General features: G+C 50.8%; 4 protein-coding genes across 11 annotated transcripts; 3 read left to right on the top strand and 1 right to left on the bottom strand.

The window, feature by feature from the left end:
- The first annotated feature begins 33,762 nt into the window (after nucleotides 1-33,762).
- FRMD6 (FERM domain containing 6) lies at nucleotides 33,763-60,690 on the top strand. 4 transcript variants are annotated; one of them, XR_013182914.1, is made up of 16 exons: nucleotides 33,763-33,886; nucleotides 35,545-35,663; nucleotides 43,148-43,332; nucleotides 44,321-44,411; nucleotides 44,551-44,684; nucleotides 45,284-45,360; nucleotides 47,730-47,916; nucleotides 49,584-49,739; nucleotides 50,356-50,421; nucleotides 50,505-50,573; nucleotides 51,251-51,425; nucleotides 53,263-53,598; nucleotides 55,637-55,762; nucleotides 57,102-57,193; nucleotides 57,972-60,236; nucleotides 60,295-60,690. XR_013182914.1 is itself a non-coding variant. In XM_054635329.2 (15 exons), exons 3-15 carry the CDS (start codon nucleotides 43,234-43,236, stop codon nucleotides 58,254-58,256), a joined length of 1,839 nt encoding a protein of 612 aa, XP_054491304.1. In that variant the 5' UTR covers nucleotides 33,763-33,886; nucleotides 35,545-35,663; nucleotides 43,148-43,233; the 3' UTR covers nucleotides 58,257-60,690. The 4 variants fall into 4 exon arrangements, 2 of the variants coding, with proteins under 2 accessions (XP_054491304.1, XP_054491303.1); XR_013182913.1 differs by having other exon boundaries at nucleotides 57,972-60,265; nucleotides 60,324-60,690; XM_054635329.2 differs by having other exon boundaries at nucleotides 44,551-44,630; nucleotides 57,972-60,690.
- Nucleotides 60,691-66,070: 5,380 nt separating this feature from the next.
- On the top strand, nucleotides 66,071-94,228 carry GNG2 (G protein subunit gamma 2). The gene is made up of 4 exons (XM_054635596.2): nucleotides 66,071-66,378; nucleotides 90,330-90,397; nucleotides 91,829-91,944; nucleotides 93,409-94,228. The coding sequence occupies exons 3-4, from the start codon at nucleotides 91,858-91,860 to the stop codon at nucleotides 93,535-93,537; spliced, it is 216 nt and encodes a 71-aa protein (XP_054491571.1). The 5' UTR covers nucleotides 66,071-66,378; nucleotides 90,330-90,397; nucleotides 91,829-91,857; the 3' UTR covers nucleotides 93,538-94,228.
- Nucleotides 94,229-101,175: 6,947 nt separating this feature from the next.
- Nucleotides 101,176-118,048, top strand: RTRAF (RNA transcription, translation and transport factor). Its single transcript, XM_054634672.2, has 8 exons — nucleotides 101,176-101,359; nucleotides 103,216-103,340; nucleotides 104,961-105,060; nucleotides 108,732-108,818; nucleotides 109,701-109,789; nucleotides 113,452-113,520; nucleotides 116,228-116,276; nucleotides 117,718-118,048. Exons 1-8 carry the CDS (start codon nucleotides 101,299-101,301, stop codon nucleotides 117,870-117,872), a joined length of 735 nt encoding a protein of 244 aa, XP_054490647.1. The 5' UTR covers nucleotides 101,176-101,298; the 3' UTR covers nucleotides 117,873-118,048.
- A 227-nt stretch (nucleotides 118,049-118,275) lies between these two features.
- On the bottom strand, nucleotides 118,276-139,650 carry NID2 (nidogen 2). Of its 5 annotated transcripts, none has more exons than XM_077180874.1 (22): nucleotides 139,235-139,650; nucleotides 138,257-138,565; nucleotides 133,874-134,106; nucleotides 133,308-133,657; nucleotides 132,556-132,705; nucleotides 132,231-132,476; nucleotides 131,830-132,030; nucleotides 131,492-131,710; nucleotides 130,385-130,528; nucleotides 129,601-129,729; nucleotides 129,375-129,518; nucleotides 129,175-129,294; nucleotides 128,821-129,054; nucleotides 127,918-128,157; nucleotides 127,602-127,823; nucleotides 127,334-127,503; nucleotides 126,174-126,303; nucleotides 124,061-124,235; nucleotides 120,574-120,731; nucleotides 119,895-120,018; nucleotides 119,143-119,255; nucleotides 118,276-119,039 (listed from the first exon to the last, which is right to left on the bottom strand). In XM_077180874.1, the coding sequence occupies exons 1-22, from the start codon at nucleotides 139,421-139,423 to the stop codon at nucleotides 119,029-119,031; spliced, it is 4,011 nt and encodes a 1,336-aa protein (XP_077036989.1). In that variant the 5' UTR covers nucleotides 139,424-139,650; the 3' UTR covers nucleotides 118,276-119,028. The 5 variants fall into 5 exon arrangements, with proteins under 5 accessions (XP_077036989.1, XP_077036990.1, XP_054491385.2 ...); XM_077180875.1 differs by having other exon boundaries at nucleotides 124,061-124,232; XM_054635410.2 differs by having other exon boundaries at nucleotides 127,918-128,154.
- Nucleotides 139,651-140,047: the final 397 nt, after the last annotated feature.

Genomic DNA, 140,047 nt, shown 5'->3' with positions numbered 1-140,047 from the left:
TCCTTCCTTCCTTCCTTCCTTCCTTCCTTCCTTCCTTCCCTCCCTCCCTCCCTCCCTCCCTCCCTCCCTCCCTCCCCTCCCTCCCTCCCTCCCTCCCCTCCCTCTCTCAGGCTTTGCACTTCTGCCTGCAGATCATGCACTGTCCCACTGAAGTTGGTTATAGATTAAATTAATCCTGGAATTGCTTAGGTTGGAAAAGACCTTCAATTCTCCCAGCCCATCCTGTCCCATGAGACTCACTCAGGGATGGATATTTCATTTCACATGTCCAGCTCAGAGGCTTCCTGATGGGGCTTTTGAGAGTTTAGGAACCTGGTGGATTTTTATCCCATGAACTTCTACAGTATCCTCATGAATCATTGGTATTTCCTGGTGTTCTGTGAGCTCAGCAAGGTAAATAGGGGCAATTTGGGGATTCTTTTGGGTGCTCTCACCTCCATCATTTGATGCCTGTTTGATTCTTCACCAGCACAAACTGGACACAGCTCCTAATTCCCAAGGCCACCAAGATTCCACAGCCTCCTGTTGCTTTATCCTGGAGTTCCAAGTCACCTTGGGCAAACAGAGGGCTCCTTCCCTGGGAGGGTGGGCAGGCACTGGCACAGGGTGCCCAGAGCAGCTGTGGCTGCCCCTGGATCCCTGGAAGTGCCCAAGGCCAGGCTGGATGGGGCTTGGAGCAGCCTGGGACAGTGGGAGATGTCCCTGCCAATGGAAAGGGGGAAGGAATGGGATGAACTTTAAGGTCCCTTCCAACTCAAAGCAGTCTGTGATTCCATGATTCTATCCTGCCCCATTCCCTCCCTGGTCCTCCACCACTGAGCTTGGCCCCAAAAACTCTTTGCATCCCACAGGCTGGAATTGGAGTGGATTTAGCTCTGGAACTCACATGTTCATATTTGCCTCTTGCTCCTCCTCCACTGTCTCTTCCAGGAGAGACTTGGGATGAACTCCTGAGATGCCTGGAATATCCTGGAGCTGCAGGAGATCCGTGCATTCCTGGAAGACTTTCATCCATCCAGCACCACCTGGAGGGCGCCCATGCCTCACCAGGGGCAGGACACCACGGAGGTGACACATGAGGGACCTTCTGGTGACCACCACCACTTTTGGGACAGCACCTTTGGGACAGCCCATGACAGGGCTGCACACACATGGGGGGCTCGTGGACCCCCCAGAGCTGCTGAGGAGCAGATCTCCACAGGCTGGCCCATAAACTGTTAACACATTAATTAAAAGAAGAAAAAGGAGTTGGTCCCATTAAGCTCCCCATCTGTTTTAATTATCCACTGGAGCTCACAGAAAGCTTTGTACACACTGTAATTGCATAATTAAAACGAACTGTTGGGAGATAGATGGCACTGAGATGACTGGGGAGAGAAAAGCAGCCCTTGCTCCTGCTCTGCTGTCGCTGAAGAGCATTGTAATTAGAAAGAAACATTTTAAAAACCCCTTTTTGGGCTGAGCTTAGCATTGCACAGCCCCAGCTGACTTTTGAGAGCTTCCCAGGGGTGTTTGTGTCATCTCCACCCCGAGCAGAAGCAGCAGAAGCATCAAACCCCACTCTGCTGATAGCTGGGATGAAAATTGGTGCTGCTCCCCAAATTCCACATTTCCAGCCCAAATCAGCACCTGGATGCAGATACAACCCAACCTCTCCTGCCTCATACCTGTGGGTGGGAACCTCAGCAGACTTTGTTTGGCAGCTCCCAAAACCAGGCTCATCCAAAGGGATCCCATCCAAAACCCAGCTGGTTGTTCTCAGGCATGGAGCAGGTGGCCTTGTGATCATGACAGAAGTTTTAAAAATCAAAATATTAGTGTTGAGAAGGGAAAACAACCAGCGTAACAAACTTCCTGTGAAGCAGTGGGAATTCTTCACATTTTTTTGAGGGGGAGGTTGTCTGTGGGTTGAGTTGTTTTTTTTTTTTAATTCTTGTGGTATTGAACTGATACTCTCATGTCTTCTGGCTTGTTTTTCCCAGCTTGCTGCTTTTCCACGTTCCCTGCAAGCCTGATCTTTGGATTAATACTTTTATTTTTCTTGACATTCAACTTCTGATCCGCGCCGAGAAAACACGATGAGGTCACTGCGAGTCCTGAAAACTGGAAAAAGTCCTTCTGGTTCAAAGCCCTCCTGGGACAAGCCTCTGACAAGGAGGAGATCCAAAACACAACTGTTCCCGGAGAAAATATGACTCTGGATCAGGCCAGGGACGAGCTCATGACAAGGAAAACACTGGAATGGAATTAGATCAGAGCTCTGCAGCCAGCCAGAACCTCCCAACTTTGAATGTCAGCTCAGAGACACACGGATAACTCGCAAGGGTCTTCTGGAGCCAAGGTAAACTTGGGATAATCTCCCAGCACGCCCTTGGAGCAGCAACGCCCGGGTACCACCTCCTCCTTGGCATGGTCCTGATGGATGGGATCTGCCACATCCTATCTCCCAGGGGCTGGGATTTTGTTACAAAGTGATTTTTTTCTGGCAGAGAGCAGTGATTCCATCAAAACCGAGGTGTTCTGTGGGAATATGGCTGACCCTCCTCATCAGGGCATGTTTTGATTTTTCCTTTAGGGACAAACTTCCCTCCCCATAACAAGACAGGCTATCTTTTTAAATCAGAACTGGAATAAAAGGCCAGGATTCATCCCAGTTTCTCTTTGGGGTTTTGTTTCCTGGCAGATTCCAAGGTGTTTTTGAATCGAGTTTGCAAACACGGAGTGTGCTCCCAGCAATCCTGGCAGGGAGCAGCTCCAAACATCCCACAGCAATCCGAGGCATGGAGAAAAACCCTCCACCTGCAACAGTTCATTTGTGGGCTCCTCATTGAGATGGACTCAAGCAAACCCTTTTTTTGCAAGTGATGCTTTTCCCTGTTTTTTCCTCTCCCAGAGTTTTTTCCTGGGCAAAAAGCTGGTGTTGGTTGCTCAGCTGTGCAAAAATAAAAAAAGTGGAGAAGGGAAGAGATCCCTGTGGATGTGGCACTTGGGTAAAGGCTGGGTCTGATGACCTTAGAGGGCTTTTCCAACCTTAACTCCTTCAAGTTCCCTAGCAGGAGATGCCAGGATTTCTATCCATACAAAATCGTAGAAAACATCACAAATTAAAGCAATGAAATGGGGTCATGGCAGCAATTGGGGAATTGGAGCAACACACTCAAGGATGGGGTCCTGAAGCACCCAGAGGATGGAAAAGCACTTGGTTGGCATTTTCTTGGAAAAGCACTTCTGAATCCCAGTGGTATTCCCAGGCTGGGATTCCTTGCCCATGTGTCCTCTGGAAAACTCCCTGGCCTGGGATTGGGAAGCAAATCTCATGGATGGCTTAGCTGAGATGTGTTTTGCCACAGGCCTAATGCTCTGGAAAATTAGAGTGCAGGTTTCATCTTCTCTCCTTTCTTCTCTCAAGTGTACTCTGGAATTAATTGAGCTCAGTGCTGGAGTGAAATAATTGCAGAACATGCAGAAAAAGGACTTTTTAGTCCAAAACTCTTTTTGAGGCATTTTGAGTGCACAGTTTGCCAAACCATGGCTCGGTTTTGTTGGCTGTTGTAATGGGAAATCTGTCTTGGGTGTCTCCTAGCACGGATGTGATCCATGGTGGCTTTCTCTGGAGAGCAAAATTCACCCCAAATCGACTGCTCAGGGGTCAGAATAGTGAAGCATCTTTTGGGAAATCTCATCTGGAGAAGGTGTTATTGGGAAGGGCCATCAGCAGTCACCAAAATTGCTCCCCTGAATACATGAACAGATGAATATATGAATATAAATTGCCCCAATTCCCACTGAAGTGAAGGAGTCAATAATGCAGAAAGAGGAATAAAATCAGACTAATGAGGGGTGGATCAACATCAGAGAATCCCAGAATGGTTTGAGTTAGAAGGGACCTTAAATCCCATCCTGTTCCACTCCCTGCCATGGGCAGGACACCTTCCACTATCCCAGAGTGCTCCTAATCCCATCCAGCCTGGCCTTGGACACTTCCAGGGATCCAGGGGCAGCCACAGCTGCTCTGGGCACCTTGTGCCAGGGCCTCCCCACCCTCAAAGGGAAGGATTTTAATGAGGCCCTCAGGATTCTTGCAGGGTTTATTAATTGGGCTGTTGTTTTTTCAATTAACATGAGGGAGCAAAAGGAGCCTGGAGAGATGAAGAAATGGGAAAGATCTGGGTACTTTTGCTGTAGTGGCCAAGCCAGAAAGCTGGGGAGGTTCTGGTGTAGGGGGTCCAAACCAACTGTGTTCTAGAGTTCCCAAAAAAAAGAAAAAAAAAAAAAGAAAAGAAAGGAAACAAACAAACAAAAAAGCCAGATTTTGGAGGGATTTTTATTCCACTACTTTTACAAAATCTCTGAAAAACGCTTTGTCTGGACCCACCCAGAGCTGCTCGTGGGACCAGCGCCGAGGTTTTGCTCCTGGCGTCAGCTCCCCGTCCCTTTTGTGCAGCAATTTTTCTTCCCACTGAGGTCACTGCTGAACAGAAAGCCCTGGTTGTTTGGAAGCAGAAAGTTTCCTGTAGAAAAACATCCAAATGAAACATTTCAGCACTGGGAAACCTTCCCTCCCACCCGCTCTGGCTTTGCTTGGTTGTCCCCACAGAAAATCCCTCGTGTTGCAAACCCAGGGCTCATCCCTGTCCCCCTGCTCTGTCCGGGATGCACAGAGCACAAAGGCACTTCCCACTGCTCATCCCTCCTGCCAAGCACGGACACAGAGTGTGTTCAGTCACTGAGCAGATTCCTGGGAAGCCCAGGGAGGTGGTTTTTGATGGAAGTGGAGGTGACGCCTTGATTTTCCTTGCCAGGCTGAAAGCAGGTGTTACAGAGGGAGTCAGAGACATCAGGCTGGAATTGGCTCAGGTAGCCCTGCCCTGAAATTGCCCATCCTCATGGAGTTTTGCAGGGGAGGCAATTCCCAGCCCATCTGTTTGCTGGGTGATGAGGAGCACAGACAGTGATGTCGGTGACACGGCTCTACTCGGGCTCCAGAGGGGCCAGGGACATTCCAACATGAAATTCCTGCAAGACAAGCAGAGCTGTGTGCTCCTCATCCTCAGGACACTTTTCGGTGCCCCTCTCTGGGCACCTCCTCGCTCTGGAGACTGTTGCAGGTGCATGAGGAGCTGATTTCCCGCCTCCATGGTGCTTTGGGCTGCTCTCCCAGGTCACTGCACAGTCTGGAGCAATCCTGAACTGGTCTGGCTCCTTTCCCTGCTGGGACAGTCCCAGTTGGTGGCAGGATTTCTCCTGGGTGTAGGTGTTAGGTTGCCATCAAGGACCTCCTGGTTTCCCTCTCTCCAAATGCCTGAGCTGCAGGCAGGACAAACCTCCAGCTCTCCAGATCAACCCCTGGTGTTCCCAAACCTCAGGAGGCTTTCCTGCCCCACACTTGGGCACTGCTGCTGCTCCACAGCCCATTCTCCTGCCTTGCCTCCTTCTCCTTTTCCATCCACCAGAAACCAAAGGGAGAGACACAATCACAGAATCATGGAATGGTTTGGGTTGGAAGGGACCTTAAAGATCATCTTTAACCAGTGGACCTTTTCCACCATCCCAGGGTGCTCCAAACCCCATCCAACCTGGCCTTGGACACTTCCAGGGATCCACAGCTTCTCTGGGCACCCTCAGAGGTGCCAGGGCCTCACCAATGTCTCCTTGATGTTTCTCGTCCAGGATGAGCAGTGCACACGTGGGATCCCACCTGGGCAATCCCAAGCCATGCAGGTTGTTCCTGGTGAGCTCCTGGCAGCGTTGGGACTCTCAGGCTTGGAAGCAGCTCTAGGACAGCAAGGAAAAACACAGCACTGATGATGCTTTCCATGAAAATGGCAGCTTCAATCCCAAAGGGCAGCTCCAGCCCCCAGTGTGGCTCTGCCCAGCCATGGGATGGGTTTTAGTGGTGGATTTAGTTCTAGTTAACATTGGACTCAACGATCTTACAGGTCTTGTCTTAATGATTCCATGATTCTATGAAACAAAACTGGGGATCTCATCCTTCCTGAAAATGTTCATCTGTGTCCCCTGGTGTGTGTCACTTCTGTCAAATACATGCCAGAATCTCACAGGGAAACCTTGAAATCAGACAGAAAATGTAGGGAAAAACTACTTTGGAATGATCTCCTTGATTGCATTTCCATCAGCCTCCCATACCAGCTGCAACACAAAGGACAGGAAAAGTAATAAACTGTTTAAAAAGTCATATTTCAAGTTAACTACCCTTTTCTGATGCTCCAGAACAGCCTGTGCTGGGCTGAGCCAGAATCTTGGAAGAAAAATGAAGGGTTGTTCTTGCTTGGTCTGAACTGGTTCGTTGAGTCATGCTCTTAGTTAATCCCTGGCATCGGCACAGCACAAAATCCTGCTGGAGGGGAAAAACTCACTCAGGGAAAGTTCAGGCCGTTCGTGCTGCTCCGAGCGGGGCCAGCAGACAAAGCCCTCTTGTTCCACAGGCAGGGGAGAGCAGAGAGGAAGAGGGAGGCGAGGAAGGGCGAGGGGTGGTGGGATGGAGCTGGAGAAGAGGCGGATTTGGGACGCCTGCCCACAGCGTGCCGCTCGCCCAGCCCCAGCCAGCCGGGACGCATTTTTGCAATGCTTGAGCCGTGTCAAGAAGAGGCATTCCCTGTGCCAGAGGGGTGCGTGCCTCAGAGGGGCAGGACAGGGCACAGCACGGGCTCAGTGGGGTGGGAAGAGCAGGATTTGGGGAGGAATTTGGGGAGGAATGTCAGGTCCTTGGAGAAGAGACTGCTGGTAGTGCAGGGAAGAGGTGGGGTGGGAAGAACAGGGTTTGGGAAGGAATATCAAATCCTTGAAGAAGAGCCCATTGGTGGTGCAGAGAAAAGGTGGGATGGGAAGAGCAGGGTTTGGAGAGGAATTAGGGGAGGAATGTCAGGTCACTGGAGAAGAGCCCATTGGTAGTGCTGGGAAAAGGTGGAATGGGAAGAACAGGGTTTGGAAAGGAACAATTTGGCCCTGGAGAAGATATCGTTGGTGGCATGGGGAGAAGGTGGGATGGGATGATCAGGGTTTGGGAAGGAATGTCACGTCCTTGGAGAGGATACTGTTGTGGCATGGGCAGAAGGTGGGATGGGAAGAGCAGGATTTGGGGAGGCATTTGGGGAGGAATGTCAGGTCACTGGAGAAGAGACTGCTGGTGGTGCTGGGAAGAGGTGGGATGGGAAAAACAGGGTTTGGAAAGGAACAATTTGGCCCTGGAGAAGACATCGTTGGTGGCATGGGGAGAAGGTGGGATGGGAAGAGCAGGTTTGGGGAGGAATGTCAGGTCACTGAAGAAGAGACTACTGGTGGTTCAGGGAAGAGGTGGGATGGGAAGAGCAGGGTTTGGGGAGGAATGTCAGGTCCTTGGAGAAGATACTGTTGGTGGCATGGGGAGAAGGTGGGATGGGAAGAGCAGGGCTTGGGGAGGAATGTCAGGTCCTTGGAGAAGATACTGTTGGTGGCATGGGCATGGGATGGGAAGAGTTGCCTGAGTTGAGTTGCCCAGAGTGGTGGGCAAGCTTTTCCAGGCAGGGCAAGCTTTCCCAGGCAGGTTGGTGGATGCTCCATTTGTACAGCAGCTCTGATGCAGGCAGGGTTTGGAATGTCCCTCCAGAACAGACACAAAGCAATCCCCTCAGCAAACACTGCAGTGACACTTCGTGCAAAGCTCTGCTCACCTTGAGAGCCCCTTCCACCCCACCCCATGCCAGGAGAGGCGGTGGGACAGGAATGAAGGACCTTTTTCCACCACACACCTCCAGGCTGAGCCAAGCTCAGGCCCCACAGGAGGTCTCAGCAGGCTGGGGCTGTGACAGGACACATGGCACAGCTTCAGGCACGCCACCACCTCCTCCTCACCTCCACCGCTGTCATCAAAGGGTGGCAGCCAGGTGAACGCCTCTTGCTCTTGCTGGCTGACTTCCAGAGCTCAATTAGAAATGCAAAACTGGTTAATTAGGGGTGCCTCAGAGCTGGCCACCAAGCCAGACACTGGTGGGTCTCCAGGGAAGGTCTCTGAGCTTGTGCTCTGGGGGATCACAGCAGCCATCAGCCAAATGCGATCTAATAAGCAAATAAATAATCTGCAAATCAGCTGCAGCTCTGACAAGTTCCTGCATTTGCAGTGCCCTGGAACTGCTCAGGGCAGTCAGGTTGGGTAATTCCTCCTGCCTCAAAGTCAAGCTGGTGTTTTGCTCCTCTATGAAGAGCAGACCTGCAAAAGCTGTGGGAGGAAGGGCAATGGCTCTGGGGGCACAGAGGTTCCCCTGCTCACCCTGTGGAGTGAAATAATTGAATAATTAGTGAATAATTGCTGCCCCTCGTGCTCCTGGATGAGGGATGTTAATTCCCAGTTCTCATTTTCTGTCCAGCATCCCCTGGGATGAACACATGGATGAACTCTTGTCTGGGCAGAGGATATATTCATATTCCATATATTATTATATTCTGTATAATATTATCTAGCCTATAAAATCATGTCACTGCATCTTTCATTCTCTTTGCATCTGTGTTGTCCCTCTCATCTCAATGTCACCCACCATCTACGTCTGCAGTGACTTCCAGATCAGGCTGGAGACAGAATGAATCATAAAAGTCACTTTGCATTGGCTCACTCCTAGAATATTCCTAACCTTAAATCCTTACCCAGCTCAAAGCAAGGTTTCCACATTTCAAAGGGGTGTTCTTTTTTAATCCCACCACGCTTCCCAGGTAAGCCTTCCCTGGTGGCCTCTGTTGGGAAATGAGGCCGTTGTGCAGCTGCAGGAGCCCAAATTGTGTTCACACTTGAGTTTGGATAAAATAGAGGATGGAGAAAGGAAAAAACAGAGGGCAAACTCTTCACTTGGAAAATGGAAAACCAATTCCAAGACAAGAGAAGATGACCATAAGTCCATCAGGGCTGCACTAGGACAGCTTTGATTCTTCCTTCCCTGTGAGGGAGGTGAGACCCTGGCACAGGGTGCCCAGAGCAGCTGTGACTGCCCCTGGATCCCTGGAAGTGTCCAAGGCCAGGCTGGATGAGGCTTGGAGCACCCTGGGATAGTGGAAGGTGTCCCTGCCCATGGAAAGGGGGTGGGATGAGATGATTTTTAAGGTCCCTCCAACCCCCAAACCATCCTGGGATTCTGTGACATGTCACTTAAGGCTCAGCTAGTTGAAGTCATGTATGGGGGAGAACATCACCCTAGCAAATAATCCCCTTTTGGGGGGTAATCCATCTGCAGAGCCAGCTGCGTGGCTTTTAAAACAATTCACCTTTAAATAAATTATTTTCTTTAAGTTTGTAATTTAGACTACAGCAGCAATGCTGTACTTCATGGAGTAGGTTTGGTTTTTTTTTTAGGAGGACAGCTGCCTCGTGGGATCTTCCTGCAAGTCTTTAATCCTTTAATGTGATCTTTATGGATGTTCTATGGAGCTTAGGTTTTAACAGCAAGTTGAGTAGCCCCTCCCTGCCTTTATTAAGGCAACATTACACCTGGGCCTGCTGGTGCTGCAGGTAGAATCCATGGTGGGATCCTTTTTCCCTGCCCACCAGAGCTTAAATTCTCATTTGTGCCAATTTTCTCTTCTTTTTAGTCGTCAGCTGCTGGCTTTGTTCATCAGTCCAGCTGTACAAATCCACACTAAAAGGGGGAAACACCATCCAGCACCTCCCACCTGCAAGGCATTGGGTTTCTTGGGGCTTTTTGCACAGGTAAAGACGAGATTCTGATGTTCTTCACAGCGAGGAGTGACACAGAGCTGGTTCCTCTGGTTATGTGTCTGCTTTCCTGGGCTTTCCCTGACCTGAAAATTCCATCCTGCTGCATTTCAATGCTCACCTATGGAGTGAGTTGCTGGCAGGCTGTGCTGGTGTTTGCAAGAACTTCCAGGGCTTCAGCTTCCTCCTGCTCTTCCCAGAGTCTGCCCAGGCTGTTCCTTGGCTTTTGAGGCTATTTGTCAGGAAAAAGGGTTTAAGGAGCTCCTGACACCTCTGTCCTTCCACAGGGCCCCTCTCCTTGCCAAGGAGCTGGCACAGAGCAAGGCTGGCTTGGAAAATATTTTGGGTTGTGACCTTTAGAGCAGGGTCAGCATGAAACAGCCACAATTCCCACAAGCTGTGGGACAGGAGACCCTGCTAGGGCCACCAAATCCCCCTGGGAGGGTGACAGAGGCCACCACCCCGACCGACAGAGCTGTGCAGGGAGATCAGCCGGCCCTGGGAGAAACTCTTGCCGTGGGGTGGCTTAATTACATCCTCACTGGAGCAGCTCAGGGCCCTTTGATGTGGGGACGTGGCGCAGGTATCTCGAGAGGAGATGTCTCCGCATCAGCCGCCGTCTAGACTGCTGTGCACAGCTGGGAGGGGGTGACTCAGCCCATCTGCATCCCCTCTTCCCAGGTGACTCCGAGTGACAACGGAATGGCAGCCCTGGATGGAGGCCACCACGCTCCCAGGAACCCCTCAGTGCCCTGGGCATGGGGTGAGCTGCTCCACGCAGGCAGCGCTGGCAGGTTGCTCTGCCTCCTATGGCTGTTCCGTGAATGATTCCACAGGCTCCCAAATCCACTGCATGGGATGTTTTCCCCCATATTTCAAGTTATCTGTTTGTATCATAAGAGTTCAAGGCCATGTTAAGCGTTCCAGGCCAGGTTGGAAAGGGCTTGGAGCAGCCTGGGGTAGTGGAAGGTATCCCTGCCTTTGGCAGGAGGAAGAAAGGGATGGATTTGAGGTCTCTTCCAACCCAAACCATCCTGGGATTCCATGATCTGATGCAGTGACCAGCAATACCACCCCAGTACTGGGCATTTGCTCCCCAGTTCCCCAGACTGGACATGGTCCCACCAACCAGGCACAAGTCATGTCCAAATCCTGCACAATTTGGGGTGAAACCATGACTTAACTGGAACATGTGTGTCACCAAAATAGCTCCTAGCAGGGAGTTGAGCTAATTAAAGTCCATTTAGGGGAAGGAGCTGCCTTTCCTGTGGCAGGAGACAGCAGCTTCATGGGCTCTAATAAAGCCAGGGAGGAAAGCAGGGATGTGGTCATGGATACGGGGACGCTGCTCGTTGAGAACCTTCAGGGAAGGAACCACTTTGTTCAATTACCTGGAAATGTAGGAACATTCCCAGGCTCACAGCAGGGAGGTGTGAGCTGATGGCACCTCTGCACCATCGGCTGTAGGGTCAACACAGCTTCTTCAGATGTGAGCAGGGATGAATCCCACCAGCACTGGTGAGTTCCAACACAGGGACATGAAGAAAAATACAAAATAAATTCATATGTTTTGTTCTTTATTCTCCCTGTTAGGCCTTAAATGGTTTTGTGTTTTCCATGACCTGGGATAGTGGCCCTGCATCTTTGGGGACCGCTGTTTTGGCTTTCCCAGCTCCCTAAACCACCTTCACAGAGAAGAATTTCTTCCCAGTATCCCATCTGTCAATGGGAAGCCATTCCTCCTTGTCCTGTCCCTTCATCCCTTGTCCCCAGCCCATCTTCAGATCTCCTGGAGCCCTTTAGGCCCTGGAGGGGCCTCTCTGGAGCCTTCTCCTCTCCAGGTGAACTCCCCCTGGTCTCTCAGCCTTTCCTTTTGGGATAGAGAACACGCTTCCCAAATCCAGAAGAGAGGCAGACTCTAAGGCCAGCTCCTGTGCCAGCAGCACCTTCCCTACTCGGTGTTTTTCCCACTTTTGATCTCAAGAGACGAACGGAAACATCTGACAAGCAAATGACACCGTTCCCTCCCAGCCCTACCCCACCATGGAACCTCTCCCCTGCAGGTCCTGCACCCGTCACCTTTGGGACAGTGCCACGTCCAGGGGCTCAGCAGAGATTTCATCCCCCTCTCTTGGTGGGTTACAAGTCTGGTGTCCCTCAACCTCCTGCTACCCAGCCTTGCAGAAATTCTGGCTTTCCATGGTGGAGAAAGGGCTCCCCTTTCCCCCATCCTGCCCTTGGAAGGTTGGATTAAGCCAGCTCTGGATTTGTGTCTCCCACCACTCGCCGCTCCCCCGATAAAGATCCATGTGAAATTTATCTTGCCATCTTTCATTAAAATAAACCAATTAAGCAATGCTGAGGAGCCTCTGATCCAGGCCAGCTCGGTCAGTTGGTGAATCCCTGTTTCCAAAGCATCTTCCCTCTCTGCTTACCCTCACATCAAAGCAAGGCAGGGACCAGCCCCGTCCTTGGAGCAAAGCCTGTCAAGAGATTGGGGAAACAGCTGATTTAATGCCAAGGAAATTAGTAACCAAATCAGTTCTTAGCCAAACGGCTCCTCTTCTTGATCTTGGGAAAAGTGGTGTTTAAATTCTCGATCTTATGGTTTTAGACTCAGGAAATGTGATTACACATCTGTCATTATTTTACTCTTCTGTGTTGATGGCTCATATTAAACAAACCACATTCCTGCATCGCTTAGTAATCTCTGCTGTTCCCTCTCCTTGCGAGGAGACAAGTCCCAGCTTGACATCCCCATCCCTGTTGATCACAGCTCTGCTGTGAACCAACCGGCAGAGCCCTGCTGGCTCCAGCCGCAGGAGCGTTCGCACCTCCGACCTCTTTTCTCCAAATTTCCCACAACTTCACAGACCCCTTTTCTCCCAAACATCCTCTGGGTGAGGAGCAGGATGTCCACACCCTGCTGAGATCCATGTGTTTCTTGGAAAGGTGGTCCAGCCTTCCCCTGTCTTCCACCGAGCAGGTAAGAACACGCGCTTTGGGCTTGGACACCAGTCAAAAAGGGTTGGTCCTTCCAAGCAGAGCACAATTCCCAGGGATCCCGGCGTCCCACCAGCCCAGCAGGACGTGGAGAGCCCCACGGCTGCCGCGGGATGGGCTCCCAGCAGCCACGCAGGAGGAACCTGCCCTGAGAAACACCACCCCTGCAGGGACACTGAGCTTTTCTCTTGGTGGCTTTATCTTCCAGCTGTGCTGAGACAACGCCGAGCTCGCCATGGAGCTGCTGGAGGAACCTGACTCGTAGATGTTCCCAGCACCAGGTAGGAAAATGAGGGCTTGTTTCAGTGGCACTGGGGACGGAAGGGAGTGGTGGGGCAGGTGGTGACCTGGTACTGGTGGGGACAGCAGAGATATGGGGCTGTGGTGTTGACTGAGGTGCCTATCCAGGTGTTTCCCATGGCTTGTGAAATCCTTCCCACCTGCTGGAAACTCAGCAGAGGATCTCGGTGTCGGAAAGCTTTGCTTTCTCCTGCTGAGCTCATGGTTGGCCAAGCATTGGCAGCCATGCTCTTTGTGGCCGTGTTTTTCCTTTATCATGGCATTTTTGGCACAAGAGCTGTGCCAGGAATGGCAAAGATGCCTGGGAATTCTTGTGGAGGATGGTATGGTCTCAGGAAAACCCCGAGCTCCTGTGCAATGCTGTTTGCTTGGATCTTGGCTTTTCCCTTGGTTTTGTTGGTGTGATTTCCATCTTTTGCCTGCACCAAGCCCCAGATTTGTCCCATCCTGGGAGCTGCCAGAGGTGGAAGGGTTGGAGCAGATAGGATGTGCTCCTCATCAGCAAACCCACCGTGTTTGTGCCTGACTGATCCGTGTGGGAGAAGGGAGGCTGGTGTGGAATCGCCCTGCTCCTGTCAAAGACGAATCCATTGGGTTAAAAACAGATCCTTTTGTTCTCTGCCATGTGACACGGGGAGTTTTCCTCCTCCAACCCCTACAGGACGAGAGGGGAAGGTCCCAGTGAAGTGGGATTGAAGCGAAATGGTGGTGGGAGTGGGAGGGCAAGGCTGGGCGTGGGCAGGGCACCACTCCTTGCTGTGGGAGGCTGGGTGAGGTCCTGGGGGCACCTCTGCTCCCACCCTGCACCCAGCAGCTGGGAGGGATCCTGGTCCCTTGGCACAGGGCACCCAGAGCTCCATCTTCCACAGCCACCCACCCAAGGGTGCTTTGGGCAGTGGGTGCAGCGCTCTGCCTTCAGGTGCTGGTGCCTGTTGCTTCCAAGCTTCCATAACCTGAGGAATGAGCTGGGATTGCTGAATTCCAAGCTGCCTGTGGCCTTTAGGTTTTTATATGTGTGTATGGCAAGTGTTGCACGGGTGTTTCTGGCAGGGATCCCCTCTGGATTGCATTGGGTCACACATTTTGGGGACAAGAGCTCAGGAGCACTTTATGCTTCGTGGCTGATCTTTCCTTATTTGAAATCATCTGCAAGGTTGATGTTGGCACAGATACTGTCAAACTCCTGGAGCAAGTCCAGAGGAGGGCATGAAGGTTCTCCAAGGCTCTGGAGCTGGGCTGGGAGAGCTGAGGGTGTCCAGCTGCACAAGAGAAGGCTCCTAAAAGGGATCCAGGAGAGCTGGAGAGGGGCTGGGGACAAGGGATGGAGGGACAGGACACAGGGAATGGCTTCCCACTGCCAGAGGGCAGGGATAGATAGATGGGATATTGGAAAAGAATTCCAGGTTCTGAGGGTGGTGAGGCTCTGGCACAGGTGCCCAGAAAAGCTGTGGCTGCCCCTGGATCCCTGGAAGTGTCCAAGGCCAGGCTGGACAGGGCTTGGAGCAACCTGGGATAGTGGAAGGTGTCCCTGCCCATGGCAGAGGTGGAACAAGGTGGTCTTTAATGCCTCATCCAGCCCAAACCATTCCATGACTCCGTGAAACTCCTCAGGACCCGGTGGAACACGGGACCAGGCTCTCTTGGCAAGCAGAGCAGCCTGGGAGGAGTGTTTGTAGTATTGCTCTTTTTAAACAATTAAGAGCTTCTCCAGCTCATTTCCTTCAATGCCCTCACAGAGCAAATCAGCTTAATTAGCAGTCTAAGTGAATAATTAATTTTCTCACAGGTTTTTTTGATAGCTTCTTTAGAGCAAGAGGGTTTGAGCAGCTCCTGGCACGATCATGGCTCAGTCCTTTAGCTGGTGCCTGCAGACCCCAAAGCCCATTAATTCCATCATGGGCAGTGGAAATGGCCAAAAAATGGCACAAGAAGGGACCAGTGGCATGGAGAAGTTTCCACATAGTTTTCCACCCCCAGCATCCCATGAAGATAGATGCAGCTTATCCATGTCCTAGCAAAGCACTGAGGTGTGACCCTAAAACCTGCTGCCCAGCCAGCTGATAGAGAGAGGCTTGAGGCTCCAAAGCCATAAAAATCAGGTTTATTTTCAGCTTTGCCTCTTCTTTTAATGACAGGAGGGTCTGCTGTTGTTTAGACCTGAGTGGAGAGACTTTAATTACTACTTTGGTGCCAAGGATGTAAATATGGACTCGGGGAAGCAGCGAGGGTTATTAAAAAGAAAAGACTGTAATTGCTGGGCCCCTCCCTCTCCATCAGATTTTCCTCTCGCTCCGGTTTGGAGAGGACCGGCTGATCCAGTTGGGCTGTCTCTGGCCAGGGGTTGCAGGCTCTCCCTGAGGAAGGGGAGCATCCAGCAGCACCCACCCAAGTCAGGATGGAATCACCTTTAACCAGGCAGAAAAACTTCATAGAATCCCTGGGTTTTAGCCTGGCCACACAGAGATGTGAGCAGGGCAGGCATTTTGGGTTGGTTTTCCCTAGGGAGATCTTTTTGCCATGGAAGAAACTCCCAACCCAGCTGTAAACAGCCTCTCTCTCTCGGATGCAAGCACTCCCATGGCTTTTTTTTTCTTTAAACTCCTATCTTTGATTTCATTTAATAATGGATGAATTATCAGAAATATGTGCTGGCAGGCAGCCCGGGTTTTGTCAGGAGGCAAACGACTTCAGTAATGCGTCGGTTGAAAATATTTTGAAAAAGAAAAAAGAGAGTGAGAACAAATAAAACAAAAAAAAAAAAAGAAAAAAAAGAAAAAGAAAGTCAGTCTATGCAAAAGCCTCTGGGGGCGGGAAAAAACCTAAACTAACTGCAGAAATTTTTTCTCTCTGTTTTCCTTCATGCCTGTGCTGAGGGCAGGATTGTCTCACTGAACTCATCTCTCCAAGAGCACACTGTCACTTCTGTGGGGTGGAGGGGGAATATCAGGGCTCTGATGGAGGAGCTTCATCTCCTCCAAACATTTTGGCACAGCCTCTTGGAAGTGGGGGTGCAGAGATGTGATGCCCTTGCCCACATCTCGGGCCACGCACCCACATCCCCCACGCCTCGATGGATCCGCGGCCGTGCCCGTCCCCGGGGCGGCACCACGGGGAGCAGGGAGTGGGTGCCAAGGGGAGCTTTTGCCGCAGGGCTGGAGCGTGTGGGGTGAAGCAATCCCAGGCAGTCATCGGGCAGGAACGGGGCGAAGCCAGGGCGAGCAGGAGCCGGGGGAAGGCAGCACCTCCCCGGCGGCCTGCTCCGACATGCCGGGCCCGCACGGCCTCCCCGCGGGGCCCGGCTCCTTCCATCCCTTCAGAGCCGTCCCTGCACGGGCTGGGCAGAGAATGGAGGGAGGGGAACGCTGAGGAGAAGGATTTGGGGGTGTTGGTGGGTGAGGAGTTCAGTGTGAGGCGCCCATGTGGGTTGGGAGCCCCAAAATGCAGCTGGGTGTTGGGCTGAGCCCACAGCAGAGGCAGCAGGGGAAGGGGGGATTCTCCTCCTTTGATCCACGCAGGTGAGGTGAGACCCCACTTGCAGAGCTGCTCTGGCCTCTCCAGCATCAGAAAGATTGGAATTACTGGAACAAGCCCGGGGAAAGTCATGGGGTTGTTCCAAGGGTTGGAGCCCCTCTGCTCTGGAGCCAGGCTGGGAGAGCTGGGGGTGCTCACCTGGAGAGGAGAAGGCTCCAGGGAGAGCTCAGAGCCCCTTGCAGAGCCTAAAGGGGCTCCAGGAGAGCTGGAGAGGGACTGGGGACAAGGGATGGAGGGACAGGACAAGGGGGATTTACTTCACTCAGATCAGGGTTAGATGGGATATTGGAAAAGAATTCTTCCCCGTGATGGTGGGGAAGCCCTGGCACAAAGCAGCTGTGGCTGTCCCTGGATCCCTGGAAGTGTCCAAGGCCAGGCTGGACAGGGCTTGGAGCAACCTGGGATAGTGGAAGGTGTCCCTGCCCATGGCAGGGGGTGAAATGAGATGACCTTTAAGGTCCCTTCCAACCCAAACCATTCCAGGATTCTATGACTCCATCATCCCTTTGGTCATCCTGCTGTCTGGACATTTTTGATGGCTTTGGGATTCATGTTTGGGATCCCAACTCTGGTGACACCATCACCTCCTCCCACAGCCAAAGTTGCTTTGGCTGTATCAAGGGGGATTTCCCACTTGTCCTGATTTTAAGGTAGAAATGGAGAGACAGGGAATTGCATCCTAAAGCCTGACTCCATTTCAGCTGCTCGCTCAAGCTGGTGAATTTAGCTTTGTTTCCCTCTAGAGAGTGATTTCTCCAAAGAAAGCAAAGCCCACATGAAGAAGGTCCCCACAGGATGCTTGGCCCTGTCAGGTTTGGGATCAGCCCCTGAGTCCTGGCAGCGTGGCTGAGGCAGGAGATGCTCCTGAGCCAGATTCCATCCCACTCCTCTGCCTGAGTCAGAGTGAGTCAGCCCTCTGGATTGCTCTCCTGCTGCCCCGAGCCAACCCAGCATATTTATTAGTTAATTAGTTTGCATTTCCTCCTCCTCTCTTCCCTTCCCTTCACAGCAAGCCCTCTCCCCCATCTTTCCTGCAAAGCAAACTTAGGGGACCTCCATCCCATAAATATCCCCATCACCCACCCCCAAGAACATCACTCTTCCTGCAGAGAGGCCCAGCTCCTGGTGCCCTGTTGGATTAAGCTCTTTTCTGACCCAGAGATGGGGCAACTGAGAGGTGTTTTAAAAACTTTTATTTTATTTTTAGTTTCATGTGAAGGGTGAGACAATACAGAGGTTATAATTCATGCTATTACAATCAGAAGCCAACTATTCCTTAATTACAATGCATTATAAGCATTTCTTGGCCTATCAGCTTATTTCCCACAGTCCCCTGTCCATGCAGTGGGTGGGCTGCTCCCAGCAGAAGATCCAGAGTCCATCCCAGCCTTTTCCCTACTAAGACCCAATTTTAGCCCTAAAATGTAAGGATTGAAGTTATTTTTCCAGCCATTGTCCCTGGCAGAGGAGCTGCACCCACAGGAAGGGTGCAGGCTGTTATTGTGACATCCCAGTGAGTTATTAGCAGAGGGGGAAGTGTGCTGAGGATTGCAGGGAACAGGAGGAATTCTTGCTGGTTTTCAAACTGTCCCCAGGGCTGGTTTTGCTCCATATCCATGCTCTTCACAGACCCATGGAATCCCAGGGTGGTCTGGGTGGGAAGGGATCCCATGGGCAGGGATGTCACCCACCAGATTAGGGTCATCCATCTCTGCTTCCCAGAGTTTTATCCCTCAGGGAAATGCCTGAGCTGGGTCGCACAGCCTGGCTGAGCCCTACACAGCTTTGTCCTCAGCAAGAAAAGCTGGAATTTAGCTGGAAACCTGGGATTTAACTGAAATCCTGATAAAAACCAAGGCTGGCTAAAAAACCTACAACCACTCCAGCTGCTGAGGGAGAGGGTCTGTCCCTCAACTGGGAAAGGGATGGGGGTGGAGACAGGAATGAAGGTGGAAATGGAGATGGGAAAAGGAATAGGGATGGAAATTGGAGTGAGGATAGGGATGGGAATAGGGACAGAGGCAAACATAAGGATGAGGATGGAGAAGGGAGTGGGAATGGTGACAGAAATGGGGATGGGAACAAGGATAAGGATGGGGATAGGAATGGGGACAGGAACAAGCAGAGGAACAGGTGTAGGGATTGGGATAGAGATGGGAAAAGGAATAGGGATGGAAATGGGAATAGGGGTGGGAATAGGGGCAGAGACAAACAGTGACAGAAAGGAGGATGGGAACAAGGATGAGGATGAGGATAAGGATGGGGATGGGAACAAGGTTAAGGATGGGGATGGGAATGAGGACAGGAAGAAGCATAGGAACAGGTGTAGGGATCAGAATAGAGATGGGAAAAGGACTAGGGATGGAAATGGGAATAAGAATAGGGATGGGAACAGGGGCAGAGACAAGGATGGGTATGAGCATGGAGAAGGGATGGGAATGGTGACAGGAATGGGGATGGGAACAAGGATAAGGATGGGGATGGGATTGGGGCCAGGAAGAAGCATAGGAACAGTTGTAGGAATTGGGATAGAGATGGGAAAAGGACTAGGGATGGAAATGGGAAGAAGAATAGGACGGGAATAGGGACAGAGACAAACATAAGGATGGGGATAAACATGGAGAAGGGATGGGAACATTGACAGGAATGGAGATGGGAACAAGGAAAACGATGGAAATAAGGATAAGGATGGGAACAAGAATAAATATAGGGATGGGAACAGGAATGGGGACAGGAACAAGCGTAGGAATGGGAATCTGATGGGAATGGGGACAAGGATGGGGATGGAGAGAGGGAGGGGACAGAAAGGGAAAGGGAGCAGCCTCATTCCCAGCAGCTCAGCCAGCCCAGGTAATGAGCAGCTCCCCTGCCCTTGGCTGCCCTGCCTGGGTGGGGAGGGTTTTTCCAGCACTGAGGGTTTGCAAGTGAGGCACCAGAAAGCAGACAGGGAGGAGCAGGGAATTTTTTTATCCCCATGAACTCAGTGCTGCCATTTCACTTGGAAAACCCATGGATTATCCTGCTGTTTCCTTACACCCTTTGTTCTTCTTCACCCTGTTTCCCACAAGAGATGGGGAGACCTGGAGGAGCTGGGCAGTGTTGGGTTTGATAGGAATCAGGTCCAGCTCTATCTCATCTCTGCTGGAGAGAAAAAAACCTCTCATTTTCTTTGGCTTTGCTGATTAAAGTTTAATTAACTTGAATGCAAATGATTCATCAAAGGAACACAGATTATTTTTTGTGAGAAGTTCATGTGCAGCCTGGGAAGGAAAGTCTTTATTGAGGTGTTCTCTGAGCAGGGTCTGCTTAGTGTCAGGAAAAGCTTTTGGGCAGAAACAGGGAAAAAATTACTTTTGCTCTGTTCCCAACTCGCTTTCCCTTCCCTGAAAGGTCTCCCTGAGCACTTGACAGCATCACACAGCCCATTGCACAAGTGACTTATATTTTCCTGCTCTCCAGGTCTGCAAACCCATCTCTGGGAATTGCCCAGATGGGGGAAAAATGGGGCCTTTGCTGGTTTTCCATGTTCTTTGTGTGACTTCATTCTCTGGGAGATCTGATTGCAAAACCAGTCCTGGAGTCAGGGAGACAGAATTCCAGGCAGGTGTTCCCACTGCACTTGGGGAGCCTCTTCTTTTCTTTTGGGGTGTGTAATTCCCTTATCTTGCTTATCTTTCCTAGAGATGCCTCTGTAAGCCCAGAGCAAGACTTGCTGGGCAGCCAGCAGAGTTAGCAGGGCTGACAGGAACTATCTGATCCCCCAAAATTAAAGGGAATGACAGTGTGGGAACACAGCTCAGAGTGTAAGTAGCTTGTGCTATGAAAAAAAATCACCTCAGCTTTGTATCCTGATTTAAAGCAGGTAAATGACTCAGGAGAGGTTGCCACCACCATGGCTTTTATTTACAATCCCAAGGGAGCTGATCCTGCTGGAAGGGGGCTGTGGAGGGGAAAGGACCTCGCTGCACAATTCCCCCTCCCCATGAAAGCCCCTGGAAATAGAAAACAAAATGATCCTGTGTTCCTTGCCCTTCCCAAAAATAACCCCAAATCCTCTGGAACACCAGAGTGGGTGGAGCCTGTGCTGCTTATCCAGCTTCTCCCCAGTCTCCTGCAGATGTTTGCAGGAATGAGGTGCTCAGGGGCAGCCAAATTCCCCCAAAAACCCCGACCTTGGGAATGGGGCCCATGGATGCTGCAACTCAAGGATGCTGGAGAGCCTTGGGGTGAGGGGCAGCCATCCCCCCAGGAATCAGACATTCCCGAGAGCAGATAAAAGGGATTGGGGCTGGCTGCCTGCCCATGGAAAATCCCAGCCCAATCTTCTCACCTGGAGCTGTTTGCAGACTCTTCTCCCCCATTAGCATAAGCAAAGCCAGCTCCGTGAGATGCTGCCTTCCATCCCACTCCTGTTGGGATTTGACGCTGTTTTTAATGTCATTCCCTCCTCCCTCGTGGCACCTGGAGCAGGACCAGCCTGGCATGTCCTGTCCATGGGCAGACAGACACGTCCCAGTGGCCTTTCATCAGCTGGGCAGCAGCAGCCCCAGCCCTGCCCCGCAGCCCTCGCACCCATCCCGTGGGTCAGCCAGGGAAATTCCCCAGCCAGGCATTCCCTGGGCTGCCCATTCCTGCTGGGGGCTTCTTGGAACCCTGGGAATTGCTGAGAATTTCAGACTTTCTGTGCTGCCAGGCTCTGACCCCCAAGAGAACACTGCACTGACCTGAGGCCATGGAGAAGCTCCCAAAATGGAATGACAGAACTGGGATTGTGGGTGTGGGGTTTGATTAGAAGTGTGTGATATCACAGGGGGGAAACTCAGAGTTCAAGGTTTTAGAATATAGTAATAGATATACAAAACAAGATAGAGGTTTCAGGGTGGAGGCTGCTCCTTCTTCTCCATGGGTTTGGGTGGTTTTGTGTAATTGGATAAAAAAGTCCCCATTGTGGGCACGGGTGGTTGGTTATTGGGTTAAAAGTGAAAATAATTGAGGTGTCATTTCTTAATTGGACAGTTTATCCTTAAAAGGCCTTGTAGAGAGAGAGATGGGCTCCATTTTTAGTTTGTTAGAGTGAAGTGCTGCAGAACTCAGGGTTTGTGAGACTGTAATAAAGATAAGAACTAATAAACATCTGAGTCCCAACAAGAAATTCCATGTCGCCATTTAATCCCAACCCTGGCAAAAAAGAAGTGAAGAATCCACAGGTGCTGTGTTTTTGCACCCCTAAACACCCACTTTCCCAGCTCACAGCAAAAAAAAAACCCATCATCCAACCCCCCTAACACCCTGCACTTTGCAAACCTGAAGGGATCAAAATAATCGATCTGCAGGTGTTTAGAACCCATTTGCATCATGCAAAGATATTATTAATTGCCAATTAGTAGTCAAACAGCACTAATAGCACCTGGCACAGGGAGGGAATAATCAGCTGGGCTTCTGCAACTGGAAAAACACCCAGCCCTGTGTAATTAAATGTCTTCTCCAGGCTCACCCCATCCGGCTGGCCTGGGCACTTGTGTGGGGAGCTTCCCACGCTGCTGGGATGGGGCAGTGCTGGGATGGGGCAGTGCTGGGATAGGGCAGCGCTGGGATAGGGCAGCTCCAGGATGGGATTCTGCTGCTCCCACAGATGTGTTGCCCTTTCCTGAAACAGCTGGGGAGGTAAGGGATCTCTCCATGGAGTGTGGAAGGAGCAGCACAATTCCAGGAGCTGGTAGGAGCAATCCCTGCACGGGGTAATTGGGGTGTCTGAGGGATGAGATGTGGATTAGGTTTAGGCTGGGTGTGAAGCCTAGCTCAAGGGAGGGCAGGCCTGGTGTTCTTCATGTAACAGCTTGAGATCCAGCCCTGTCATAAACACAGCCATGGGAATGTGATAAATCCAAGCTGGCTCTGCAGGTAGGGCTGTTTGCTGAGCTTGGAGAGGGAGGAATGGAAAAAAGACTTTTTGTGCCTTGGAACCTGCCCTGATTATACCTAAAAACAGGGATCTATACTTGGAAAAGGAAACTGGGAGGGATATTTCTCTACTTTGTTCAGCTGATCACTTCCTAGGAGCACTGGCTGGGCAGATCCACGTGTGCAGCAGCATTCCCTGTTCCTGAGAAACTGGGAAAGCCTCGGGCACTGGGAATATTGCTGGAAAGAGGGGAAAATCCCCACTGTGGGTGAGGAGGTGGCAGCAGCCTTCAGCTGGGGCAGCTGCCCTGGCAGAGCACAGGAGTCCTGGCAGCTCCAGGGAGGGATGCTGCAGCTCTCTCCTCACATACAGAGCACAACATTGGAGACTTTGGGATTTTTTTCAGTTTTATTTGGGGGGGATTTTTGGTTTGGGGGTGATGAGCCAAGCAGTTGGTGTTGGGGTAAGGCCTGGGGAGCTCCAGGCTCTCCAGAGCACCACGGGGCTGGAGAGAGCCCTGAATTCCTGCTCTGACACCCCAAACCCTTCTTTTCTTCAAGGCAGCATCTTCCTCATCACTGGTGCCATAAAACAACCTGCTCCAAGTGTGTGCTGAGGGTCTGTGGAAATCTGGGCTGTGGGATGTGCTGCCACATCCAATGGGAGGATTTTGGGGTGTAAATGGATTCAAACTGCCAGAGGCCAAGGTTAGATGGGAGATAGGGAAGGAATTCCTGGCTCTGAGGGTGGGCAGGCCCTGGCACAGGGTGCCCAGAGCAGCTGTGGCTGCCCCTGGATCTCTGGAAGTGTCCAAGGCCAGGTTGGGCACTGGGGTTTGAAGCAACCTGGGACAGTGGAAGGTGTCCCAGCCCATGGCAGGGGTGGCACTGGATGAGCTTTAAGGTCCCTCCCAACTCAAACCATTCTGGGATTCCATCAATCAGGAGAGCTGGCTGGGGGGAGCTTGATTAGCTGGGATGGCTGAGTTTGGGGACTCCCCTCTGCAAAGCACCACAATTAAGGAATCCCTTGAGAACAAGGGCTGCAAAGGCTGAGTTTGCACCAGGAAAGGTGCAAAGGGGAAGTCCTACACTGCAGAAAATCATGGGTGGAGATGGAGGCATCTGTCCCTGGGCCTTGGAGCAGGATGGGATCTGGGCTGAGCCAGGATTTATTGGGTTTATTGGATGGGATAACACAGCAGGACCCTGATTCTTCTGCAAAAAATGCATTAATTTTAAATACAGCAAGTGCTGCTGGAGCAGCTGGGAGTGGTGCCACAAGCAGGGTGGCAGAGGGGTGACAATTTCCCACTTTTCCTGGGATGCCCACAGCATCCTTCACCCCTTTTCTTCCTTCAGGAAAGGCCCTGGACAAAGAAATTTTGGCACAGGGCAAAATTGTACAAACATGAGGTGGGCAAGGCTGAACAAGGAACACCTGGGATTTCTCCCTCACTGCCCATCACTGGCTTCCAGGAGCTTTATTTTTAGTATTTTCTGTAAAAACAAGCAAACAAACAAACAAAAAAACCCCTTGGATTTGGATTGAAATCATTTGGATCATTGAAATCATTTTGGATTGGATTGAAATAATCTCCTTGGATGGATGAGAGTCAGGGCTCTGCATTTCATGCCCCTGCAGTAATGGGTGTCAAGGTTCTCCTTTCAACCTCTCTTTCCCAGGGCTTTATATCTGGAACATAAGAATTCAGAGGAAGGAAAAAAAGGAATCACATAAAAGGAGGTTGTAGCCACAGCTGCTTTGGGCTTATTGTGCTCACAGAGCTCATAAACAGCTTGGTTGGGAAGGGGAGAGGGCCAGGTCCAGCTGCTCTGGGATGTTTGGGGTAGGAATCCAGGGATTTTGAGGGTGCCATGAAAATGTGAGCCCGTGGGAGAATGGATTGAGGTTTTGGCGATGGGACTTGCCCTGATAATCCCAGACACCGGTCCTGCCATGGAGGGGAGTTCAATTTTTTTGTTAAAAAATTAACAGGTCCAATAAACCCAATGTACCCATTGCTGGGATGGGACCCCAAAATGGGCTAGAATCCTAAAATCCCAGAATTATTTGGGTTGGAAGGGACCTTCAAGACCTCACAGAAGCAGGGACTCATTCCACTCATTCCACCATCCCACGTTGCTCCAAGCCCCATCCAACCTGGGCTTGGACACTTCCAGGGATGGGGCAGAGGTTTAGGAGCTTCCAGGGCAGCAAGGGACATTTTAGGGTGGCCCAGATCTGTCCCCAAAGCTGTGATTCCTCCCTCCTGCCTTGCCCCAACTCCCAGACACAGCCCTGGGGAAGGGTGAGCCAGCTCTTCCCCTCCCAGTCTGCTCTAATGAAACCTGGGCTCCTGGGACAATCCCAGAGCCTGGGAAGGCAGGGAGGGCTCTAAACATGGAGCAAATTCCCTCCTGGAAGTGCAGAAGCCCAGGTCAGGGTGCCACACCAGCCATGGGGGAGGTGGCTTGGGCACTGTGCTCACCCCAGGAGCTCCTGTCCTTTGGGATGGAAATCACCTGGGCTGGGGCACATCCCTGAGCCTCACCTGCCCTTGGTGTCCCCTCAGCCCCTGCAGGTGTCATCATTCCCAGGGAATGATGTCATTTCAAGGCCACATTTTCCAGAAATTCGATTTGGTGATAATCTGGGGGACAATGTTCTTCCAGGAAGGGCTTTGCTGACTTCCTGAGGGATAAATACTTTTGGAGCAGGATAACCCTGCTGGGTGAGAGCTGGGGATGGCATTGTCACCATTCAGACACCCCCTTTTCCTGGGAGCAGCGTGTGGGGCTGGCAGGGGGAACCCCCAGAGATGCACAGCTGCTGCTTCCCAGGGAAATGGTGTCTGGGAAAGGTTCCACTGAAAGCTGCCCTTCAAACCAAACCAAACGAAAATTATGCCTTTTCCTGCTGCAGAGGAAGGAGGGGAGGCAGCAGGACTCATGGAATTCCAGAATAGTTTGGATTGGAAGGGACATTAAAGACCATCTCATTCCTAACCCCTGCCATGGGCAGGGAAACTTTCCACTAGCCCAGGTTGCTCGGGTTTTATATCTAAATGACCAAATGATATATAAAAATAATCTATATAATATAGATAATTATAAATATATATATATACACACACATATATATATGTGTATAGAATATTATAAATTTATATAGAATATATAGAAATATATCTTTTCTTTATATTTATATATAATATATAAATACATATATTTTATATATTTTAATATATATAGAAATATATTTTATATCTATATATTATATATATGATAAATATTATATATATCATATATTATATCTCTGTATTTTAAAAATTATGTAAAACATATTTTATATATTTTTAAAAAATTTATATATATATATACACATATACATATATATATATATATACACATATACATATATATATATGTATATATATCCCCAGACTTTCCCTGCCTAAGGAGCACCATCTAGAAAAATACACTGCAATAATACACCATGATTTTTCAAGCCCTCAAATGCATTTGCTCACTTACAGGTTTACAAGGATGTTCCTGAGCTCTGATAATAATTTACAGCTAAATAAGCAAATAGACACATAAATGAACTGTTTGCAGGGAGATATTCCCAACCCATGACTAAAGCTGGGCGGTGTCAAGGCTTTTTGGGACATTTTGCCAGCTGCAGGCTGTCCCATGGGTGCCAGAGCACTCAGTGACACTTGTCCTGTGGCATTCCCCTGGGAACCAGACTGGGATAAATCCCAGCCAAACCCTGTGTTGGTTTCAGAGCTGGTGTCCAGTGCTGGTTCCCTGTACAGCCCCAAAATTGGGGGTTTTAGCCCATTTTTGGGAGGGAGAGGGAAGGAGAGGCTCAGGGAGAAAAAAAGGGGGTGACCAAAGTGAAGGGATACAGGGATATGGGACCACAGCAACGTGCCCAGGGAGCTTGGAAAACCTGGGAGCTCAGGGATCCAGAGAGCTCAGGGACCCAGGGAGCTTGGAGACCCCAAAATTTGGGCTCCCTGGGAGCTCAGGGACACAGGGAGCTTGGAGACCCAAAATCTGTGTCCCTGGGAGCTCAGGCACACAGGGAGCTTGGATACCCCAAAATCTGGGGTCCTTGGGAGCTCAGGGACACAGGGAGCTTGGAGACCCCAAAATCTGAGGTCTCTTGGAGCTCAGGGATGCAGGGAGCTTGGAGACACCAAAATCTGGTGTCCTTGGGAGCTCAGGCACACAGGGAGCTTGGAGACCCCAAAATCTGTGTCCCTGGGAGCTCAGGGGCACACAGGGAGCTTGGATACCCCAAAATCTGGGGTCCTTGGGAGCTCAGGGACACAGGGAGCTTGGAGACCCCAAAATGTGGGATCTCTGGGAGCTCAGGGGCACAGGGAGCTTGGCTGCAGCTGTCTGGCTCCTGTGTGCCATTAATAAACACAAAGGGATTAACGAGCTATTTGTGGGAGCCCATTAGGCAAATATTAGCCCAGCTATGGATCCTCCTGGAGGCTGCCTCAGTCCATTTCATGAAAATCAATTCTCTTTTGGCCAGGCGTGGGGGGAGGGCACGGCGGCGGCTTCAAAAAGCAGAGGAATTGCACAAATCCTGCCTGGCAGCCCTGGCACCTTTGGAACCCTTTGTGTGAGGTGCCTGGTTTGATCCAACCCCAGCATCCTGGTGCTGGTGCTCCCAGGACTGGTTTTAGGCCATGTTGGTGCTCCCAGGAGTGGTTTTAGGCCATGTTGGTGCTCCCAGGACTGGTTTTAGGCCATGTTGGTGCTCCCAGGACTGGTTTTAGGCCAGTGTTGGTGCTCCCAGGACTGGTTTTAGGCCAGTGTTGGTGCTCCCAGGACTGGTTTTAGGCCATGTTGGTGCTCCCAGGACTGGTTTTAGGCCAGTGTTGGTGCTCCCAGGACTGGTTTTAGGCCATGTTGGTGCTCCCAGGAGTGGTTTTAGGCCACGTTGGTGCTCCCAGGACTGGTTTTAGGCCATGCTGGTGCTCCCAGGACTGGTTTTAGGCCAGTGTTGGTGCTCCCAGGAGTGGTTTTAGGCCATGTTGGTGCTCCCAGGAGTGGTTTTAGGCCACGTTGGTGCTCCCAGGACTGGTTTTAGGCCATGCTGGTGCTCCCAGGACTGGTTTTAGGCAATGTTGGTGCTCCCGGTGGGAAGTGATTCCCGCTGTCTCCAAAGGGGATTTTCAGCCCTGCTGTGACTCAAACCCCAGGCAGGGGCTGTTGGGACCAGCCCTGGCATCCCTGGGGTGCCACAGGGGGGTGAGGTGTGTGTGGAAGTGGTGAATGGAATGAGATGGGCGTTAAGATCCAACCCAAATTGTAGAAATGTGGAATCATTTGTCCTCAGCTGCTCCAGGCTCCTCTGGTGAGAGCAGGGATGCTCAGGATGAGCCCCTGGAGCTGCTGCTGGGGTCCAAGGGGCTCTGCCTCTCCCTGCCCTGGCCTCCCATCCCCTCTCCCCTTTGGCATCCATCCCTTCCCTGCCAAATGGAGCGCTGACCTTGGCCGGGCCCGGCGGCGAGGCCGGGAGCACAAACAGCTCTTCAGAGCAGCAGTAAATCATTGATGGGTGCCTGATGGACACATGGGGCCATGGCCAAGCTCCCTGGGCTCCCTGGGCATGGAGGGGGGGACTGGGCTGGCTTTTCCCTGCTGCAATATCCTGTTTACACAGCACCAGGCTGGTGTCCTGTTTCCACAGGCAAAAGGTGCCTGCCTGCTTTCCCTGGGGATGGAAACAGGACCAGCAGAGCTGTTAGGGTTAGGATTTGGATTAGGGTTATTCAGGAAGGCCCCCAGAAAGTTGTGCTAGCACCAGGGTTGTTACAAACCTTGCCAAGGAAAGCACATCCCAGCAGGGCAGTGCCACCCCAGGGCACGGCGGTGTGGGTGAAGGGAACAGGGTGGGATGGGAGCCTTTGTGTCCTTCTGTGATGGAGCTGGGGTTTAAATTAAATTATGGGGAAATACTAAACGTATTTAATTAATTATATTTTAAAATTATTTTAATTAATTAAATTATTAAATCATGGGGAAATCCTAATTTAACTGTCACTATAGGACATGAAATAACACGATGCACACACACTGCTGTTCTCAAGGTGGAAAAAGGAAGTTTATTTTCTGACTCTAACATTTATATATTTTTTAAAGTGACAGTGGATTGGAGGGTGAAAGTGCCACCTCTCCAATGACACTGGACAAACCAACAGTCCATCAAATTTCTCCTCCTCTATAAAAGAATGCAAAACAAGAAGTTATTTACAGAAAGCGTGTAAGAAAGTTTGTTACAAGAGTGTAAACATCAGAAGGCTTAGAAAATCTTAAAAAAATCAGAGTGACAATTTAACTGGCTTGGGCTGTGAGGGTTCTGCTAGGTTCCCTTCAGGAAGTGCATTGGAGGATCTCCAGTTCTCCCAGTGGGAATGTGGTGCTGGTCCATGACCCCTCGTGCCCAATCCATTCCTGATGCTGCTGCACTTTGCACAGAGAAAACCCAGCCCTGCCCCCCTGACCCCTTTTTCCAGCTTTATCCCAGGTCCACCTGATCCACCCTGGATCAGGTTTGGAGCAAAACCTTTGGCTTCATGACCCCATTCCCAAATTTCACCGTGGCTCCTGCAAACCCAGCCCTGCTGCCATGGAAAATCCATGGGCACAGGTGAGCATGGAGCAAGGAGCTGGATCACCGGGGTGCCAGGGGAAAATGTACCCCACACACCTCCTCCTTTGGAGCACTGATGGATGCCCTGGCTCTTTGAAGTCTTTCACCACCCAAACTCCACTTTTTTTAATTATTTTTTTTTTTCCAACAGAGAAATTCCCAGTTTTCCTCCCACCCCATCCCACTGAGGGGGGCATTCTCTGATGTTTTGAAGGTCAGGGCTGTTGGTGACCCCCTGAGGGGGCCCTTGCTGGGGTTTCTCTCCTGTTTCAGCAGCCCTGAGGCGTCTGCCCCTCTGTCAGATGGGATTGGAATCATGGAGTGCTGGTGAACAGACGGGCTAAAAATATTCCCCTGCTCACTCCTGTGATCTTTCCTCCCTGTCTGCCCCTCCCCACCGCCCTTTCCTGCTTTACACCACAATTCCATGGGATTGCAGCAGCTCTGCCAGCCTGGGAGCAAACTCTAGGAATAACCTCCAGTCCATGAAAAAGCCCTTTTTGGGGCCCCCCAAACCAGAAAGGATAGGAGGCGGAGAAAATGGGGTTTTTAAAGAGAGAAATGAGAGTGGATTTGGGAAGGGGCCGTGGGAAAAGCAGGCTTACTCCATAGAAAATCCCTGCCTGAAAATCCCTGAATTTATCAATAATTTGCTGATAAACCCCACCTTGGTGGGCCGGGTTGGGTGAGGAGCGGGGGTTTGGGTTTGGGGGCGATCCCGCCTTTCCCTCCGGCCATCCCGAGGAATGTCCCGGGCTCCAATGGCATCCCTGCTGCTGAGGAGGAGGAGGAGGAGGAGGAGGAGGATGCGGGGCTGGAGGATGCTCCCCCGCTGGGCGCACGCTTGGATTTTCCTGATGGTTCCAACACTCGGGGATTCAGGCTGGATTTTCTCATTTTCCAGCCTCGTTGGGTTTAAATCTCATGCAGCTCCTTTTTATTTTCGTCCTTGCTGACTTCCCAGCAAAGGCTGGGCATGGTAAATTCAGTGGGGGATTTTTGGGGGCCAGTTAAATGTGGTAGCATCCTCCCTCAGCTAAAATCAGGTGGGAAGAGCCCCTCTGGGAGCATCCCCTGAATTCCTGGGGAGCCAGGGGTGATTTGGCATTGCCAAAATTCCAGAACTAAGGAGCCATCCCACTCTCCACCTGACTCCTAAGCTGGGATGTCCCCCAGGCCTCTGCCAGGGATGTTCCCCCTTTCCCAGAACCATCCAGGGATTAGTTTTCCCAAAATTCAGCTGGGATGGAGGGAGTTGGAGCTGTCCCCAGGTGGGTACCCCCAGGGGCAGCACTGGGGGAAAATCCCTGAGGAGGGGTCCTAATGGGTGCTCAGGCTTTTAATTATTTATTATTTATTTATTATTATTATTATTAATTATTATTATTAATTATTTGTACTATTATTTATTATTTATTTATTTTATTATTAACTAATAAGCTCAGGCTTATTAATGATATTACATTCAAACCAAATTGAAGCAGAGGCTTGATGAGATCTCCATGAATTGGGTATTTATGGCCAAAAATCAGATGGAATTCTCCTAAACAGCCCAGGAAAAGCTGGAGAGGGTCCCTCCAGCCTGGTTGCTTCTGTGCTGGGGGGACAGGGACTCAGCCACCCCAGCCTGGCCAGGGAAGGAGGCAGAGCTTCCTTGGAAATCCCCGTGAAATGCAGGAATGGGAGCGAGCTCCAGCTCCTCTACACAGTTTATAGCAACGCTCCGGCTGTTGTGGCTCCACACCAGGGATTCTTTATTTAATTTCTTCCCCTTATGGGCTGAGAAACCTTCCCAGCCCCAGCACAGCCCTCTCACAGTAGCTGGGATTTGTTTTCCTCTCTTGTCCAGGGAGGAATTTCTAAATCCCAGCTGCAGCCAGAGCTGGAGCCCTGGAATATGCTGAGCTGGAAGGGGCCCATCAGGATCGTGGAGTCTGATGCTGTGCCAGGTGTCATCGAGCAGAGGTGACACCCCTGTCCCCAGATGCACCCCACAAGGCTTGTGGTCAGCACTGAGGTCCTTGTGCTGCTGCTCCAGGGTCAATTTTCCTAGCAGGACATCCCAAAAATCCTAGAAATGGATGCTGGGCACTGACAGCAGCAAGCCTAATCCAGCAGCCTTTGGGAAGGGGATGGGATGCAGAGAGGGATGTGTTTAGTTGTTATTTTGTTGCTTTTTGAATAATAATTTTTATGCCATTAACAAAATCCGAGGGACACTATGAGATAAGAGAGCTCCCACGTCTCTGTGTCCCTTCCTGCCAGTGACAATGCCAGCATTGAAATTCTGGGATGGGAGACACTCGCCTGGTGATAATGCAGGATCACAGTGAGCTGCTGCGATTTCCTGTCCTTTCCATATAAATACATCCAGTGCAAGAAAATTCTGTGTATTTTATGGGAATGGTATTTTCAGTCATAACCACAGCACCTTTTTTTTTTTTAATTATTATTATTTTGAGATAGGCTTAGCAATGCAAAAAAAAACCCCAAACCAACCCCAAAAGAATTAATTTTTTTTTTCCATTTTCCATCTGCATTTCCGCTCCTTGGGACTTTGAGGGAGATTAATTCCAGAACTGTGAGGGAAATGTCACCGGAGTCTTTGGGCTTTTCCTCTCACAGAGAGCAGAGGCAGAGCAGACCCTGGCTGAGGTCCATCTTTCCAAGCTCTCCCCACGTTGCAGCCTGGGATGGCTTTTCCTGGAGTGTCTCCTCCTGCCCTGGGAGCATCTCCCTTTGGAATGAGCCGAGATTTTCCCCCCGGCTCTGGAGCAGCCGCGCCATCCACGTCGGTGTTTATACATCGCCTCGCTGGCATCCCAGAGCTCTTCCTGCTGCTTTATTTAGCCTCTGCAGCAAGGCAGGAGCTGGGTTCCTGTATCCCTGTGTTCCACAGGGCCTGGGATGGGGCTGGGATGTGCTCAGCAGGACCCACTCGTCCCCCTCAGCACCGCAGCAACGGGGCCATGTCCTGCTTGTGCCACCCCACAGCCCTAAAATGATTTGTGGGTTCAGAGAAATGAGCCAAAGGGAGGCTTTGCTTGTGTCAACAGCAGGAGGGGTGTTTCCAGTGGGATTTTTTTGGGGGAAAAGACATTTCTGGCTGCAAAGACAGGCCCTGCTTGGAATGACAGGCCCTGCTTAGACAGGATGCTCTCCATGCCCTTGGCAGTGGCACCAGTGGCTTTGTAAGGACTCGAGCAGGAGGTGTGGGGTAGAAGCCCTCTCCCAATTCCAGCTGGCATGGACAGGAGTTCGAGAGTGATCCCAAACCCAAGGGATATCCAGCCCCAGCCCTGCAGAAAGCCAGGTTGTTTTTCTCCGCGAGGAGAGCGGCGCGTTGGATTCCCAGCGCCGGCACCGTGCACTCCCATAATGGAATTACCCAGCACGAGCTGTTGAACTGCAAACAGATTTCAGCAAGGAGTGTCAGGGTGCTCACAGCAGAGCTGCTCTTTATTTAGGGCTGGGAACAAGCGGCTCCTCTCTCCCAGAGCCTCGGAGAGACTGCGGGGGCCGAGGCGGCCTCACAGGTCAGCCCGAGGAACGCCTTTAGACAGTTAAAAGTGAGGAATAAATAACTCCTCCAAAAACAATCTCGCCAGATGGCACTTCTGAAGGAGGAGCGGCTCGGAGATGCTTTGCTGCTAATTTATGGTGCTGCTGCTGTTGCTATTCCGGGCCTGGGTCACCTATGGAAAGGGATCTGTGTGTGCATCAGCTCCTAAGGGTGGCCAGGCCTCACATGAGGGAGCCCCACTCACCTTCATCCAGCTGCTAGGGGGGGATTTGATGGGAATGGGGTTTAATTCTGCTCCTGCCTCAACCTGAATCCTAAAAGCTGGGATTCTATGATCTCCCAGGGCTGGGGATACTGGGATGGGTGTGGGGGGTCCCCTACACAAGGCTGTTGGGACCCCCCCAAAGGACATGTGAGTCCCTTCCCTAGGAGATCATAGAAACCCAAGGTTGTTTGGTTTAGAAGAGATCTTTAAAAAAATCTTGTTCCAACCCCTGCCATGGGCAGGGACACCTTCCACCATCCCAGGCTGCTCCAAGCCCTGTCCAGCCTAGCCTTGGACACTTCCAGGGGAAGCCACAGCTTCTCTGGGCAACTGTGCCAGGGCCTGCCCACCCTCACAGGGAAGGATTCCTTCCCAATATCCCATCCATCCCTGCCCTCTGGCAGTGGGAATCCATTCCCCCTTATCCAAACTCCCTCTCCAGTTCTCTGGGAACCCCACTGGAAGGGGCTCTAAGGTCAATCCAAGCTGGACACCCCAGCTCTCCCAGCCCTCCAGAGCGGAGTTCCCCAGCCCTCGGAGGCTCCTCCGGCGGCGCTCCCGGCTGGAGGATGCTCAGCTCAGCTCCGCTCCCGGGCACCTTCGCTGGCTCCATCCCGCAGGGACGGTGCCCGAGTGCCCTCCCAGGGGATGTCCTGCTCAGGCTCTTCCCGGAGCCTTCCGTGGGCACCGTGCCCGGCTCCCCACGCCTCCTCCGGGGCCACCACTCCTCTCTGAAGCCCGCGGCCACCCCGTTCCCGACCCTGTCCCCGCTGTCCCGGGCCCGGCGCCGGGGCGGGAGGCGGTGCCGGTGCCGCTCGGGGCGGTGCGGGGCGGCCCGGGAAGGGGCGGGGGCGGCGGGATGGGCTGGGCTGGGCTGGGCTCGGCACGGCTCGGCTCGGCTCGGCACGGCGGGGTTCGGCTCGGCACGGCACGGCTCGGCTCGGTTCGGCACGGCCGGCACGCAGCGCGCTCCCACAGCCGCAGGTAGGTGCGTGCCCGGCGCCCCGCACCGCGCTCCCGCTCGGCTCAGCCCGGCTCGGCTCAGCCCGGTTCCGCTCCCTTCGGCTCGCTTCGGCTCGCTTCGGCTCAGCCCGGTCCGGCTCGGCTCGCCCCCGCGGGGCCGTGCCGCGGGTGGGCCCGGCGCGGCCGCTTGTTGCGCTCGGGGGCGAGTTGGAGCCGGAGCGGTGCGAGCGGCCCCGGCTGCAGGAATGCGAGTCATTTCCTCCGCCCGCCCGCCCGCCCGCGGGAGCTGCGGCTCCGCCGGAACCCCCCCACGGCCCCCGACGGCCGCCACACCGCCGCCACGCCGCCGCGACACCGCCACGGCCACCCCGGAGCCGCTCCCGGGGCGCGCTCGCCCGCGGGACCCCTCGCCCCTGGGTCACCCTCGTCCCCACATCTGTGGGACCCCCGGCCCCTGGGTCCCCAGATCTGCGGGACTCCTCGCCCCTGGGTCACACTCGTCCCCACATCTGTGGGACCCCTCGCCCCTGGGTCCCCACATCTGCGGGACCCCTCGCCCCTGGGTCACACTCGTCCCCACCATCTGTGGGACCCCCGGCCCCTGGGTCACACTCGTCCCCACATCTGCGGGAGCCCTGGCTCCTGGGTCTCAGCCGCCCACGGATCTCCTTGCCCCTGGGTCACACTCGCCCACGGGTCTCGCTCACCTGTGGTCTCACTCACCCACAGGTCTCTCACTCACCCTTGGGACCCTTTTCCCTGGGTGGCACTCACCCACAGGTCCCCTCACCCATGGGACCCCTTGCTTTCACCCACAGGTCCCCTCACCCATGGGACCCCTTGCTTTCACCCACAGGTCCTCTCACCTGTGGGTCACTGTTACCCACGGGTCCCCTCATTCCTGGTTCACAGGTGGGCATGGCTCCCTTTGTCCCTGGGTCACAGGTGCCCATGGGTCCCCTCTCACCCCTGTGTCTCACCCACAGGCCCCCTTGTCCCTGGGTTGCACTCACCCAACTGTCCCCTCACCCCTGGGTCACACATCCCCACTGGGTCCCCTCACCCGTGGGTGCTCTGTGCCTGTGCCAGCTCTTTTCTGTGGCTCGTGGTGACCCACAGGTCCCCTCAGCTGTGGTCCCCACCATCTCTTGGTTCCCATCCTGTGATCCTCTCATCCATGGATCCTCCTGTCCCTGGGGCTCCCCTCACCCTCGGGTGCCCCCCACACCATGGAGGTGCTCAGGGTGCCAGCTGCTCCCTGGTGGTGTCCCCGATGGCCCTCTCTGCATTTCCCACTGGGAATGCCATCCCTGACACGTTCTGGATAAATCCATGCAGCTCCTAGGCCAGGCTTTATCTGACCCGGTGCCCTGGTGACAGCGGGGAAATGGGGCTGAGCTTTCCCAGCACCATCCTTGGTGTTCCTGTGTCCTTTGACTCGCCCGTGGGAGTGAGGCACATCCCGACCCTGCCATGCCCCTGGCCCCCTGCCACCTTTCTGCCATCTCCCATTCCTGAATCCTCCTCTTCCTGCTCGTGGCCAGTGCCTTTCTGGCCATCAGGATGTTTTCCCCTCGGAGCCCAACTCTGCTTTTCCAGAGCTGCTTCCCGCGTGGCACCGATGGAGCTTTGCTGCTCTGCCTAATTCTGGGCTGGTTTGTGTTGGTGTTTTTCCACAGGGCTCGCTCTCCCTCTCGGAGTCTTGGATAGAGCTGGGATTAATTCGAGCTCTCTTGCCTGAAAGAGATGTTCCGTTTAAAATTCCCAATCCCGAAGGCATATTGGAGTTTGGTTCTAGGTACTGGATTTTTACTACTGGATTTTTACTGGTTTTTAAAGGGGTTTCTTTTTTTTTTTTTTTAACTGGGTTTATTCAGGCTCTTTAAACCCCGAGTCTGTAAGCAATTATTCCATTACATGAAAGTCAGGACGCTGAGAAAGATTAATTCAGACCAGATGTAAAAATAAATGGGAATTTGAAATTAAGATGATGTCAGTTCCCTCCTGCTAAAAAAAAAACCCGGCAGCCTTTGGACTCCAGATGGAGTACACAAACCATGGCGCTGGTTAAAATATCTGCCTGCTCCTTAATTGAGTTTTATCCTGCTTTTTTTCCCCCCCTTGACTGAAAAGTGGGCTTGGGATATTTTTCCCAAAAAGCTTTCCCTGATTGTGGCCGGGGCAGGGAAGTTGATGGAGGCTGTGGCGTGGCTGAGGAGCTTTCCCAGCTGGAAAACTGGAGAGTGGCGCTGCTGAGGGAAGACAAATCTCCCTCTGCCCTCCCCAGGATTAAAAAAATCAGGAACTTGGTTTGGCTTTGTTTTGCTGGATTTGGAGCTGGAGGCGAGGACGCCACAGAGGGCAGCAGGAGCTCCAGATAGTCCAGGCATGGATTTGAATTTTTTGGCATAAAATGGAGCTGGTTTTTGGGTTCTTGTGTGTCTGCAGAGGACTTTGCATCCCGTTTTTTCCCTCTCCATGTGCAGCAAGCACTGCACATTCCCCACAGTGGGAATGGGTTTGGGCACCCAGTGTAGAGGAGCCTGTGAGCAGGATGTTGGGAATGAGGCTCCCCAAAAGTGCCTCCTACTGGGAAGGAAGAGTTTACCCAGGGTCACAGCATCTTGGGGGTGTGTTGTTGTAGAAAATAACATAAACATTCATCATTGCATATTATTAATATTAATATTTACGTGGCATTATTAATTATTTAATATTATATTGTTAATTAAATTTAAAATATGACTTTAATTTCTAAATAGGGATCTCTGTGGTTTGGAGACTCGGGGCTGTGCTTTCTGTGGTGCAGGGGTTTGGGATGGTGACTCTGGCCCTTGGGGCTGCTTTGTGGTCCAGGGATCCCGCAGCCAAATCCCAAGGGATTTATGGCAGCTGCTGCTGGTGTGGGCTGCAGCCTGCCCACGGAGAGGGGAGCAAAGGCAGTGCTCCACATCCATGTGCAGCCTTGGGAGTGATGCCTGTCATCCTGGGAGTGGGATCAGAGCTCTGGGAGCTTTGGGCTTGTTGGTGCTGGGGGATGGTTCCTAAAATGCCTGGGAATGCTGTGGGACAGGCTCAGGAGCTGGATGGGAGAGCCGGGCTGCCCTGAGCACAACCCTCTCCAACCCAGTCTGGATATTGTTCTAATCCCAGAGGCTCAGGCGACGTTTCCTGGAAGGAAATCTGATGGAAGGGGCTGGTTCTGGAGCAGAGGAGGGAAGAGGAAGAGCAGGCATTGTCCCTCCCCTCCCTGGAGCCCTTGCCAGGAGAAATCCATCTCTGTGTCCATCCCTGGTGGAGGCAGGGATGCTTTATTTATATTTCAGTGCTCCAAAGTCAGGGAATGAAGAGGCCTGGGGTGGCTCTGCTGTGGGCTGGATGGAAAATCAGCGCTTCCAGGCTAGATTCTGCTCTGTGCATGGTGAGATAGGCAGGGCAGCAGCTTCCTGAGCTGCCAGGGCTCAGCCTGTGTCTCCCCATGGAATGTGATGTCCCATGGGGCTCATCCCCAGCAGGAGGGGGCATCATCCCATTTTTAGGGTGATTCACATGGCCCAGCCATTCCTGCCCATTGCTGTTGTCCCATGCAATAGCCAAGGGGGAGGAGGATGAGGAATAGGAGGTGGATACAGGGGAGCTCCTGGGGGAATTTTCCTTGGAGAGGCTTTTTGGATCCCCCCAGCACTCGGGGGTATCTGCTGAGGCTGGTGGGGGCTGGCCCCTGGCTGCCCAGGCTGAGCTTCCAGCATCCAAATAGCTTTTGTGGTGGATGAAGTAATGGAATATTTATAACTGAGTCCTTTTTCCCAGTGAAGGTCTCTTTCATCTGCCTCTCTTCATTAGGAGGAAACTGTTGAGTTCATGAAGAATTGGAGACGATTTTAATTACGGGGCAACCGCAAGCAGGAATTAATCTGGGTTTTGGGTTCGGAGAAGCTGCATTAAGGGACGGCCCTAAAACTTGTAATAACAGCTCTGTGCATACCTGTGCCTGTGATGTGGGGTGAGACCCACTCCAGACTCTTCAAAACAAGAAATTCCTGCCCCGTGAATTCATCTTCCCGTCTCGCCCCACGCTCTGGGCAGCCTCTGGCTGTGGATGGCCCCTGCCTACGTGTGGGTCCTGGGCTGGATCCCTTCCCTCGCCCCTGGGGTGCCTCAGAGGGCTGGGACAAAAGCCTGGAGGTGGGTTAGAATCAGGGAATCGTGGAGTTTTTAAGGTTGGAAAAGGCCTCTAGGAGTGTAATCAGCCGTTCCCCCAGCACTAACCCATGTCCCCAAGTGCCGCAGCCACGTGGCTGTTAAATTCCTCCAGGGATGGCAATGTCTGATAGAGCTGCATTTTTTGGAAAAGTGGATATTTTTGCAAGGAGGGATGGATTTGGTTGATGGAGAAGTGGACGGGATCTGCCTGGAGGCTGGATTGAATGGGGGGCACTGGGATGTCTGGTGGGTACCACAGAGGGACAAACCTGACCCAAACCCACGAGGATGGAGACTCATCAGCTTCTTTTAAATCCATTTAAATCCACAAAGAGGGAAAAACGCTGCCCATCCACCCAGCCTCGCTTCACACGCACAGAATCTGGAAGAAAACCCCACCTCAGCCAGCAAGTTCAAACCATGTTCAATCCCCACCCTGGAATTACATCCAAATTTCTATTTCTGCCGAGATCCTGCTCCAGCATCTCCATGTGAACCAATCCCAGGCTCTGCCTGCCCTCGGATGTGTTTGCAGGACCCTGGGATGAACAAATCCCTCGCCGAGTCAGCAGTGCCAGCCCCGGCTGCTTTTCCCAGGTTTTTTGTGGGATGTTTTCTTTGCAGCTGAGCTTTGTGACAGGATTTATCCCATGGCATCAGCACCAGGGAGGGAGACAATATTCCAGCAGCCTGGGCCTGGAAAACACAGTGGATCGAGGAATTTTCTCAACTCTGGAGTCATGAGCACTTTGCAGTGCCTTCCTATGGAGTTTTAATGCTCTTTTCCCCATAGCAGGGAAAACATGGCTGGAAGACCTGGATCTCCTCACTCTGCTGATCCATGCCCAAGCCCTCATTCCCGGTGTTTTTTCCAGCTGACTTTGGATGGAAAACCCTTTGGAAGACTGCCTGGGGTGGAGGTTCCTGCTTGGAGTGTGGAGTGATCTGTGTCACCCCATCTGCTGTGGGGCAATCCAGGGAGGCTCTCCCTCCAATCCATATTTCCAGCTTGGAGCCCGGAAGGTTGGGCTAGATCTTTAAAGGTCCTTTCCAAACCCAAACCATTCCATGCTTCCATGTTTGTGCCTGCTATCAGCACTTCCTCTGGAGCAGCAGGGACTCGCTGAGGGCAGCGGCGTGGGGTCCCAGGGAATCAAAGCCCACATTGTGGCAATGAGCAGCAGATGCTTGGAAAGAATTTCCCGGCGTCTGGCCAGGGCTGCTGCAGGCACAGCACCCTGGAAAGGGCTTTGTGTGTCCCCTGCTGAATCCCTGCACCTCCCAGGGCTGCCAAAGCCCCCAGGAAGCACCTGGAGCTGAGGGAATCTCCATAGGGACCGTCCCTGTGTGGTGGGCTGATGGAATGTTCCCACTCAGCAGCAGGAGCTGGGATGTTTTCTATACAAATACCAAAATATAGGGTTTGGGCTTGGGTGGTTTTTTCCTCTCCCATGTCCCTGCTCTGCTGACGCCAGCTCGTGTGGTTTAATCCCTGGTGCTCTGGGATCAATCCAGGCTGCAGGAGGAGGAGGAGGAAATGCAGGGACTGGTGTGGGGATGAACAGCCCCAGAATGCCAGAGAGTGACAGGACAAGAGGGAATGGTTTCAAACTGGCAGAGGGCAGGGTTAGTTGGGATATTGAGAAGGAATTCTTGGCTGTGAGGAAGGAGAGGCCCTGGCACAAGCTGCCCAGAGGAGCTGAGGCTGCCCCATCCTTGGAAGTTTTCCATGTTGGACAGGGTTTGGAGCACCCTGGGATGGTGGAAAGTGTTCCTGCCCAAGTGGGGGAGAGAATCCCAGGGATGGATTCTCCAGTAGCTCAGCAGTGGGTGCTGCCCATGCCTGGAATTTTGATCTGGCTCGGGAAGAAGCTCTGGTGCCCCCCTGGGAGTCGAGGAGCCTGTGGGTAGGAGCAGGACATGGAGGGTGCTGCAGGAGCCCCGGGACACCGCTGCTTTGCCGGGAACATGGCCCCTCCCCAGCCCAGCCCTCACAAGCCACATCCCGACAGTGCCCGGGAGCTGCCGGTGCCCAACTGGGCCAGGATGTGCCAAATTCCTTCAGCCCCGCTCCGTGAGCACTGGGATCTTCTTGGGATCTTCAGTGAGCCCTGAAACCAACCTGGCTCCCGTCGGGATCGGCCACGGCCTCAGGGCGTGGATACCATGGAGAGGGGCCAGGCACGGTGCAGAGCTGTGCTGCAGGGATGCACTGCATGGGTGCTGTGGTGTTCCAGCTCAATGCGTGGGTGCCATGATGCATGGGTGCAATGTGTAGGTGCAATGCATGGATGCAATGCATGGATACCATGAGGCTCCAGCACAGTTTATGGATGCCCCAGTGCAGTGCTGCGATGCACAGGTGCGCTGCATGGATGCCATAGTGCTCCAACCCAATGCATGGGTGGCACAATGCATGGATGCAGTGTGTAGGTGCAATGCATGGTTGCACGGCTGTGCTGCATGGATGCAATGCACTGGTGCCATGATGTTCCAGCCCAATGCATGGATGCCATAATGCATGGGTGCAATGTGTAGGTGCACTGCACGGCCAGTTTGCTGCATGGATGCCATGAGGTGCCAACACAATTTATGGATGCCACAATGCACTGATGCCATGTACAGGTGCAATGATGCGCTGCTGCAATGCACAGGTGCACTGCATGGATACCATGATGTTCCAGCTCAATGCATGGATGCCACAGTGCATGGGTGTAATGCGTAGGTGCAATGCATGGCCAGGCTGCACATCTGTGCTGCATGGATGCAATGCATGGATGCCATGAGGTGCCAACACAATTTATGGTTGCACATCTGTGCTGCACAGATTCCGTGAATGGATGCCATGATGTTCCAGCTCAATTTATGGATGACACACTGCAGTGCTGCAGTGCACAGATGCCATGATGCACTGCTGCAATGCATGGTCGCACTGCATGGATGCCATGAGGTTGCAACTCAATAGGTGGATGCCACAATGCATGGACGCAACGTGTGGGTGCAATGCATGGCCAGGTTGCACATCTGTGCTGCACAGATTCAATGCATAGGTGCCATGATGTTCCAGCTCAATGCATGGATGCCACAATGCATGGATGCAGTGGAGGGCCATGATGCATACAGATGCAATGCAGAGAATCCATGATGTACCACCAGCATGCATGGGTGCAACGTGAAGATGCAGTGCATGGCCGGGATGCAGGCATGCAATGCATGGATGCAATACATGGCCACAATGCCCCATCTCAAGGCATGAATGCAATGCATGGATGCAATGCACATGTGAAATCCAGAATCCAAGATGCATGGATGCAGCGGAGGGCCATGATCCGCACAGATGCAAGGCAGAGAATCTGTGATGTACCAGCATGATGCATGGGTGCAATGTGTGGGTGCAAAAAGGCATGGCCAGGATGCAGGCATGCAATGCATGGATGCAATGCACCATCCCAAGGCAGGAATGCAATGCATGGATGCAATGCACATCTGCAATCCAGAATCCACGACGCAGGGACACAGCCTCTGTGCTGCAGTCCCAGAGTGCCCTGGCTGTGGGAAAGCATCACCTCCGGATTTCCCAACTTCTGCAGAACCCCAGGAACCACCAACAAAAAGTCACCTCAGGGCACTTTTCCCCATGCTGCTGCGGGAATTCCAGGCTTTCGGAAGCCAAAGGTGCTTCCATTTAGACCAAAGCAAATATTTGGTGGCAAGGGAGACACTCTGCTGTCGTCTGCCAGTGTAAATCTGGGCTTGGAAAAGGCTGAACTAGGTCAGAGTTTAAAGTCCTTCCTCATGGTGTCACGTGGGAATTCGTGTCCTCAGGGATGGTGGGGTAAAAAGTGCTTTGGGAATATTCACCCTCGGAAATGAGAGTTTCCTGGGGTCAGTGTTCGGATGGATTTGTTGGTTCTGAATGTCAATTCCAGTCTGTAAATCCCTGCTGGTGCTTGGATTGTTTTATTCCACCCCAGTGAAGAGTCAGAACTGGGGGAAGGATGTTGGAAGGGATGTTGGGATCCTCTTAGGAGACCCCACAGCATTTTCTTGCCTTTCCATGGCTGGCAGGGAAACCTCCTGCTTGCAGCACTGCTCCTTGCTGCCCCAACCGGGTTATTCCCAGTGGATAAACTTCTGTTTATTTTAATTATACCAGAAAAGCCTTTCCTGATGTTTTCCTGAGCCTGAGCCAGGACAATCAAACTGCTGGCTCAGGTTTTTGGGGCTGGGCCTAAAACCATGGGGGTGGCTGTGGTGGGGTGGCTGAGGTGGGGTGAGGTGTGCTCAGGGGTTTTGGGGGTGTCTGAGTTTGGAAAGGCAGGTCTCTGCCAAGGAAAGCAGGAGCCTCCCCTGAAATGGAGAATGTGAACCCCCTCCCTCTGAATTGCTATAAATTTTAAATAAAGGGGGCTCTCAGGCAAAAATATGGGAGCAGGAAATAACAGTTCTTTAATAGGGAAGAAAATAAAAGGATAAAATAAACAATGCAGTGAACCAAACCAACAGTGCCAGAGTCAGAGCCCAGCCTGACACCCTGTGGGTCAGGGTGCTGGCAGCAGCCCCATTGGAATTGTGGCTCAGCCCTCCTGCAGTGCCAGGGGTGGCTCTGCTGGAGCAGGGATCCTGGAGAAGGGTGGAGGCTTCCTCTGCAGATCCAGGGCAAGGAGAGGCAGCTGCTGTTCCTCTGGGGAATCCAGTGCAGAAGCTGTGCTGGTGTTCCAGAATCTCCAGATTATATCCAGGCAGGAATGCTTGGCTCCTCCCTCTGGGCTCACATCTCCCAATGGGATGCTGTAGTTCTTATCAGCCATGCAGGGACATTCCATGGCTGTTATCAGCAGATGTGTCCCCGAGGGAGGAGTGAGTGTGGAAGAGATAAGGAAGAACTGCCCAATGAGCAGAGGACAGCTGCCACACAGATGTTGATAGAATCCATCTTGCCTGGCAATCTGGAGCAGGGGGACACCCCAACCATGAGCCCACACCGTGTGGGATGTGCTGGTGGGTGGCAGGGCTGGGGGATGCAGCTGGGGAGCAGAGGGTGCCCTGCCCAGGGCTCATCCCCCCTGTTTTCCCCAGGGATGGCACCCACAGAGCCCGAGGCCGCCCCGGCCCGCCGGTGAGGTGCCCCCAGCAGCCCCCCCGAGCCCCCAGGCCAGAGCACCATGAACAAGCTGCCCTTCCACAACAACAGAGTCATGCAGGACCGGCGCAGCGTGTGCATCTTCCTCCCCAACGACGACTCCCTCAACATCATCATCAACGTAAGGAACCTCCTCCTCCTCCTGAGCTTGACACTTCCCTCACCCCTGAGGTTGTGTTCGCACACCCTGGGTTTCCTCTGGAGCCTGCCTGGCCTTGCTCTGCTGGGGAAATGCACGTGGGTTATTCCCCTGGGGGTTGCAGTGGTGTTTTAGGCTCTCCTGAGTCTCCTTGGTCCATGTGATGCTGGGTTTGGGGAGGGTGACCTGCTGCTTGGCATCCCACAGCATGCCATGAGCCCCATCACTGCACCAGTCCCTTCTGGGTGGCTCTTCAGCCTCCTCTAGCCCAGGGAATAAACAGGAGGGGGTTTGGCTCTGATTGGGATGAGCATTGAATATGAAATTCCTCCACTTTTTGTTGCTTTGTTTTGGTTTTTTTTTGTTAATTCACCCTCACCCAATCTTGCTTTTGAGTCAGGAAAATGTTGAAATTCTTTTCAGGACTTAAAGGGAGCTTATAAAAAAAGATGGAAAGAGGTGGATAATGATATCCTCCTCTAATCTAAAACCATTCCCCTTATCCTTATAGGGGCTAAGGGGAATGGTTTTAAACTTAAAGAGGAAAGATTTAGATTAGATAATAGGAATAAATCCTTGCCTAGGAGGGTGGGGAGGCCCTGGCACAGGTTTCCCAGAGCAGCTGTGGCTGCCCCTGGATCCCTGGAAGTGTCCAAAGCCAGGTTGGATGGGCTTGGAGCACCCTGGGATGGTGGAAGGTGTCTGTGGGGTGGAATGAGACTGTGAAAGTTCTGATTTCTGCCCCCAAAACTTCTCCCCAGTGCTGGGTTCCTCCATCAACCACTGCTCTCGAGCTGCCCTGTGGTCCTCTCAGCATCCCAGCCCTGGCAGAGCTCTGGTCCAGGCTTTGGGGCCACAGCTGAGCCCCACAGCCCACCCTGTCACCCCCACCCTGCTCGGGGTCCTGCTGAGGGGTTTGGTGGGCACAGATGCTTCCAGGCCTCATTTAAGGGTTTGTTTTTTTTAACAGGTGAAGATTTTGTGCCAAGAGTTACTGGTGCAGGTGTGTGACCTGCTGAGGCTGAAGGATTGTCACCTCTTCGGGCTCAGCGTCATCCAGAGTAAGTCAGGGGCCTGAGTGTGAAAATTACCATTTTTGATGGCAAGGAACTCACAATTCCCCATTCCCCCTCACCAATGGGTCACAGTGGGAGGCAGGGGGACACGTGGGGATGCTGATACCACCTCTGTCCCTCACAGACAATGAGCATGTGTACATGGACCTGGCCCAGAAGCTCTACAAGTACTGCCCCAAGGAGTGGAAGAAGGAGGCCAGCAAGGTCAGCGGTGAGGTCTTGCATGGAGAGCTGAGGCCACCTCTGTCCCCATCACAGGTCACTCCCAGGACCCGGGAATGCTGCCAAGGGGTGGGGGGGGCACTTGGTCGCTGTGGGGCTGGGGGTGGATGTGCAAAACCACAGCCCTGGGCTTGTCACTCTGAGTGCCACCATGTGCCCCAGCTGGGATGGGTCCTCCATGCTCTGTCCCTGGAGCTCTGGGGGTTTTTTCCCCTCTGATTTTTCTTTTCCTCCCTTATCCTTCAGCAGAATTTTTGAGGTCCCTTCTTTCAAATTCTGACATCAGTTTGGGTTTTTTCTCCCCAGAGCACCTTTTCATTCTTTCAGTGCTCAGGGGGTGGTGTCCAGGCTTGACTGCTGGTGGATGATGGTCTGGGAGAGGGAGAGCAGCACTGAGGTGTTACAGAACACCTGGGCTTGTCACACCCAGCCTTTTAAAATCCAGATCCCCTTCATTTCCAGCATTTTACATGGAAAAATGGGCACCAGACTCTCAACTGAGGAACAAAAACGCCATCAGTGCCCTGGGGGGCAAGGGGTGGCTGTGACAGCCATGACCCCAAAGAGATGAGGAGAGGGGCTGGGGTGTGATGCTGGGATCCCCAGGGCATTCCTGAAAACCTCCTCCATTCCAGGGCATCGACCAGTTTGGCCCCCCCATGATCATCCACTTCCGAGTGCAGTACTACGTGGAGAACGGGCGACTCATCAGGTACGGAGTGCCCCTGCCCGGGCCCCTCTGCTGGGGCTGGGCACTTCCTGGGATGGCTGTGCCCCTCCTGGCGTGGCTGGGATCCTCCTGGGATGGCTGTGCCCATCCTGGGGTAGCTGTGCCCTTCCTGGGATGGCTGTGCCCTTCCTGGGGTGTTTGTCCCCTTCCTGGGGTGGCTGTGCATCTCCTGGCATAGCTGGGCACCTCCTGGGTGGCTGTGCCTCTCCTGGCATGGCTGTGCCCTTTCTGGGGTGGCTGTGCCCCTCCTGGGATGGCTGGGCACCTCCTGGGATGGCTGGGATCCTTCTGGCATGGCTCTGCCCTTCCTGGAGTGGCTGTGCATCTCCTGGCATGGCTGTGCCCTTCCTGGCATGGCTGTGCCCCTCCTGGGATGGCTGTTCCCCTCCTGGGGTGGCTGTGCCTCTCCTGGCATGGCTGGGCACCTCCTGGAGTGGCTGGGATCCTCCTGGGCTGGCTGGGATCCTCCTGGGATGGCTGTGCCCATCCTGGGGTAGCTGTGCCCGTTCTGGAGTGGCTGTGCCCGTTCTGGAGTGGCTGTGCCCCTCCTGGGATGGCTGGGATCCTTCTGGCATGGCTGTGCCCCTCCTGGGGTGTTTGTGCCCCTCCTGGGGTGGTTGGGCCCCTCCTGGGGTGCTCTGGGGTGCTGAGCACACCCCAAAAGCTGGGGCTGGTTATGGGTGGGTGCTGAGTGGTTTCTGACAGGGCCAGCTGGGGACATTTCCCCCAGACAAAGCCTTTTGGGGGGTTTTATTTGGGGGTTATTGTATTTGGGTTGCCCCCAGACGAAGGAAGGAATGATGAATCTGACTCCATGGTCTCAGAAGGCTCATTTATTATTTTAAGATGCTATATTATATTAAAGAATACTAAATATACCATACTAAAGAATACAGAAAGGATACAGACAGAAGGCTAAAAAGATCATAATGAAAACTTTCCAGAGTCTGACACAGCTTGGCCCAGATTGGCCAATGAGTCAAAACACTCACCAAAAATCCAATGAAACAATCACCTGTGGGTAAACAATCTCCAAACACATTCCAAAGCAGCAAAACACAGGAGAAGCAAATCAGACAATTATTGTTTTCCTTTTTCCCCGAGGCTTCTCAGCTTCCCAGGAGAAAAATCCTGGGCAAAAGGGATTTTTCCAGAGAATGTGACTTCCACAGGGGAGGATGTGTTTAGGGGTTTAGCACAGCCTGATATGAACTTACCCACGGCTGGGTGGGAGCTGCAGCTCCTGCTTTGGGGCTAAAATGATGGCCTGAGGTCTTTGGGGACACAGTGACATCTGCACAGACTTTTTGAGGGGGTTTCTCCACCTGGCTGGTGAAGCAGCTGCGCGTTTGCAGAATTTTAACAAATTTTGACAAATTTTAACAAATAGAAAAGAGGGAGCAAAACCTTTTGGTGCCCCCTCCCTGAGGGCTGCCCAGCTGGTGTCCCCTGGCTGCTGACTCCTCCCTGTGTCCCCTGTGTTTTGCAGAGGCAAACAAACTCCACAACTTTGTGAAAGCTGTAAAGCTGGTATGTTTATTACAGCGCTGGACACATGTGGAGATTACTCTCCTTAAAAGACACAGGCACCTCTGGGAACTCCAGATCCTTTTTTATCTTCCTCTCAAATACATATGCATGCAATTTCACAATAGGTTTATACATATTTATTTTTACTGATTTTATGTTACATTTGCTGCTAATTCTTTATTATCAGAAAGAATTCCTGGGTCAGGTTGATCTGCTTTTGTTGCAGTCTTCCTGGTTTTTTTGTCTGCCCCCCCTTATCTCTGTCCTCTGGCTGAAGCAGTTTCTCTGAGCATAGGTTTTTTACCAGAACAGGTAGTCAGACTAAACAGCTATGTTTTCAAACTACAGACTTAACTCAAAGATGTACATTTCACCTAAATCAAAATGGATTTCTGTGACGGTGTTCACAGGGGTCTTAGGATGAGGGAAGAGATGAGGATCTGACTCTGTGTTTCAGAAGGCTTGATTAATTATTTTATGATATATATTATATTAAAACTATACTAAAAGAATAGAAGAAAGGATTTTATCAGACGGTTAGCAAAGAAGAAAGAATTATAGCAAAGGCTTGTGGCTTGGACAGAGAGTCCGAGCCAGCTGGGTTGTGATTGGCCATTAATTAGAAACAACCAACATGGGCTAATCAAAGATCTACTTGTTGCATTCCACAGCAGCAGATAACCATTGTTTACATTTTGTTCTTGAGGCTCCTCAGCTTTTTTAGGAGGAAAAATCTTAACGAAAGGATTTTTCATAAAAGATGTCTGTGACAGATTTCCACTCTGGAAAATTTCCCCTCTGTGTCCCCTGTCCCTCCCCAGTGACAGGACAGCTCGGTACTACTACTACTGGCACCTGAGGAAGCAGGTGCTGCACTCCCAGTGTGTGCTGAGGGAAGAGGCTTATTTCCTGCTCACTGCCTTCGCCCTCCAAGCCGACCTGGGGGACTTCAAGAGGAACAAGCACTATGGGAAATACTTCGAGCCCGAGGCCTATTTCCCTGCCTGGGTAAGGAATCCTGCTCTGCTCCCTGCTCTGGGCTGCTCTGGCTGCATCCTGGGTTAGTCCTGCTTGGAAATAACCTGGGACAGTGTGGTGCTTGTGAGGGCTCCCAGGAGGAGGGGAGAGATGAGACTCCAAGTTCTCAGAAGGCTGATATTATATTATATTATATTATATTATATTATATTATATTATATTATATTATATTATATTATATTATATTATATTATATTATATTATATTATATTATATTATATTATATTATATTATATTATATTATATTATATTATATTATATTATATCACACTATATCATATTACAATATAGTATATTACATTATAGCATTACATTATATTACTATATACACTATAGTATATAGTAATATAATATACTATATTACTTATATATTATATATAGTAATATATTACTATATATAATATATATAATATTATATATAGTAATATATTACTCTATATATATTACTCTATATATATTACTATATTACTATATATATTATAATACTTATAATATATATTATAAGTAGTGATAATATATATATTACTAATATAGTATATTATAGTATATATTATAGTATAGTATATACTAAAACTATACTAAAGAAAGAGAAGGGATACATCAGAGGGCTAGAAAAAAATGATAATGAAAGCTCTGTGACTGATGCCTCAGTGTCCGACACAGCTGATGGTGATTGGTCATCAATTAAAAACAATTCACATGGAACCAATCAAAGATGCAGCTGTTGGTAAATGATCTCCAAACCACATTCCCAAACAACCAGATAATTCTTGTTTTCATTCTTTTCTGAGGCCTCTCAGCTTGCCAGCAGAAGAAATCCCAGCAAAGGGATTTTTCAGAGAATATCATGGTGACAGGAGAGCTGTGGGGGTGGGAATAGCTGTGGGTTGGGGCTGCTGGGGAATTCCCTGTGAGCTGCAGGGATGCTTCTGGGGTCATTGCCCCACCAGCATCAGGTGGAGCCCTTTGGGACCTGGTGGCACAGAATCCCAGAGTGGTTTGGGTTGGAAGGGCCTTAAGGCTCATCCAGTTCCACCCCTGCCATGGGCAGGGACCCTTCCACCATCCCAGGCTGCTCCAAGCCCTGTCCAGCCTGGCCTTGGGCACTGCCAGGGATCCAGGGGCAGCCACAGCTGCTCTGGCAATTCCAGCCCAGCCAGGAATTCCCAATTCCCAATTTCCCATCCATCCCTGCCCTCTGGCACTGGGAGCCATTCCCTGTGTCCTGTCCCTCCATCCCTTGTCCTCAGCCCCTCTCCCGCTCTTTTGCAGCCCCTTCAGGTGCTCAAAGCTCTCCCTGGTGCTTTTTCTTCTCCTTCCCAACCTCTTTCCTTGGATTTGTCCCAAAATCTGCCCATTTCTCCTTTTTTCACACACCTCACTGAGGCATGGTGGCCCTGGGCCTGTGTCCCCAGCCACATGAGTGCCCCAGCACAGGTGCCACCATGGAATGGCCACATGGAGCACAATTCCGAGCAGGAAATCCAGCTGGCAAGAAGTCACTGGCTGCTGTAATGATTTCATTTTTGCTTGGAGGTCTCTAGAAGAAAGCTCCAATTTGCCCTTTTCCCTTGAAACCGCCACTCCCAGGAGCCAGCACGGGGCAGCTGGACGAGCTTCTCTCCCTCCCCAAACAGGTGGTTGCCAAGAGGGGCAAGGATTACATCCTGAAGCACGTCCCCAACATGCACAAGGACCAGTTTGCCCTGACAGCCTCAGAGGCCCATCTCAAGTACATCAAGGAGGCTGTCAGGCTGGACGACGTGGCCGTGCACTACTACAGGTTGTACAAGGTGAGCCCTGGCCCTCTGGCTGCTGGGATCTGAACTTTGGGAATGCTCTCCCTGAGAAATAAATGCTGTTTTTTTCTCTCCTGGGAATAAAGCAGTTTGTTTGCTGGGAGAGCGTGAGGTGTTTTAATTAATTAAATTTAATTAATTAATGGTTAAAAAACCATTTGATCGGAATGGTTTGGGTTGGGAGGGAGCTTAAAGCTCATCCAGTGCCACCCCTGCCATGGGCAGGGACACCTTCCACTGTCCCAGGCTGCTCCAACCTGGCCTTGGACACTTCCAGGGATCCAGGGGCAGCCACAGCTGCTCTGGGCACCCTGTGCCAGGGCCTGCCCACCCTCACAGGCCTTGCTGACATCACAGATGTGCTGAAATCAACAGGGATAATTTCTTCCTCACATCTAATCTAAACCTCTTCTCTTTTAGTTCAAAAGCATTCCCCCTTATCCTGTCACTCTCTGCCTGTGTCCAAAGTCACTTTCCACTTTCAATTTGGCACATTAATCATAGAATGGTGGCTGGGGTGATTGTGGGAGGATCCCTGGGCTGAGGTGGGGTGGATTTAACCACTTCATGCTGGAAATTGTGTATTTAAAAGCATTTTTTTCCCCCTTAGGACAAAAGGGAAGTGGAGGCCTCCCTGACTCTGGGGCTGACAACACGGGGCATTCAGATTTTCCAGGTAGGTGATGAAGGTGATGGCTCAGCCCAGCTCCATGCCCCTGCCAGAATCCTCAGCCATGCCTCCCTCTCCTCTTTTTGCAGAACCTGGATGAGGAAAAGCAGCTGCTCTACGATTTCCCATGGACAAATGTGGGGAAATTGGTGTTTGTGGTGAGTGCCACCATCTCCACCTGGAGCACTGCTTCCAGCTCCAGGGTCCTCAGCACAGGGAGGACATGGAGCTCTTGGTCCACAGAAGATGCTCCATGGGCTGGAGCACCATTTCCTATGGAGCCAGGCTGGGAGAGCTGGGAATTGTGCTCACCTGGAGAGGAGAAGGCTCCAGGGAGAGCTCAGAGCCCCTGGCAGGGCCTGAAGGGGCTCCAGGGAGAGCTGGAGAGGGACTGGGGACAAGGGATGGAGGGACAGGAGCCAGGGAATGGCTGCCAGTGACAGAGGGCAGGGATGGGTGGGAGATTGGGAACTGGGAATTCTGCCCTGTGAGGGTGGGGAGGCCCTGGGTGTTTAGAGGGTGGGGAGGGTGTGTCGAGCAGCTGTGGCTGCCCCTGGATCCCTGCAAGTGCCCAAGGCCAGGCTGGATGGGGCTTGGAGCTCCCTAGGACAGTGGAAGGTGGAAGGGGGTTGGTCTAGGTGTTCTTTAAGGTCCCTTCCACCCCAAACCCCTCAGTGATTCCGCCGTCCCCAGGCAGGGTGCGGGACTCCTTAACACCGACCCGCAGCAGGTGACAACAACCCCCTGAGGGGGTCCCTGAGGAGCTGCAGCGGGGCTGGGTGAGAACTGGAGCCTCCTCCTCCCTGGGGCTGACACCTCCCTTTGTCCCACGCAGGGCAAGAAGTTCGAGATCCTGCCGGACGGGCTGCCCTCGGCGCGGAAGCTCATCTACTACACGGGCTGCCCGCTGCGCTCGCGCCACCTCCTGCAGCTGCTCAGCAGCAGCCACCGGCTCTACATGAACCTGCAGCCCGTGCTGCGCCAGGTGCGCCGGCTGGAGGAGAACGAGGGTAGGTGCTCCGGCCCCAGAGGCACCGGGACGGGCCCCCGCGGGGTGTTGGCACCTGTGGGAGCTCCTGGTTCTTCTATGTTGGGGTGGGTGCGAGCCCTGCTGCCGTCGCCGGCGTCCCGGTTCTGTCTCAGCACAGCTTTGCCAGTGTCCCTCATCCCTGTGAAAGCATAAGGTGTTCTTCTTTCCTCTTCTCATCTTCTCTTCCTCATCTTTCTTTTTCCTCTCTTCCTTCTTTTCTCATTTGTTCTTCTTGTCCTACTCCTCTTCATCCTCCTCATCTGCCTCAACTTATTCCTCTCTCTCATCTTTTTTGTGTGTTCCTTTCTCCATGTCCCTCATCCTTGTGAAAGCATAAGCTCTTTTTCCTCTTCTTTCCTCTCACCTTCTCTTTGTCTTCCTCATCTTCCTCTTTCCCCTCTTCCTCCTGTTATTATTTGTTCTTCTTGTCATACTCTTCTTCGTCCTCCTCATCTTCCTCTTTCTCATCCTTTTCATCTTTTTCTTCCTTGTCCTCTTCATCTTCGTCCTTGTTCTCATCTTTATCCTCCTCTTGTGTTTTCCTCCTCCTCACCATCCTCCTCATATTTTTTTCCATGTCCTCCTCATCTTCTTCCTCTTTCTCATCTTCATCCCACTCTGCTCGTTTTCTTCCTCCTCTTCCTTCTCTTCCTGTTTCTCTTCCTCCTCCTCTTCCTCTTCTTTCTCTTCCTCACCCTCCTCCTCCTCTTCTTGCTCCTTTCTTGTCTTTCTCCTTCTCATCTTCCTTTCTCTTCCTTATTCTCCTCTTTCCTCTCCTCTTCTTCCTCCTCATCTTCTTCCACCTTGTTTCATCGTCTTGCTCCTCCTCATGTTCTTCCACCTTGTTACATCCTCCTCCTACTCCTCATGTTCTTCCTTCTCATCCTCATCTTCTTCCATCTCATCCTCATTTTCTTCCTCCTCATTTATTTTCTTCTTTTCCTGCTCCTCCTTATTTTCTGTCTTCTTCTTTCTCTTCTTCCTAAGCATCTCTTCTTTCTCTTCCTCCTCCCCTTCTCCCTCCTCCTCCTCTGTTGGAGGAACAGCCCAGCACAGGAGCTTTGGAGCTCCTGCCCCACCTTCCCTGATGCCACTGGGACAGAGCCCATCTCCAGCTGTGCCAGGGCTCGGGTGACAACTCCTCTGTGTGCCAGGACATCCGTGCCCTTCCAGAGGGTCCAGTTTGCCCTGGAAGTCATGGGAATCACTCTGATTCCTTTTCCCCCTGTGGTGATGACTCCATGAAGGGGTAATCAATGCCACTCGCTCGTGGTCACCAAATGTGGAATTTTTCTTCACTGGGGGTCACCAAATGGGGAATTTTTCTTCACTTGGGGTCACCAAATGTGGGAATGCTCCTCACTCAGGGTTCACCAAATGTGATGGTGTTCACAGGGGTTCTCAGGATGAGGGAAGAGATGAGAATCTTGGCTCCATGTTTCAGAAGGCTGATTTATTATTTTATGATATGTATTATATGAAAAGAAAATTATATACTAAAACTGTACTAGAAGAATAGAGAAAGGATTTCATCAGAAGGCTAGCAAGGAAAGAAGAGAAGAGAAGAGAAATGGAAAATGATAATAAATAATGATAATAAATGATAATAAAGTCTTGTGACTGACCAGAGAGTCCGAGACAGCCGGACTGGCCATTAATTAAAACCAACCAACATGAGACCAATCAAAGACACACCTGTTGCATTCCACAGCAGCAGATAATTATTGTTTTCCTTTTCCTCTGAGGCTTCTCAGGAGAAAAATCCTGATGAAGGGATTTTACATAAAACATGTCTGTGCATATTTTACTCACTGCAGAGAAGAAGCAGTACCGGGAGTCCTACATCAGCGACACGCTGGACCTGGACATGGAGCAGCTGGAGAAGCGTTCCCGCGCCAGCGGCAGCAGCGCCGGCAGCGCCCGGCACAAGCGGCTGTCCCGGCACTCCACGGCCTCCCACAGCAGCTCCCACACCTCCGGCATCGAGGCCGACCCCAAGGCCAGGGAAATGGGGCCTGAGGACGCCTTCTCTGGAGCCGGCGCCCACCGCAAGCTGAAGACCTGCAGCTCCATGACCAGCCACGGCAGCTCCCACACCTCGGGCGTGGAGAGCGGCGGGAAGGAGCGGCTGGAGGAGGATTCCCAGGATGATGGTGAGGCACCACCTCGGGTTGTTGCTGTAAATCAAAGGTGACTCTGACAAAGGGGAGAGAGAATGGTGCATCTGACTTGTCTTGGTTTGGAAAGACAGGAGTCTGCTAAGGAAGGCAGGAGCCTCCCCTGAAATGGAGAATGTAAACCCTCCCCAGCCCTCGGAATTGCTGTAAATTTTAAATTAAGGGGCTCTCAGGCAAAAAATATGGGAGCAGGAAATAACAGTTCTTTAATAGGGAAAGGAAAAAAATAAAAGGATAAAATAAACAATGCAGGAAACCAAAACAGCACTGCCAGAGTCAGAGCCCAGCCTGACACCCTGTGGGTCAGGGTGCTGGCACAGCCCCATTGGAATTGTGGCTCAGCCCTCCTGCAGTGCCAGGGGTGGCTCTGCTGGAGCAGGGATCCTGTAGAGAAGGGTGGAGTCTTCCTCTGCAGATCCAGTGGAAGAAGAGGCAGCTGCTGCTCCTCTGGGAAATCCAGTGGAGAAAGCTGTGCCCGTGTCTCAAAAACCTCTGGATTATATCCAGGTAGGAATGCTTGGCTCCTCCCTCTGGGCTCACATCTCCCAATGGGATGTTATAGTTCTTATCAGCCATGCAGGGACATTCCATAGCTGTTATCAGCAGATGTCCCCTCCCAAGGGAGGTGTGAATGTGGTCACTCAAAGGCAAACTGCCCACTTGACAAAGGCAATCTGCCATACAGATGGTGATTGAAAACATCTTGCATTGCAATCTGGAACAGACTCCATCATCAGAAGGCTAATGAATTACTTTATTATTACTGTATTTTTAATTATTACTATTTATTATTACTATTATTACTATTTATTACTATGGTTTTTGTTATTACTATTCTTACTTCACATCAAATCACCACTTTGGGTTTGAAGCAGCTGCCTGATACTGACACTTCGTAGGCGTCGTATGATTATTCCTCTACATTTCGATCTACTGATGAGGATCTTACTCTTCTAGTATATTAATTACAATCTACTTCCAATCCTTAGAATCTGGTTTAAATCCAGAGAAGAGTAATAAACATGATCTTATTCATATTAGCCCTGTCACTGACCCTAAGCATTGTATCTAAACTGAATCTGCCATGCACTCAGTCTGCTCACAGCTGCACAAAACTGCACTCATCTCTGATTCTCTCATGACTATCCCTTGACAGTCCAGCACACACACACACCTGGCCCTGATAGGCCAAGGGAACAAAACATCCTCGCTTTGGGTAAACAATCTCCATACTGCATTCTACTTTAGCACAGCACAGGCACAGCAAGCCAGATAAGAACTGAGTTCTCCTTCTTCTCTGCTCGTCTCACAGCTTCTCTCTGTTCAGAGGCATGTGAATATCACAGGCTGTCCAGGTGCTGTGCTTGGTTGGAGGGTGTGTGGTGGTGTTTGCAGGGGTCCCAGGTCCTGATTATTGTAGGTTGTCAGACACTAAAGATTTTAATTTTTTTGAGATTTCTTTAGGAGGGGTAACAGCTCCTAATAGTTGTTATTTTAACAGCATCTCGCACAATTTATTCCTACAAATGGCAGATTTGTTTTCTGCTAGATGTTACTATTGAGGGAAGAGATGAGAATCTTGACTCCATGTTTCAGAAGGCTGATTTATTATTTTATGATATATATCATATGAAAAGAAAACGATATACACTATATAAAAATATAATATAAAACTATACAACTATATAAAACTATATAAAACTATACAAAAAAGAATAGAAGAAAGAATTTCATCAGAAGGCTAGCAAGGAATAGAAAAGAATGATAATAAAATCTTATGACTGCTCACAGCCTCGACACAGGTGGCTGTCATTGGTCAGCAAGTAAAAACAGTTTCACATTCTGGGTAAACAATTCTCCAAATCACATTCCAAAGCAGCAAAACATGGAGAAATTGAAGCTTCCCAGCTTCCAAGGAGAAAAGCTCCTAAAGAAAGGATTTTCCATAAAATATGTGACAGAGGGTGCTCCAAAGGGGCATGGCTGACTTGTCCTGTCTGCTGGTGCCCTGCAGAGATTGAGATGCTGGTGGATGACCCCCGGGAGCTGGAGCAGGCTGGGGAGATGGAGGTGAGCCCCGACATGTGTGTCTACATCACCGAGGACATGCTGCTGTCCCGCAAGTTCAACGGGCACTCGGGTAAGGTGGTGGCCGCTTCTCTTCCCAATCCCCCAGCGCCAGTCACGCCTTTGGGAGCTGGGATGGGATGGTCTTCAGGGTCTCTTCCAAGCCTGGTCATTCCATGTGTCCTGGTTTGGGGCAAATTTGGGAGAAAACCTCCAAAGGAGGCCCCTCTAGAAAGCAAACCCACACAGCCCCTCCCCACAACTGGTTTGGGAAGGATTCCTTGGAGAGAAGTGGAAAGAACCTGTTTGTTCAACAGGCACAGCACCCCCAGCACACAGAATGAACAATACCAGGTGACACCACTCTGTCACCGCTCTGAAATGATGACAAATTCAGAAAGTCTCTCTGGGGTGCTCGCTCTGTTCTCAGTCCCTCCTGTGCTGGGGCAGCTGCTGCAGCCACAAGGGGCAAACTCTCGGTGTTTGCCAGGCCCCAGCCCGGAGCAGGCCCAAAAAAGGGAAAGGAGAAACAGTCCAGGGAAAATTTGGGCTGCTTAGCTAAACTAACTAATGAGCAGGAGCAAAGCAGAAGCAAGAGCAAAGTGAAAAGCCAAGCAAAAAGCAAAAGCAGCACCAGGTACTGCCCTGTCTGTGTGTCCTGCCAGCCATGGGGGAGTGGCTGATAAGAAACCAAAACTGATAACAAAACAAAACAAAGCATTGGCTCTGCAGAGCCAGTCTTGAAGGCACAGAACATGATATCCAGCATGAACAGAACACAGGAATGGGGATACAGACATCACAACGTCATCCTAGGACACCGTGGTTCTTTGGTGTTTGGCAGGGCAGAGTGAGCCCCAGGTGTCTCTTTGGGATGCTGGGAAAAACTGTTCACCCAATGGGTTGAAGGAGAGATGGGGTAAAGAAAAGAGGAACTTCTGTCAAGTTGTGCCAGGGGAGGTTTGGATTGGATGTTGGGAAAATTTCCTCACAGAAAGGTTTGTCCAGCCCTGGCACAGCTGCCCAGGGCAGTGGTGGAGTCCCCATCCCTGGAGGGATTTGAAAACCATGTGGCTGTGGCACTTGGGGACAGGGGACAGTGGTGGCCTTGGCACTGCTGGTGAACAGTTGGACTCCATGATCTTCTCTGGAGCTGTGCCTGCACCCCAAAAGTCACTTGCAGTTCTGAGCTGGGAGCTACTGGGAGATCTTTGGGGCTCCCTGGGGACAGCTTTGGATGCCAATTTGGGGCAGATTTGGGATGCTTTATAGGCAATGCTGTTTGCAAGTGGAGCTGTTGGGCTGAAGGCACCGCATTGCACTGGGGCAGCCTTTGTCCCCATGGACAACAGGAGTGGATGCCAGGAGAGCTGAGCCACCCCAAAATAACCTTTGCACCCTCCTTTGTGCAGGACTCATCGTGAAGGAGATCAGCTCCTCCACCTCCAGCTCCTCAGAGACGGTGGTGAAGCTGCGGGGGCAGAGCACCGACTCCTTACCCCAGGTACGTGGGGCTGGGGCTTTGGGATTCCCAACATTCCTGGAGAAAAGGAGGCTCAGAGGTGACCCCATTGCTCTCTAAAACTTCCTGAGGGGGGTTGCAGACAGGTGGGGTTGGTTTCTGACAGAACCAGAGCACACAGCCTCAAGCAGCATCAGGGAAGGCACAGGTTGGATATTAGGAAAAAATTTTTCGCTGAAAGAATAATAAAGCACTGGAATGTTCTTCCCTGGGAGGTGGTGGAATGACTGTCTTGGTTTGAAAAGACAGGAGTCTGCTAAGGAAGGCAGGAGCCTCCCCTGAAATGGAGAATGTGAACCCTCCCCACCCCTCCCAATTGCTGTAAATTTTAAATAAAGGGGGCTCTCAAGCAAAAATATGGGAGCAGGAAATAACAGTTCTTTAATAGGGAAGAAAATCAAAGGATGAAATGAACAATGCAGTGACCCAAACCAACAGTGCCAGAGTCAGAGCCCAGCCTGACACCCTGTGGGTCAGGGTGCTGGCAGCAGCCCCATTGGAATTGTGGCTCAGCCCTCCTGCAGTGCCAGGGGTGGCTCTGCTGGAGCAGGGATCCTGGAGAAGGGTGGAGTCTTCCTCTGCAGGTCCAGGGGAAGGAGAGGCAGCTGCTGCTCCTCTGGGCAATCCAGTGGAGAAAGCCGTGCTGGTGTCTCAAAACCTCCTGTGGTTCTGTGAATTCTGTGAATTCTGTGATTCTGTGAATTCTGTGAGCCTTGGGGGCGCCCTGGCACATCCTGAGCCTCCTCTTGGCTTTTCCCAGACAACGAGCAGGAAACCCAAGACATCGACAGACAGGCACAGCCTGAGCCTGGATGACATCAGGCTCTACCAGAAGGACTTCCTGCAGCTGGCCAACCTGTGCCAGGACACGGCGCAGAGCTTCACCTTCGGCTGCGCCCACGGCCTGGACCACGAGGGGCTCTACTGCAACGGCTGCCTGGCCCAGCAGTGCATCAACATCCAGGACACCTTCCCTGTGAAAAGAACCAGCAAATATTTCTCCTTGGATCTGACCCACGACGAGGTGCCCGAGTTCGTGGTGTGAGCGTGGCGAGGCTCCAGCGCCGCCCTGCCCTGCTCCCTGCAGACCATGCTGGAGACCTTGTCCCTGCTGGAGAAGGGGCAGGATGGGGATCCCCCGGGGCACGGAGCGGATTCCAGAGGAGTTTGTGCCAAACACAAGTTGTCTTGTCCCGGCTGGCAGGGGCACAGCTCAGCTGGAGCTGGCAGAAGCCCCCCTGTGTTTTGTCGTGGCCTCTCTCCCCCCCTCCTCGCCCCCAGGTGACTCTGGGGTGGATGGAAAGTGCCAGACTGTCGTGTTCAAGCCAAGCCAAAGAAATGTAAATAACCCTAAAGGCCAGTATGGGAAGGGAGGATTAAGCAATAACCAGCCAGGGGTCTCCGGGCATGGTGACGTTCCATGGAGGAAGGCATGGCCAGCAGCTCCTGGGGCAGAGCATGAGCCCAGCTTTTTCCAAAAACACGTGCTGGAGGTCAGGCCACAGCAGTCCCAGCCAGGTGGATGATGGCTGGAAGCTCTCAGAGCCATTTGCAACTTGTTTTTTATATTTTTCTCTTTTTTTTTTCTTTTTTTTTTTTTTTTTTGAGAGCAAAACCCCAAAACCAAAAAAGAAAAGAACCCACCCTCCCACAAAAAAAAAAAAAAAAAAAAAAGAAAGCAAAGCAGGATGGAAAAAAATAAATCTCCTATAAGGATAATGCAATAATGCATTCCAAACATTGAATATCTAGAGAATACATATATAAATATATCAAGGTATGTATGTTTATATATGTCTGGATCTTATAGACCCATTTGCATTTTACTCCTGCTCTGAAACACCTTTTATACGAAAGATCTGCCTCTCTTCTTTCATGAACTCTATCAACAATCCTATTTTTTTTTTCTTAAGCACCAAGGTGAGAAAACAGACTTTCCTCTCGAGGAGAATGTGCATCCTTGCCTTGTCTGTGTGGCTCTTCCCACTGCATCTCCCTTCCCTTTCCCCAAGGCTTTTCATGCATCCTTAGGTGTCTTACAGCTGGAATAATTCTGCCAGAGGATGATGGTGACGTGCTAGGAAAATCCAGGGGTGGTTTCTGAGTGTGTCCCAGGGAAGGCAGACAGCCCAGGTGGAATATTTGCTGATTGCAGAGTTAATTATCACAGCACAATGCCTTTGTAGTGGATATTTTTAATTAGAGTTTAGCCATTGACAGCCAAAGTTTTGCCATATTTTGATACACCACCTTTTTTTTTTTAAACTGGAAGCTTTTCTTAAAAAAAAAAAACAAGCAAACAAAAAAATATAATTATTTTATAAATAAGCACAATCTTATTTTTATAAGAAATGTTGGGGGAGGGAGCTGAGAAATGGGAGCTGGTACCAAAAGAAATGGAGAGGAGCTATAGGCACAGTGCAAAAAAAAAAAAAAAAAAATCTCTTGGGATGTTGGGATATGGGAGAGCTGCTGTGGGACTGTGGCACTGTGCCCCTAACCCAGAGCTTGATCTGGCCCTGCCTGAGGGGTTTTATGGGCAAATAATGTCAATATCCCATGTTGGCAGGGCAGGATGGGGGTCCCTGAAGCATCCTTGTCTCCCTAAATCCACACAGAGCAGCTGGGGGGATGCTTTGGTTTGGGGGACATACCCCAGAAACCTCTCTTTGGGTGCTGGGGTAACATTTGTGAGTCACAGCTGGGTTTGCAGTGTGAGTTTCCATGCTGGCACAGGCAGGAAAATTCCCCAAATTCATCCCCAGCCTTTTTTTCCCCTCCCTCTGCCCCCCTCTGGGTGCTCTCCTTGGGACCCTCACCCTGCAGAAACACAGAGCTGGAGGGGAAAAAAAGGGATAAAACGTGTAAAGAAATGTGCAAAGAAATGTGCAAACACTGCTGAGGAATGGGGAGGGAGCTGCCCCATCCCATTATCCTGCACCCAGAGCTGGGGTGGAGCAGTGGGGTTGGGATGGAGCTTGTCCCTACAAACAGCAGCAGTGGCAGGGAGCAGGGGGACACAGAGGTGCCATTGGAGCAGGGGGACACACAGAGGTGCCATTTGAATAGGGGGACACACAGAGGTGCCATTTGAATAGGGGGACACACACAGGTGCCATTGGAATAGGGGGACACACACAGGTGCCATTTATTCCCAGTTTTCCCACAGGTGGCCGTGCCCTGCTGCCCTTGGGGCTGTTCCCCCTGCAATAAGGATCTGTCTGTCTGCACAAAAATAATCCTTTCTGTGAAAGGATCTTCCCATCAGGGCTGATGGGAGAGCCCAGTGACTGTGTTGCAAAAGGAGCAGGAAAAAAAAAAATTTAAAAAAAAAGAAAAAAAAGAAAAAAAAGGAAAACAAACTCCAGGAAAACCGAGCGAAAATCCCCGGAGCAAAATTCTTTTGTACCAATGAAGTTTGTTGTGTGCCTTTTGCAGAACGGCTGGAGGTGACAATAAAGTGACAGTTGTTTGCATCACTTTGGCTCTTGGAGGTGGAAAATGCTCCCAGGCTTAAGGGGGAGATGGAGCAGGGCTGGATTTAAGGATGACCTTGCATTTATTGGGGTTCTCTGCTCCGGTGATCCCAGCTCAGGTTATGGCAACTCCTGTCTCAGGCAGGGCAGTGGATGGGCTGAGCCTTTCATTCCTGAGTTTTGGTGGGTTTTGGTGGTTTTTTGGTGGGTTTTGGTGATTTTTTTGGGAGTTCCAACACTCTGGAGTTGGGAGGAGGTGCAGGGGGAGCTCCTGAAATAAGTGGGAGTATGGAGTGTCCATAGTGGGATGCTCAGGGGGGTTCCCAGCCTTCAGGAGCTGTGGGAGTGATGGTTTTGGGTGGCTCTCGAGGATTCTCCAGTGTCTGATGGAAGGTTTGTGCTGCCTTTCCCCTCCCCAGCACCCAGGACCACCCTCCCATCTCCCACTGGTGCTAATTAAACTCAGAACATAATTGGCCAGTTATTTTCCACATGAGTTTTGGGCCAGGTTTGCTGATCCTGGCACCTCCTTCCTAAAGCCAAGGAAAACTGCGGAAGGTGCCAACACCCACAACCTTTCAGTGTCCCCATTCACTGGGAGAGCTGGGAATTGTGCTCACCTGGAGAGGAGAAGGCTCCAGGGAGAGCTCAGAGCCCCTGGCAGGGCCTGAAGGGGCTCCAGGAGAGCTGGAGAGGGACTGGGGACAAGGGATGGAGGGACAGGAGCCAGGGAATGGCTGCCAGTGCCAGAGGGCAGGGATGGGTGGGAGATTGGGAATTGGGAATTCCTGGCTGGGCTGGAATTGCCAGAGCAGCTGTGGCTGCCCCTGGATCCCTGGAAATGTCCAAGGTGAGGTTGGAGCAGCCTGGGACAGGGGGAGGTGTCCCTGCCATGGCAGGGGTGGGATGGGATGGGATTTAAGATCCCTTCCAACCCAAACCAGGCTGGGAATCCATGAAGAAGAAGAAGAAGAAGAAGAAGATGATGATGATGATGATGATGATGATGATGATGATGATGATGATGATGATGATGATGATGAAGAGCCTGTTTTCCATGGGGAAGCAGCATCAGGGAAGCCTCCAGAGTGGTTTTTTCCCCTGCAGGCTGGGGCCCTGGATCCTGGCATGGAGATGTGGGGCTGTGCCCCCACTGCCCCTCCCCATGCCCACTGCCAGGAGCACCCAGAGCCTTTCCCACAGGCTCCAGAGATAATTGCACATTCCCAGCAAATTCCCTTTGTCCTCTATAAATATCCCGCTGGCCATCGGCAGGTCCGGGGCCCTAATTGCTGATTTCTGCTCAAACCCGACATTTTTGGGGCAGGAGGGAGGAGCAGGAGGGAATGAGCCACTTCTGGGAGGGGGGACTGCATTGTCTGCTGCTAAGTATAGCCTGCAGATTTCATGCCTGGCCCCTAAAACCCCGGAATTTTCCTCAAACCAGATGGGGAAGGGTCTGGAGGGGGTGAGCAGGGGAGGGAGCTCTGCCCTGCCCGTGGGCTGTGCTCAGAGGAGGCTGAATGGGAATGAATTTAACAAATCCCCCTTCCCTCTGATGCCCTGACCTCCATTCCTGCTTCATCCCAGCACAGGGGAGGTCCCCAGGGGAGGGAAAGGTCCCTGAGTTCCCATCCCTGCCCTTTTCCCTGGGATGCTCCCTGCTGCTCCAGCTGCTCCCTGCTGCCGTTCCATGGATTTAAACACCACAAAAACCAAAACAAACTCCCCTGCTCCGGGGCCATCTCTGCTCCAGGGGCTGCACTTCCAAATGTTGCAGCTCCCATCACAATTCCGGGCTGGATGGAGCAGGCGGAGATTTGGGATTTGTAGGGCGACCACAGGCAAAACGCCAATTTTAGGGAGCAAAATGCACAATATTGGGGCTGTTTTGGGATGAATTTGGGCTGTTTTGGGCTGGTTTTGGCTGGTTTGGGATGTTTTGAGATGTTTTGGGATGTTTGGGGCTGTCTTGGGATGTTTTCATCTGGTTTTGGATGTTTTGAGCTGTTTTGGGATGTTTTGGGGCTGTTTGGGGGCTGTTTTGGGATATTTTGAGATGTTTTGGGATGTTTGGGGCTGTTTGGGGCTGTCTTGGGATGTTTTCATCTGGTTTTGGATGTTTTGGGCTGTTTTGGGATGTTTGGGGCTGTTTGGGGCTGTCTTGGGATGTTTTCATCTGGTTTTGGATGTTTTGGGGCTATTTGGGGCTGTTTTGGGGCTGTTTTCAGCTGGTTTGGGATATGTTGGGGCTGTTTTGGGGTGTTTTGGGGGTGTTTTGGGCTGTTTTCAGCTGTTTTGGGGCTGTTTGGGGCTGTTTTGGGGTGTTTTCATCTGGTTTTGGATGTTTTGGGCTGTTTTGGGTTGTTTTGGGCTGTTTTCAGCTGGTTTGGGCTGTTTTGGGGCTGTTTTGGGGCTGTTTTGGGATGTTTTGGGCTGTTTTGGGGGTTGTGCCCCTCCCCATTTCTGCTGTGCCCCCTGCCTGGGGGACACAGGAAGTTCCTTTCATAAAACCACGGCATTCCAGTGGTATCCTTCATTTACTAATTAATTTCCCTCCCCTTTGCTTTCTGCTGCTGTTCAGCAGGGATGGCTGTGCCCCAGTGGGTGCCTGGCACTGCACCCTCATTTTTTACCAACACCCCCCCAAAACAGGCAGGGCTGGCTGTGCCCACCAGCACCACCCCAGTGAGGCAGCAGTGACCAACTGGTGACAATCACCAAACATCCCCCGGGGCTTTTTAGGGGATTTCTGGCACCCTGAAACCATCACTGGAGGCAGAGCTTGTGATGAGTGCAGCCCCACGGGACCCCTGGGCTGTGCTGGGGGCACTGGGGAGGGGGGACAGGGATGCAGGGACGGCTCTGGGTGGGATTTTGGGGTGTGGGGGTGATGTGCAGGGCTCTAGGACCAGCTCTGGGTGGGTTTTTGGGATGTCCTAGGTGGGTGCCAGGGCTGCAGGGACGGCTCTGGGTGGGATTTTGGGATGTTGGGGTGATGTGCCAGGGCTGCAGGGTGGGTTTTTGGGGTGTCCTAGGCTCTGGGTGGGTTTTTGGGGTGTCCCAGAGGGTGCAAGGGCTGCAGGGACAGCTCGGGGTGGGTTTTTGGGATATCCCAGGTGGATGCCAGGGCTGGGTGGGTTTTTGGGATATCCCAGGTGGGTGCCAGGGCTGGGTGGGTTTTTGGGATGTCCCAGGTGGGTGTCAGGGCTGCAGGGACAGCTCGGGGTGGGTTTTTGGGCTGTGCCAGCCGGGTGCAGGGACAGCTCAGTGATTTTTGGGGCGATGTGCCAGGGCTGAGCTCCCCTGCGCAGGGCAGCGGAGGAAATCAGTCACGGACGGAAATCTGTCACCGGCGTTGCTGTGGAAACCGGAGGGGAAACCCGGGCGGCGACAGCGAGCGGAGCCCGGCGCGGGGAGGGGACACGGACACGGCCCCGGGGCCCCCGCGGCTCCCGCTCCACCCTGCGGGGATGCTCCCAAAATGAGCCGCATCCCTCGGCGCTGCTGCTGCTGTGGGGCTGGTCTGGGGCTGGTCTGGGCTGCCTTGTGCTGGTTTTTTGGCTGGTTTGGGTTGCTTTAGGATGTTTTGGGGCTGGTTTGGGAGGTTTTGGGGGTTGTGCCCCTCCCCAGTTCTGCCCCCGGGCAAAGGGCACAGCAGAAAATCATCGTGCACTTTCAGAAAATCGTGGAGTTCCAGAGCGGTTTGGGTTGGGAGGGGCCTTAAATCCAAAAAATCGTTGTGCACTTTCAGAAAATCATGGAATTCCAGAGTGGTTTGGGTTGGAAGGAGCTTTAAATCCAATCCCATCCCACCCCTGCCATGGCAGGGACACCCTCCACTATCCCAGGCTGCTCCAAACCCCAATGTCCAACCTGGCCTGGAAGAATTCCAGGGATTTGGGGCAGCCCCAGCTTCTCTGGGCACCTGTGCCAGGCCCTGCCCACCCTGCCAGGGAAGGATTTCCATGAGGACACAGCTGGGCTGGGGCAGAAGGAGGAAAAAGGGAAAAGCCACCTCATAAAAACCCCATCCCTCATGCCTCCAGAATCTTCCACCTGAAATCCCCCAAATTGGGCATGTGGGCTGATATTGACTGAAAATAAAATAAAATAAAATAAAATAATAAATAAAATAATAATAAAATAAAATACCAAAAGAAAATAAAATAAAAAACAAAATAAACCAAAATAAAATAAAATAAAAAACAAAATAAAAATAAAAATAAATAAAATAAAATAAAAATAAGTAAAATAAAATAAAAATAATATAAAATAAAATAAGAAATAAAATAAAATAAAAAAATACAAAATAAAATAAGAAATAAAATAAAAATAATACAAAATAAAATAATAATAAAATAAAATAATAATAAAATAACAAAATAAAATAAAGACCAAAATAAAATAAATAAAATAAAATAAAATAAAATAAAATAAAATAAAAATACTGAGTGATCCCCCGAGCTGTGCCCTAAATGGAAACCTTGGAGTTGGAAGTGTTGGAGGGGCAGGGAGGGGTTTGGGGTGCCAGGGGGAGGGGGACTGGTGGGGAGGGAAGTGTTGGGGAGGATCCGGGGTTTTGGGGGCTCCAGGGACATGGAAGGATCCAGGCATGGGGTGTTTGGAGCAGTGCAGGGGCTGAGAGAGGGCAGGGGTGGGTTTAGGGGGGCTGCGGGGTGCAGGGATGGGTGTGTGGGGCTCAGGGGTGGTTTAGGGGTGTGGTGGGTGCAGGGGGGGCTCGGGGGGGTATGGGGCGGGTGTAGGAACTGGGAGTGCACACGGGTGTGGGGTGGGCACGGAGCGGGTCTGGGGTGCGGGGTCGGGGCAACGTGGGGTGGCCGAGGGACAAGGGGCCATCCAAGGGACAGGGACAGGGACAGGGGCAGGGATAGGGGCAGGGACAGGGACAGGGATAGGGACGGGACAGGGACAGGGATAGGGATAGGGATAGGGATAGGGACAGGGACAGGGACAGGGATAGGGACAGGGGCAGGGATAGGGACAGGGACAGGGGCAGGGAGAGGGACGGGGGCAGGGACAGGGACAGGGATAGGGACAGGGACAGGGATAGGGACAGGGATAGGGATAGGGACAGGAGCTGGGACAGGGACAGGAGCTGGGACAGGGACAGGGACAGGGACAGGAGCTGGGACAGGGACAGGGGCAGGGACAGGGATAGGGATAGGGATAGGGATAGGGGCAGGGACAGGAGCAGGGACAGGAGCTGGGACAGGGGCAGGGGCAGGGACAGGGACAGGGGCAGGGGCAGGGACAGGGACAGGGAGCGGGACCTGCGCAGGGTGAGGGCAGGCAGGGAGGAGGCAGCGGGCTCTGGGCAGGAGCGATCCGCGAACGCCGGGGGAGCGCAGAGCATCAGCAGGAGGAGGAGGAGGAGAGGAGGAGGAGGAGGAAGTCGGGGCTGAGCCGCTTCCTGTAGGCAGCGGGATGAGCGCAGACAAAGCTGGGTGGGGACTCGCCGCTCGGGGCTGCTGCTGACCACCATCCTCCTCCTCCTCCTCCTCCTGCTGCTGCTGCTGCTGCTGCTGCTGCGGCCGCATCCCTCCGGCCCTCCCTCCTCCATCCCTTCCTCCATCCCAGCGTCCGCCCGTCCGTCCGTCCATCCATCCCTCTGTCCGTCTGTCCGTCCCGCCGCCGCCCGCCCCGCGGGGACCGGGGCACCGCTTCCAGGTACGGCATGGGAGCACTGGGAGCACTGGGAGCACTGGCAGTGGAATCACTGGGAGCACTGGCAGGGCTGTTACTGGGAGCGCTGGGAGCACTGGGATGGCTGGCACTGGGAGCACTGGGAGCGCTGGGAGCACTGGCAGTGCTGTTACTGGGAGCATTGGGAGCACTGGGAGTACTGGGAGCGCTGGCAGGGCTGGCAATGGAATCACTGGGAGCACTGGGAGCGCTGGCAGGGCTGTTACTGGGAGCGCTGGGAGCGCTGGGAACACTGGAATGGCTGTTACTGGGAGCACTGGGAGCGCTGGCGCAGGTGGGGCTGGGCAGGGCTGTCCCCACCCGCTGTCCCTGAGCCCCGTGGGGACCGAGCCGCTCCTAAATCAGCAGAAATTCCCCAAATCCCCCAATTCCGCTCAGCCCAGGGGAGCCCGGGGGTCCCACCCTGCGCGGCTGGGGCCGAAGGTGCTTTGTGCAGCCAGCTCAGGCTCCCAACAAAGGTTGGATTTAAAGGGTTTGATCCTCCTTAATCAGCTGATTTGCCATCACAGGCGAGGCTTTCTCCGGGGATGAATGAGACGTAGTGTTCTTTCTCCCCTGATTTTTTTATCTTTTGTAATCACGGGAAGGAAGGAAGGAAGGAATGGGGAGACTTTCCCGATCCCAAATCCCTGCAGCAGCCTGTGCTGGGATCAGCCCCAGCCTGGCTTGGAGGGATTTGGGGCTGATGTCCATGCAGGTCCCTCCCCACAGCCATGCCCCTCTCCTTTCTATCCAAATCCCTGTTTTCCCAGCAGTGCTTTGGGTGAAGGATTCCCGGGAAAATCACCGCGATGAGCTCGAGGAAAACTGGTCCAGGGCTGGGAGGGGGGAATCCAGCAAAAAACTGACACAGGGAAGATTTGGAATAGGAATGAGGAGGAAATTCCTGGCCGGGAGGGTGGGCAGGCCCTGGCACGGGGTGCCCAGAGCAGCTGGGGCTGCCCCAAATCCCTGGAATTGTTTCAGGCCAGGTTGGACAGGGCTTGGGGAAGGTGTGGATGGCAGGGAGTGGAATGGGATGGGCTTTAAGGACCCTTCCCATCCCTGTCAGAGATCCCACCATTCTGGTGGAAAATGATTTATATTTATTAAATTATTTAAGGCCAATCCTGACCTCACAGCGATACCCCCTCATTAATCAATCGCTAATGAGCTGCTAATGAACTTAGAGCACGGTGCCCAAAGGGCAGGGGCTGGGAGCAGCAGTGATCTGCCTCTGCTGTTCCTGCTGCTCGTATTTCTTTCCCCATTTCCTGCTGCTCTTATTTCTTTCCCCATTTCCCCCTGCCCTCCCGAATTGCTCCTGATCCATCATCCCCAGCTCCTGTCTCCTGGAGAAGGGGCTGGGGCCGTGAGGATGGGTGGTAGCAGGCTGCAGCCAGGCACGGAGGATTTTTCCTTATAACTGGATTTCCCTGAATGCAACTGGAGCATGCAGATTTTTAATCCTCTTTCCAACCATATGGCCGCTGGCTGGATTGAAATATGACTCAATTAATTATTGCCAGGAAAGCCCTGGGGCCAAGCCTTTCTCTGGGAGGGGGTTTGGAGGTGCTCCCCGGGTTTTAAGGGGGCTTTTCCCACCCTGTTTCGTGGGATTCAGGGGTGGGGCTCAGCCCCATCCCACCCCAGCTTCTGTGTTGGCCCTACAAGGCTGGGCATGGCCCCAGCTGCTCCTTGGCACCAATTTTGGGGATTTTTTTAGGCATTTCCAGCCTTGCAGGAGGAGGCAGAGATGCTGCTTGGTGCGCTGTGCTGCTGGCTGCTCACCTGGAGCATCAGCCTGGCTGTCTCAGCATCACCTGGACAAGGCCTGGAGGCAGCCTTGTCCCCAAAATGGGACATTCCCAGCTTGGGAGGCCCTGTGGTCTCTCCACACGTGCCCATCCCCTCTCTCCCAGCTTCCCTGGGAGCTGCCAGCTCTGCTGCCAGTGGATGGTGCACCAGCCTGAAGGAGCTCGTGGGGTTTTCTCCTTGCTGGTGGCTTGGTGGGGCACATTTTGGATCTGGGGGGAGGTGGTGACTGAGGCTGCTTCGTGGCATGGGGGTTCTCAAGACCAGGAGCAGGCAATCCTAAAGGGATTCCCATGGATTGGTGGCTGTGAGCTGGTGAAGAAGCTCTATTATAATTATATATTTAGATATATTTATAGGAATTATTATTATTATTATTATTATTATTATTATTATTATTATTATTATTATTACTGTTATTAATGTTATTCGTCCCCAATCCCACCTGCTGCTTTTGCCACCCCATGCCCAATGGAAAATGCAATAAAAACGCAATTTTCCCGGGGTGGGCAGCGCCATCCCCCCCGGCAGCCCCGCGGATGCTCCCGCTGGAATTCCAGGGGCTCCTGAATCCCGGTGAGTCACCGAAGGAGGACAGGCCGGCGCCGGCTGTTTCCATAGTAATTAGGGCTGGAGAGACGGTGCTGGAGCCCCACGGATCCCCAAAAAATCGCTGCCAGGGGCGGCTGTCCCGCTCCATCCCACCGGGACCGCGGGGCCGCTCCCTCCGCCTGGATCGCCCCCTTTGGGGCTGGGATTTAGGGATTCAGCCTGGGAAAAAACAGCATTTCAGGCTCGAGTGGCATCCGTCCTTAGCGAGGCTTCTCCAAGGGTCTCCCTGCCGTGCCCGGAGCGGGACGGGAAAAGCGGGACGGGAAAAGCGGGACGGGAAAAGCGGGACGGGAAAAGCGGGATGGGAAAAGCGGGATGGGAAAAGCGGGACGGGAAAAGCGGGATGTGTCCGTGTGTGTTCACAGCCAGCCTGGAAGAGGGAGGGAGGAGCTGAGGGATTCGGTCGGATTTTCAGGTTTTCTTGCTTTTCAGGCTCTTCTCTTGCTTTTCTCCCTCTCCGGGCTCAGCCTCTTTGTGGGGAGGAGGGATGAAACCCCATTCCATGGAGAAGGATGTGGCTGCATCCTGCTCCACTGAGCCAGGGATTTTTTTTGCTTGTCCTCGCACGGTTTTATTCCCTGCTCACTTCCAGCCCAGCTTTCCATATGCATTTTTCCCTCGTGCATTTTTGCACCTTTGCATGGTGCAAACCCCCCAAATCCGCTCCCTTTAGAGCACAGGAGGGGTTTTGTCCACCCAAATTCCCTGGGGGAATGGCCAGGGGTGTCCTGGTCCTGCTGCTGGGGTGGCTGCAGGGACAGGTCTGGGGCTCGTGGAGAGGCAGCTCTGAGCTGGGCAGGATCCAGCTGGAGGGATTTGGCTCCATGGAGAAGCCAGGATTGCTCCAAACCCCATCCAGGGTGGGGCTGGGATGGTGCTGGTGGGGTGTGGGTGTTGGATCAGGCCAGTGGTTAATTAATTAATGATGCCTTTGATTAGGGATGTGCAAGGGAATCGAGGAGCTGGGTGGGCAGGGAGGAGGCTGGAGGGAGGAGCAGGGAATGGCAGGAGCAGGAAATCGGGGAATGACAGGATCAGGGAATCACAGATCAGGGAATGACAGGAGCAGGGAATCAGGGAATGACAGGATCAGGGAATCACAGATCAGGGAATGACAGGAGCAGGGAATCAGGGAATGACAGGATCAAGGAATCACAGATCAGGGAATGACAGGGTCAGGGAATCTGGGAATGACAGGAGCAGGGAATCACAGATCAGGGAATGACAGGAGCAGGGAATCTGGGAATCACAGATCAGGGAATGATGCAGGAGCAGGGAATGACAGATTAGAAATCACACGATCAAGGAATCATGGAATCACAAATTAGGGAATGACAGGATCAGGGAATCACAGATCAGGGAATCAGGGAATGACAGGATCAAGGAATCACAGATCAGAAAATGACAGGGTCAGGGAATCCGGGAATCACAGATCAGGGAATCAGGGAATGATGCAGGAGCAGGGAATGACAGATTAGGAAATCACAGGATCAAGGAATCATGGAATCACAAATTAGGGAATCACAGATCAAGGAATGACAGGATCAGGGAATCAGAATCACAGGATCAGGGGAATCAAGGGTCTTGAATGACAGAAGCAGGGAATCAGAGAATGACAGGATTAGGGAATCACAGATCAGGAAATGACAGGGTCAGGGAATCCAGGAATCACAGATCAGGGAATGACGCAGGAGCAGGGAATGACAGATTAGGAAATCACAGGATCAAGGAATCATGGAATCACTGGATCAGGGAATCACAAATTAGGAAATCACAGATCAGGGAATCAGAATCACAGGATCAGGGGAATCACAGTTCTTGAATGACAGAAGCAGGGAAGCAGGGAATCAGAGGATCAGGGAATCAGGGAATCACAGGTGGATTGGGTTGGAAGGGATCTAAGAGACCATCTGGGATAGGCTCAGATGCAGCCATGCTGAGGCTGGAGTCTAAATCCCTTCATTTCACATGGGAATGACGGACTCCAAGCACCAGGATCGGCGGGAATAAAAAATCCCTTCCGAAATCACATTGGGCCAAGCCTTGAAAAATCAGCACCTTGCAGCTGAGGCAGCCTGGATAATTCCTGGGAAGCAGCAGCTGCACCAGGACCTGCTTATCCTCCCAAACACAATTAGTTTTCACCTTATCTCGTCCTTCCCTGGCTTTTCACTCAGCAGCTTCCTTCCCCTCTCGTCTGTCATCATCATCCTCGTTAGAGCCCGGGTTAATTAGTTTATCCCAGGGAAGCTCTCGTGGTTGGAGCTCTCTGCTGCTCTCCTGCAGGTTCCTGAGCTGCAGGTTGGTTATTCCAGGGGTGCTGCTGGATAAGCTCCTTTGGCTGAGCTGCTGGCTCAGTTTAACAGCTTTATCTTCCTCTCTGCTCTCCCGAGGGCTTTGGGAAGGAAAGCTGGCTCTGTCCATCCCATAAAGCTCCCCAGGAACAGATTTCCCACCTGGAAAGGTCCTGGATGGGCACTGCAAGAGGGATCTGTGTGGGAAGGAGCTGCCTTGGAGCTCCTCAGGGATTTGTGCTCCTTCCCGTGTCATATAAAATCCCCCAAAAAGGGGAAAAATCCTTGGCAGAGCACGGGGTGCTCCCAGTGCAAACCCCTGGGTGTTCCTGGTGTCACAGCTGCTCTTCTGAGGGGCCAGGGGGACAATCCCAGCCCCAAGGCTTGGCTGCTTCCTGCTCTCCCTGCTGCCTGTGCCCATCCCTGCAGGCAGAGGGGACCTCATTGGTGCCCTGTGCCACCACCCCCTAATTCTGGCACATTCCCGGAGTAAATCCATGCTGAGCATCCTCCCTCTCCTCCCTGCCCTCCTGCCCCTGCCTGGGCAGGAGGAGCCCCGGTGTCCCCAGGGCTGGCACCTGCGGGACAAGGGTGACACTGCCGGCTGGGTTCCTGTGCTAATTAGGGCCATTAAGGTCATTAACGTTTGGGTGCTGCCGTGTCTCTCTCGTGCCAGGAAATTGTGGAATTGTTCAGGTCGGAAAAGCCCTCTCCAGTCTTCAAGCACAGCAGCCATTCCCACCCATGTCCCCAAGTGCCACCATCCCCACGGCTTTTCAGTCCCTGCAGGGCTGGGGACTCCACCCTGTGGAGCCAGTGCCTGAAATTCTGAAATTCCTCCGCAATTTTTGCCAATTCCCTTTTAATGATTTGTTTTTCCCGGTTCATTTTCCCGAGGAACAGACGTGGGGCTGAGCCAGGGAGAGCCACCACGGTGGTGGCACCTTGGGGACAGGCAGAGTGTCCCTGTGCAGCCCCCAGAGCCCGCAGGGGTGTGGAGGAGCTGTGCTTTCCCATCTGGGCTGTGTCCCAGAGGACAAACCAGGGGCTGGATGAGGTTCAGGAATACTGAACCTGTTGCAGCATCCCCTGGGATGGCACAGGGAGCACTGCCAGGTGTCCAACAGGCACAGCCTGGGAGGGCTGAAGGGATGCTGGAAGGATTCTCCAGGCTTCAGTGGGCTGAAAATCCTCCCTGGAGCTGTGAGATCCTGTGCAGGAGCTGTGGGTTTGGAGGAGCTGTGCTTTGGGGTCGTTTTGGGGTATTTTGGGTAAGGAAGCAGCAGCTGTCAGCTGATGGGAGATGCTCAGCTCTGATTTGATTCCTCTTTGGTTTTGCTTTGGAGCAGGGAAGGAGGATAAAGAGGGTGTGGAGAGTCAGGGGTGCCAGGAAAACGTCTTCACAATGCCACTGTCACCAGAGGACACCAGGACAGTGCCAGTGTCCCTGCCTGTGCCATTTGTCATTGCCATGGCTGCAGCCCAAGGGCCTCAGCACAGAAACCTTGGGAGAAACAGGCAGGGCTTGGTCTGAGCCTCCTGAGACAGGAACAATTCTCAGTGCCCAGGAGTCCAGAGGAGCCACAGAGATGCTCTGAGGGTTGGGAATGCTCCCCTGGAGAGGAGAAGGCTCCAGGGAGAGCTCAGAGCCCCTGGCAGGGCCTGGAGGGGCTCCAGGAGAGCTGGAGAGGGACTGGGGACAAGGCATGGAGGGACAGGAGCCAGGGGGCAGGGATGGGTGGGATGTTGGGAAGGAATCTCTGCTCTCAGCCATCACTCAGGGCAGGTCAGAGCTGTGCCCATGGCTCTGGTGTGAGTCCATGTGGGTCCAGGAGTCCCCAGGATGTCCTGCAGGAACATGGTTGGGTTTTCTCCGTGTTCCAGGTTCCTTCTCAGGGATTTCCTGCCCCTCTCTGGTCCTGCAGCACTTTGGGGTCCTTGCTTGGGAACCATCACAAGCTGTCTGAACCTCTTTAATTTCTAATTAACCTCCAGGCCTGTGGCTGCTGCTGGAAAGGGCCCAGGCAGAGCTTCCCCACCTTGGGAGATTTGCTGAACCTTGGCCAGGCCTGGTGGATTCCATGGCTTTGTGCAGAACCTTGGGAAAGGACAAGGCCATGGTGGGGACAGAGCTCCAGTGTGACCCTGGGGCAGCTTCAGGTGTTGGGAAAGGCTTTGGGGCCAATTCTTGCTGCATCCCTTGGATTTTGAACCTCCTGGAGACGTGGTGGTGTTTGTGTGGTGCTGGCAGGGCCGGCCCCATCCAAATCCTTTGCATTATTTATCAGCTGATTTAATAGAATTGCTCAGCCTCACATCCTTGCTCAGGGATTTGGATCCACCTCTGGTGCTTCCCTCACTCCCCACTTAATGCCAGAGCTGGGGGAAACTCTCCCTCCTCCTTCCTCCCTCCACGCTGTGAATAAAAACGGGGAATAAAGGGAATAAAAAGATTATTTTAATGCAGCCAGCCAGGCTTAAGGAGAGGTATAAGCAGCAAATAAGGGAGGCAATGATTATTATTTTTTAAGCCTGAAAATCTAAGCCCTGTGTAAGTGTTTCTGTTAAATGATGGAAAAGTTAGGCTGGTTTGGAATCCATGCTGCTCCCACATCCTGCCTGGAACTGAGATTTCCCCCAGTGAGCAGCTGCTCCCAGTGACTTCACAGCTCAGGAAAAACAGAGAAACCCACTGAAACACAGATTGCCCAGTAGCAGGTAGGCAGGGAAAGGTGTTTAACCCTGGGGAATGAGAAATACAAGGGAGTGAATGTAGAGGAATGGAAGTAGATGTAATGTAGCTTGTGTATATTGTGTAATGTATAATAATGCATATTGTGTATAATGTGGATTGTGCATTTTAAGCTTCACTATATCTCCTTGGAGGGAGGTGTGTTGTATTGAAAAGTAGTGTGGAAAAAAAAGGTTTTTTAATTTTTTTTGTGTGTGTAGTTGAAAGAAAAGTGGTATTTGGGTTGTTAGAGAAAAGTGGAAAACAGAGGCAGGGGATGAATAGATAAAATCTTGAAAAATGGGACAGAAAACCAGAAAGTTGGACACAGGAAAAAAACAAATAAAATAAAACAAAAGGGGGAATAAAAGCATACTAGCAGAGACACCCCAAAAATAACCCTTTGGGAGTTATGTTAGCTAACATAGGAAAATTAGGAAAATTAAAAATACAGAGATACAACTCCTCGCAAAAGGAGAAAATACAGGGTATGCAGTAGTTGATGGGAAAAACATGCAAACTATGGAAAAAGATAAATCAACCTTAAACTAGTAAGCTCAAACTTGTGAATGATATACTTTAAAAAGAGCACATATGGAATATTTAACACAAAAACCCGTGGTGCCAAGGCAGTGATTCCAGAAAGATCAAAGCTCTGGGAGTGGGCACTGGGATAAATGAAAACACCTGAGGGATCCCTGCATGGGGAGGGAGGGGATCCAGCTGGCCTGGGATGCTTCATCCAGCCTTTCCAGCGTTCCTCAGGCTTGGAATTGTTCATCCTTTATTCTTATTTTGCTGTGTGAGTGTAAATTCACCAGTGTGTGCTGAGCTTGTGTCACCCAGAGCTGGGGAAAGCAGGGAGGGTTCTCTGCCAGGGCTTGGGGCTCTGCAGGGAAGGTGAGGTGCTCTCTGTGGGGGTCAGTGAGAGAGGATGAGGATGAGGATGAGGATGGAGACAGGCCAGGGAACGGGGTGGGAAAGGCTCGGAGGGAGCAGCTGGGGAGGAAAAAGCCAATTTTGCTCTTTTGCAGGAGCAGCGTGGTCAGGGAAAATGTAGGTGGGTCAGGCCTGCAGCAAAGGGAAGCTGCTGAGCACATCCCCCCCTTTTTTTTTCCTCCTTTTTTGCTTTTTTTCTCTCTTTTTATTTCTCCTTTCCCCCCTTCCATTTATACCCATTTTTTCTCTATTTTCCCTCTTTTTATTTCTCCTTTCCCCCACTTCCATTTGTACCCTTTTTCCTCTCTCTTTTTCCTCCTTTTATTTCTCATTTCCCCCCTTCCTTTTATACCATTTTTTCTCACTTTTTTCTCTTTTTATTTCTCTTTTCCACCCCTTCCTTTTATACCCTTTTTCCCCTCTCTTTTTCCTCTTTTTATTTCTCTTTTCCCCCTTCATTTATACCCTTTTTTCTCTCTTTTTCTTCTTTTTAATTCTCTTTTTTCCTCCTTCCTTTTGTACCATTTTTCCTCTCTTTTCCCCCTTTTTATTTCTCCTTTCCCCCCCCTTCCTTTTATACCATTTTTTCTCTCTTTTTCCTCTTTTTATTTCTCCTTTCCCCCACTTCCATTTATACCCTTTTTTTCTCTGTTTTTCTTCTTTTTAATTCTCTTTCCCCCCCTTCCTTATATACCCTTTTTCCTCTATTTTCCCTCTTTTTATTTCTCTTTATTTCCCCCTTCCATTTATACCCTTTTCCCCCTCTCTTTTTATTTCTCTTCCCCCCCCCTTCCTTTTATACCCTTTTTTTTTTCCTCTTTTTATTTCTCTTTATTTTCCCTTTCCTTTTATACCTTTTTTTTCTTCCCCCCTCCCTCAGAAACCTGCTAAACCCTGTTCCATGTGGCTCCTCCACCTGCCCATGGAGCTGTGGCCCTCAGCAGATGCTTCACTCATTCACTGCTCTCAGGGATGTGAAACCTGAAATTACCACAGCCCCAAGACAACTGCGATAATTTTGGGGGATTTGGTGTTTTTTTTACTCCACAACCCATACCTAAAACACACCAAAACCCCCAAAACTATGCCAGAACTCCCATCTTGTGGTGCAGGCACTACTGGATGCTGTGAAAAGCCTGGATCAGAAATGCTGCTGCTGCTGCCCCAGTTCTGCCACGCTGGCCATGCCCTCCTCTCCTCATTCCTGGGCAGGACCCAGGTGTACACCCTGCCTCCAAAAACAGGGCCAGCTTCAGCCTGGAATGCAGCAGGGCACAGGGGAGAGAGAGGCAGGCAGCAACGGGGCAGGGAGTTAAATTTAATTGGGATAATATGGGTCAGAGCAGCAGCACCAACAACCTACTTCTGCCAGCCCGCCCAAATAACCTGGTTTGAGCTCTGCCATGGCTCCAGCCCTGCCCAGGGCCCCAACACATCCCTGTGTGCATCAGTCTGGGTTTGGGAAGCCAGGTGTCTGCTAAGGGAGGCAGCAACCTCCCCTGAAATGGAGAATGTGAACCCCCTCCCTCTGAATTGTTATAATTTTGAAATTAAGGGGCTCTCAGGCAAAGATATGGGAGCAGGAATAACAGTTCTTTATTAGGAAAATTAAAAATACAAATGCAATAGTACAAACAAAAAAAACCCCACTGACAGAGTCAGAATAGGACCTGTCGTGCTGTGGGTCAGGGTGGTGGCAGCAGTGCCATTCCATGGTGGCTCAGCCCTCCTGCAGGATAGGAATAACAGTTCTTTATTGGGAAAATTAAAAGTACAAATGCAATAGTACAAAAACAGAAAACAAACCCTGCCAGGGTCAGAGCAGTCCCTGTCCCCTGTGTGTCAGGGGGTGGCACAGCCCCATCCCATGGGGGCTCAGCCCTCCTGCAGTGCCAGCTGTGGCTCTGCTGGAGCAGGGATCCTGCACAAGGGGGGAGTTTTCCTCTGCAGCTCCAGGGCTGCTGCAGATGGGCCTGGGCTCCCTCTGGCCATGCAGGGCAGCAGAAGCTGCTCCTCTGGCAATGCACTGGGCAAAGGCTGCTGGGCTGTCCCAAAGCTCAGATTGGATCCAGGTAGGAATGCTTGGCTCCTCCCCTGGGCAATGCAGCATCTCCCCATGGGATGCTGGGATTGGATCAGCCCTGCAGGGACACTCAGTGGCCATGGACAGCAGAGATCTCCTGCAGGGAGGATTGGCTGGGGGAGAGATAAAGAACAAACTGCCCAATGAACAGCAGAGAACTGCCCCAGCTCTGGCAGATGGGGATTGAACACACAGCCCCATTTCCAGCCTGAGACAGCATCCCTGACCACATCCTGCTCACATCCCTGCCCAGATCTTGTCCACATCCCTGCCTGCATCAGTTCCTGCATCCTTGCCTGCATCCCTGCCCACATCCTTGTGTCCCTGTCTACACCTCGTTCTCCATCCCTGCTCACATCCCCCTCAGCCTGGAGAACCCCTCTCACAGCCTCAGCTTTGCCAGGCTGTGAAATGTCAGAGCCAGCACAAGCCACAGTAAATTCTTTTTCAAAATGATGTATTGTGGAAATACAGAATGCACTGGGGGAATTATTTTTTCCCCTTTTTTGCCCCCCTTTTTTTCCTCCTTTTTTGCTTTTTTTCCCCTCTCTTATTCCTCTTTTTATTTCTCTTTTCTCTCCTTCCTTTTATACCCTTTTTTCCTCTCCTTTTCATCTTTTTTTGTCCTCAGAAACCTCCTCATTCCATGTGGCCCCTCCACCTGCCCGTTGGGCTGTGGCCCTCAGCAGATGCTTTACTCACATCATGGCTCTCTCAGGCCCAAGATAATGAGGTTTTACCCCACAACCCACACCTAAACCACACCAAATCCTCCAAAATTATCCCAGAACCCCCCATCTCCATGTGGTGCAGCCACTATTGGAGTAGTTCTGAAGGCAGCAGCTGTGAAAAACCCGGGGGGAAAAAAAAAATGGAATCCCTGAATGGTTTGGGTTGGAGGAGACCTTGAAATCATTCATTCCCACCCCCTGCCATGGACAGGGACAATTCCCACTATCCCAGGTTGCTCCAAAACCTGTCCAACACTTCCAAGGATGGAAGGAAAATTAATACCAAAAAAAAAAAAAAAAAAAAGGTAAAAGAAAATTTCCCAGCCTTGTTCTTTCCACGACAAGGATGGGAAGAGAAATACCAGGCAGGAGCCCTGGGAATTCTGTCTACACTCTCAGCTGGGCTGTGACCTGTTTGCTGTATTTGAAGCTTGAAATAGAGCCTTATGAGTAATGTGGTTCAGGTGCTTATCACCAATTAATTAATTCTTTTGCACGGTGGATACCTAATTAAAGCAGTCTCAGGTAATTCCTGAGGGGAGGGGGGCTCAAATTAATGGGGCTGCTTAACGGGGTTGTTTCTGTGCTGATGTCACTTGTTGGGTGATTCCCAGAGGCTGGAAAGGGTCATTGGGCTCCCTGTGAGTGTTACTTAAAATAAAATTCTAATACAGGTTTGATGGGGGTGAAATCATCGGGGGCTGATTTCTCATCACGAGGATTTCTGCAGCCCAAGGCTTTGCCTGCTGCAGGAGGGATTTTTGGGGGAAAATGATGAGGCTATAGCAAAAAAAAAAAGAGATTTGGGGTTTATTTGAGCTGAAAATTGATTTGCAGAGGGGTGGGCCCAGCAGCGTGGAAAAATCCACATTTTCCTCCCCATTTTCTGTAGTCACATAGAGGATGCCCCTAAAATTGGATCTTTTAACCAAATCAGGGATTGGGAAATCATGGAATCATTTAGGTTGGAGGAGATCCCTGACATCATGGAGTCAAACCATTCCCCAGCCTTGAATTTGGGGTGATTTGCAGGAATGCATGCTGCAGAAAATTCCTTTTCAAAGTTCTGGATTGTGGAAATACAGAATGCACAGGGGAATTTTTTTCCTTTTTTTCACTCCTTTTTTTCCTCCTTTTTTCCTCTCTTTTTCCCTTTTTATTTCTCTTTTTTCCCCTTCCCTTTATACTCTTTCTCCTCTCCTTTTCCTTTTATTTTTTTTCCTCTCTTTTTCCCTTTTTTTTTTCCTCTTTTCCACCCGTTCCAAGGTGGATTTGTCCTTTTCCAAATCCTCTTGGAAATGTGGTGTTGACACAACCAAAAATCCTTTTGGAAATGTGATGCTAGGAGAAACAACTCCATTTGCAGCTCTCCCTTCATCTTCCCTTCCCTTTCAATCCTCATTTCCCATCTTCCCATGAAGATCCTTATCTTCACCCTGGCCAGTACTTAAGAGCAGGATGTTAAAAAACTGAAACCCATGGCTGGATATGTTAATTAACATGAAATAATAGCTCTTGCCTGCTTCCCTTAATTAAAGGTCAGGAGTTCGGAGCTGGATGAGCAGATAAGGAAGAAATTCCTGACTGGGAGGGTGGTGAGGCCCTGGCACAGAATGCCCAGAGAAGCTGTGGATTCCCAATCCCTGGAAAAGTTCAGTGCCAGGCTGGATGAGCAGCCTGGGATGGTGGAAGGGGGCTGGAGTGGGATGAGCTTGAAGGCTGGAATGGGATGAGCTTGAAGGTTGGAGTGGGATGAGCTTGAAGGTTGGGATGGGATGAGCTTGGGGGCTGGGATGGGATGAGCTTGAAGGCTGGAATGGGATGAGCTTGAAGGTTGGAGTGGGATGAGCTTGGGGGCTGGAATGGGATGAGCTTGAAGGTTGGAGTGGGATGAGCTTGAAGGTTGGGATGGGATGAGCTTGGGGGCTGGGATGGGATGAGCTTGAAGGCTGGAATGGGATGAGCTTGAAGGTTGGAGTGGGATGAGCTTGGGGGCTGGAATGGGGTGAGCTTGGGGGCTGGGATGGGATGAGCTTGGGGGCTGGAGTGGGATGAGCTTTAAGGTTGGGATGGGATGAGCTTGAATGTTGGGATGGGATGAGCTTGAAGGTTGGAGTGGGATGAGCTTGAAGGCTGGAGTTGGATGAGCTTGGGGGCTGGAATGGGATGAGCTTGAAGGCTGGAGTTGGATGAGCTTGAAGGCTGGGATGGGATGAGCTTGGGGGCTGGAATGGGATGAGCTTGAAGGCTGGGATGGGGTGAGTTTGAAGGTTGGGATGGGATGAGCTTGGGGGCTGCAATGGGATGAGCTTGGGGGCTGGAATGGGATGAGCTTGAAGGTTGGGATGGGATGAGCTTGGGGGCTGCAATGGGATGAGCTTGGGGGCTGGAATGGGATGAGCTTGGGGGCTGGAATGGGATGAGCTTGAAGGCTGGAATGGGGTGAGTTTGAAGGCTGGAATGGGATGAGCTTGGGGGCTGGAATGGGATGAGCTTGAAGGCTGGAATGGGGTGAGCTTGAAGGCTGGAATGGGATGAGCTTGGGGGCTGGAGTGGGATGAGCTTGGGGGCTGGAATGGGATGAGCTTGAAGGTTGGGATGGGGTGAGCTTGAAGGCTGGAATGGGGTGAGCTTGAAGGCTGGAATGGGATGAGCTTGAAGGTTTCTTCCAACCCAGAGCACTCTGGGATTCTGTGGTCTGTGTGCTGGAGATACTCTGAGCCATCCATGGATTTTGGGGAATTTCTCAAGCTCTGTGTTCTCCTCCCCTCCCCTCCTGTGCTGCAGCAGCCTCCAGTCTCCTGGTGACCTCTGGGTGTTTTTAACATTTTATTAAACCTTAAAAACCCAACCCAACCCCCCCCAAAAAACCTCATTAAACCTTAAGGCATTTTCATTTTCACTCAAGTGCAGCCTGACAGGGCTGAGCCCTGGTGGGGAGCACGGGGTTGGGGCTGGAGGTGGTGTGACAGGATGTGTGCCCTACTGGGGTGTCACAGCATGTGACAGCCTGGCCCCTTCCCTTCTGAGTCACAGCAGGAGGAGATGACAGCCTTCCTCCCCATATCTGGACATCCTAATTCCCTGGTATTTGGGCATTCTTATTCCTCAGAATCTGGGCATCCTTATTCCCCAAAATTTGGGCACCCTAATTCCTCAGTATTTGGGCATTTTATTTTCCAGCATCCTTATTCCCTGGCATTTGGGCATCCATATTCCTCAGGATCTGGGAATCCTTATTCCTCAGTATTTGGACATCCTTATTCCTCAGTATCTGGGCATCTTTATTTTCCAGTATCTGGACATCCTTATCATTCAGTATTTGAACATTCTCATTCCTCAAAATTTGGACATCCTTGTTCCCAAGTATTTGGACATCCTCATTTCCCAAATATCTGGGAATTTGTATTTCCCTCTGTATAAACTTTCTTATCCCTCAGTATCTGGGTATCTTTATTCCCTGATATTTGGGCAGCCCTGAATTCTCCAATATTTGGCCATTCTTATTCCCTGATATTTGGTCAACCTTGCTCTCCAGTATTTGAGTATTCTTATTTCTCAGTATTTAGACATCCTTATTCCTCAGAATTTGGGTATTTTTGTTCCCCAAGTATCTGGGAATATTTTTTTTTTCCTTTTTATGGGCATCCTTATTCCCCAGGGTTTGGGTATCCCTGAATTCCCCAGGATTTGGGTGTCCATGTTCCCCAGTATTTGGACACCCTAATTCCTCAGTATCTGGGCATCCTTATTCCTCAATATTTCAGCATTTTTATTCCCAAGTAGGTGGGAATTCTTTATTCCCTCTTTATGGGCATCTTTATTCCTCAGTCTTTGGGCATCATTATTGCCCAGGCATCTGGAAATTCCTTATTTCCCCTTTATGTGGACATTTGTATTCCTTGGTATTTGGGCATCCTTGAATTCCCCAGTACTTGGGCATTGCTCAATATTTGGCTATCCTTGTTCCCTGGTATTTGGGCATGTTATTCCATTTTATCCCTCAGAATTTGGGCATCCTTGTTCCCTGGTATTTGGGCATGTTATTCCATTTTATCCCTCAGAATTTGGGCATCCTTGTTCCCTGGTATTTGGGCATGTTATTCCATTTTATTCCTCAGAATTTGGGCATCCCTGTTCCCTGGTATTTGGGCATGTTATTCCATTTTATCCCTCAGAATTTGGGCACCCTTGTTCCCTGGTATTTGAGCATGTTATTCCATTTTATCCCTCAGAATTTGGGCATCCTTGTTCCCTGGTATTTGGGCATGTTATTCCATTTTATCCCTCAGAATTTGGGCATCCTTGTTCCCTGGTATTTGGGCATGTTATTCCATTTTATCCCTCAGAATTTGGGCATCCTTGTTCCATGGTATTTGGGCATCCCTGTTCCCTGGTATTTGGGCATGTTATTCCATTTTATCCCTCAGAATTTGGGCATCCTTGTTCCCTGGTATTTGGTGAAGGTGAGGGAACACCCAGAGCCTGACCTGCTCCCACCACTGGGATTATCCCTTGTGCACCAGCACTTTTTCCCAGGATTTTCCCCCAAATAACAACCTTAGAGCAGCCTGGGGGTTTGCTCAACTACCAGTGCATTCCCTAGTGGCTTTCCCATGGCTCTGGACCCTTTTTCCAACCCTGGAGCAGGTCTGTGCTCCCTCCTTGTGGCACTGGGATGGAAAGAGCCAAAACCTTGTAGGAACAGCGGCAGGAGGGACCAGAGCTGCTGTTTTTTTTTTCTTTGAAAAAAATATTGTTCACCTGAACAATATTTTTTCAAAGAAAAACCCACAAAACCCCCCAAAAAAAACATAAAAAGGAAGTTGAGGTTGGTTCCTGTTTATTCAGTTTGAGCCTTCAGTTAGGGCCTGAGAGAAAACAAAAGCAGCTGAGGTTCCCCTGCACGTGATGCCCACGGGGCAGGGGCTGCTCCAGGGAGAGGGGACACAGCAGGAATGTGAGGCTGGAGCCTCCTGACTCCAGCTGAGCTTCCCACAAGGTGAGTGAAGGGCACAGAGCCAATCCCAGTGCTGAGCTCTTCCTTTAAAGCAGAAATCAGGGAAGAGCAAAATGTGCTATTGCCTTGCCTGGGTAATTCCCATCCTTGGGAATGCTCTGGGAGAGCTGGGGGTGCTCACCTGGAGAAGGGAAGGATCCAGGGAAACCTCAGAGCCCCTTCCAGGGCCTGAAGGAACCCTCTAAAGAAGGACAGATTTTTATAGGGCCTGGAATGACAGCAAAAAGGGTTTTAATCTTAGAGAGGGTTGCTTCAGACTCAGATTTAAGGAAGAATTTTTTAACGGGAGGGTGGGCAGGCCCTGGCACAGGGTGCCCAGAGCAGCTGTGGCTGCCCCTGGATCCCTGGAAGTGCCCAAGGCCAGGTTGGACAGGGCTTGGAGCAGCCTGGGATGGTGGAAGGGATCCCTGTGAATGACAGGGGGTGGAACAGGATGAGCTTTAAGGTCCTTTCTATCCCAGGCAGTTCTGGGATCAGTAATTGGGGCTGAAGCAGGTGCCCATCCCAGCTCTCCTGTCTGGGTTTGCCAGGAGGGAAGGGATGCTGCCAAAGGGATAAGGAAGCTGTTGCCATGGAAACAGGCTTGGTTTTTCCACTCCCTTGTCTTTTAATTCATTTATTTATTTATCTGCCAGCAACATCTCTGACCTGCAAGCTGCTTCCCAGGGATTTAAACACCAGATTGGACCTCTGGGATAAAAAATGGCTGGGAAAGGGAATAAAATCCCTGTGGAGAGGGGCTGGGAGCTGGGGCTGGAACCAGCACTCAGGATTTAGGTTTTCTTTGCCCCATGGAACAAATCAAGCTCAGATAATTTTCTTTCCTTAAGGAAAGAGTGAAACATGTGGAATTTGGGTGTATTAAGTCTCTTTTCCCAGCCAGATCTGTAACTCCTGTTGGGATTGGTGGGACTATCCCATCTCCCACCCTCTGGAAAACGTGGCTCTGCTATTTTCTATTTTGCCTGTTGTATTTTTATATATTCTGGATATATTTAGCAATTTTTTTTTCAGCTGAGCCACCTATTTTTAGCCATGGCTTTTAGCAAAAGCCACAAGATGCCTGGCAAAGGCATCCAGCCCCTCACGAGGGATTCCCACGCTCCAGCCAGACAGTGACCCTATTCCCAGTTATCCCTTCTGGATGCTGCATCCTGGCTCATTTTGGGGAGGAAAAGGCAGTTTTTGGGAGATCCTGCTTGTTTCAGTGGGGATGCAGCGAGCTGGGCTGGGCTCAGCTCTTGGGAAGCACAGGGACAGGGAGAAATCCCAGAGTGAATGAGATTTGGGACTCATTTCTCCATTATAATACCCAGCATGGAACCATTTCTGGACCAAAGGCCCTTTTTCTGTCCAAAAAACCCCCTTTTCTGTCCAAAAAAAGCCCCTTTTCTGTCCAAAATTCCCCCATTTTCTGGTTCAAACCCCCAGATGGGTGATGCCTGCCTGGTAGGAACAACCCAGATCCCTGCTCTCCCCAAAATCCTGGCTGTCCCAGTGGGGCTCACCCACTTTGCTATAAGTGAGTGGAAAATGCATCAGGGATGGAAAATATGACTTTGTTTTGCAAGCAAGGAGCAGGGAGGCTGCTGCTTTCACCCCAAAAAGGAGCTGGTTTTGGGGTGGGTGATGCTGCTTTCAGTCTTGGTGGTGAGGGAAGGGAGAGGTTTCAGCCTGGCCAGTGTCAGCATTTTCTGTTTCATTCCTGCTTTTCCTTTTGGTTCAGAGGGAAGAGATGGAAAGCAGGGAAAAACCTTGCTGGGAGGCGAAAAAAATCTGGAAAATGGAACCATGGAATCATCCAGGTTGGAAAAGCCCTCTAAGGTCATTCCACCATAAGCTATGGAATGGTTTGGGCTGGAAGGGATCTTTAAGTTCATCTTTTTCCATCCCCTGCCATGGGCAGGGACACTTTCTGCTATCCCAGGGTGCTCCAAGCTTCATCCAACCTGGCCTTGGGCACTTCCAGGGATGGGAAAATGCAATTTTTTTTAACATTTAGGAGAATTCTAATCTCCACCCACATGGACCTTGAGCTAAAACCCAACTAAAAGAGGAGCAAAAACTTCTGGAGGTGGTTCAGCTCTGATTCCATTGGTTTGGAGCTGGAACTGGGGATGGATCCAGCACCAGGCACCCAAATTCCAGGATCCTCTCTGCTCCACAGCCTCTCAGCTCTGTGCAGAGCAGGCAGCAGCTGCTGCTGACGAGGAGCTGGCAAATGAAGCTTAATTATTCCTGCAAGCAGAGCTGGCAGCTCTGGGGTGCCAGAGCCCCACAGGAGCCCAGGCTGGGAGGGAGGAATGGGATGGCAGCTTAGCAGGAGGGCTCAGCATCAAGAAATGCTCCTTTTGCAGTGCCTGCTTTGGCTTGGATGCGCCATTTGGTGTGGAAATTCATCCAGGAATGCAGGAGGGTGGGATGGAGGAGGGCTGGTTGGCCCAGAGCAATGGTGGCTTTTAGCTCAGAGCATTTTCAATCCTAATCTCAGCCCATCAAGCTGCCCCCACATCCACATTTGTTGCTCCACATCACAGTTAAGAGGTGAAGATTTTGGTGAAGATTCCTCAGGATTTGGACATCTTTATTCCCTGGAATTTGGGCATCCTCATTCCCCAAAATTTGGACATCCTTATTCCCCAGTATTTGGGCATTTTTGTTTCCCAAGTATCTGGGAATCATTTTTTCCTTTATATGGGCATCTTTATTCCTCAGGATTTGGATATCCCTGAATTCCCAGGATTTGGGTGTCCATGTTCCCCCAGTATTTGGACTTTCTAATTCCTCAGAATTTGGGCATTTTATTTTCCAGTATCTGGGCATTCTTATTCCCTGATATTTGGACATCCTTATTCCTCAGTCTTTGGATATCCCTGAATTCCCCAGGATTTGGACACCCTAATTCCTCAGTATTTGGGCATCTTTATTTTCCAGTATTTGGACATCCTTATTCCTAAATATCTGGGCATCTTCATCCTTCAGTATTTGAACATTCTTATTCCTCAAAATTTGGACATCTTTGTTGCCAAGTATTTGGAAATAAGTATCCTTATTTCCTAAATATCTGAGAATCTGTATTTCTCTCTGTATGGGCTTTCTTATCCCTCAGTATCCTTCAGTATTTGAACGTTCTTATTCAATTTCTCAAAATTTGGATATCTTTGTTCCCAAGTATTTGGGCATTTGTATTTCCCAAATATCTGGGAATTTGTATTGTATTTGTATGGGCTTTCTTATCCCTCAGTATCTGAGTATCTTTATTCCCTGATATTTGGGAAGCCCTAAATTCTCCAATATTTGGGCATTCTTTGGGAAATTTTTGGGAAAGCTGGAATGAGCAGACCAAGAGCTGGCACCAGGGATCAGGGATGTGCCTCGCTGTTTGTTCACCTAAATCCCAATTTTTGGTGCCTCTTCAGGCTGGGCGCTGCTGGTGACAGAAAAAAAAAAGTCATTCAAAGGTACCCAAAGCTCTTCATTCAGCAGAGAGCAACAAATGAGGTGGGTTTGGAGCTTAGGGACCAGCTAGCAAAAACCAGCAGCAAAATTTTCATGTCCAGACATTTATTTCCAGCATCTTTCCTGGAATCCCAGAATGGGTTGGGTTGGAATGGACCTTAAATCCCATCCCAGTGCCACCCCTGCCATGGCAGGGACACCTTCCACTGTTCCAGGTTGCTCCAAGTCCTGTCCAGCCTGGCCTTGGACACAAAGCTCAGCTCAGTGTCAGGCTCAGCTTTTCTGGGAAATCTGTGCCAGGGTCTCACCACCCTCACAGGGAAGAGATTTAAGCCAAGCCAAGCTGTGGAGCATCCTCCTCTCCTCCAACCCCCAGCTCCTCTTTACTCATTGCAGGCAAGCAAGCAAAACCCTGGAAAGTGTCCTCAGTTCCAAGGAAAAATGCCAAAATATTTGAGCATGGCATTTAGAGGGAAGTTTATTTTCCAGGCATTGCATTTCCAGGCAGTGACCTCCCTCCCTGGGCCAGCACAGGGATGGGAACTTCCAGAGGCAGGGCTGGAGATGTGGGGGATGCAGGGAGAATGCCTGACCCCATTTGGGGAATCTGGGAATTCCCAGCCTGCTGGCAGCACTTGGATACAGGTCACTGAGGAGCTGTGCCAGCATCAGCCCAATTCATCTCCAGGTCCCCTCCATCAGAGCTCAGTTCCTGGCCTTAGGCAGCAAAATTCCTTTGGATTTGAAATTTTTATTTATATTTTTTATTTTATATTTCTACATAAAATAGATTATATCTATATAAATATATAGATATAATGTATATATTATCTATATTATATAATATAATATATAGATATTATATATTATATTATAGATATAGATATAATATATAGATATATAAATATAATATATAGATATAATCTATATATTATCTATATTATATATTATATATTGTATATTATACATAATTTTATAAAATATAAATTATAATTTTATGTTTTATATTATTTTATATATTATATTATAGATAAATATAAAAATATATTTAATTTTTATCTTTTCTTTTTTATATTTATATTTTCCTTTATTATATTTACATTTACATGTATATTTATATGGTATTTTTATTTTATTTTATTAATTTATTTATTTACCTAAATTTTTATTTCCTGGTCTTCCCATTACCACAGGGCTGCTCTCACACCCTCTTTTGTTGTGCTGAGCTTATTTTTATTTTTAATTTTTTTTTTAATTTTAATTTTATTTTTATTTATTTATATTTCATTTCCTGGTCTTCCCATTATCACAGGGTTGCTCTCACACCCTCTGCGGTTGTGCTGAGCTTATTTTTATTTTTAAATTTAATTTTTTTTTAAATTTAATTCTATTTTTATTTATTTATATTTCATTTCCTGGCCTTCCCATTATCACAGGGTTGCTCTCACACCCACTCAGTGCTGTTGTGCTGAGCTTTGCCTGCAACGAGAGGAGTTTTATGGCACTCCCAAGGGAATTCAGGTAGTGCCTTATTTCCCTCACTTAATGGCACGTGTGTGCCTGGATAATGGGATTCCTGCCTTGGAGCCCACAGGTTAATGAGTCCTTCCTCATTATTTTCATGCTAATGATGTTTTACAGGGCCAGTACATGGATGGTGTCTCTTTTGGGCTCTGCACTGTAATCACAGCTCGGGATCTTGCCAGCTTGTTTTGATGTTTGTCTGTAGTGCAGAGGGGCCTTGGGTTATTTACTGTGTGTGGAAAGGGCTGGGTTTGTTCAAAGGGGTGCAAAAAGCTGGAGAGGGACTTTGGACAAGGGATGGAGGGACAGGACACAGGGAATGGCGGGGTTGGGTGGGATTTTGGGAAGGAATATGAGGGTGGGGAGAGGCTGGCACAGGGTGCCCAGAGCAGCTGTGGCTGTCCCTGGATCCCTGGCAGTGCCCAAGGCCAGGCTGGACAGGGCTTGGAGCAGCCTGGGACAGTGGGAGGTGTCCCTGCCATGGCAGAGGTGGGATGAGATGGGATTTAAGGTGCCTTACAACCCAATTCCATCTCTCTATGATACATCCAATCCAAACAAAAACACCCGTGGAATTTTGGGGTTCCACACCTTCCTGGGGGTGCACTGGGGTCTCCTCTCTGGGATTTAAGAGCTGCTTTAGTGCTGCAGCAGCTCCCCCAGGGCTGTTGTCCAGGGTGGGACATTCACCAGCTCACTTTGAAGTGTCACCTGCTGCTTTTTTGTTTTTATTTGTGGTGGAGGAAACACCCCATGTTTCCCCAGGGGTGGAAATGCTCTAAAACCGTCCCTGGCCCCAAAATGGTTCTCATTTCTACTTGAAGCACCTGCAGAGTGGCTGAGCCTGGCCCAGGGTGTGGTGGCTCCCGGGAGGCTCCTCTGAGTTGCCCCAAAGTCCCCAACATTGTCCCAACAGGCCAGTGCTCCTCTCAGGAGGGTCCCACCCTTCCCTCACCTTATTTTTGGGGCTGTTTTCCCCATTTCAGTGTCCCTAGGGCTGGCTGTAGTAAGAGCAAGGGAGGGTTTCCTTGCAGCAGGGTTGGATATACAGAATTATTTCAAGGATCAGGGCTGTAACAGGCATACAGATGCCCTCAGCAGCCCTCCCTGCTCCCATGGGTCCTAAACAGGGATAGGATTGTGATTCCCTGCCACTGGAGCAGATCCTTTCACAGAATTCGCAGAACCACTGGGTTGGGAGAGACCTTCAAGATCATTGGGTCCAACCCAGCCCCAACAGCTCAACTCACCCCTGGCCCCCAGTGCCACATCCAGGCTTTGTTAAACACACCCAGGGATGGGGACTCCACCACCTCCCCGGGCAGAACATTCCAGAACTTTATCACCCTTTCTGTAAAAAACCCTTTTTCCTAATATCCAACCTAAATTTCACTTGGTGCAGCTTAAGACCTTGTATGAAAGGGCACAACATGGAATTGTTTAGGCTGGAAAAGCCCTCCACTAACCTGTGTCCCCAAGTGCCACATCCACACACTTTTGGAACCCTTCCAGGGATGACATTTGCTGCCTTGGCAAAGTCTCTGTGGCACCCAACCCAGTTTTTGGTTGAACCTGCTGCTGTGCCAGAACCATGGCACATTCCATGGTGTGGGAAATAGTGGAGGTAAGAAGAGCTTTAGAAAGTTGGGAAAGTAGGTTTTAAAAACAGAAAGAGTGGAGAAATTAGAATTAGTTGTAGTTGTAAAGTTTGAAGGTAGGAAAAAGTTACAATATTATAGTAAGTAAAGTAAATAGTAAATAAGGACCTGAAACAATAGCTTGAGTTTTAGGTTTGGTTAAGATAGACTTTAAGACTCTAGAAAAATATGTTTAGTAAGATAGTAGAAGGTTTTAAGCTTAATAATGGTGTATTGTGCATTGTTAATAGAAGTAAGTTCTATTAAGTAAGAAATATTTCTTACTTAGAAATAAGTAAGTATTGTGTGAAGTATGTGTACCTTTAGTGATTGGTTAGAACAATTGTTTGTAACTTTGGCAATATGCTGTTGGCTAGAAAGTTTTTAAAATGTTCTGTAACAAAGAAATCTTTGGGGCCTGCTGGTAGGACGTGAGCTTTTGCTATTTTTCTATTGTCTCAGCTATCTAATGTTGAGAAAACGAGGCTGATGTTGTAATAAAATTCCAAGGAACGTCTCTCACTAGTCTTGTTCTGTTTGTGAAAGAGAAAAAACTTCCCCAACACAAATGGTGCCCTGTGAAGCAAAAGATTCATTTTAGAATCCTTTGCAGACCATTCAGCCATCAGTGTTGAGAGCCCCAGATTAGGGAAATCAAAAGAAGAGGGAAATCGAAAGAGAGCTGTGCCCTGCTGCTCAAACCCTTCCCCAGCCACCAAAAAACGAGGGGAGAGGTGAGATACACAAAACATGGGCTGAGCTGAACCTCCAGCCATGGCCTGGGGGAGCAGATCCAGCCAGGAGCTGGGCTGGAGCGTTTTGGCAGCGCTCCCCAGGAGATGCTCCTCCTGTGCACCAGACTGTTCAGCCCATGCCCTGGGCTACTTGCCCATGACTGAAACCTCTTCCTGTGCTGAAAACCTCGCTGAATGCAAACAAAAAATGTCCCTGGGGGCTGGGCTTGCACGGCACAGGGCGGGGGACACACGGAGGGAACCTGGGGATGTGGCACCCGGCGCCTGTGGGGTCCCTGGTGCCAGGAATGATGGTCCCATGCAGCTGAGTTTCATTTTCTGTTCTCTTTATTTAAGGGCAGTGAAGGGCCAAGAGCAGCAGAGCTTCCCTTAGAGGCACAGATCAGCGGAGAGATCGGCTTCTGGTAAAAAACAACCCCTCCCTGTGCTCCCCTCCTCATCCTCAAACCTGGCTGGCCCTGGCATGGCTCATGCTCCAAGCACAGGCACCAGTGCCAGGTTGATTCCTTCTAGAAATCCCATAGATTTATGTGGGATCCCATATAAATCCCATAAAACCCCATAAAAATATAATATAATATAATATAATATAATATAATATAATATAATATACATCTCTATATATTACAAAATATATAATATTATGTACTATTTAATCTAGTTATAATAGAATATAATATATAACATACTACATATTATACATATTATATATATTATTAATGTAATCTATTTTATCTAATGTAATATCTAATATCTAATATAATCTAGTATCTCATATATAATATAATATTATATGTATATAATATAATATTATATATTATATATTATATATTATATAGTATATGTAAGATATTAGATATTGAAAATATATAATTAATTCTAATATATAATTAGAATTATATATTAGAATTATATATAGAATATAGAACATAATATGTTCTATATTCTATATATAAATATATTAATATTCTATATTAACATAATATGTTAATATAGAATTAACATATTATGCTATATCTATAATACAATATTATATATATTATATTAGTATTAATTATATATTTTTTAATATTTTGTATATATATTTGTGTATATATTTTTATTTTTTTTAAATAATCCCATGAAAATTTTCAGCCCATTTTGAAGCTGGCAGGCTGCCCCAGTCAGGCAGGAGCACTGCTGGAAAACCCTTGCTGCTGCAGGAGCTGGATGCTGGGATTCTGCTGCCTCTGCCAGAGCTCACTGCTGGTAGAAGGTGCTGGAAAAACATCCGGGATCCAGCCTGGAGTGACCTTAATGGGCATCCCCCTCCTGCCTGGGGTAGAAATCTCCAGAAACAGGAAACTCCAGCATCCTGTTTAGCATCTTAATGTGCAAATTGGCAGCAGGGACAAAGGCAGGGAGGCCAAGGGACGCTGGACACACACTGGGCACCGGCAGGGGCTGGAGGATGGGCAGGGAATGAGCCTGGCACAGAAATCCTGTTCCCTGGGGTTTTGTTGCTGTCAGAGGCTGTCATGGAACAGCAAACAGCAAAGCACAGCTCAGCTGGGCTCCTGCTGCTGCAGGCTGGGCTCTGGACAGTCCCAGTGCCACCCCAGCTCTGGGGACACCACTGGCAGCGTGTCCTGGGTTGGCATTTCCCATCCTCACCCCCTCATATGGATGGCTTTAACCCTCCACACATGCAACCCCAGCCCATCCTTTGGGGGCTGGCATATATAAATTGACATATATTTTTTATATATATATTTTTTTAAAAATCCCATGAAAACCCCATTTTGGAGCTGGCAGGAGCAGCCCAGCAGCTGATCCTGGTGTGTTCCTGCCCACAGCCCATCCCGGGAGCCCTCCTGGCCTGCCCATGGCTAGCAACAACACTGCTAGCATAGCACAGGCCCGCAAGCTGGTGGAGCAGCTGAAGATGGAGGCCAACATCGACAGGATAAAGGTAGGGATTCTTGGGAGATGCCTCTGGGAAGGCTGGGAGGTGGTGGCTGCTGCCCAAAGCTGGTGGAGGGAGATGGGATGTGGAGCCAGGGGGTGTTTGTGGGGGATGCCCTTGTTTGAAGTAGACCATTCAGTCATCAGTGTTAAGAGCCCCAGATTAAGGAAATCAAAAGAGGAGGGAAATTGAAAGAGAGCTGTGCTCTGCTGCTCAAACCCTTCCCCAGCCACCAAAAAAAGAGGGGAGAGGTGAGATAAACCACAGGCTGAGCCGAATCTCCAGCCATGGCCCTGGGAGAGCAGATCCAGCCAGGAGGCAGTGGGAGATGGGATCGTAGAATCTGAGAATGGTTTGGGTTGGAGGAGACCTTAAAGCCCTTTTTGTTCCAACCCCCTGCCAGGGACACCTTCCACCACCCCAGGTTGCTCCAAGCCCCATCCAGCCTGGCCTTGGGCACTCCCAGGGGTGAGAGGCAGCTGGAAGCATCACCTGGAGCCCTGTGGGGTGGTGGGAAGGAGTGATTGTCCCCAAGGCATCTCAGCTCCTTGCTAAGAGCTTAAATCCAGGGAGAGAAGTGCTCCAGGGCTGGGATGAGCTCTGGTGGCTCAGGAGCTGCTGCCATGTCTGATATAAAGAGCGAGGCTGGTGGGTGAGGGCAGGAAATGCTGCTGTGGATGTTCCTGCCAAGGGATGCGTGGGAGAGCCAGCAGGGATGCTGAAGTCAGTCCTTGTCAGGTGAAGGATGGGATTGGGGGAAGGCTGGGAATGGGAATTCAGGCTGACAGAACTGCTCAGAGCCCAGAGGTGAAGAACCAGCCCCTGCAGGAACGTGCTGCTGTATTTGTCAGTCAGGTTCTCATCTCAGATCTGATATTCCCTGCTCAGGGATGCTGCCAGCCTGGTGGCACCTCTCCAGGTGGGACGTCCCCAGCACAGCCATGTCACAGACATCTTTTATGAAAAATCCTTTCCTTAGGATTTTTCCTCCTCAGAAGCTGAGAGGCCTCAGGAACAAAATGTAAACAATGGTTATCTGCTGCTGTGGAATGCAACAGGTGGATCTTTGATTGGCCAATGTTGGATGTTTCTAATTAATGGCCAATCACAGCCCAGCTGGCTCAGACAGAGAGCCCGAGACAGAGCCTTTGTTATCATTCTTTCCTATTCTATTCTTAGCTGGCCTTCTGAGGAAATCCTTTCTTCTATTCTTTTAGTATAGTTTGAATGTAATATATATCATAAAATAATAAATCAGCCTTCTGAAACATGGAGTCAGATCCTCATCTCTTCCCTCAACCTGAGACCCCTGTGAACACGGTCACACAGCCTGTCCCTAACCCAGGGCTCCTCCTTTTGCAGGTGTCCAAAGGGTTCCCTGCCCAGGGATGCTGCCAGCCTGGTGGCACCTCTCCAGGTGGGATGTCCCCAGCACAGCCTGTCCCTGACCCAGGGCTCTTCCTTTTGCAGGTGTCCAAAGCAGCAGCAGACCTGATGGCGTACTGTGAAGCCCACGCCAAGGAGGACCCTCTATTGACCCCTGTCCCGGCCTCAGAAAACCCCTTTAGAGAGAAGAAGTTCTTCTGTGTGATCCTGTAAACCCAGGAGGAGCCTGACGGGCACTCAGGCCACCCTGAACACTGATGTAGAGTTTTTAGGAATGGGGACGACCTGCTGGTCCGCTGAATTTAAACAAAAATAAGTAAAAAACACGGCCTGGAAGCTACAGAGATGTGCATGTTTAAAGAACCTGGCCACCTTTGGGGGAATCAGATGATCTGCATTGCAAGGCAAAAGATCTGAAGTCTGTAGAGTTGTCTAGAAAGAGAAAAACAAAACAAAAAAAAAAACCCATGTAAAGAATAAATCTGTGTCACTTTTCTGCTCACAAAATTGTTCGATTGTTCCATATTTAAAGCACCAGAGCTGTGCTGAGCAAAGTTAACTGCTAAGGATGTGTATAACCTTCTTGGAATGGTATTGTTGGTTTCTTTCCGAGCTAATATTTTTGATTTAAGTTGTCAGATATATAGCAGACAGGTTGGTGGCTGTGCTGTTACTCAGTGTTTGGTCTTGTGCTTTTTCATTTCTGGCCGTAGCATAGCGGGGGGGGGGGGGTCGAGGGGACACCAGCAGCTCTGTGTCCCCAGCAAACCCCACTTTTTACCATTCTCTCTATGGTTAGCTTTGGTTCTGCAAGTAAAAGTGGTTCCTGTGTTGTGCTTGGTGCTTCCTAGCCCTGTGATGACATTCAGTGGTAGTGCATGAGAGTTTAATTCCGTTCATCCGCTCCAGACTTTTCTTTTCCAGCGTTTGGCACCACGTGCTGGTGGAAGAAGCTGTAGGGAGGGAACAGAGGCGATTCTGAAAGCAAAGAGAGCTCCTGAGATGCCTTAGACGTGCCTGAAATGCCTCCTGCCACAGGGCAGGTGCCAGCCCGGGTGCAGGGCGAGCCAGAAATCCAAAAATCAAAGTCGACCACTTCTTTCCGGGTCTTTCCTTTCTCCTACACCTCTGTGCCTCTGCTCTCCTCGCTTGGTCCTGCTCTTTTCCCAGTTCCTGGTAGCACTTCCTTCCCTTGGGGCTGGTCTGGAATGTTGCTGGGATGCTGCTCAGTGGTGGGATGCTGCTTCAGGGTGGGATTCTGCTCTGTGGTGGGATGCTGCTCCTCCATGGAATGCTGCTCCTTGGTGGGATACAGCCCTATGGTGGAGTGCTACTCCAAAATGGGATGCTGTTCCTCCATGGACTGCTGCTCATCCGTGGACTGCTGCTTCTCTGTGGAACGCTGCTCCATGGTGGAACGCTGCTCCATGGTGGAATGCTGCTCCATGGTGGGATGCTGTTCCTCCATGGAATGTTGCTCCTCCACGGAATGCTGCTCCATGGTGGGATACAGCCTCATGATGGGTTGCTGCTCCTCCGTGGAATGCTGCTCCATGACAGGATACACCCCCATAGTGGGATGCTACTCCATGGTGAGATTCTGCTCCATGGTGGGATGCTGCTCCTCCACGGAATGTTGCTCCTCCATGGGATGCTGTCCCACCATGGGATGCTGCTCCTCCATGGAATGTTGCTCCTCCGTGGGATGCTGTCCCACCATGGGATGCTGCTCCTCCATGGGATGCTGCTCCTCCATGGGATGCTGCTCCTCCATGGGATGTTGCTCCTCCATGGGATGCTGTCCCACCATGGGATGCTGTCCCACCATGGAATGTTGCTCCTCCATGGGATGCTGTCCCACCATGGGATGCTGCTCCTCCATGGGATGCTGCCCTACATTGGGATGTTCCTGCCCCTTCCTGCCCCCACCTCCCCTCCCATTCCCGCTGTCCCCTCCCCACGCTGGGATGGGCCAGGGGAGCAGCCCTGGGAGCCGTGGGGCCGCCCCTTCCCGGAGGTGCCTGATTCCCTGTTTACACACAGCCTGGGCTCCTGCCAGGCTGGGCAGTTATTTCCAGGTCTGCTTCATCTGCTCCCAGCTCTCTGGGGACACATGCCACCTTTCTGGGCTCCTCCTCGGGTCCATGCTTCTGTGGATGTGGCTTGTCTCTCCTTTCTGCTGCTAAACACCTCCTGGCTTTCCCCTGCTCATCTGTCCTCCTGGGAACCTTTGGGAACCATCACTTTGGGAACCATCACTTTGGGAATCACAATGTGGGGATTTATGTACAAAATGAGCTGGGGGTCACAAAGGGGTTTAGGGGCCTGTGGTGACCCTGCTGAAGCAGTTCTGAATCAGGTGTGAGCTTTTAAAAATTCCTATGGATCTGGGAGGGGAAAAGTCTTTAGGTACCTTTTGGTAACTCTTTCTAGCCCATTAAAAAAAAGTGCTTTTTTGGTTTTTCTACCTTTTCATACTCTTTTTCTAGTTCTTCTATGGAGAAGGCCAGTTCTTCTCACACTGGACTCCAAACTTTTGGCACCTGGGAATGTTTGTAAGCCACAAGTAGCCTAGATGGTCCCAGCCCCCCCTAATTCCCCCAATTTTGATCTTTTTACTACAGCTCCCGTAGCTTTAGGATGAAGGGTGGATGAAGTGGTTTGCTCTGCAGCTGGTTTCACTCTTGGTGTTACCAGGCAGAGATGTAAAAACCCCATCCTGAGTTTTGTCTTTTCTTCTGAATCTGATTTATTGTCACAGAGAGTGAAGTGCAGCCGGTCTGACCCGGGGCTCCCACCCCACCCTTTCTCAAACACTGTCACAAAAGTGGTTTGTAATAATTTTTTAATGACTTGCCTATTTTACAACTCGAATTCTTAATACCTTAGACAACAAAATAAACCTGCATGAATATGGGGGAGCGGGGAGGGGGAGATTTTGAATTAACCCAAACTATTCATTGAAGGTGTTTTACGTTGCTGGGCTTGATTTTCTGTTGGTTGTGGTGTTGCCATTGGTGTGCTGCCAGGTATTTCACCCCAGTATTTCTATTTACACAGATCTGCCTTTGTTAGCCAAGCAGAGATCTCCTGCCAAGGTTGTTTCCCCTCCTCACAACAAAAATCCCACCCATCCCTCCATCCCCATGCTGGATTTCCAGCCTGGCCTCAAACCACATTCCACTACCCCCAGGCTTTTAAAGAAAAAAAAAATATCTGGAGTACTGGAAAAAGGACTTTTATTGTCTGCAAAGGTTGCTGGTGGCAATTCTGTTGCTGGTGGCAATTCTGGGTTTGTCACCCTGCCAGCAGCAGGATTTGGGGAGGGGGTGGCTGTAGGCGAAAGCCAGTCGTGGTGTAGCGCATCCCCATCCCACATGGTCTGTGTACTCGTTGGAAATAAACTTTTGGATTTGTTTCAAGCCTTTGGAGATGCTGCTCTGTGCCTGTCAAGCTCTGGGGAGGTGGGATCCCATCCTGGTTGTGGTTGGATGCAGTTCCCAAGGGGTTCTCCCTGTCAGGGAGGGTTTAGCAGGAGTTTTGGGCCTGAGGTTTCAGCAGCCCCACAGGATGGGGCAGGTCAGGGGAGAACAGGCTTGTTCAGGGTGGGACATTGCTCCTTGAAATTGAGAGACACCTAAAATCCCCAATTTCATTGCCCATCCCTTCTCCCCTCTCTTTCCTCCTTCTCCCAGCCCTGGCACTCAGCACAGGAGCAAATCCAGAGGAGGCCATGGAGCTGCTCCAGGGGTTGGAGAATGCTCTGGGAGAGCTGGGGGTGCTCACCTGGAGAAAGGAAGGATCCAGGGAGAGCTCAGAGCCCCTTCCAGGGCCTGAAGAAACCTTCTAAAGAAGGATAGATTTTTATAGGGCCTGGAGGGACAGCAAAAAGGGTTTTAATCTTAAAGAGGGTTGGTTCAGGCTCAGATATAAGGAAGAATTTTTTAATGGGAGGATGGGGAGGATCTGACACAGGGTGCCCAGAGCAGCTGTGGCTGCCCCTGGATCCCTGGAAGTGCCCAAGGCCAGGCTGGACAGGGCTTGGAGCTGCCTGGGACAGTGGAAGGTGTCCCTGTGAATAGCAGGAGGTGGAACTGGATGATTTTTAGGGTCCCTTCCAACCCAAACCATTCCAGACTTCTGTGATTCCATCATTCTTACTCTGGATTACCAAAACACTTCCTGATCACAGAACCAAACATACTCTGCTCCTGCCAAATTCCCCACATCCTGAATTTCCCCTCCAGTTTCACAGGACCCTCAGGGGTGAGTGTTTGCCCACACATTTTGAGGCTGCTTGGCCTCAGCTCATTCCTGGGGTCTGCTTTGGAGCTGCTCTGGTGGACACAGAAAAGGATGGAGGGGCTGGGAGGTGCTTGGAAAAACTGGAATGTGAGCACAGATCTGTGCTGGGCTTGGTGCTGGTGCTTTTATTTCAGAACCTACAGTGATACCTTGTTCCTCACCACAGGAATGAGCTGAGGCCAAGCAGCCTTAAAATGTGTCAGCAAAAGTGTCCAGCAGTCCCAGGCTGCTCCAAGCCAGGTGTCACCATAGATTCGGAAATAAAAGCACCAGCACCAAGCCCAGCACAGATCTGTGCTCATATTCCAGTTTTTCCAAGCACCTCCCAGCCCTCCCATCCTTTTCTGTGTCCATCAGAGCAGCTCCAAAGCAGACCCCAGGAATGAGCTGAGGCCAAGCAGCCTCAAAATGTGTGGGCAAACACTCACCCCTGAGGGTCCCGTGAAACTGGAGGGAAAATTCAGGATGTGGGGAATTTGGCAGGAGCAGAGTATGTGATCAGGAGGTGTTTTGGTAGTTCAGAGTAAGAATCATGGAATCACAGAACCTAGAATGGTTTGGGTTGGAAGGGACCTTAAACATCACCCAGTTTCACCCCCTGCCATTCACAGGGACACCTTCCACGATCCCAGGCTGCTCCAAGCAAGGTGTCACCATAGATTCTGAAGTAAAACCACCAGCACTGAGCCCAGCATGGATCTATGCTGATATTCCAGTTTTTCCAAGCACCTCCCAGCCCCTCCATCCTTTTCTGTGTCCATCACAGCAGCTCCAAAGCAAAATGGTGTCGCTGGGGAGGAAGGAGCCAAGTCTGTCCTGGCCTGCCAGGCAGCTCAGCTGTTCCATGGCTCCCTGGCTCCCCTCCAGCTCCAACACTCTCTCCCTTCCATCCTCACATCCAGCATTTGGCTCTGGAGCAGCATCTGCCGAGCAGGAGGAGGTGAGGAGCTTCCATGGAGAGCGTGGGCGAGGCGCTGCTCCACGCACAGGCCGCAGCCAGGCCCGGCTCCCTAATGAGAATAAACCCATCTGCACTAATTGCATTCATTAGCTGCAGCGGGGAGAGGAGAGGCACAACTCAGCTCCTGGGGATGCATTTGTGCTCCTGCAGGAAGGCTTGGAGCCACCAGGGAACGGGGGGAAGGGCTGCTCTGAGGGTGGGGAAGGCAGGAGGGGTGAAGAGGGGGGGTGTCACTGCCTCCATCATTGTCACTCTTGGTGGCACGGACAGTGTGTGACACTTGTGTGGCTGAGGGTACTGTGAGCCCGAGCTCCTTTTCTTCATGCTGGGGGTGTTGTGCCTGTCCTGCTGGCTTCAGTGTCACTGCTTGTCACTCTTGGTGGCATAGACAAGCCACATTCGTGTGGGTGAGGGCACCAGGGGCCCAAGCTCCTTTTCTCCATGCTGGAGTTGTGCCTGTCCTGCTGGCTTGAATGTCACTGCTTGTCACTTTTGGTGGCACAGATTTGTGTGGCTGAGGGCACCATGGGGATGGGCCCAAGCTCCTTTTCTCCATGCTGGGGTTGTTGTCTGTGTCCTGCTGGCTTCAATGTCACTGCGTGTCACTCTTGGTGGCATGGACAAGCCACACTCAGGTGGCTGAGAGCACTGTGGGGATGGGCCCAAGCTCCTTTTGTCCATGCTGGGGTTGCTGTGCCCGTCCTGCTGGCTTCAATGTCACTGCATGTCACTCTTGGTGGCATGGACTCATGTGGCTGAGGGCACTGTGAGAACAAACCTGAGCTCCTTGTGTCCATGTTGTGGTTGCTGTGCCTGTCCTGCTGGCTTCAATGTCACTGCTTGTCACTCTTGGTGGCATGGACTCATGTGGTTGAGGGCACCATGGGGATAGGCCTGAGCTCCTTTTCTCCATGCTGGGGTTGTTGTCCCTGTCCTGCTGGCTTCAATGTCACTGCGTGTCACTCTTGGTGGTACAAACAGTGTGTGACACATGTGGCTGAGGGCACCATGGGCCCCAGCTCCTTTTCTCCATGCTGGGGTTGTTGTCCCTGTCCTGATGGCTTCAATATCACTGCTGGCTCCAGCTGTGGGGTGGGAGAGGGACACTGCCTCAGGAACTGCAGCCACAGGACAAGAGCTAAGGGAAAGAGTGGAAGTTTAGGTTGGATATGTGGAATTCTTGGCTGGGAGGGTGGTGGGACAGGGTGCTCTGAGAAGACCCAGGCTGCTCCTGGATCCCAAGGCCAGGTTGGACGGGGCTTGGAGCACCCTGGGGCAGTGGAAGGTGTCCCTGCCATGGCAGGAATGGAACTGGATGGGTTTTATTGTTCCTTCCGACCCAAACCATTCTGGAATTCTGGAATTCCAGAAAACCTGAAGGAGGCTGAGGTGCCAGGGAGCCCCTGACACCACTCCAGGAAGGAGCTGGAGGAGATCCAGTGGATGGGAGGGGAATGTCCTGAAGGGAGAGGAAGGCAGAGCCCCCTGGATCCCGCTGAGGCCATGGCGGGGGCTGGCTCCTCCTGCTGCCATCCTGCAGCCGGTGCCAGCTGGGAAGGGAAGGGCTGGCACGGAGGAAATGTCAGGATGAATATTGCAGTGGCTCGTCACGCTGTCACCGCCTGGCTGCCTGCAAAGTGCCACCCCAACCACGCGGGGGGGGGGACACAGGGGGATGGGGGCGGCCTCGCTCCCAGCCAGAGCTCATTCCTTCCTTCTCCAGGGAAAAAACCTTCAACTGGAACCTTCCCAGTGCTGCCCAGTGCAGATCACTGCTCCCCAGTGCTCATCACTGCTCCCCAGTGCTCCCCAGTTCAGATCTCATGGTTCCCAGTACAGTGCAATGCTCCCAGTACTCCCCAGTACAGCTCAATTCTCCCAGCACAGCTCCCCAGTACAGCTGCCAGAGCTCCCAGTATAGCTCAATGCTCCCAGTAATGCGCTCCCAATACTCCCAGTACAGCTCCTAGAGCATACAGTACAGCTCAGTGCTCCCAGTACTCCCAGTACAGCTGCCAGACCTCCCAGTACAGCTTCCAGTACAGCTGCCAGACCTCCCAGCACAGCTCCCAGTACTCCCCAGTATAGCTCCCAGTGCTCTCAGTACTCCCAGTACAGCTCCCAGTGTTCCCAGTGCATCTCACTGCCCCCAGTACCTCCACCATACAGCTCCCAGCACTCCCAGTACCCCCCAGTACAGCTCCCAGGACAGTTCCCAGCGCTCCCAGAACAGCTCAGCGCTCCCAGCGTCCCCAGCACAGCTCCCAGTACAGCGCAGCGCACGCCCCAGTTTCCCACGGGGCGGACACCGAGCCAAAGCCCCGCCCCCTCACACAGGACACGCCCACTACGTAGACACCGCCCCACGCGGATCCCGCCCCTCACGCTGACCCCGCCCATTCATACTGATCCCGCCCCTCGACCCGGACCCTGCCCACTACACAGGCCCCGCCCCCTCCGTCGCCGCCTCCATACCCAAGGCAGAGCGACTACTTCCCCTCCCGGCAGCCCGTTCCGCTCTCTGATTGGTTGAGTTGGCCGCCGCTCAGCGCACTGACCAATGAAAGAGCGGAACGCCGCGAAGGGGGCGGGCGTTCCCCTCCTTCCGGTCCGTGCTGTGCTGTCGGCGCGGCCTGAACGGGGGAGGCGGCGCCGGGATCGGGATCCGGGTCGGGATCGGAGCCGGCTCCGGGAGCGGCACCGGGACCATGTTCCGCCGCAAGCTCTCGGCGCTCGACTACCACAACCCCGCCGGCTTCAACTGCAGGGGTGAGGGGGCTGCGGGGGGACCGGGAGGGGATGGGATTGGGATTGGGATTGGATGTGATGGTATCCATAGGATGGGATTGGAATGGGATCCATGGAATCCATGGAATGGGATTGGCATGGGATCCATGGGATGGGATTGGGATGGATGGGATGGGTTTGATGGGATCTATGGGATTGGGATTAGGATTGGGATGGGATCCATGGGATGGGATCTGTGGGGTGGAATTGGGATGGGACGGGATCCATGGGATGGATGGGATGGGATGAGGTGAGATGGAAAAGGTCCCTTCCCCCCCAACCATTCCATGGCTAAAGCTCATCCAGAGCCAGCACGGCCCAGCTGGGCTTTGGGGCAGCAGTGACACCCCAGAGCTGTCACCTCCTGTGTCACCCAGCCTGGACATCCCTGTGCGCACACGGCCTGGGAGTTGTGGAGTTCCAGCCCCCAAAAATGGGGATTTGGGGTCAAGAGGAATCAACAGTGAATGAAAAAATGTGCAGCCTCAATATTTATGCTGTATTTATATTTTCTGAGAGCAACTGGGGATTAGCGCTGCAGGTGTCGTGTGTGTGCTGAAAACAGAGTTAGAAACTCAAATTCTCTGCAGTTTTTTCACCTTTCTCCCTGTGCTCCATAAGTTATAATTGTATTCCCAATAAAAAGAATCTGTTGGCTGATGCCTTTAATGAGGTCAGTCAGCTGAAAAATGAAAAACACTCAGGGTTGATTTTTTGTCAGTGAATGCACAATTTTAGTGGGGTTTTATATATATTATATACAGTGGGGTTTTATATATAAATATATATATTTATAACCCACTAATATATATTTATAAATACATGCTAACTAAAATAAATATATAATATGTATTTAAATATATATAAGGAAATATATAAATAATATACTAACTGAAATAAACCTACACTAACTAAATTATAAATATATATTATAGATATATAAATATATACTAAAATAAATATATACCAACTAAAAATACAAATAAATAAATGTATAAGTAATAATTTACATAAATTATGTATTTTTGTATATTATATATAAATATAGAATATATATTTATATTATTTATGTATTATTCATATGATTTATAAACAGCAATTTATTATATAAATATATACTAACTAAATACATAAATAAATATATAATATATACTAACATATATAATATACTAACAAAAATAAATATATACTAACTAAATATATAAATAAATATATATTCTAAATATATAAATATATACTGACTAAATAAATATATACCAACTAAATATATAAATAAATATATATTATAGATATGTAAATATATACTAACTAAAATAAATTTATACCTCCTAAATGTATAGATTAATATGTATTCTAAATATATAAATATATACTGACTAAAATAAATATATACCAACTGAATATATAAAGAAATATATATTATAGATATATAAATACCTGCTAACTAAAATATATAGATACTAACTGAATATATAAATAAATATATTGTAAATATATGCATGTATGTTAACTAAAATAAATATATACTAACTAAATATACAAATTAATATATATTTTAAATATATAAATATATGCCAACTAAAATATATACTAACTAAATACATAAGTAAATATATATTATAAATATATAAATATATACTTACTAGTAAATATATATTAACTAAATATATACCCACTAAATATATATTTATCACCCACTAAATACATATTTTCTATATGTTTCTATATGTATGTGGGTTTTTTAATGGGAAAAGTGCTCAGAGGCATCAAGATTTGTAGGAATCAGATGAAAACTTGGGATATTTTTGAATTCCTGCTCTGTTTGCTCCTCCCCACAGATGAAACAGAGTTCAGGAATTTCATTGTCTGGCTGGAGGACCAGAAAATCAGACACTACAAGATCGAGGACCGAGGGAATCTGAGGAACATCCACAGTGAGGACTGGCCCAAATCCTTTGAGAAGGTATTTCCTTGCTCCAGACATTGCTGTAAATGATATTTCACAGCTGCTGTGGCTGTGGAACCCAAATAAATAACTCTGAATATTTGTCCTGTTACATTTCTAGGAATTTAAATGTGTTATTGAAGCCAAACTGGGGGAGTTTATGACAATGGGGGAATTTTGTGCATAGTTTTCCCTCAGCATTGTTTGTTTAATAGGTGGAGTGTCCATCCCAAACTGTTTTTTTTACTTTTTTTTTTTTTTTTTGCCTGATTTGAGTCAGCTCTTGAAGCAGAAAGAGGAGTGACTGCAAATAAACAAATTTTTTCTGCATTAATGCTCCTTCTGTCCCAAAAGGAGGTGGATGAGGCTCCTGCAGGCCTTGCCAGCATGTGGGGGAACCTCATCCCTGCGCCTCCTGCCATTCCAGATAGATTTTTCTGGACCTACATGGACTTTTTTCCTGAATCCAGATGGATTTTTCTGGTTCCAGGTGAATTTTTTCTGGACCCAGATGGATTTTCTCCCTGGACCCAGATGTAATTTTTTTTCTTGATCCTAATCAAATCATTTCAGTTTCCAGATGGATTTTTTTTCTGGATCCAGGTGGATTTTTTCCTGGTTCCAGATGGATTTTTTCTGGACCCAGATTGATTATTTTGGGATCCAGGTGGTTTTTTTTCTGGTTCCAGATGGGTTTATTTTCTGGACCCAGATGGATTTTTCTGGACCCAGATTATTTTTTTCTGGACCCAGATGAATTTTTCTGGTTCCAGATGGATTTTCTGCATCCAGATGGATTCTGGGTGATCTCTGTGCTCCTGAGCATTTGCAGCCACCACAAAGCTCTTGAGCTTTTCCTCTTGCTCCCATTTCCCTGCTCTGTAATTCCCAGTGCCCATTCATCCCATTTTTTTTTTTCCCCTCCTGGAAACTCTTGCTTTGCTCAGTGAATGATTCCAATATCCTGGAGGTAAATGGGAATATCTGGAATTTCCTGGCTTGGTGACAGTGTCTTCTCCATCATTCTCAGGGAATTCCTGCTTTCCAGCCCCTGGAATGCAGAAATTTCTTTTCCCAGCTGTGTGGCACTCCTGTCCCTGCAGCAAAGGGACATGACAGATGTCACCATGTCCTGATTTTTGGAAGCCTTGGCAGCAGCCAGGGCTGGATCTCATGGTCTGGGACAGAAGCTCAGCCTGGTTTTGTCCTCTCTTGTTGGACAAAATCCCTAAAAAAGGGAAATTTACTTCTGCTGCTGCAGGGAATGCTCTGGTGTGGGGAAGCCTTAGGTGGCTTCATTCCAGGTGGGAAGGCTTTGTTCCAATTTGTTCCCCCTTCCCTTGTTCCATTTGCCCTGTGACATGAGCAGAGAGTGAAGCAAGGGCATTTTGGTACAGTCTGGCAATAAAAAACATTCATTAAAAATAAAATTCCATTATCAGGTGTCAGACTTGAGCTAGGGGTGCTTTGGGACACTGCAGCAGGGATCAGATGCCACAGCAGGAATTTCACAGTGACACCTCTTGTTAATTAATATTTTCTGTGAGGCCTGTGGGAAAGTGACAACAGTTCTGTGCTCCCAAGTGATTCATCCACTAAAATCTTTTTTTTTTTCCTCTTTTTTTTTTTGCTCCCCAGTACATGAAAGATGTGAACTGTCCCTTCAAAATACAGGAACGACAGGAAACTGTGGATTGGCTGCTTGGCTTGGCTGTGAGGCTGGAGTATGGAGATAATGGTAGGAGGAAATCCATTTCATACCTCAAAATTGGAGGGGAGTGGGGGATTCTGATTAATTTCACACAATCATGGGTGAAATTCACGTGGTGTGGGTTGGAAAGAACCTCAAGAATCCATGGGCAGGGACACCTTCCACTACCCCAGGGTGCTCCAAACCCCATCCAGCCTGGCCTTGGGCACTTCCAGGGATCCAGGGGCAGCCACAGCTTCTCTGGGAATTCTATCTCAGCCAGGAATTCCTTCCCTTTGGTTGGAGGAACTTTGGTTTGGAGGAACTTTGCAGCATTCCCAGTGTGGGCTCACTCCCTCTGTTCCTTGCATCCATTCCATGTTCCATTTCCCTTGGAGACAATTTCACCTGCAACCTTTATTGCCAAAGCTGTGCTGTCCCTGTGCTTTGGGACAGCTCCATCCACTGTCCAGCTTTCCTGGGATCCTTGCTACAGCTGGGAATCAATTGGCAAACAGCCAAATGTGTCTTCTCCTCCTCGAAGCCCTCCTGTATATTGCTGGTTTTTCTGGAGAATCAGAGAGATTTGGGTTGAAAGGAAGCTGTAAAGACCTTCCAGTCCAACCCCCCCTGGGCAGGGCCATATCCTGCCAGGCCAGCCTGACCTGGAACACTTCCACAAAGGATGTCCTGCACTTCTGCAGGTGCTTCAGGTAGAGCTTCAGCAAGTCAGGATCTTCCTTCAGCTTGGAGAGCAGCTGGGAGGTCTTGCAGGAGCATCCATGCTTCCTGCCACATCTCTGGAATGCACAGGGGGACAGGGACAGAGGCACCTCAGGGCTGCCCCAGGGAGCAGCTTGTGTGGGAATCATGGAATGATGTGGGTAGGAAGGTCCCTTAAACCCCATCTCATTCCAATCCCCAGGAATGTTAAGCCTGTCCTGGTTTTCTTCAAGGTGGCCAGGACCCAGCTCTGCCTGCTGGGGCTGGGCACGCTCTGGGAAGGCCCTTCCTTGTCCCCATGGGCTCCTGGCCTCTGGTACCACCCCTCCCTCACCTTCCTCCAGTAGGTCCTGCTGAGGAAAAGCAGCAGGAGCAGCAGGCACAGGGCTGGCATGCTCCAGTAGAGCACCTCTGCCATGGTGATGCCCTTGGGGGCACTGCCCTTCTCCAGCTGGGGCACATCCCACACCAGGGTGGCCCAGGAGGGTGGGCAGGAGCGGGGGGTGCTGCTGGGGTAGAAACAGCTGAACCCAAAGGCCACCAGCAGGAGCTCCTCCAGGCTGAGCATCCCTCTGGGATCCTGCTCAGGCCATCCCTGTGTGGCACCCGCAGCTCTGCAGCTTGGGGACAGGAGTTGGCACCCCCACAGGGTCACCAAATGTGCTGTGATGTCACAGTGCCCTTGCACACACCAAGTTCCATAGGCGGGGACACCTTCCCCTGCAGAAATTCCCACTGGTTTTAAGTTTTCATCAAAATCAGACGGTGTCAAAAATGTATTTCACTCCTTTAAAAAATAAACCACAATTTCATGTGCTTGTTTCCACCCCCTGCTCAGAGGACTATTTCCTTTCAGCTCCCATGGGACTGGAGCAGCATAATTGCATTTTTTCTTCTTCTCTTCTCTTCTCTTCTCTTCTCTTCTCTTCTCTTCTCTTCTCTTCTCTTCTCTTCTCTTCTCTTCTCTTCTCTTCTCTTCTCTTCTCTTCTCTTCTCTTCTTTCTGGATAGAGCCAATCCCATTGTAGATATTTACCCCCTTTCTCCCTGTGGGATTGCCTTGATGAGAACTTCCTCTGAAGGGTATTAAATGCATTATATTTAGTACTAACTTATTCAGAGAAGTTATTCTTAGACCCCTTTTTTAATTTTTTTTTTTTTTTTTAACAAGGAGTGGATGTGGAACCCTTGGGAACTAGGACAAAGTTATGGAAAAGTGGAGTTAAATCTCCCCAAGTCACAGCAGTTCCATTTCCTTATGGAGAGAGTGGGAATACAAATAATTACTGGTGGAAAAACAATAACAGCCACAGTGCTGCTTTTCCATTTCCTTTAATTCCTGCAGGGCTGAGCTCTGCCCAGAGCAGGGATGGGATACAAATACCTGTGCTGTGATTCTCAGTCCCTCATGATGGGCAAAAGGAGCTGCCTGTTCCTTGGGATTGTGTGAAAAAGGAGGAGTTCAGGAAATTTCCATCTCCAAAGGCTTGGAAATCCCCAGTGTGGTCTGTGAAACAAACCCTGAGCTGGAAATGTTTTATTTACTCATCAGGACCAACATCATCCCCCAGTTCTTGATCCCTGCTCTAGGCAGAGGAACTGATGGATTTTAGAAGTGGCAGATCTGGGAGATGCAGCTTCCTTGCTGAGTATTTGCTTCTTTTTTTGCCAGGGTTGGGATTAAATTGCAAGGCAGTGATGCCTCAGGTTTTAGTTTTTATATTTTCAGATTCTGTGCTGCTTTAGTGTGTGGGTCTGGGCTCCATATCAGGGGATGGTTCTGATGCTGTGCAGTTTTGAGCTCTGTGCACAGAGCAGGGAGACAAAACAATTCCTGCTCCAGCTGGGCACCAAGGACAAATGATCCAAACCTCAGCCCAGGAGCACAAACCCCGTGGGCTGGAGAGAGAAAAACAAGCAGGGTGGGACTGCAGGGGCTAAAGCTGGAATGGGACAATGAACTGCAAGATGCAAATGGAGCAGAACTGATCCCAGGGACAGACCCCGTGCCCGGCCGTGCATTTTGGGGCCATTTTGGTTCATCTTGGGTGCAGGCCTGGCTGGGCTCTGGTGCTGCCCAAGGTGGATGCATGGAGGAGATGCTTTGAATCAATCCCTGCTTTATTCTGGAACTCCATCCAGCCTCTGCTCTAGGACAGCCTGCACAAGGCATCATGGAATTTCTTGTTGGGACTCAGATGTTTATCAGTTCTTATCTCTGTTACAGTCTCACAAACCCTGAGTTCTGCAGCACTTCTCTCTAACAAACTAAAAATGGAGCCCATCTCTCTCTCTACAAGGCCTTTTAAGGATAAACTTAAGAATTAAGTGTCCAATTAAGAAATGACACCTCAATTATTTTCATTTTTAACCCAATAACCAACCACCCATGCCCACAATGGGGACTTTCTTGTCCAATTACACAAAACCACCCAAACCCATGGAGAAGAAGGAGCAGCCTCCACCCTGAAACCTCCATCTTGTTTTATATCTATTACTATATTCTAAAACCTCAAACTCTTACATTTTCCCCCCTGTGATATCACACACTTCTATCCAAACCCCACACCCACAATCCCAGTTCTGTCATTCCATTTTGGGAGCTTCTCCATGGCCTCAGGTCAGTGCAGTTCTCCTGGGGGTCAGAGCCTGGCAGCACAGAAAGTCTGAAATTCTCAGCAATTCCCAGGGTTCCAACACTTGTTCAGCCTTCTGGGGTGAGGCTGTAATGAAGAGGATCCTGCCCTAAATAAAAGCCTGGAGCAGGCTCTGAGGCTGCTCCTGGAATCTCTCTGCAGCTTTTGGTATCATTAATGGGAAGCTCCAAAATCCCAGTTTATAAACTCAGAGATCTCAGTTTATAATCCCACAAGGCTCTTGGGTAGCCACAACACCCCAAAAATTCAGCTGTAACACCACAGCTCCTTGCTAAACTTTGAGTTAGTTCTTTCTGCCATTAGTGCTGACGATTTTTGTGCTTGCCTCCTCATTTTGCAGCTGATAAGTACAAGGATTCCACCCCTGATGGTGCTAAAAATGCAGACAACACAGCAAAAAATGCAGAGCCACTGATTAACCTGGATGGTGAGTGTGCCACAAGCTCCTGGGTGGGGATGTGCTCCATGGCCTGGCTGTCCCTCACTTGCTTCATCCTATGATGTAGATTGTTTAAAGCCCCATTTAAAGCTTTAGGAATGCAGATCTGAACATTTACATGAACAGCTTTGCTCTGTAAATCATAATTACTTCTTGTAAGTGAGGGAGAAGTAGCAAGATGCCTTAAAAAATAAAAATATCCAAGGCAACATGGTGGCAGGCTGGTTACTTCCATGCTGTCAGGGATTTCATGTTGCCTCAGTTCTTCCCCAGCTGTTCTGTCATCATAATTTTAATTTTTTTTTCCCTGCTAAGCACAGTCACAATAAATGGAAGTGGTGGGAAAGAGCTGCTAAAATCAACCCTAAATCTTCCAAATATTCTTCCATTCCTCCATCTCCAAAAAGGCAGGGATTGAGCCTGCCCTCAGCAGCAGCAGGGATAAAAAGATACAAAACAACAAAAATGTACAAATAATGTTCAGAAGAGAATATCTGCCTGTAATTTGCTTTATTTTCAAACACTTTACCTGCTTGTGTAGCCCAGTGCTGATTCCTCTGCAGCCAAATTGTTTCCTCACTGCTTGGAATGATGGAATTAAGGCTGGAAAAGCCCTCTAAGACCACAGAGGCCAACAATGAACCCAGCACTGCCACACTCAGCACTGAATGATGTCCCCAGGTGCCACATCCTTGTTTTTGGAACACTTCAGGGGTGCTGAGGAATTGCCCTTGTCCATCCTGAAGAGCAATCCAATGCCATGGAGTCAGGGAGACAATTCTTCCTGCTGGAATCAGTGAAACCAAAATAAATTATCAGGTTTTTTTTTAATGATAACCCTTTTTTTCAATAATCCTTCTTTATTTCCAGTGAATAATCCTGATTTCAAGGCTGGAGTGATGGCTTTGGCTAATCTGCTTCAGATCCAGAGACATGATGATTACTTGGTGATGCTCAAGGTGAGTTTCACACTTTTCCCACCTCCTGTTTTCCTTCTTTTCCCCAGTGCCTGGTGTGTGTTCATAGCTTGAGGTGCAGTTACTGATAACCATGAATTTTTAGGCAAAGATGGGAAAAGAAAAAAAAATCTCTGTGTCTTTTCAAGGAGATAAGAGCACATTTCATGGAAATCCATCAGGGAGAATTATCCTGGTAAACAATTTTAGCTGAGTTCCTTAAGGAGCATCCTCAAAGGAGAAAGTTCTGTTCCAGTGCTAGAAATCAGAGAAAGTTGAAAATTTAAAAGTTAATGATGCCAAAGATGTTTTAAAACAACATCCAAGGGAGGAACCACTGTTAAAAGTTTCCTTTTTCTTTTGATTCTGTGATCTGTTTGCTCCTTGTCATTACTGAAATCAGTTTAATTTAGTTTTGACAACTAATTATGGGGTTTAAGTGCCCTAAATAGGCTAATTAATTCTCTAAATCATCTTTTTTATATCTTGAAGAAATTTTCTGACTTTCTGGTGAAACTATAGATTTGGGGTCAGGCCCATACTGTGTTTTTTAAAATAAAAAATACATTATAGATGAGAGTGTAAAATCCCAAGTTCCTACTTGATCATGTCTTACTATGGGAATAAACTTTGTTTGGTTTGGAATAAAAATAAAAGCATTTAACTTCAAAAAAAAAAAACTCTTAAAGTTCTGCTCATGGCAATAGTTGTGATATTTGCTAAACTTATTTTGGAGAAACCAAAAGCTGTGGGTATTGAGGTTTATTTAGTGTAAGTCTGTAACTCTTGGAACAGTATTATGGTAAACTGGTTTTTTAAGGAGTTCTCAGCCTGCAGTTATTCTATCATTTTTTCCCCTTCTCTCCAGTATAGTTTCCTACTTTCCCTTCCCAAAATATTTTTCTTCAGTCTTTAAGGAGCATGGAGGTCTCATAGCCTCCACCAAAAACCACTCAAAACCCCCCAGAAATCAGAGAAATCGGTGCAAAGGGATATCAGGTAGAGGGAGGAGACTCTGGGTGTGGTGATAGGGAGGATTTGCAGCTTGAATGAGTTCAGCTCTTACCAAAATCCCTTCAGATCTTCTTTGAAGGAAACTTTAGGGAATTTATAATTCTGCATAAATAAATTTATGCAGAATGATACACACCCAGTGAAACAAACTTTGCTGGGTGTATAATTCTGCATAAATATTTTTATTTCCACATCTCTTTTTTTTCAGACAGATTTGGGCAAAATCAGCCTGAATTTTCTTGCTTTTAATTCCAGCAAGAGTGGATTCCTGCAGTGAAAAATCCACATTCCAGGAACAGTGCAAAGCTGCTTTTAGGGTTGAGATGATGATATTAGAAGGTGTCAATCAAACTCTCTAATTTTCCCCACAATAAGCAGGTTTGCAGGGAATTTCTGATCCCTGTCCAGGCTTGGACACTCAGGAGTGGATTTTTGGGAGAGCCAGAGGGTGCAGGCACAGCACAGACATCTGGCCAGAGATTTAGATCCCATTTTCTTCATTTAAACCTGGCAAGTTGATCAGAAAGCATCTGTGGGACACAGTTGGATATTTCCTAATGCCAAAAGCACTTGGAATTCTCTTCCACAAGGTCTGGTTTCAGTGCTGGAATGAAACTCCCCATCCAACCATTCCTTTGTCCAGGCCACTTCCTTCAGTGACAGATTTCTAGAAGTATTTAAGTGACAACTTTCTGGTATCAGTTCAACTTTAATCATGACCAAAACTGGGAGAAATCCTGGGGGAGAAACACAGAGCTGCTTCTGTCACTTTTGGCTGCTCATCAGGGAGAGTCTGAGCAATGTGTTTGACAGAGCCAGTTCTTCTTTCCTGTGGAAATCTGCCTGCCTGGTATTCCTGCAGTTATTTTTGGAGGCATTTGGAGCTGTAGGTATCAGTAACTGATAGCTCTGATAAGATTTCACCCCATGTGCTGGAGCTGGGGAAAACAGATGAGCACCAGGATTGTCAAAGTCAAGGCTGCTCTTGTTCCCAAGGCTAAAATTAATTCCTTTCTGCTCTCAAAAATTAATTCCTTTCTGCTCTCAGTCTTTTCCAAGCCTGCCTGGGAAGCCTTGCTCCAGGTTTCTCTGCATGTGGGAGGAGGTTCAGCACCTCTAAAAGATGCTGGCAGCAGGATTTCCTTCCCAAGGCAGGATTTCCATCCCAAAGCAGCATTTCCTTCCTAAGACAGCATTTCCTTCCCCAGGCAGCATTTACTTCCCAAGACAGGATTTCCCTCCCAATTCAGCATTTCCTTCCCAATTCAGCATTTCCTTCCCAATTCAGCATTTCCATCCCAATTCAGCATTTCCATCCCAATTCAGCATTTCCATCCCAATTCAGCATTTCCATCCCAATTCAGCATTTCCATCCCAGGGCAGCATTTCCATCCCAGGGCAGCATTTCCTTATCAATGCAGCATTTCCATCCCCAGGCAGCATTTCCATCCCAATTCAGCATTTCCATCCCCAGGCAGCATTTCCATACCAATTCAGCATTTCTATCCCAAGGCAGCATTTCCATCCCAATTCAGCATTTCCATCCCCAGGCAGCATTTCCATCCCAATGCAGCATTTCCTTCCCAAGGCAGCATTTCCATCCCAATTCAGCATTTCCATCCCAATTCAGCATTTCCATCCCAATTCAGCATTTCCATCCCAATTCAGCATTTCCATCCCAGGGCAGCATTTCCTTCCCAATGCAGCATTTCCATCCCCAGGCAGCATTTCCATCCCAATTCAGCATTTCCTTCCCAATTCAGCATTTCCTTCCCAAGGCAGCATTTCCATCCCCAGGCAGCATTTCCTTCCCCAGGCAGCATTTCCATCCCAAGGCAGCATTTCCATCCCAATTCAGCATTTCCATCCCAGGGCAGCATTTCCATCCCAGGGCAGCATTTCCATCCCAATTCAGCATTTCCATCCCCAGGCAGCATTTCCTTTCCAGAGGAGCTGCATTGCTGCAGAGTTCAAGGTGTGAGAATTCAGGAAAAGAAGATTGTTGCTGCTGCTTTGGGGCTGTGATCAGCTCATTTTGGAATCATGGAATTGTTTAGGTTGGAAAAGACCTTGAAGCCATTGAGCCCAACCATTGCCAGCACTGCCACGTGTCCCCAAGTGCCACATGCACACAGCTTTGAAATCCCTGCAGGGATGGGGATTCCACCACTGTGAAACCCTTTCCAGTGCCTGTCCACCTTTCCCAGGAAGAAATTTTCCCTGATACCCAACCTAAACCTCCTCTGGCACAGCTTGAGGCCATTTCCTCTTGTCCTGTCTCTTGTTCCCTGCCAGGAGATCCCAACCTCCTCCTGGCTCCTCCCTCCTGTCACCTTCCTGAGCCTCCCTTTCTCCAGGCTAAAAATCCCAAGATTTCCAGGGTTTTCCTTCTATTTTGCAGCTTCTGTCTCAGGAGGGGCAGGAATTAATGGTATAAAATCAATGTCCTTGTCACTTCTGGTTCTCTCACTGGGTGAGATCCTACATGCCAAAATGGAAAGGTTTAAGGGCTGGAAAAATATTAAAAAAAAAAAAAAAACTGTCACAAAAGTGGGTTTGAGGTTATAATTTTGGCTCCTTTTCTCTTGGAATTACTGAGAAATGCCTCAGGACATGAATTAATTCCTGTTCCCTTTCCATGTTTTCCCCAGGCAATTCGGATTCTGGTCCAGGAGCGCCTGACACAGGATGCCATAGCCAAAGCCAGCCAGTCCAAGGAGGTTTGTACCCATGGCTTCATTACCCCATGCTAATTAATGAAGATAAAGCTCTGTCCCCTCAGTCAAAACCATTTCTGTCCCACCACTTCATTTAGGAGGATGGGGGCAGCTTCATTATCCCAGCCATGCTGGTTCCAGCAGATCTGGGGGATTGTGGAGAGCAGGACACAAGGCTGGGTTTGTTCCCTGCCAATACAAACACACCTGTGTGTGTGAGAAATCCTGGAAAAACTCTTCCCTGAGTTGTTTTCCACAGGATTATCCTGACTGTTCAGTGCAGCAGCCCTATGGAGTGAGGAGAAATGCATGGCCTGGCTTTTCCTTGGGATTAGCAGTGTTGGCTCCATAAAGAAGTTGAAATATTCCTTGTTTAGAGTGATTTTTGTTCATATGGACACCTCATATGTGTTCAAGAAATGGGATGTTGGAAATCCAGCTCCTGCCTCCTCTCTTCCCCAAGAAAAAAAAAAAAAAAAGGAGCAGTGAAGGAAATTTCTGCCCTTAAAGTCAGATTTTTGCAGAATTCTTTGCTAACCATGAGCTGGCTATGGGAAGATGTTCCAGGGGATGACTGTGGGTTTTTAGCTTGGGATTTCCTCATCATTCCAGATCTCTCCAGCATTTGGCAGAGCTGGGAAAGGCTCAGGCAGCCTCACCTGCCCTGCAGGTGTATGAGTGTCAGTGTGCCTGCAAAAGCAACTGCATCTGCTCAAAGAACCCAAATTCCTTCTTTTTTTTGGCAGCTGCTCACAACAATCCATGATTTATTTATTTCTTTATTTATTAATCAAAGCTTTGGACCTGCAAATCCACAAAACTGTTCAAAGAGCAGGAAAATAGGAAAACAGCTGAGCCTGTTGTCTTCATTTTAAGGTTCTGTAATGTTAATAAAAAGCAGCTTTTAGTTGTTGTTTTCATAGCTGCACAGCTGGGATCAAAATGGGATTTTCTTTTTTTTTTTTTTTCCTGCCAGGGAATTATTCATTTTTCATAGATCTTCAAAGCTTCAGCAGGTCTCTGTCTGGGAGATAACCTGGGAGTGTTTTTTTCCTTAGGAGTGCCACATTCCAAGGGGTGTGGAGAAAAGGGAGTGGTGAGAAGCAGCAAAATCTGTGCCAGGAGAGACCATCAACATCTTCATGTGCCAGGGGAAAAAAAGGAAATATTTCCAAAGCAGAGAGGATGGCTGGGTTGGGATTAAAAAATAATAAATAAAAAAAAAAAAGGATAATTAGATTATTAGATATATTCTGCAGGTTTTGACTGATTTCTAAATGGCCACATTTTTGTGCAGCATTCATAAATCAGATTTGTAGGGAATGAGGCTGGAAGTGAAGTTGTGTGTGTAGTTCCTGATGTAAAGGTGCTCTTTTTTTAGTTTATTATCCTCTTTTTTTAGTTTATTCCCTGTTTGAAGGATCATGAGCTTGTTTAGGATGGGCTGAGGGATTCCAAAGGCAGCTCCCTAAAAAGGATCAGACTCAAAAGCGTGGGAAGAAGGGAGGGTAAGGAATTTCCTGCTACCAGGTGACACTGGGGGAACCTTGGGGAATTCATCCACAAAGAACTGAGAGGGAAAAAAAGACAAAAAATGACATTTTTTCCTCAGAAACACCCCAGGCTGGCAGGAACCTTAAGTACAAACCTCAGTTCTTAAAAAAAAAATCCTTGTAGGAAGTCTGATGTTTCTGGAATCTCTCTGAAGTGGCTTTAGTGGCATTTTGATCACCAATTTTAACAGTGGAGATGGATTTTTAGGATTGCAGCTGAACATGGATTTTACTATAAAGGCCATGGAAAAACCCCACTTTTTGCAGATGAGTTGCAGCCACCAGTTTGTGTTTAATGTGTGTTTTGATCAGCTCAGATTCTTTTTTTTTTTTTCCATGTGTATAAAAGCCTTTAAAGGAAATTTTCACTGTCTAAAAGCTTTACAGCCCCATCCCTGCAGAAATTAATGGTACTGAACTCTGATGTTTTTGTTGTGCAAAATGCAAGGCTTTTGGCAAATGTTGAAAAAAAAAAAACTTGCTGAGGGTAATAAAAGCAAATTCTGGGATTTGGAATGTTTAAATCTAATTTTAAGTGCATGTTGAAGCTCCCTGAGTAAAGATTTAGTGTGACCACTCCTCTGCAGCTGGACAGAGGAAACAGAGCAATGCTCAGAAATGACCGCTCACAAATTTTGCTTTGGAGCGTTTTAATAGATAAAATGTTTAGAAAAATGGAATATTTCCCTTTATTCCTAAACTTAACACTTGAGCAGATGCTTCTGGGGATGTTGTGAGCTCAGCAAAAGTTGATTACAGAGAATTCCTGCAGCTCTTTGCAGTCAGCCCCTGCTCAAAGGCTGGCAGCTGTTGAAAGGCAGAAGTTTCTAAGAAAGCCCAGTTTTGTTTTCCTGGGAAGCTGCAGGGTTGGGTGATGGCTCCCAGTCCTGCTGTTGGCCTTTTAAGGATTGAATGCAGGCACTGTGTATCCACTGAAGGATTCTTAAGCAGGAAGATTTTTCTGTAATAATAATCTGGGTTTGGTGCTTCAGGACACAAAGGGAGTTGTTTAATCAACTTTTCAAACTTTTCACACATTTTTCTCTAAGCAAAACCCGTATTTTCTCCCCAGTACCTGCTGCAGTACTTGATTTGATTTGCCAAACATTTAAATGACATTTTTAACAGTTTTGTTTTTCTTTTTTTTCCTTTTCCAGGGTCTGCCTGTTGCTCTGGAAAAGCACATTCTTGGATTTGACACGGGAGGTGAGCACTGCCCCTAATGTGACTTTTAAATGGGAATGTTTGCCTTTGACAGAGTTATTACTGTCAAATCCAGAGCTGATGTGGGCAGTAAAAATCCCTGCAGTGGAAAGAATTCCTCCCTCCCAGCTGGTTATTTATGAGCATCCCTGAGCATTTTGGGTTTGGAACAGCAAAGCCTCAATCCAATCCGTTTGGAATCTGTTGAAATAACAGCTTTTAATGCATCCTGCTGTTGGTAAATCCTGCTGCTACCAGCAGAGGACAGCTGTGCTGCTCCATGCACTGCAGCTGCCTCCTCTTGCCTAAAATCCCATCCAGGCACCTCAGGTTGGCATCACCTGATGGGTTATGGATAAACCTGATGGGTTATTGATAAACCTGATGGGTTATGGATAAATCTGATGGGTTATTGATAAACCTGATGGGTTATTGATAAACCTGATGGGTTATTGATAAGGAACAGTCAGACAGGTGACCTGGAGCTCCACATTACTTGAGTCACTGCTTGGAATGTTTCACACCAGCCTTGGAGTGGGAGCTTGGAATGAGATGATCATTAAGGACCTTCCAGCCTTTTGTGTTTTTAATTTATTATTTTTATTAATTTTTATTGTAATGTGGATATTTTTAGTTAATAATTTGATATTATATGTATATATTTTTATAATATTTGAAATTTTAATTTGTTAGGTTTTATTGTAATATTTAAAATCTTATTTATATGATTATATTTTTATATTAGAAATTTTATTATAATATTTAAATTCTTATTTTATATAATTTTATGCAATGCATTTTTATTATAATATTGAAATTCTTATTTTATATAATTATATCTGTGTTATTAAATTTTTATTATTTTATTAAGATAGTTTTTTTTAATGTATATTTTTATTTCTATTTAGAGAAGTATAAGTTTATTATTTTATATTTGTTTGTATGCTTTATTTTTATATTAATTTAAGTTTTTTTAGGGGTTGTGAATTAAATTTTGTGTTTATGGGAGGGTGTTTTTTTTGTTTTGGTGGGAGTTTTATGTTTTATTTTGTTTGTTTGGGGTTTTTGTTTTGGGTTTTTTTGTGGGTTTTTTGGTTTTGTTTTTTGGGGATTTTTTTGTTTGGAGGTTTTCTTGTTTTTATTTTGGTTTTTTTGGTTGTTGTTTTTTGTTTGGTTTGATTTTTGGGGTTTTTTTTGTATTAAAACATTTTATTTTTTATGATTCCCTCATTGCCTGCCCCCTGGGCTGCAGGATGATGGGGAAGGTTTGGAGGCCACCCCATTCCCCTCCAGCAGCACAGAAAATTGTTCTCTGCTTCCACCTTGGAAACCACCAGCAGGAACACAATGCAGGGCACTGAAACTCCCTTAAATCCCTCCTGTGAGCTGAAACTGCTGGGTGAAATGCTGAATAATTGCATTTTTTCTCCGTGCCCCTCCCCAGATGCTGTTATCAACGAGGCTGCCCAGATCCTGCGCCTGCTGCACATCGAGGAGCTCCGCGAGCTGCAGACCAAAATCAACGAAGCCATCGTGGCCGTGCAGGCCATCATTGCTGACCCCAAGACTGACCACAGACTGGGCAAAGTGGGCAGATGAAGGGACAAAAGCTTCCAGCCCCCTGTGTGTTAGTGCAATTAGGAGCAGCTCCACTCTGGCATGCAGCTTGAAACGGGATTAATTTGCCTGTTTGGGAAAGAAAACAGGAAATTGAATTCTGACTTCTGATGAATTACCAGGTTTTTCTTGAAATAAATGAAATTGAGGGAAACAGATTGTTCTGGTGAGCTCTGAGTTGGCAAATAGGACTTTTGTGTGTGTGTGTGTGTGTGTCTCTTTTTCATTGTGTTTGGCTTTGTGTGGAGGGGAATGTTACATAAAATCTTCTTTTCCTGAGGTCTTGCCCTAGGAACAGCTTGCTCCTGGCTTGCTTGCTGCTTCCCCACGCTGAAATATTCCCCTACAACTGAAATAGTGAAAAACTGAATCCAAAGGGCAACTTAAAACCAACCTTTTTAATTCAATTATTGAAGTAACTTAGAAAAAGTGAAGCATTACAACGTAACTGGTATTTCTGAACATGTATTGGTCTACACTGGGTAGGTCTAGGAAGGCACTTGGAAGACCCAACAAGCATGAACAGATCAATTCTAGCATATTCTTCTAATATAAATACTAAAAGACATGCATGGAGGCAGTGGTGAAAACACAGAATCATCCTCTGGAAAATCTTCAATGCCTTTGCCACATCCCATCCCTGTTCTGCAGGATTTTGGAGCACACACAATCTCTGTCTTCAGGGCTGTTTGTTAATTAGACCCAGTAATTTACTGCATCCACAGCTTCCCATAGGCACTTAATTTCTTATTTTTGGATAAAAGGACCTCTTGGTCAGATTGTCAAAACTATGAAAAATGAATCCATTCTTCTTCCAATAAAATAAAATAAAACATTGTAGTAGTAAAAAAAAAGCTACATTTTAAATCTTGCATGAGCAAGAGTTCGAGTCATGGCTTGAGCTTCCCAGGATTTTTTTTTTTTTTGGTGATATCTCCACATTTTCCATTTGGTAAAAAAATACAGTAGTAAAGTCTTGAGGTATAACTATAAAAAATACTTGAAAATCTTTTGCAGGAAAGCAGGGCACTTCATTGGCCTTGGTGAGGGACTTCTCCCCCCTTGTATGCAGCAACAGTTCTCTGGGTCTGAAATCCCTCTGGATGCAAAGATCCTTGTTTCCTTGAAAATGGAGTCACTATTTCCTGGCTGTGGGGAGAAATGGAGATTTTTTTAGTGTGAAGTGGAGATTTTTCAGGCCCCCAGCAGCCATCAGAATTCACAAGGGGATGGGGTTGGGGTGGGTTTTTACCTCCAGGGCAGTAGGGATAAACTGCTGTGATTCCATAGAGGTGGGATCGCTGCTCTGGGAGATACTCATCAGTGAAGGAGCCTGTTTCTTTATTTACAGCTATCACCCCATCCCTGGTGAAAAAAAAGGGGAAGAAGTGTTTTATTCACCTATGAAACTTGGGTTTTTTTCCCCTGTTGATGTGTGTTTAAGAACAGACAGCTGAAAAGCTTGCTCTGAACACCTGCAGGACAAGTGGAAAGAAATTTGCCCCGTAAAATCCTCCTCCAGCTCAGTCAGTGCATTTCTCTGTGGTGATGCAGCCACAGAAAAGAGCCTTCCAAGGAGAGATTATCTCCCTGAGAGTCTCCTCCAAGTGTGGCAAGCCCTTAAGTGTTTGTTGTAACCTCAGACTGGATGGGAGCTGTGAGAGCTTCCAGCTGGAGTGGGAAGAGAGGCAAGTTCCAGCTGCTGAAGGGAACGGCTGAGGACAGGATCTTTCCTTGGACCTCATCTACATCCAGAGACTTCAGCCAAGTTTCAGTTTTAAAAAAAAACCCCAAACCGCTGTTTCTGTCCCTCCCAGGGAGCTGGGCTTGTGTCTAAACAACTCCTCCGTGCTGAGATTTACAAGCAGGTGCTGCTGAAGCCACGCTCAGAGGCTCAGGAGAGCTCTGGGGAGGCTCCAGGATTTGGGAGCAGGCTGGAATTCCTCTCAGGGAGGGGAGCTGAGCATTCCCAGGCGTGCAGGGGCTGGGATTTTCCCTGCTCACCGTCTCCAGTCCGTGTGGTAGAAGTGGTTGGCATAGCTGACGATGCTGAAGGGGTAGTTGAGGTTGCTCTGGATGACGCGCCGGCCGGTGCCGTCTGGGAATGTGCATTCCAGGTGCTTGGTACCTGTTCCAACACAAAATATTCCTCATCCCACTGGAAATGCCACACCAAATATGTTCTTTGTATTTCATGAGAATCACAGGACACCCCAGCACTCCCACCCTGGGCATCCCTGGCAGCTCCTGGAGCTCTGGCAGCCTTGGGGCTGTGCCCATTCCCTGGGGAGCCTGGGCAGTGCCCAGCACCCCCTGGGGGAAGAGCCTTTTCCTGATTGATTACATTTGGAAACAGCTTTTCAGCCTGAAGATGTAGAATCATAAAATTCAGGGTCGGAAAAACTCCCTAAGACCAAGTCCAGCTATTCCCAGCACTGCCAAGGCCACCACTGCTCCCTGTCCCCACGTGCTACATCCACATGGCTTTTAAATCCTTCCAGGGCCAAGGACTCAGCACTGCTCTGAGCAACAACATTTTCCACGAAGAAATATTTCTTAAAATCCAGTTTAAACCTCAACAGGCACAACACTGGAGCTCACAGGTAGCACTGGGCTGAAGACACCCAGGATTTTCCCCTGAGGCTCACTGTGACCTTCTCTGATCTATCCTTGGGGACATTACCTGCGTCTGCCCAGCACAGCAGCTTGGAGAAGGGGTCAAAAGTCAGGCCATTGGGCAAACCAATGTCTGTGTGCACCAGAACCCTCCTGTTGGCTCCATTGACAGTGGAAGTTTCGATTTTGGGAGCTTCGCGATTCCAGTCCGTCCAGTAAAGGTTGCTTGGGAAATAATGCACAAACAGGGCACAACAGTAAGGAGTGGTGGGAGATTATCCTGGTTCTTGCCAGGAGCAAGGCCTGGTTTTTCCCTTATCAGTGCCTGAACCATCTTTATTTGATTAGGAAAAAAACCTCTCCAAACAAAGCAGAACGATATCAGGCATGTTTACGACCCGAACCGCGGCTCCTCAACGAGGGCGAGTCTGAGAAGCAGCACATTTTGTATCCCAACAGCACCCTGGGGGCACAGCTCTTCAAAATAATCTACATCCTGATACTGAAACAGCAGTTTTAGCCAGATCTCGAATAATTCAATAAAAAGAGGGGCTGGGGAGCAGAGCCAATCCCTCCTGCAGGACAAGGTCAGGACGGGGCCTGTAGCAGGCTGAATTGCTGCTAGTGTAGTCCGGGGTAAGGAAGCAAAAAGGAATTTTGCATAACATCCACAGATGTTTAATTCAGCCCTGTGGTGAGATGATCCTGCCCCAGCAACCACACATGGAGAGTCTGAGCTTCTCTCTGCCCAGGGGCCTGGGGGGGACCCTGCTCTCAGGGCAGTACAAAGATGAGGGCCAGTCAGGGAGTAGGGAGGATGTGCAAACCCAGGGCAGTGGGAATATTTCTCTGCTCTGGGGTGCCCTGACCCCCAGGGCAGCTCTGACTTTGACCCTCATTCATGGAGAAAGTTTCCCTGACTTCAAGATAGACTGGAATCCACAAAAGTGTGAAATAGATTATGGAGAGCAGTGTGGGTGTATTACTGGGTGAGAAATTGAGGTTTTGGGGTTTTTAGTGTGTTGTGGATGGAAGCAAGATGGAGGGCAGAGGGTGTCACCCTGGGTTTCTTCTTCATGCTGCTTCTTCCTTCTTCTTCATGGGTTTGGATGGCATTTTGTAATTGGGCAGAAAAGTCCCCGTTGCAGCCCTTTGGGATCAGTTATTGGGTTAAAAGGGAAAATAATCTAGGTGTCAGCTCTTAATTGGATGGTTTAGTCTTAAAAGACCTTGTACCAAGAGATTGTTGGCCATTTTGTGCCTTCTAATGAAAATCTGCTGAACTCACAGTAGTGAGACTGTTTTATTGATAAGAAATAATAAACACCTGAGTCTGAACACAAATTACTGTCTCAAGTGCCTTCACTCCAGACCCAGAAAAACCCACAACTGGTATCCCCACAGGAGGAGCAGCTCAGGAACAGAGGAACAGACGTAGGAACGGGGGAAGGAGCCAATGGGGTCTAACAGCTTTTTGAGGGAAGCTTCAGTGTGGCAGGCACAGGGCCTGCAAGGCCTCCCTGGCATTCAGCAGCCCAAGATAGGAGATGCCTATTCATGATGACTGGGCCTAAGAAGCCCCTTTTTCTGCTTTCAGACCCTTGCTCATCTCTCTGTAAGAGTATAGGTCACTTTCTCCTCGACCCTTACTATTGGACAATTCCTAAAACTCCTGTACCCTACATAAAGAGCTACTTTTGCCCAGCTCGGCAGAAGAGCTGTCCCTGAGACTTTCACAGAGGCTGCAAATAAAGACATCGCTGTGGAACCTCACACAGCCTTCTCCTCTCTCCCCCTGCATCTGCCAAAGGCTCTTAGCAAGCCAAAGAGCTGAAATCAAAATGAGCTGATAATCAAAAAGAGCTGATCTCACTGAGAGCTGAGCTTGCTGCCTTTGGGAACTGCCTGGGAGCCCAGGCCGGCTGTGCTGAACAAGGCTGTGCTACCGGAGCAGCCACAGCCAGCTGGGGATACCCCAAACCCCAGCTGGAGGTCACATCACTTCTTGTGTCCCCCAAAACCAGGGAATGTCCCCCCAGGGTGTCCACAGGAGCCTTGGCATGGCCAGGTTCTGCACCTTTGTCCTGGATTGTCAAGCAAATTGTTTTCTATTTGCCATCTGTATGGCAGTTGTCTCCTGTCCAGTAGGCAGTTTTCCTTATCCCTTCCACAACTGGGGAGATGTCACAGACATATTTTATTAAAAATCTTTTTGCTAAGATAATTCTCTTGAGAAGCTGAGAGACTTTAGAAACGAAATGTGAACAGTAATTATCTGCTGCTGTAAAATGTAACAAGTGCATTTTTTGATTGGTATCATGTAGTTGTTTTTAATTAATGGCCAATCAAAGTCCAGCTGTCTCAAACTCTCTAGTCAGTCACAAGATTTTATTATCATTCCTTTCTATTCCTTGATAGCCTTCTGATGAAATCCTTTCTTCTATTCTTTTAGTATAGTTTTAATATATCATTTTCTTTTAATATAATATATATCATAAAATAATAAATCAGCCTTCTGAAACATGGAGTCAAGATTCTCATCTCTTCCCTCATCCTGAGACCCCTATGAACACCACCACAGGGAGACACCTGCTGATAACAGCCATGGAATGTCCCTGCATGGCTGATAAGAACTACAGCATCCCATTGGGAGATGTGAGCCCAGAGGGAGGAGCCAAGCATTCCTGCCTGGATATAATCTGGAGATTCTGGAACACCAGCACAGCTTCTGCACTGGACTGCCCAGAGGAACAGCAGCTGCCTCTCCTTGCCCTGGATCTGCAGAGGAAGACTCCACCCTTCTCCAGGATCCCTGCTCCAGCAGAGCCACCCCTGGCACTGCAGGAGGGCTGAGCCACAATTCCAATGGGGCTGTGCCAGCACCCTGACCCACAGGGTGTCAGGCTGGGCTCTGACTCTGGCACTGTTGGCTTAGCTTACTGCATTGCTTATCTTTTTATTTTCTACCCTATTAAAGAATTGTTATTCCTTCCTCCCATATTTTTTGCCTGAGAGCCCCTTAATTTAAAATTGACAGCAATTTGGAAAAAGGGGGGTGTAGCCATGATATTTTCTGAAAAATCCTTTCTCTAGGATCTTTTCTCCTGAGAAGCTGAGAGGCCTCAGAAATGAAATGTAAACAATAATTATCTGCTGCTGTGGAATGCAACAGGTGCATCTGTGATTGGTCTCATGTAGTTGTTTCTAATTAATGGCCAATCACAGTCAGCTGGCTCGGACTCTCTGTCCAAGACAGAGCCTTTGTTATCATTCTTTCTTTTTCTATTCTTAGCTGGCCTTCTGATGAAATCCTTTCTTCTATTCTTTTAGTATAGCTTTGATACAATATATATCATAAAATAATAAATCAAGCCTTCTGAAACATGGAGTCAGACCCTCGTCTCTTCCCTCATCCTAAGATCCCTCCAAACACCGTCACAGGGGGGGTTTTACATTTTCCATTTCAGGGGAGTCTCCTGCCTTCCTTAGCAAACACCCGGCTTTTGAAACCAAGACAAATCCCAAGCTCCCCGTGGGGGATTTGTGGTGCTCACCCTCGGACGGGGTCCACGGCGATGGCGCGGGGGTTGACGAGGTCGCTGTCGAAGAGCACGCGGCGCTCGGAGCCGTCCAGCCGCGCCCGCTCGATCCTGTCCAGCCCGCTGTCCGTCCAGAACACGGCCCGGCGCAGGTGGTCCACGGCCAGGCCCTCGGGGCTGATCAGCCCTGCTGGGAGATGGTGGGGAAACGCTCAGGGTGGGGAAACGCTGCTCCGGGAGCCCTCAGGCATTGCCAGCCCAAAGGTGGAGGATGGTGATGCCTTAAGGTTTTAGGTTTTAAATTTTTCATATACTTGTGTGACTGTGTTCACAGGGGTCTCAGGTTGACGGAAGAGACGAGGATCTGACTCCATGTTTCAGAAGGCTTGATTTACTATTTTATGATATATATTACATTAAAACTATACTAAAAGAATAGAAGAAAGGATTTCCTCAGAAGGCTGGCTAAGAATAGAGTAACCAAGAATGATAACAAAGGCTCTGTCTCGGGCTCTCTGTCTGAGCCAGCTGGGCTGTGATTGGCCATTAATTACAAACAACCAACATGGGCCAATCAAAGATCCACCTGTTGCATTCCACAGCAGCAGATAATCATTGTTTACATTTTGTTCCTGAGGCCTCTCAGCTTCTGAGGAGGAAAAATCCTAAGGAAAGGATTTTTCATAAAAGATGTCTGCGACATACTTGTAATCCTGTAATTCTTTGGTGTATAAACGACATATAAACTCTAAACTGCACATACAGTATGAGCTGCTGTTTTTCCATCTTGGTCAGATACAACAATTCCTCAAGGACACCTCACTGACTCAGGCCCCGAGAGACTTAAACAAAAGGGAGCTGGGAAGGGAGCAAACTTGGGTGTCACGGACATATTTTATGAAAAATCCTTTTGTTAGGATCTTTTCTCCTGAGAAGCTGAGAGGCCTCAGAAATGAAATGTAAACAATGATTATCTGCTGCTGTGGAATGCAACAGGTGCATCTGTGATTGGTCTCGTGGTTGTTTTTAATTAATTGCCAAAGTCCAGCTGTCTCAGACTCTCTGGTCAGTCACAAGATTTTATTATCATTCCTTTCTATTCCTTGATAGCCTTCTGATGAAATCCTATCTTCTATTCCTTTAGTATAGTTTTAAGTTTTAATATATAATTTTATTTTAATATAATACATATCATAAAATAATAAATCAGCCTTCTGAAACATGGAGACAAGATTCTCATCTCTTCCCATGCTGGGGATGCCCACAAATTCAACACTTGGGGTAAATCATGAAATATGGGTCTCCTCAAGCCGGGTCTCATAAGCTCTTGGAAATCTATTTCACACCCAGGATAGCTCAGCTAGCTTAGAAGGCATAAAATCAGCAGGATGGCTTCTGTTGCAGTGTTGGAAACAGAAAAGTTTCAATAAAAGGCAAAATAACAAAGCTCTTTGCAGAGAAAAACCAAGCCAGGTGCAAAAGATCCTTGCCCCTGGTAAAACACCTCACAAGTTATGAATATGCATTTGTATTTTGGGTATTCAATCCTTGTACAGATAAAAGGGCTCTGTGATCACCTGTAAATTGTGGTGTGTATTTGGGAGCTATCCCACAATAAACACACACTTTCTAACTTTAAACTGTTAGAGAGTTTTTGTCCCTCACAGTTGGATATCAGTACTAGATCAATATCCATATTGGGAATGGGATGTACCAAAGTTATGAATATGCATTTGTATTTTGGGTACTCAATATTTGTACAGATAAAAGAGCTCTGGAATCACCTGTAAATTGTGGTGTGTATTTGGGAGCTATCCCACAATAAACATTCACTTTCTAACTCTAAACTCTTAAAGAGCTTTTGGATATTGGTACTAGTTCAATATCCATATTGGGAATGGGATGTACCACAGTTATGAATGTGTATTTGTATTTTGGGTATTCAATCCTTGTACAGATAAAAGGGCTCTGGAATCACCTGTAAATTGTGGTGTGTATTTGGGAGCTATCCCACAATAAACACACACTTTCTAACGTTAAACTGTTAGAGTTTTTGTCCCTCACAGCTGTATATCAGTCCTAGATCAATATCCACATTTTTTAATAAACCCTGGGGACAGGAGCCCACCTGAGCTGATGATGGTCTCTGGCTCAGAGCCCGGCTCCAGCCCCGCCCGGCTGATGCTCCGGCCGGCCACGTCAGTCCAGTAGATCATCCTCTCCCGGCAGTCATAGTCAATGCCCACCACGATGGAGCCCTGCCAGGGTCAGGAGAGCATGGAAAAACGGGGTGAGATCCTACCAGGAGGCTCAGGAAGAAACCTCAGCCCATCAGATGGCACTGAGAGCCGCCTGGGACATGCTGAAAGTGGGAATGACACTCAAATCCCATTTCCCCAGCAAAACTCTGTTCCCACTGCACCCTCCCAGCTGAATCCCTCAGCAGAGGATTTTAGGCTGGCTGGTGCAAGCTCACACCCACATCCAGATGGATTTGAACCCTTTGCCTGAAGGAGAGGCTGCTCCAAGAGCGAAGCCAGCCTGGGGAATGACCTTCAGGATGGGGAGAGGGAATACTTGGCAAGAGGGAGTACTTGGCAAGGTCCTTCACTTCCCCAGGGTGCAGGGAGGGTCCTGGCCCAGATTTCAGCGTTCCTCTGCCTTGGTCTGGCCTGGCTGGAGAGACACATGGCCACGCTCCAAGGGGAGTCCAAGGAAGGACAAAAGGGCGGCCCTGCAGCTGGAAGTCTGGGCTGAAACCAACGCTAGGGAGCTCTGGGAGCACCTTTGTGAGCAGCCTCAGGTCTGGGACCTGTCTGAGACCTCTCTCTCTGCTGGGGATGGCTGGAGGGAGGTGAAAATAGAATCCATAGAATCCCAGAATGGCTTGGGTTAGAAGGGACCTTAAAGAACATTCAGTTCCCCCCCTGCCATGGGCAGGGACACCTTCCATTATTCCAGGCTGCTCCAACCAGGTCTTGGACACTTCCAGGGGTTGGGACAGCCACAGTTTCTCTGGGCACCCTCTGCCAGGGCCTCCCCACCCCTCAGTCAGTATTTTCATCCCAATATCCCCCATTATTGGGAAGCCAAGCCCCCTCATCCTGTCACTTGTCCAAAGTGCCACCAAGACATCCAGCACAGCCAACAGCCAATGTCCCCAAGAGGTGACCCCTCAAACCCTGACAAGCACTTCAGAGAGAGGTGAAACCACCAAGTGGCAGCCTCAGCCTGTCCCAACCCTGCTGGGTGCTGCTGCACCCCCTGCCCACCCCAAGGGTACCGTACATGCAGGGAGAGCAGGGTCTTGGCCGCCTCCTTGTGCAGCCGGGTGCCGTTCAGGGGCAGGTATCCGATCTGCTGGCCCTGGGCGTAGAGCAGGAACGTCCCCGAGGCTGGTGGGGACACGTCGGGCCGGGGCTCGGGCCGCACGCTGGGTGGGGCCACGCTGGGCAGACCTGGCAGGTCAGAGGGCACACAGATGGCTCAGGCAGTGTCACCCCCTCGGCTCCACGCCAGGAGCTGCGGGTGCCCAGGGTGGCTTTGGGGCGCTTACAGGGCGGGGTGGTGCCGGGCTCGGAGCGCGTCCCCGGGATCTCCCTGCCGCTCTGCTCCACGCACCAGCAGTAGCCGCTGTCGCCGTGGCACTGCAGCGGGGTGAAGTCCCCGCTGGGGTCACACTGTGGCACGTACTGGTCCCCGCGGGGGCTGCCCCCGTAGTGCTCCAGCAGGCTCTGCCGCCAGCGCTCGCACATGCTGGGGGGCCTCTCCGTGGGCTCTGCAAAGGGACGGTGACAGTCACCATGCTACTGGGGGGACTCGGGGCTTTGCAGAGCCCCGTGTGCCCCTCTCACCCCTTGGGCATCACTGACCTGGGCTCCCGCAGCGTGGTGGGGTGGTGCCCGGCGCTGTCCGGGTGCCGGCGATCTCCTGCCCGGCGGCGTCCACGCACCAGCAGTGCCCGGAGCTGCTGTGGCACTGCAGGGGCCGGTACTGGCCCTGCTCGTCACACTGGGGCACGTGGCCATCGCCCACGGGGGACGGCCCTGGTGGCACCTCCCGCGGGTACATCCGCGCGTGCTCGCAGGGCGTCAGCTGCTGGATGGACTCTGCTGGCAGCAAACGCCCCCAGCCCGGGCTCAGGGGGTGCCACCAGCTCCTCTGGAGCCACTTGGCACCTTGGCATCACTTATCACCTGTACCCCTTGGGCTGGGGCTGCTCCACTCCAGCCCCCTTGACACCCCACATGAGTTGACACAAGAGGTGGCCCAATGGCCACAGCCACTGTAACCCAATGGGCCAGGGCACCCTAAACACCCAGGAGCCCCTCAATGCACCCACTTGACAGCACCCTGCCCACAGCGAAGCCCCAGAAGGGTGGTTGGACAGAGGGTCACAGAGTCACAGTGTCCTTAGGGTTGGAAGGGACCTCTGGAGATCCTCCAGTCCAACCTCCCTGCCAAGGCAGGGTCACCTGGAGGAGGTGACACAGGAATGTGTCCAGGTGGGTTTGGAATATCTCCAGAGAGGGAGACTCCACACTTTCCCTGGGCAGCTCTTCCAGGGCTCTGCCGCTCTCAGCATTGGGAAATTCTCCCTCATGCTGAGTGAGGTGAAACTTCTCAAGTTAAAATTTATAGTTGTTTAGTTTATGGCTCCCCACACCTCACTGTGGCCTCATTGTCCCCACACTGCTGGCAGCTGGGCCAAAGTGGGAAGCCATTGGGACACCACCCAGATGCCCAAGGACCCAACCCCAGAGGGTGTCACTGACCTGGGCTCCCGCAGCGTGGTGGGGTGGTGCCCGGTGCTGTCCGGGTGCCAGCGATCTCCTGCCCTGCAGCATCCACACACCAGCAGTGCCCAGAGCTGCTGTGGCACTGCAGGGGCCGGTACCGGCCCTGCTCGTCACACTGGGGCACGTGGCCATCACCCAGGGGTGGCACCTCCCGCGGGTACATCCGCTCGTGCTGGCAGGGCGTGAGGCGCTGCGGGTTCCCCTCCACTGCTGGAAAGCCAGAAAAGGGGACAGTGAGGCTGGGGAAGCTGTGCCAGGCAGAGAGGGCACGGGGCTGAGTGGGGAAGCTGTGCCAGGCAGGGAGGGCGCGGGGCTGAGCGGGCACCTCACCGATCGTGCACTGGAAGCCGTCGCCCGCGTAGCCGGGCCGGCAGCGGCAGGAGAAGGAGCCGGGGCTGTTGTAGCAGACGGCGGCCGGGTGACACGGGCTTTCAGCACACTCATCCACGTCTGTGCAGGGGAAAATGGGATCAGCAGGGACAGGGACACCCCGACAGCCGAGTGCGGGGTCCCTCCCGTGCCTGCCTTACCCGAGCAGTGGATGCCATCGCCGGCGTAGCCGGGGAGGCACTCGCAGGTGGCGCGGCCGTCGCCGCGGGACAGGCACCGCGCCCGGTCCCCCGGAGCACAGCGGTGCCGCCCGGCCTCGCAGGGGTCGCTCGGTGGTGCCAGCGCTGTGGGGACAGGGGAGGGGTGCTCAGGGCACGTCCGTAGGGCACAGGAGTGAGGGACACCTCGGGTGGGGTCAGCACTTACGCACACACGCCTGCCCGTCCCCCGCCGGCTGGTACCCCCCGCGGCACTCACAGCGGTAACTGCCCGGCACGTTCAGGCACACGGAGAAGGGCCCGCACTGGCTCAGGCCCTCGCTGCACTCGTCCACGTCTGGGGAAAGGAGGAGACACTGGGCACACCAATGGTGGTGGGACACCCCCATCCTCATGGTCTGGCTGCTGGTGGTGTGACAGGGAATATCCTGCCCCATGCTGCCCATCCCACGTCTGTCACCGAACTTAATCAACTATGGAATTAACTTTCTAATCAGCTCAAAATAGGAGGGAAAAAAGAACAAGATCGCTTTTGGTATATAGCTGTGACAAAGAAGCATTTGTTCAAGGCACACCAGTGTTCTCAAGTATTTGTGGTTTAAATCTTGGTTTCCTTCTCCTGAAATTAAGTGATCAGATTAGTCACTTAACCTGGGATTTTAGGAGAGGGAAACCTGTTCCTTATTGAAAGGCAGGATCCTCGAATTCATTGCCAGCATCACTGTGCAGTGCAACTCACTGGCACTGGGCAGCTCCTTGTGGAAAGGGACTGTAAAATTGGAAGATAAATTTGCAATGCAAAGCTTGGAGTGATAGGAAAACAACAAATGGATTTATGAAACATGGGAATTATTTTTCGACTGCTTTTGCTTTTTTCCTGTATCTCCTTTTTTTCCCTCTTCTTTTTTGTCTGCTCCTGGAGCGCTTCCCCAGGGACCTGTGGCTCTGTGGGCACCAGAGCTGCCCCCCAGCTCCCCCCCAGCCCTGCTGACCTCGGCAGCCCCGTCCATCTCCGCGGTACCCGGCCATGCACTCGCACGTGTACTCGGTGCCCACACCGGGCTGGCAGCGCGCCGGGGCCTCGCACGTGTGGCTGCCATCGTGGCACGGGCTCACCCGGGGATTCTCAGCATCATCTGTGGGCACGTGTTGGGGAAGATGAAACAGGAAAGCCTTATAAATATATGATTGTCTGGCAAAAGATTTTGAGAATATAGAATCTATAAGCGAGATTGAAATGAATGCAAGCTTTGAGATCCCTCAGTTACTGAACAACTGGAAAACAATGGTGTGGCTGGCTGAAGGTGATCCCCTTTTGATGAAACAACACCCTCTGCTTGCAGACAGGCCCAAGGGTCAGAGCAGACCCTGCTAGCTTGGCAGAAGGGGTCCAAAGAGGAGTTTTTAGGGTTTAAAATGAAGCACAGTATGGTGATGTAGTGACTCTTACAGGCTGTATGGAAATGCTATAGATTTGTATATTGCACTAGATTGGTTAGTGAGAATCGGAATATTCAACACAGAAGATGATTTATTGTATTGTAACGGGAACTTTGCTCTCTTAGCTCTTGCCTTTTACTCTCTTACCTTTTTTACTCTCTTATGCTTTGGCTCTCTTGCCTCTTTTACACTCTCACCCTCTCATCCTCTCTACCCCTCTCTTCTCTGAGTCCTGCTCTGAGCTGTGGCTGGCAGCTCCAGCAGGGCCCTGCACCCAGGCCCTTTGCAATAAACCACAAGTTCCACGACCTGGCTTCAGAGATCTCTCATCTCCGTCTGTCCTGACTGTGCAATCCCCCGACGCTCTTACAGGCACACAGGGATGTTGGGGGGAATAAAAGATCTGGGAGACACAGGGAGCAACCATCCCCACTTACACCCGACGTGCTGCAGCACCACTGTCCCATGCAGGGAACCATGGCCGTGCCACCCAGTGCCAGCAGCGCTGCACTCAAACCGCTTGGAAAATGCCTCCTTTTTGGCTGGTTTTGGGCAAAGCCAGCACACCACAGCACTGGGAGACAGCGGCACCCCCGCTGGGCGCTGGCACCCTGGGTTGGCACGCGGATTGGCACCCGGGGGCGGGTGCTGGCGCTCACCTGGTGCGGGGCCGATGCGGGCGGCCAGGGCGTAGCGCAGGACGTGCTCGTGGCTGTCGAAGAGGGCGAAGGCGCGCGCCACCGAGAGCCGCTGCCGCGCCGGCGGCCGCACGTGCGGGCACCCTGCCAAGGTGATGTTCTGGCGCAGGCGGTAGGACAAGGTCTGGTTGGCAGTGCCCGCGGCCACCACGTACTCCCGATGGCCTGAGGATGTCACGGCTGCCCGATGGCACGGAGAACCCCGTGGGATGTGGAGAAAATGGTGTCAGCATGGACGTGGCTCGGATGTTTTTGGGTGTGTGTGTAGGGGACTGAAGGTAGGAGAGCAGAGGTCTTACCTGAGCTGGAGTAGGAGTAGAGCTCCTTGTAGGGAGTGATGTGCACGGTGACGTTTTCTGGCAGGAATGGCACCTCACCTTGGATGTGTGTCCTGAGGCTTAAATAATTGTCTTGCCCCAAGCCCTCGGCTGTCTGAGTGACCTGGACTGTCTCCCCACCGGGGTAAAATGTCACCTCCAGGCTCTGGGTGAATTCAGCGCCTGGGCAGGAAAAGGGAATGGGCACCATTTGTAGGGACAACCCCAAAGCGTCCTTCCCTACAACTCCAGCATGGAGGGCTGACAGCGAGAGGTGAGCAGGATTGGAGAAACCACAGAGCCGCCCCGAACCCCTGATCCCCCACCCACCCTGCAGCAGCCACACCCCTCGGAGCAACAGCACCTCCCAAATCCCCTCTCACCAGTGATGCTGAAGCCATTCTCAGAGCCAGGCTCCTCCAGGGCGAAGAGCCATGCAAAGAGCCCCCCGAGGGGCAGCAGGGGCAGCAGGGCACGGGCAGCAGGCTGGGGCACGCCGCTGATGGCCGTGTAGGCTCTGCCGTCGCTGCCCACGATGTAGGCGTGCAGATCCACGTCCTGGAAGCGGACGGACGCCCGTCCCACCCTCAGGCTCCCGCTCACCTTCCCGTTGAGGCGATGCACGGCGCCTGGGTGGGGAGATGGGCACCCCTGGCAGCGGGCAGCCGGGCACAGGGGCTGCCCGCGCCCGCCGCCCGCCCCGCGTACCTTCGGGCAGGCACTGCCGCCCGTTCCCGTAGAAGGAGGCCCGGCAGTGGCAGCAGAAGCCGGCGGCGTAGTCGGTGCAGAAGGCGTGAGGGGAGCACTGCCCGTGGTGCTGGGCACACGTCTCCCTGCTGGCTGCGCTGTAGGTGAACACTGGGGACAAGGGGAAAAGCTTGGGGACACGGTGACAAGGCCACCCTTCACACGGCGTGGGTGTTTTGCCTTCTCGGCACCAAAAGCAGCGCCTGGGAAGGAGCCAGCTGGCAGGGGCGGTTCCCAAGGGAGTCACCCGGGATGCAGAGGAGGGGTGGAGGGTTTGGAACCTGCTGCCCGATTTCAGGCAGATCTGACAGAGGGCACGAGGTCAAATTCCTGACGGTATTTTTGGGAGACAGTTGGCTGGGGACAGGGCTCTGCTCCCCTGGGCACGTGCCACGGCGGCTCCACAGCTGGCCCGGTGGCGGGGAGGGTGGCAAGGCCAATTCTGGGACCTGTCCCCTGAGCTTCCCACCCCATCCCAAGCTCCAGACCTCCCTCCTTCCCCTTGGCATGCTGGCAGGCAGGGCTGTGTGGCTCCAGCAGCCCCTTGGCAGCAGGATGGGCTGAGAGGAGGCGCTGCAAGGCCAGCAGCTTTGCAGGAACAGCTCTTCCTCTTGCACCAGCCCTTGGGACGGGGTGAAATTCCAGCCAGGGGCCTTTTTTAGGGGTAACTGTCCCCACTGGGTCATTGTCCCTGCTGGGCTGTCCCCGCTCACCATCGGGGTTGAAATGCACGTCCTCCTCCACGCCCACGCCGTGCTGGCCCGAGCTGTAGGAGGAGGGGTTGGCAGAGAAGCTCTGCCCGGTGCCACCGTCCCCTCTGGGCTCCTGGGTGTCCCTCCTGCCGGGGACAAAGCCCAGGAGCACCGGGCCACCGTGGCTGGGACGCTGGGCCATGGCTGTGTGGCTGGAGACAGGGTGGGGGTGGCTGGCAGTGCCAGGGTTGGGGTGCTCAGGGGGGCTCTGAGGCACAGCAGGAGCAGCTCCCTGGCCACCCCCTGGCTCCACGTGCTCCGTGCTGCCCACGTGGAAAACCCACACGCCAGGGATTCCCGTGTTGCTCTCCCTGTGGACACAGCACACACGAACATCACCACAGCCATGCTGGAAAAGCCACCCCAGAGGTGGCACCACCCCTCCAGGAGCCCAGTACAGCCCCTGATGCAGCCCAGCGCCCCAAGGTCACTCCCCAAATTTTTCCAGGCTCTGAGAGGCTCCAGGCCTGGGGGAAGGTGACCCTGCTCCCCCTGCCCACAGCCACAGCCCCCCAGGTTCCACCCACCTCTCCAGGCTCCTCAGAGCCTGCTCGCTGCTGGCCAGGCTGTGGAAGAGCCCGTCCCTCTTGGGGTCGTCGCTGTCCCCCCAGCTGAAGCCCACCCTGGCTGGCAGCTCCAGCTGGACGTTGTAGGACTCCTTGGGTCGTGTCCCCAGGAACTGAAGGCCACCCTCGGGGTACAGGAAGATGGTGTAGGTGTCCTCATCGTTGTAGGCTATGACTGCCTGGAAGGTGTTGAGCTGCGAAAGGGAGAGCAGAGGGATGGCACTGAGGGGCAGGAACACAGCAGAGGAGTGAAGGAAGGGGAGCAGGGATGTGAGAGGCGGCCCCACACACACCACAGGGCATGCCACCACCCCAAAAGGGCTCTCAGACAGAGAGCACCTCCATGGAGCCAGGCTGGGAGAGCTGGGAATGTTCCCCTGGAGAGGAGAAGGCTCCAGGGAGAGCTCAGAGCCCCTGGCAGGGCCTGAAGGGGCTCCAGGAGAGCTGGAGAGGGACTGAGGACAAGGGATGGAGGGACAGGAGCCAGGGAATGGCTCCCAGTGCCAGAGGGCAGGGATGGGTGGGAGATTGGGAACTGGGAATTCCTGGCTGGGCTGGAATTGCCAGAGCAGCTGTGGCTGCCCCTGGATCCCTGGAAGTGCCCAAGGCCAGGCTGGACGGGGCTTGGAGCCACCTGGGATGGTGGAAGGTGTCCCTGCCCATGGCACAGGGTGGCACTGGATGTTCTTTAAGGCCCTTCCAACCCAAACCATTCCATGATCATGCACAGACCTCCTGGGGAAGAGCAGGAGCTGGGGCTGCTCATGCCCAGCCAAACCCCAAGTGCCACATCCTGGGAAGATGCTCAGCATCCTCCTAGGAGCCCATGGCACAGCCAGGCCACTCCCTCAGTGCAAGGCTGTCCCAGGAGCATCCCTGGCCATGTAACCCCTGCACTGGGAGCCCCTCACTCCTGTCCTCCCACCGACACCCCCTGCTCCAGCGGGAAACCCACACCCCCCGCTCGTCCCTGAGAACAATTTTAGCTCGGTTTCCTGCGGAAAAAACATCCCAGCTTCCCATACATCCCGCTATAGGCAGGCTGGCCGCCTGCCCTGCCAGCCCTGCGAGCCTTGGGGCTGTGCCAGGCAGGGGCACTGTGGCCACCACCCCTGGACGGGGCAGCTCCAGAGCCAGCACAGCCCCACCGAGACACCCGGCACCCCAATGTCCCAAAAACACCGAGAAACCAACCTCATGACATCCCACCGGCCCCAAAACCACCGAGACACCAACCCCATGACATCCCACCGGCCCCAAAACCACCAAGACACCAACCCTACTGAGCTCCTGCTCCTCCTGCCTCATTCCTCCCGAGCCACCTGGCATCCCAAAGTCCCAAAAACACCGAGAAACCAACCCCATGACATCCCACTGGCCCCAAAACCACCGAGACACCAACCCCACCGAGCTCCTGCTGCTCCTGCACAGCCCTGCTGAGCCACCTGGCATCCCAATGTCCCAAAACCACTGAGAAACTAACTCCACAGAGCTCCTGCTCCTCCCTGGTGAACGCCTCAACATCCCAATCTCCAACAACACTGAGAAGCCAACCCCACGACATCCCACCCGCCCCAAAACCACCAAGACACCAACCCCACAGAACTCCTGCTTCTCCTGCATGGCCCTGCTGAGACACCTGGCATCCCAATCTCCCAAAACCATGGAGAAACCAACCCCACAGAGCTCCTGCTCCATAGCACAGGGTGGCACTGGATGTTCTTTAAGGCCCTTCCAACCCAAACCATTCCATGATCATGCAGAGACCTCCTGGGGAAGAGCAGGAGCTGGGGCTGCTCATGCCCAGCCAAGCCCTGCTGAGCCACCCGGCATCCCACCCATTCCAAAAACACGGAGAAAGCAACCCCAGACAGCTCCTGCTCCTCCTGCTCCACCCTGCTGAGCCACCCAGCATCCCAATCTCCCAAAACCACCGAGAACCCAACCCCACAGAGCTCCTGCTCCTCCTGCACAGCCCTGCTGAGCCACCCAGCATCCCAATCTCCCAAAACCACGGAGAACCCAACCCCACAGAGCTCCTGCTCCGAGCAGGGAGCAGCAGCCCTTCCCGCCGGGAATGGCGCCCGAGCGAAGGAAAAGTGATTGAATTCCCAGTTTCACCCCCTGGAGCAGAGGGAGGGAGGCTGGGGGGCTCCCCCCGCGCTGATTTTGGGGCGCAGGGCCCCCGGAGCATCGCTGGATTTCCTGGCGGCCCCGCGGGATATAAAGAGCCTTGTTGTGCCTGTCACACACTCGGGCATTCAGAGACCCCGAAAAGGCGGCCAAAAAGCTGGAGGGGGGTGGAATAACCCCCCCTTCCCTCCCTCCCTCCCTCCCCCCGGGGCTGGATTCCTCCCCCACGCAGCCAAATCGCAGCAGCAGCTGCAGGGCTGGGGTGGTGGGTGGCCAGGGGGGACACGCCGGGTGACATCGATGTGCTGGCACTGTGGGGTGAAGGGAAGGAGAGGGGGGGGAAGCCCCCAGCAAAGAGCTGCAAAGGGCAAATTCCAGCCCAAAAGGGCAAGTTTTGCTCCTAGAGAAGCAGGCTCAGCCTTGTCCCGTTGTGCAGCCCAGGAAAATGTCACTGCAGGGACCAGGAGGATGTCCCGAGGAGTTGGAGGGGACATGGCACTGCCAGACCTCCCACCCAGGCAGGACCCCCGAAAAGAGGGGTCTGGGGATCCTCTGCTCCCCATCTTAACCCAATTTTCTACTTTTTGGGGCTCAAAAGGGACTAGCTGTGACTTTGCAGGGCAGGGGGAAAGGTTTTGGAGTCAGTCCTGGTTCTGAGCAGCAGGAGGGCAGCGTTTCCATAAACACCACATTTGGTCAGGGGAAAAAAAGAAAAGGAAAAAAAAAAAAGAAAAAAAAAAAGTGGTGTTTGGGGAGATTTTTAGCAGTTTTGGCGAAGGGGGAGCTCAGCAAAGCACAGGCACAAGCTGCATTTCAGGAGCTTTCCCTGGAGCTCCTCGTTTCCAAACAAGACCAGTTTCATTTTAAAGCATGATCCAAAACTTCTCAGAGGGGGAAAAAAACCACAACGGGGAAGAGAAAAGAAGAGGAGGCTGCGTTTTCGATGGCCACGAGGTCGCTGTGAGGCCCCTGATGGCATCTCTTCAGCTGTTTTCCCAACTTTTAAATGAGAGGAAAAAATGTGCCTTGTCTCCTTCCAAACCTCAGCTTCTTGCCTTGCTTGGCTTCCCTCTCAGCGAGGCACTGCTGAAGGGCCCTGCATGGCTCCTGGTGGCCCTTGGGGACCTGGTGGCTGCTTCTGGGCTTTGGGGGAGAGCCCATCACCCCTCATCCAGCTCTGGGTGTCCATCACCAGAGTTTTTCTCATCCTTTTCAGCTGGTTGGAGTCCCTGCAGCTGGCAGAGCGTCGCTGTCACCTCCTCAGCACGTCATCAGCCTGATGTGACAGGGACAGGCAGTGCTGGAGGTCCACCCACGCAGGAGCCTTATCAGCCCCGTGGGTGGAGAGCACAGGTCACCCCCCGAGCTGGCAGACCACCTCTGAGCTTGTTTTCCAGGCACAAAATCAGCCCACGGTGGAAATTCCAGAGCTGGTTGCTCACCAGCAGCGCAGTCAGCGCAGGGCAGGAGGAAGGGCCAACCCCGAGCCACCAGTAAAGGTCAGGAGCACAATGGGTGACCTAAACCAGGGTGCCCCCAGCCACCCTCTGCCCTGCAAAGCCAGAGCCACCAGCACTGGAAAGCTTTGTCTGAAAAGAATCAGAATCATGGAATGGTTTGGGTTGAGATCTTAAAACTCATCTCATTCCAACCCCTGCCATGGCAGGGACACCTTCCACTGTCCCAGGGTGCTCCAAGCCCTGTCCAGCCTGGCCTTGGACACTGCCAGGGATCCAGGGGCAGCCACAGCTGCTCTGGGTACCCTGTGCCAGGATGTCCCTTCCCTCACAGCCAAGAATTTCTTCCTAACATCTGATCCAAGCCATGTGCAGCCATTCTCCCTTGTTCTGTCACTCCATGTCCTTGCTCAAGCTCCTCCAGCCATGAAGGCAACCTCTAAACCTCTTCTGGCCAACAGCCCCACCCCTGCCAGAGCTCTGAGCAGAGGGGGAAAGCTCCACGTTCCTCCTGGTGCTCACCCAAGGATGGATGGATGGATGGATGGATGGACGGACGGACGGATGGATGGATGGATGGATGGATGGATGGATGGATGGATGGATGGATGGAGCCACCACCCAGCTGCTCAGAAAGAGATTTTGGGTGCCACACAAGAGAAACTCATCCTCCCATGATGTGTAGGATGGGAACCAAGCTCAGCCCCTGGGCCTCACCTTTGGATGGGAACCAAGCTCAGCCCCTGGGCCTCACCTTTGTGGAGGGCTCGGTGTCCTGAGAGAGCTCCTGGTAGGCGCCCACCTCCTCCCAGGTGGCAATGAAGGCATTGGTGGGCACGAAGGTGGCAGCAGAGCGGGGAAACCCGGCCTGGATGTATCCCAGAGCCTGGTCCAGCACATCCCTGGAGTCATCCTGCCGGTAGTAGATGTTCCCTCTGTCCCCAGAGGTGTCCAGGTCGGCCAGGAAGGGGGCGATGACGGGGAAGTCCGTGGGGAAATCGTCATCCACGTACTGGGTCTCCCTGGGGAAATCCTGGCTGGAGATGACCCCGTTGGTTCCCACCTGCGGGGAGAGCAGTGCAGGACGCTCAGGAGCTGCAGAGGTGCCACCACTGCTGTCCCCTTGCCCTGTCCCCCCCGTGCTGGGTGCAGTGAGAGCCCCGAGGCCGCGTGGCCCCATCCGGGCCGGGCAGAAAACAAAGACCTCGGGCTTCTGCATCCCCCAGGGAGCTGCGGCTCGGGGGCCATCCCAGCTGCAGCCGGGGAACAGCTGCGGGCGAGAAAGCCGAGGAGAAAGCCCTCTTGTTCCTCAGGAGACCGCGGGAAGGGGGAAATGGACGGATGGATGGATGGATGGATGGATGGATGGATGGATGGATGGATGGATGGATGGATGGGGAAAACACGTGCGGCGGGACAGCGAAGGTGCACATGGAGGGACAGGGGCAGGCAGGAGGAGGAGGAGGGGGTGTAAAGGCAGGGGAGGAAGGAGGAAAGATGGAAAGATGGAGGGGTGAAAAGCTAGAGGGAAGGAGGGATTGAGGGGAGCAGAGTGGGAAGACGGAGACAGACGGGGCTGGATGGAGAGAGGGACACAGGATGGAGAGACGGAACAGAGTGAAGATGGAGGGACAGAGGGAGATGATGGAGAGGAGGAAGCAGGGTAGGGAGTGAGAGCGGCCGGGGGGAAGCAGGGCAGGGCAGGGAAGGCAGCGGGGCCAGCGGCACTCACGTAGAGGCGGCGGGCGGTGCGGCCGTAGAGGCGCAGGGCGCGGCGGAGCAGCAGCCCCGGAGAGCTCTCGTCGTCCCCGGGCCGGAGCCGGGCATCGCCGCGGGCCGGGCCGTGCGGGAGCAGCCCCGGGCGGGGCAGGGCCGCCCCCAGCGCCAGCACCGCCGCCAGCAGCGCCGCCACCGCCCGCATCCCCGCGGCGGCCACGGGAGCCCCGAGCGGGAGAAGCCGAGCGGGAGGAGCCGAGCGGAGCCGGACGGAGCGGACGGGGCGACCCCGGCCCCGCGGGGCGGGACAGGGAGCAGCCCGAGGGGCGGGGCCCAGCGGCGGCCGGCCCCGGCCTGGGCCAATCAGATCTTACCCAAAATCCGTCCAGGGTGGAAGCCCCCACCCCCCTCCCCCGTACCGGCATCCCGGCAGGGGCGATGTCCCAAGGGGACATCCCAGGAATGAGGGGGGATCCCCTCTTGGAGCCCCCATCTTGGAGAACCCCCCCTCTTGGAGCCCCCATCTTGGAGTCACCCCCTCTTGGAGCCCCCATCTTGGAGACCCCCCCTCTTCGAGCCCCCCATCTTGGACCCCCCCCCCCTTCTTGGAGCCCCACATTTTGGAGACCCCCCGTCTTCGAGCCCCTCATCTTGGAGACCCTCCCTCTTGAAGCCCCCCATCTTGGAGCCCCTCCTTCTTGGAGACCCCCATTTTGGAGCCCCTCCTTCTTGGAGACCCCCCCTCTTAGAGACCCCCCTTCTTAGAGACCCCCCTCTTGGAGCCTCCCATTCCCCCCGGGTCGCCCCAACGCCCCCGCGTCCAGCCGGG

This window comes from Agelaius phoeniceus, chromosome 6 (assembly GCF_051311805.1).
Source record: "Agelaius phoeniceus isolate bAgePho1 chromosome 6, bAgePho1.hap1, whole genome shotgun sequence".
NCBI lineage: Eukaryota > Metazoa > Chordata > Aves > Passeriformes > Icteridae > Agelaius > Agelaius phoeniceus.
Note: the sequence above shows the minus strand (reverse complement) of the source record. Positions and strands in the feature narration are given on the sequence as shown.

Bases quoted from the DNA above. Each gene is read 5' to 3' on its own strand.
- GNG2 (XM_054635596.2), top strand. From the start codon at position 91,858: ATGGCTAGCAACAACACTGCTAGCATAGCACAGGCCCGCAAGCTGGTG. The intron at 91,945-93,408 runs GTAGGGATTCTT...TTCCTTTTGCAG, and splicing joins CCAACATCGACAGGATAAAG to GTGTCCAAAGCAGCAGCAGA.
- FRMD6 (XM_054635328.2), top strand. From the start codon at position 43,234: ATGAACAAGCTGCCCTTCCACAACAACAGAGTCATGCAGGACCGGCGC. The intron at 44,685-45,283 runs GTCACTCCCAGG...CCTCCATTCCAG, and splicing joins CACCTCTGTCCCCATCACAG to GGCATCGACCAGTTTGGCCC. The intron at 51,426-53,262 runs GTAGGTGCTCCG...TACTCACTGCAG, and splicing joins CCGGCTGGAGGAGAACGAGG to AGAAGAAGCAGTACCGGGAG.
- RTRAF (XM_054634672.2), top strand. From the start codon at position 101,299: ATGTTCCGCCGCAAGCTCTCGGCGCTCGACTACCACAACCCCGCCGGC. The intron at 101,360-103,215 runs GTGAGGGGGCTG...TCCTCCCCACAG, and splicing joins CGCCGGCTTCAACTGCAGGG to ATGAAACAGAGTTCAGGAAT. The intron at 103,341-104,960 runs GTATTTCCTTGC...TTTGCTCCCCAG, and splicing joins GGCCCAAATCCTTTGAGAAG to TACATGAAAGATGTGAACTG.
- NID2 (XM_077180874.1), bottom strand. From the start codon at position 139,423: ATGCGGGCGGTGGCGGCGCTGCTGGCGGCGGTGCTGGCGCTGGGGGCG. The intron at 133,658-133,873 runs GTGGGTGGAACC...CTGTGTCCACAG, and splicing joins GCTCTGAGGAGCCTGGAGAG to GGAGAGCAACACGGGAATCC. The intron at 129,055-129,174 runs GTGAGGTGCCCG...CTGGCTTTCCAG, and splicing joins CGGCTTCCAGTGCACGATCG to CAGTGGAGGGGAACCCGCAG.